This window comes from Oreochromis aureus, linkage group 8, assembly GCF_013358895.1.
Source record: "Oreochromis aureus strain Israel breed Guangdong linkage group 8, ZZ_aureus, whole genome shotgun sequence".
In the NCBI taxonomy this organism is placed as follows: Eukaryota; Metazoa; Chordata; class Actinopteri; order Cichliformes; family Cichlidae; genus Oreochromis; species Oreochromis aureus.
Window position 1 is genome coordinate 4520934 of NC_052949.1, and position 116065 is coordinate 4636998.

Genomic DNA, 116065 nt, shown 5'->3' on the forward strand with positions numbered 1-116065 from the left:
AGTTTATTCAACATATAAAACATCTGAAAACATTCCATGTTAATAAAAGTCACAAACATAATAAAATGAGTGGAAACTAAATTTGTCTTTGAATGTATAATGCCCATGTGTGTATACATGCAAACATTTCAGCAACAAATCTTCATGATAAAATACAAAAATGAAGTGTAGTCAATCACCAAATGTTACCCTTCTCCCCCCTTTTTTGATTTTTTTTAAAAAGCTGGTGCATATTTTCCAAATAAATTCTGAGTAGTGGAAAAAGATTTTGTAATTATTGCATTTTCTCTCCACCTCAGCACCAGCTCTGCTTTTTGGTGTAAAACTACACTTTTTTCATTACACGGAGAAAACTGTCAGAAATCATCGACCTATAAAATAAAGGGTTACGATTGAGTTGATGTATAACTTTGACCGCTTCTCTTCGGCAGTTAGCTTTTTACTCTCGTAAAACCAAAACAAGACAGATTCCCCTTCACCATCATTGTGCAAATACAGCAGTGAAATAGCTTTTACTGTTACACGAATTAAAGCTGGTTCTGTTTAAAATACGAGGCACAAATACAAGTACAAAAAAAACAGCAGTCAGGAGAGTGAGAATTTACATGCTACATGATTGCGACCAGGTGCATTTTATGGTTAAGTGTTCTCTCGGTAATCCACACATGCCCTCTTCCTACGCTGAGCTGAGAAATCCATGAATTCCTCCTCTGAGCTTTGAGTCAGAGCGCCCTCTGGTGGCCACACTTCTACTGTGCAGGTGAGAATCACACACCACCTCTTCTTGCTGATGCTGCTCATCACAGTGAAAGTCTGACTGGCTCATGGCAGCCGCAGCATGGATCCGAATCAAAGTGCACGTCATCAACATGGTCCCCAAAGCGCTAAAAAGTCTGTCCAACGCGGCTAATTAAGCCGTCTCCGGTGGGGCCGCTGCTCGTTAATTAAAATTAAAAAGCAGCTACAGTCTGGAGCTGCACGATGTGGAGAATAATGTGTTTAAAACTAAAGGGAGGAGGAGCAGAGAGTATGCTTTTCGCCCGTCTTCCCTCGAGTCCTCGTTTCACAGCCTGATAAATTCATCACACTGCAGTGAGAGATTTTCTTTGACAACCTGAGTGGGGAGTTTGGGTGGTGCAGCTGGGCAGAGGTGAGGTGAAGGAGCCGCGGGTTTATAGCGCGACGCAGACGCAGGGGTGTTTGAGGCACACTGGCAGGATGCCCTTGTTGATTTGATGAAACTCGACCAACTGCAGGAGGTCAATGAAGAGCGTGTCGCCGTCGTCCATGGTGTAGTACTTCCTGCCGCCGTTCTCAAACTGCAGACACGAAGATGATCAAAATTAGGGCGCGTCATACACACAGAAGGCTTCTCTTTTTAAGCAGAGACTGAATGAAGGGAACTCACTGGGATCACCAGGTAGTGTTTGGTCTTCAGCTGGTAGCACAGCGACAGGACGAAGCACTGAGCGTGCTGCTGGCTGTCACGAATCAGGAACATCCTGCAAAAAGCAGCTCGAGTTAAAACTCCAGAAAGAAATGCACCACAGACAATCCTGCAGCCTGTGGGGTCACTGGTAGAGCTACACAGAGGACGTGTTTTATGTCAACTTGCCCAGTAAACCCAATTATATGATCTTCAGTACATCACTGAAACTTTCTTCCTCTATTAAACCTGACAGGCTGGATGCTGTATTCAGTATTTGAGTGCACTGCACAAAAGCACCATGAGAGGCGGCCTCTACAGGTCAAAGATTGCAACTGCGAGAAGTGAACTTGGTTCATGTTCAATGTAACTAGAACTACCACTTTCAGCAAATATGGTGAAACATTCATGGGAGCTGAGCTGTAACAAAACATGCTAGCTGCATGTAAGGCTTCCAGTGAGTCATCGAGCACCAATGAGGCTTTGTGGACTACTTGGGAATTGTAAATAAAGACTGTAGCGCTTGACCCAGGAACCCTTTCAGCCCAGTGATGAGCAGATGTCTGCCAGCAGCAGAAAGTGTGAGTGGTTCCCTCTGAGAATAACAGAAGGGAGAAATAAGAGCATCACCATGTTCCCTCTGCGGTTGGGTTGTGGTGGCAGCAGGCTAAGCAGAGTAGTGGGCCTTTCCAGTTCCTTCTAGGTGACCTAACCCAGTCCCAGGCTGGATGAGACCGATAATCTGTCCCCGTCTGTGTGTTTGGCTAACATTAATAGCAGTAGCACAACCTCGCAGTTTTACATTCACATGCTAAATACTCTCCATGTGCAACTACTTGAATACAAACTGATCACTGCACAGGCACACTCGTACAGATGTGATGCCTTGACCACTCACCCGTCCACCAGCCCCTGCTTCTCTATCAGTCTCTGTGCTTCTTTTCTGGAAACGCCACCATGAAACCACGGCTGGGTCTTGTGGATGGCTAAAAAAACCAAAAACAAACCAATAAATCTTGTTGCATTTGTTTCTTTAAAAAAAAAAAAAAAAAAAAAAAAAAAAGAACCCCTGGACTACGACCCACATCTCCACTCATGTGAACTTACAGGAAGGTCTCACAGCAGAGTTCAGGTTAGGCAGACTGCACCTCAGGGCCTCTCGCCTCTGTGGCAGACAAGGAAAAACAAGAGAAACCAGTTAAAACATCAGGCATTTACAGTCACCTCGTCTCCAAAAACCAGCCGGTAATCTCAGGCTGGGTGGTGAGTTAGCTGCAGTCCAAGTTTATCACGTTAAGCTAAGAGCAAATTCCTGAGAACGCCGATCAAACACTGGATGCAAATTTCTTTTGAAGAGAAAATGAATTGAAGGTCTACGTCTGTACTGATATTTGTTGTGAAAAGAATTCATTCCCTTTCAGAGATTTGTATAAATATGCATGTTTTTTTAAATGTGGAAATACAGCCTGCACCGTCTCTGCTTGGATGCCTGACATCTCTCTCTGACAGCAGTGGCTGTCAGGCTTCAGTTGCTGATTTAGTGACTTTTTCCCTCCAAAGAGCGCCTAGTGAAAAATCTATGGACGGTGCAGAGAAGGATTTGCTCTCGTGCCGCAGGCACACCTCGCTCTGACTGCTGTTTACGGCGAGCAGCACCCACTCACTGTGGAATGGGGAAAAAAAATAAGACATCTTGTGGTGTCTAAATTCCTCTGTCAGCAACCAATTTACAGAAAAATAAAGTAAAAGAAACAAAAACAACAACAACAACAACAGTGGCTTTACCCTGCATGTATAGTGACTTTATTAAATGACATTTTAGTTCTATAATCTCACAGCTGTTTGTGAAATGGTCACAATTGTAATCTAATAATTAGATTTTTCCATTAATTTTCCATTGCTCCCATCTCACATGTACCGATTTGCATCCATATACACAAAGTGAATATTTTTCACTTAAATAAATAAAAAAATATATGGTGAAAAAGTCCACATTTGATGCCGGAGGTTTGACGCTGCCATGGATCATTTCACCACTCATGTTTATTTATCAGCCCATTAGTTATTTTAATGGTGTTATTGTCATCTGTTAGGATTAGACAATAAAATCTACTCTGTTAGATTCAACTAGTAAAACTTCTCAGGAAGGCAATAAAAACATTTTACAATTCAAGTTTGAATATAACGGTCTGACATTTTTTCCCTTGGTTGCCACAGCGACGGATGAGCGGTTAAGAGTCTCCACAACATGCAGTTTGTGCTGCAGACATTAACCATCATTTCAAGCATGCTGGGCTGAATGTAAACAAAACAACAAGACAGTTATTGATGTTATTTTTGTGACCATTCATCGTTTGCCATGAGGTCGAGCTGAAACCACATTATGCAAGCATGCTCACCGGTTTCCTTTTAAAGCCTTTACAACAAGTTTGATGGATGCTCAGATTAAAGACCCAAGTTTCACACAGGGATTATCTGGACATACTGAGTGAAACCTGAGCTGTGATTCAACAGCTCAGGTCGCTCTAAGCACATCCCAAATATGGTCATTCCTCCCAGCTGCTGCTCAAACCTTGTGTTTGTGAGGGGAAGTTTACAATTAGAAAAATAAAGTTTGCCGAATTAATCAGCAGTCACCGTTTGCTGTGCAGCAGTGGAAATATTGACAACCATCACTGGAATATTTTACTGCTGGTTACAGGTACTTTGATCTGAGAGCACTAAAATAATTTTGTTTCTATATATAAAATGGTACAAGTGTCCTTTTAAACTTTTTGCTTCAGCGATGTTATTAAAAGCTGTTAAAGCTGCACTTTACACGGGGTCGTAGCATTGCGTATAAAGCTAACAGGGATTTTATGACTCTTCCCATCAGCTCTGTAGTCTCAGCCAACTCGCTGTCGGTGTCACAGACCTGAGCTGTGCTGGATCAGCCTCGCTGCTCTCAGGTAGCCTCTGTCAGCTGCAAACCCATGAGTACAATCACTGGACACTAACCAACCAGGACCAAACTGTACACAACCAACAATAGAAATGAGGTTTGTTTGATTTTGTTCTGTGAAGCACTTTGAACTGTACTAACGTGCTGAAAGGTGCTCCATTAATAGTTTCTGTATGCAGTTTAATTAATGGGGGTCTGGTCCTGCATCAGCACCTCCCTCCATCCTTACCCTCCATGCAAGCCCCTCCTCCCGCTCTGCGCTCTGGGCCTCCATCGGGTTCTGGATGACCCTCCCGCCAGCCTTCCCAGAGAAGTCCATGGCCACCAGGCTATCCTCCGACTTTGACTGCCCACACAGATAAAAGAAGAGTATGAACATGAGGACGATCCAAAGAGGCTCAAACTCTGCTGCATCGTGTGTGAGGAGCTCACTTTGCCATCTGCAAATCTGGATCCTTCCACTTTTTGTGGAGCTGCTTTGGACATCTCATAGTTACGCTGGAGCTGCTTCCCGTACTGACAGCACACGAGACGGTTATAAGTACACATGGATAATAAAATGATAAACAAGGTGTTTCTTGCATAAATATGGACAATACCTTGAACAATCTGAAGGCGGACGTCCAACAAGTTCGTGTCTGCTCGTTCTCAGCACACAGGATCTTCAGGTCCTGAACACGGATGGGATTTTTGGACGGCTGTGCAAACACAAGTGAAAGACAGATTTATTGAAGGCGCACAAATATGGAGGAAACTGCCAAAATTTAAAATAAAAACAGAAATAAATGTCTGAATGTGAGAGACTTGGCTACAGTCACACACAGAGTGGGCAGCAAGTTACTGACACAACTCAGTTCCCCAATCTTTTATTTTGAAAGTTTAACACATCTGCGTGGCAATCAAAAAGATCGCCATTCGATTCAGTGCAGATCCAACAAATCAAAACATGCAGTGCCACCAGCAGCCAAAAGTAGCTGCTATTGGCTGACTGATGATTTGAGCTGCCGTGAGACTCATTGCACGGCCGTCCACTGTGAGATGGAGGACTCCTCTAATCAGAACCTGCAGCCGGAGGAGAGCCAGTGCTCCATTTTTGCAAACTGTAGTCCAAGATGGCGGCGTCCGCGTACATCCAAGTAATAAAAAAAGCTTAGTGACAAGAAAGCCAATATTTGCACCACGTCTCAGTGTCAAACTATATTTAGTATCATTAATAAATTTAGACAATGTAGCTGCTCCACTTGCACACCATGCTGCAGCTTGTATCGATTTTTGGGTGTTATTTAATTTTCCTTTCAGGATATCAGGAACTGGCCTGCTGACCATCTCAGTCCAGCCTCCAGGCCAAGTTTTCCCCATGTGTGTTTTCAATTCAGCGGCTGATCTGGATCGTTTTCACTCCCTGCAGTAAGGAAAACAGGAATGATGCCACATCTCGGTAAAGGAGTTCTGATTTTGTGCGTGCAGGTTCACCGTCATGGGTTCTGAGCCATCATTAATACACCCGTTTCCTTCTTCGTGTGACAAGTGAAAGTGATCTTTATTGACTCAGTGAGCCACAAAGACTACACAGGCAAGAGGAACGCTAAATGGAAGAGGTGACTGAACAAACACGAGATCATCGTACAGAAAAACCCAGGAGGTCAAACCACTCTGTGGGATTTTTCCACTGACCAGGTTGATCACTCGGGACATCTTACATCCAGTCAGCATCTCTGGAGTTCTGTCTGTGGTTTGTCAGATTTCAGCTTTATGCTTCTGTTTATTGAGCTAGGAGGGATGCCTTTATTGTGAAGCATCAGCAGACCTTCATTAACAGATCATGTAGTGGAAAAACACTTGCAGTGTTTTTGCACAGTTGCTTATAGTGGAAAAACCCTGCATGCGTTTACCCTGCCTTGGGGGAAAAAAGCTCACCTTGATGCAGAAGGTGAAGTCTGTCGGCGCTCCGTACAGTTTACGGCTGTTCACCACAGTGTAGACGTTCAGATCGTCCAGATCAGCCACGTACTGCAGGTGACGAGGCTCCTGCACGAAAACACACAGAACCTCGATTTACTCCTCAAACTAGAGGCAACATAGTTACTGCGACTAAAGTCTGTGTGACTGTGCTGGATCTACTGACCTTGGACGAGCCCTTGGTGGAGCTGTAGAGTCCCGAGCGGCGCAGGAAGAAATAAACCTTCTTCCAGGCCTTTCGACTTGGTTCTTTAACATGAAGGAAACCCTGGATCTCCGGACAGGTCCCCGACTTCAGCAGGTTCTGATGAGTAAACACAGCTCATTACTACAGCATTACTGCAGGAACCTCAAATCATATACTTCCATACTTAAAAGCACTTCTGCACTCAGAGACTCCAAGCACTCAGATGGTGTATGCACGAGTAAATTTATTAGTAAATGTGCATTTTTGAAAGCATTTCTCATATTTTGTTTTAAATAGTTTGAAGAGCAAAGTTGAGGTAGATAAAACACATTTGTAGTGTCTTCCTCACAGTGAGGATTACGACTTATTAATCCAGCACAGGTATCAAATCAGAATTTGCCTTTGACTGTCTTCCAGCACCACAGTACTGATATTTCATCGTAACTGGAAAACGCCAGATCAGTGCAGAGATGCAGAGCCCCCAAATGTTTAAACTTTATACAGATTTTCAGAGAGTCCGATTTTTTGCTCCTTCAGAATTAACGAGAAAAAAAAAAAAAAAAAATTTAAAACAAAAAAAAAAAAAAAGTCTTCAAATGTGAATTTCAATGTGACAATTTTTTTGGTTTTTCATGCATCAGTAAGAGTTTTTTTTTTTGTTGTTTTTTAAACCTAATTAAAACAAATGCTGGCTTTTTGCTTTTTAGTAATATCATACATTAATGCTGGACCCTATCATTCTGATTGAACCTTTGTAAATACACTTTTCATTTTACATTGTCGATTATAATCTTAAGATGTTTTGGTTTTGCAGTGTAAACCACTCCGAGCAGCAACATTAAACATCATTAAGCCCTGAGCTGACAGATCTAGCAGTGCTTTCAGCGTTGCTTGCTGCCACTGTGAATGAGCTTCTGATTTCAGGACAGTTTACCTTAATGAGCTCTGATGATGTCATACCCTTGTTGACATCAGCGCTGTCGGAGATCATGGACTCTGGGAAGAAAAGCTGTGAGAAGAAGCAGAGGACTGTCATTAAACCCCTGAGACGATCAGACACTCATTTACATGACAAAGAAGCTTCTTCTCCTCCTGTGACTTCATCATCCAACCAATCAGTGAGCAAGGACCACGACAAACTACAAAGATAAATATACACCACACCTTCCACCAATCATGATCCTTTGTTCAAGACGTGAAAAAAAAAAAAAAAAAAAAAAAAAGTGCAATAAAATAAGTGATCAGAAAAAGCCTGAGGTAAGTTTCCAGTCGTGTGCACAAAGAAATCAAACTGGTGCCAAACTGGCACTTTCGAAAGTGCCCAGAGGGAGACGGCTGCTGCGGTTTTGTTAGCTTAAAACATGCAGGTTTCTGCACGTTCATCAACTTAAATTTAACACTAACGCAGATGGTTAATACCCACTGTGCCCGGAGCGTGAAGGTGTGATGGAAAACCAACGAGGAAACATTAAACTCTTATTATTGGTATTAAAATCACGCTCATATAAAGCAATAACTCCCCTCACAGGACTCGCATAACTGCCATAAAAGAGATAATTACGCATAAACAAAATTAAAACCCACCAAAGAAATTTCATCATCAGATTTGAAAAAAAAAAAAAAAAAATATATATATATCTGACTGTTGAAACCATCCAACAGTCTGCAAACTGAAGCATTTATGTTGTAATGTGACCGAGCAAACACTAAATAAAGAACATTTACTTTGCAGCTTTTGTTTTTCAGTGCTGTAGCCACAAATGTGGCTGGATGGGTAATTCCAGCACCAAAGGAAAGAAAATTACACCCATTGTCTGGCAGGTGCTAACGTGCAGAAATGTTTTACACAATCCCAGAAAGGCAAAGTGTCTGCTGGAATCACTGGACTGTGTTACCTACTAATTTCAGTGCAGCATTGAGTAAATCCAGCATTTATAACGTGGGAAAATCCCCACTAAATGTTCAGCTCAACACTGCACAGGTCCAGATGTGCTGCAGAGGTGGACCAACATCTGACCTGGTCAACACCCGGTGTGCGCTCTCTGCTCAGAAAGACACCAACATAGACAACTACAGCAGCAAAACACATCAATCTACGTCAACTGATGAAAAACGCACTGAAAATAACACGAGGCTAAGAGGGCAAAGAGAAAAGCTAATAACGTTAACATAAATGATTTTAAAAAGGTCACATTATTAAAATCTAAGAACCGTTCAAAGAAATGTCCCCGAGTAAATCCAGGGTTTGAACTTAAAATGCACCTCTGGATCTGTAACTCTACCATGATGAGGTGCAGATGTGACAGAGCTGCAAAAAGAAAACCACCAAAACAAAGACAAAAGCAGAAATTGCAGATATTATAATCTAAAGCAAGAAGAGGAAAACGCAAGACCTTACACTCACAACTACATGCTAAGCATTTAAGGAGGAACTCCAGCCAACTGTACTGTGAAATACGAATTTCAAGCCATGTATATGTAAAATAGGAGCAGTTACACCAATTATTTTGACATGTACTGAAGAGGAGAGGACATGTTTCTGAGTCTGCATCCCTGACAGCTCCTCCCTCTGTGAGAGGACAGTGTGGTCCGGCAGTGCTTTGGCTTTAAGAGATGTGCAGCTGTAGGTTTATCAAAGGAAACCGGCACTCATATTTAACCACATTCAGCTTCAGTGCATGGATGCTAGCGTTAGCCACACCATGCAAACTAATGTGACATAATTTAGCAACATTTAAAATGACGTTACTTTTAGACTTCAGAGAATGCAACATCTAGGCCACATTTTCTTACTTTCACTAACACAATCTTTAACTGTACCTCAAAATTTCTGTTTGCTTTATGCAACTGTGCAAGTTTAAGGCCTAAATGTACGATCTTATTCACTCCTGAGCCTTCTGGAGGCAGTGTGGGCACACATCAGAGAGCCGTGGGACGGGACTGGTTTCAGTGTGTTTCAAGTGTCGTTTCTGTTTAACAGCACAGGTGACAGCGCAGAGTGGATGTAATGAAATATCTGAGGCATTAAGTCAGTGTGTCTGCACCAGCACGCAACCTGTCAATCAAGCCACCATGACGTCAGGCCTTATTAACATCCACTGCACCGACTTGTTTAATAAAGACTGAAAATGCCTCTGCCGAGTCTGCTGTTATGCAAGAAGGGAAAAAGCGTTATTCATTTTAGAGTCCGCTCTTTAGATTTGCATTGTCACTTGGTTTTAAACACACTGCTGGCTGCATACCATTGGCTTCCTGAAGAACTCGTACTTGGCGTAGTTCTTGCAGAACATAAACCTCGTGTCACCCTTCAGAGACCAGGTCGCCTGAACCTCCAACACAACCTCGTGGTCCTCCAGACACCTCTCTGTGGAGACAGGATGAGGTGTGAGAAATTTCAACGTACCGCGGTTAAAAGGTTCGTTCACCGCGTCGTCTTACCCAGACCGAGGGTGGGATGGACTTCGAGGAGGGCCCAGTTTTCCTGGTCGCTGCAGTGAGCCGTCTGCACCAACATGTGGCACACCTCCCTGGCTGTGGCTGCTGGAGAAACCCACACCGACCTGCTGTGGCTGTCCTCTCCATACACCTTAATCGCCTGAACAAGTATTCACATACATCACGTCAATAAAATCACCAAAAACGCCTCATGTTTTATCCAATACTTCACACATAATGAAGTCAGTTGGTGCTAATATTAATCTTTGTCAAAACAAAAGATGAAGTCAATTTGTTTTTGTTTTTAGAATTTCCCAACCTTGCATAACAGAATTGCAGAGACGCAATTTTTTGTTTTCTGCATTTAGATTTTAATTAGCTTCTTAACTTAAAAGAAATAAATTACATTTTAGGATGGCAGCAGTAGGCATTACCTAGGAGAGTCAAGAGAGATGCTGCTGGCAGGCCTGGGCACGCTCTCATTGTGAGCTACTGACAGCCAATAAATCCCCCAAGAGACTTAATTTTATAGTTAAAGTTTCAGAGACAGCTACTTTAAAAAAAGCTGCAACCTAAGTGAAAATTAAAAACTATGAGAAAGTGCACTGCTTACAGACAATCATGAATATTTGAGATAACCTGACAGCTCAGATGGAGCAGAGAAATGCTGCTTTACTGACACACTTAAACTCTGTGCTCACAGCTGAACTGTATGATTCGCAGAAGAGCCTCCGTAGGCGTGAGACCCTGACCCATCCCTGTGTTAATGGTTGTGCTACGCCGCTATCGTTTTCTCTGCACATGTGGCTAAAGCCCATCAGCTCAGGTTCCTCAGCATCCATCCTCGGATGCGTCTTGTAGTGGGATCAGTCTTCGCTCCGATCCTCTACATTCACGTTAAGCCACCTGAACTTAACCGCGATAGGTCACCGAGTTCACGGAGGAGCAGAAGAATGCTCGGCTTTAAGCATTCAGCGTGAGACTCAGCTTTGAGGTTCATATTATCTCCAATTACACACTTGCCGTACCACCTGGTGGCAATTATCACAACCACATCAGGCGATAAATAAACTATAATAACCAGCTGAAAAAAAAAAAAAAAAAAAAAAACAACCCAGTGTTGGATTAGAAATGAGCCAATGAAAACAGCTTTTTAAAAGCAGCATTTAGGATCCTGGAGAGAGTCTGTAGATGCTCTGCTCTTATCTGAGGTTAGACACCATGTGCACAGTGTGACATTAAGCTCACTGCTGGCACCACTGGCTATACCTGTGGGACAAATGTAGTACGAGGTAAAAACAGCATTATCCCAGACACTAACGAGTGCGCTACATGAGTCTTACAGCTGGTTTTGGCACTGTTTCAACATCAGTGCATTCGAGACAAGCAGCCAAGATCCTGCCAACTGTTGTGCAACGTCAGACAGCCACAATGTATTTAATAAGCCTTGACACTTAAATGGAAGGCCCTTTTAATTCTTCCTCATTTTAGTCTGACATGGGCGAGACTTGTTTTATTCTTCATCTTGTTTGCGTCTTAACTTTGAGCGTCTACACCGCAGGCTTCAGACCCAATCCTCTCCCATCTTCATCTGCACGCGCTGAGGTAAACAGACCGATGAAGCAGTCGCGCTGGTGCGCTCCCGAGGTGAACCGACTGCAGGTTATCCACCGGTCAGGATGAGACTGAGCGCGCTGCTGTCTGACACGTTGTCTGGATCTCGCAGCACGCTTTCAAGCAAAAGACAACGAACCTGCCCGACCAGAAACCCCTGAAACCTGCGCCTGTCAATCAATTAAGTCCAGACTGGTTGGGCCAGTGGCTGCGTCAGCCATGATATATAATAGGTACCATCGACCAAGCGGGATTATGGGGAGGAAAATTCTTTTAGCTGAAATCCCCGCAGGTCAGTATCCAGTCAGTCCACTGACTATTCACTCGGGTCATTTGAAAAAGATAAATACATACGTTTCCGTATTTAAGACACAAAGCTCATGATTTTATCTTTTAATCCAAAAGGAACTGGTTTCACTGGTTTACTACAAACACCTTTTACGCTCACACACGTGTGCGCTAATGAAAAGCAAAGAGTGAAGACTATCCTCTATGGTAGTCATTCATAACCTCCAGATCGCCACAGCCCATTTGGAAAGCTGAAAATCTTCTGCAGCCCACACGAAGCTGACTCACGACTCTGCTCACGAGCTTTTGTGTTTTCAGATTCATTTTGATCTCGTTCCTCGTTTGTTTCTTTTCAGGTTAATGCTCCACTTAACGACTTTGTATCCTGCGCTGGTTTAGTTTTTCCTGCTACTGATGGGATCAAAAAAAAAAAAAAAAAAAACGTCAGAATGCATCATTTTTACCAAAATTAAAACTACTTTTTAAATTAGATGTTTGATGGCTCAATGTTATCTGTGCATTTGAGTTGATTATTTTATTTTCAAAATTGCTGGAAACTTAAAATAGTAAATTAAATTAAAAGCTTGTGTAAACATCCTCTGCTTTTCCTGCCAGCATCAGCTTTTTCACCACATGTTTAACCAGCTGCAGGGAGAGAGAAATTTACAGAGGTCCAGCACGGATAAGTCCCGGCTCCGAGCAGGTGTGTTGGAAGGAACAGAGTTCAGGACAGTCAAGTTCTTCCACAGCCAACTGGGAAAAGGATTTATTATTTATAGAATTGCTTTTGGCCCTTTGTGTCTGCATGACTAAACTCCTGTGCACAAATTGTGGCCTCAAAGCTGGAAACACACTCAAACACTCTTTTGCTCAGCTTCTTGATCTGGATGAACTCACCATTCTGTGATTTCACAGATTTAAAGATGGCAGCAAAGATCAGCTTTAGTTTCAGCATTTTATCGCTCTGTGTGTGGAGCTGCTGGTGATGGATGGGAGGAGCTGAAAAGATTGTTTTCTTCACCTTTAAGCTTGTTGAGCAGGTGGTGTGATAAAAGACTTTCACTGGGGTTTTGACTGAAGGATTTGATTGTGATAACGCTAATGAAGCGCAGCTGCTTTCGAACCTGAAAAATAAACTTTTTTCACTCCACCTGGGTTCACCATCCCAGCCATGGCGCCTCTGTGCTGCTGGCCATGTGTAAGAGAAGGCAGGCTGCAGCTTCATCATAAAGCCCATAGGGTGGAATATGTCGTCAGCCCAACCTTTGCAGCTACAGCAGCTCTTCTGGGACGGGTTTCCACAAGGTTTAGGAGTATTTATGGGAATTTCTGACCACTTTTCCAGAAGCACATTTGTGAGGACATTTGGACTTTAAGGCCTGGCTCGCAGTCTCCGTTCTTCCACGTCTTTACGGACCTGCTTTGTGCACTGGTGTGCAGTCACGTTGGAACAGGAAGGGGTTGTCCCCAAACTGTTCCCGCAAAAACCACCTCACACTGAAATCCCCCCTTCCGCCAAACTTTACACCACTGCTCGAGTCCAGCGGCGGCGTGCTTTACGCCACTGGATCCAACTCTTTGCATTAATCTTGGTGATGCAAGTCTTGGTTGCAGCTGCTCGACCATGAAGCTCTCTGTGCGTTGTTCTTGAGCTGATCTGAAGCCCACATGAAGTTTGCAGAACTGTAGCAACTGACTCTACAGTAAGTTGACGACCTCTGCCCACTATGGGCCTCAGCTGACCCCACTCTGTGATTTTACGTGGTCTGCCACTTCCCAATCACTTCCATGTTGATATAACCACGATGTCCTGCTGGGATTCACTGAGCTCCTGAGAGCGACAGTCAGTTCGTAGAAGCAGTCTGCATGCCTGGTGTTTCATTTTATACACCTGTGGTCATGGAAGTGATTGGAGCACCCGAGTTCAATGATTTGGATGGATGAGTGAATACTTTTGGTAACAGTGTCTGACAGAGTCCTCTTCACCGCCCACACGCATGTATGCGCGTGGAATGTTCACGGCATCCAGCATCGCCTTCCTGCTGTGTTCTCCACACGCAGAGTCACACTCTCAGTTTCATTAACCTCAAACGGTTCATGTAATGAGAAAGAAGTCCACTGACTATCGGGAAATTGATTTTGTTGAACCCTGGAAAGACCTGAAGACGTCCTCAGGGGAACAAAAAGTTCAAAGTCACGCCGAGTGCATTTCAGTTCACACAGACGTCACTCAAATCGAGGGTGACAAAAGGTAAGAGCATCGATGTTTTCTGGTGGAATATTTAGAAAAAATGAAATAAATTCAGTCCACAGCTGACATGCTGATGTAACTGCAGACATGTTTACTCTGGCAGTGTTTGTGATTCAAAATAAGTCCATGCAGGCATGGCAACACAGCTCTGCTGTCAGTCACAATCAGACAGGTTAAGACACAGGTAAAGGCTCCGTGTTCTGATAGCACCTGTCAGACCCTGCAGAGCCAAGCAGGTGTGATGGAATTCACACAGTAGAAGCTCTGATTAGTCCAAACAAACACTTCCTACCAGTACAATAAATCCCATGAAGATAAAAGACCTAACCCAACAAAGTGTTGCTTCATACTGTACTTTCTAACTCCTCTAGCCCGACTCTGGCAAGTCTGAAGTGAAACTGAAATTACAACCTAAAGTAGAAGTTGGGGCGACCGTTGCTCAGGGGGTTGGGAAGCGTATCTGCAACCGGAAGGTCGCCGGTTCGATCCCTGGGCTCTCTGTCCTGGTCGTTGTGTCCTTGGGCAAGACACTTAACCCTACCGCCTACTGGTGTTGGCCAGAGGGGCCGATGGCGCGATATGGCAGCCTCGCCTCTGTCAGTCTGCCCCAGGGCAGCTGTGGCTACAACAGTAGCTTGCCTCCACCAGTGTGTGAATGTGAGAGTGAATGAATGAATAATGGCATTGTAAAGCACTTTGGGTGCTTTGAAAAGCGCTATATGAAATCCAATCCATTATTATTATTATTATTATAGAAGAAAACAGGAGGATCCACTGGGGACAGTTTTGAAAGGTGGATTAATGATAATTTGCCTGCAGAATTGCAACACTTTAAAAAAAAAAAAAAAAAGCATGACTGAAAGTCTAAAATGAGGTTTGAATTCAGGGAAACTGAAAATGGGGAATGAAAGGATTAAAAATGCAGCGGTCACTTTAACAAAATATTCAAAATAAAAGGAGACTTTAGAGCTATAAAGAGAATATTTACTACTGGAAACATTTAAAGGGGTACCTTGGATCTCTGAATTAGCTGATTACGAAGGACACTTACATGTTTGTCACTCGACTGTGGTGGAAATGAACTGATCAGCACCGGAGATTTGGAAAGCTCAGGGAACGGGTTTGGTATGGACGGGACGGAGGAAGAGAACGACTCCACGCCCTTCGCCCTGAAACATTCAGAAAGAAAGAACACAACGACATCAAAATGAGGCAAACTCAGAAAAACTGACAAATAAGCTCATTGTGCAGTCAAATGATAAGCCTAGTAATATTCTATATTTATCTTGATGATAAACAAAAAAAGAATCTACTGTAACAAGCATGATGCAGACACAATGAAGCCGATTATATTCATTTCTACTGGGGCTGAGAATTGGGACATAAACGAATCCCAACAACAAGTCGAGTCTCACGTGTTTGAGACGGTCAAAGTTCACGTAACTAACTGCAGCGTGCACGTAAACCCAACAACATGACAGTTCGCCCCCTGCAGGCCTGAACTCATATTGCACGTTGATCAGACATTGATAGGTCAGGTAAACAGTGTCCTGACTCACCTATTCTGCAGGGACGCGGCATAATACGCTTAGCTGCCTGCAGCTATCACACGTGTCAGACGAACTTGACTTTAGGGTTGAAATGTCCTCGGCTACAAGTGAAAATCGAGTGGCATGACATGCTAAATTAGTAAGACTGTTACCAAGACAACATCCATTAGCAACCAGTCATCAGTGTCTGGTGACAAGCGACTCGAGATCCTAGGTGGGTCTCCCTTTAGTCTGAGATTACAGGTGGTTTGCACTACTAAACAGTAGTGAGACTTAGTGAGGTTTAAGCCATGGTAACTTACGCTGCGGCCCTAACCTGCTCCAGAACAGGTTACGTTCCAAATAAAAGATGAGCAAGTATGAAATCCCCATCTCATGACCAATCAGGAAAAATGGCGTCATAGTTCCTGGAAGATTCCTCTAACCCAGATGTGCAGACTAAGAAGATGAAAACTGTTCAAAACCATGATAAACCTAAAACAGGGCGCCTCGGCCTTGCACCTGAATTTCTATAAAACTTGCCAGGTCTAGTCACAGCTCAGCTAAAACTTGTTTGCTGTAAAAATATAAGCAACACATCAATTCAATCGAATATTAAACCATGAATGTAGTCTGGATTTCTTCCCAGGTTTTATGGGAATAATCCCCGTCACCCTATTAAGTCTTTGCTGACACAGCTGGATTTTTTCCTTTAGTTTTAAAGTCACGTAAATATTTATGCGTCACTTTTCCAAGTGCTCGCCTCTCACATAGTGCTGCATTTGCTGTGAGATTTCCAGCTGTATAACATTTTCCTCTTCCTTTGTAAAACATGCACAGTGAAGAGAGGAGGAGACAGGTCAGATAATTTACAGCTCTAACAAACTGAATGAATTCTAGACCCGGAGGGGGGAAAGTGAAAGAGGCAGACAGATGCTGTTACCTAATACTGTTTTAGCTGTTGGGCTGATATCAGTCAGACAGTAATAAAGCTAAATGATTCATAATCATGTGGGGGGGGGGGGGGAGAGACTGCAGCAGAGCCTATATTTTTTCACCCAATGCTGGAAGAAGGAACCAGTCTCCTCTTCCTGGTCTTGCCTAATGTGGAACATCTATTCATTTTACTGTGCTAGCACAGAGGTGATGACATCTCTGCATCATGAAAACGTCGCTCTCTTTGTCTTAGCTCATCCATCAAGCCGAGATAAAGAAATCCAGCAAAGAAAAGAAGTCAAACAGCACCTGTGTGACATCTACCCACTGACAGCTCGCAGTATTTATTGCGTCTTTAAGACTGGGAGGAACAGAAACTCACTTCTTTAAACATCAGATGACTCTTGAGTCACTGACTTGAGTCAACATCCACCTCCTCCTTCATGAGTTTAATGATTCATGTCCATGTTGTGTGTGCGTGTGTATTGAGCAGTCACCATGAGTAATGTGTGTGCTGGTCGTACCTGTTTGAGGTAATCAGGATGGGCTGGGAGCGGCGGATGGATGGCGAGTCAGATACCAGAGGAGCCAGAGTGAGAGTAGAGCTGCCCAACAGCGTCTCGGCCGATTCCTCCTTCGTCTCTGAGCGCTCAAACACTTCTGTCCAGGAACCTGCCACCTCCATCATGTTACCTGAGGGCAAAGGTGAAGGTCAGCCCCCAGTCACAGGCTGCTCGAGAGCTCAGGTTTATTATTATAGCCGATGTCGTCCTTGTTGCAATGAGCTCGCTGGTAAAATCCACATGCAAAATACTGCTGACCTTTACTCAGACAGAGGGAGTGTTCCAAGTACTAAAAGTATAATTAATAAAACTTAATCAGCCAGCTGTACGTCAAAAATGTGAGTGTAAGCATGATGACTGAGAGAACGACATTTCTGTGCTGCATTATTGGAGAGATATTAATAGAAACAGTAAACACTGCCTGCTGATTCCAGATTTTCCATCCATTTATTTTCGACTACCCAAATCAGGGTCACGGTTGGGCTGGAGCCTATCCCAGCTGTCATACGGCATTCACACCTACAGCCAGTTTAGGATTAAACCATCATGGATGTTTTTGGACAAACTTTACATTATTTTGTGTATATCCAGCGTTTTTCATAAGCCATTATTTCAGGATTATGTTCTATATTGATGGTTTAGTCAAAACATATTGACTAGATTACAATTTCAAGCTCATTTTCTGTGGCTTGTGTTACTTATGTTGGCATATTCTAAAAGTGTAAGCCTGTAGGGTAACAATCTTTTGTATCTGCCTCATTTTCATTCATTTCACCAAAACTACTTTCATAAGATTTTCAAAATAAAGGTAGATATTATGCCACTGCCATTCAGAGGTACTAGCTACTTTATTAGGAACACCTGTTCATCTTCTCACTAACACAGACAACAGCGGACGACCTGCCGAAGTTCAAACTGAGCATCAGAACGGGGGAAGAGGAAGGAGAGACGCGATTTAAGGGAAGTGAGTTTGAATGTCGGAGTATTTCAGGAACTGTTGATCAGAGATTTTTCCACATAGCCTTTATAATTTACAGAAAATGATCTGAAAGGGAGAAAACGTTCAGTGAGCGGCAGTTCTCTTGGTTACAGGATCAGTGCTCAGGTAGGCTGTGGGCTTTAAACCACAACAGGAAGGACTGAAGTGTTCTGAGCACCGCCAGTCACCACATCTCAGTGAACACGTCACAGACGAGCAGCAGGGCCAAAACTTATCGCCACACTTCAGTTAAATATAATTTCTTTGTTTTGAATCAAAATCTTCAAATAACATGAAGATCATAAGTGCAGAAAATAATACTGCTTCACTTCCTAATAACAAGTACTGAAGTGTGTATGACTGCACTGAGATATCACTAAATAAAAGCAAAAACCAACCTCACACTTTATCATTTATAATCTCAGGGAATACTTAAGCTTCTCTCTTCTCTTTAATTCATGACAGTAATTTTAGAAAGGAGGTTTTGTTTTTTCCATATGTTGACAAACAACTGCACAGAGGTTTGTTTTTCAGATCTGCTGCTGATCTCCGGAAGCTCTTTCTCACCATGTTTGTGCAAATTGGCGATAAACAAAATACCTTTCATAACATGATATTAATTACACGCATTAGCATACAATACTACTAGAACAACAGCACGGGTGAGTCATGTTTGTCTTTCTGAAAATAAACCTGCGTGGCAGACAGCCAGAGATAAATGTGAACCTGATTTTCCACAAACACCTACTGCTGCTGCGCGCCGTCTGAATGTGAAAACATTTCCTTATAGGTCGCTCAACATTTCCGTAAACACCCACACTATAACAGAGAGCACTGATTTGTTTTGTATCAAATAAAAGAAAGCACAAAGTTTTAGCTTTTTTTTATTAAATCATTTGCATTTTCAGGCCGGGGTCTTTCTGTGTGGAGTTCGCATGTTCTCCTCGTGTCTGCCTGGGTTCTCTCCAGCTTCCTCACACAGTCCAAAGACATGCAGTTACTGGGGATAAGTTAATTGGTAACTCTAAATTGCCCATAGATGTGAATGTGAGTGCAAATGGTTCTCTGTGTGCGTTTTAGCCCTGCAACAGACTGGCGACCTGTCCATGGTGTACCCTGCCTAAGACAGCTGGGATAGGCTCCAGCCCCCCCGCAACCATGAAAAGGATAAGCAGAAGAGAATCGATGGCATTACACATTCTCTAAAATTAAGATCTCTTCTCAAACTTGTGCTGATTGCCGCTAATAATTGAAGTACCTGCTCAAATACTTTAGGATTTTGACAAATACAAATCTCTTAAAAATTATTTTTAATCATTTGAAAGCAAAATCTAGAACAAAAAATACAAGTCAAGCTTATATAAAACAGATTTACAGGTTCATAAAAGCTGGAAATATGGAGCTGGTGCAGGGTTAATACAGTTTTACTATCATTGTATTCATTTTCAGTTCATCGCCAACGCGGGTTTCGGTGTTTTTTAAGTTCCATATTTAGCTGGTGGAGAGGCGTTAGCCGCGCGATAGAAGATATTCATGTCTGTTTAAGATGTCTCAGACATTTGTTTATTCTGAAACACTAAAAACATTTCCTCCACACTTCTTCCAAAGTTTATGTTGAATCATGAGATGCACCATCTACTTTCTGTTGCTCCGTCTAATCTAGTTTATTTTTATTTCAGTGAACCGATCTTTTCCCCTTACATGATAATCTGCCGGAGCACATTCATTCAGATTAGGCAACATTTCATTTTAATGATTCTGCATCAGTTTGCTAACAGGTCCAAAAAAAAAAAAAAAAAACACCCGACCAGAAAATACACCCGTGACGCGTCTCCAAAACACTTTTCCTTGATCATAATGAAAAAAATCGTGAGATCAAGGAAAGGTGAGAAGGATACCTCATGAGGACTTGAGGGAAAAAAAAAAAAAAAAAGAAGAAAAAAAAAAAAGAATCTGTCTGCGCTTGCATGTGGCCGAAGATGTTGCTGACGTCAAACTAAAATCCAGGAGGTGGATCTTCGATACTTTACCCACTGACTTTTCTGAGCCACTGGTGAAAAATACCACGTCACTGCCAGAGCTGTAATTTCAAATAAATAGAAATGAACAGATGATGATCGAGAGCAGCTCCCGCCTTCATTAAAGTTTTCCATGCCTGAAGTTAAATTAATTCATAGAACACTTAAATTCAGGTTAAAACTAATGCACGGTGTTCACAGTTCATCTAGTTTAACAAAGGTTGTTGTTAAAGGTTGAAACCATATCAGGGGGTCATGGCATGAAAGCGAAGAGAAACTAAACAAAACTACAAAAGTGTAAATTAACATTTGCATGATCTGTGTCACTCATCACTGCAAGAAAGCGAACATGTGGATTATTGGATGGCATCACCTCCTTTCCTTGCATGAAGGAGGGTCCACTACATCCTCTGGATGCAACAAAGGAAGCACTGGAGTACCTTACAATTTTATCCCAAAATAAGATTTCACTAAACTTTTTCTCCGCTCAAACTTACTTCCACCTGCACAGCTCTCTCATATACGCCATCTCTGGCTTGAAGCAGCCTACAAGTCTCCACTGCTCTCACTGCGAGGCTCACTGTATTTCAGAGTTTTGCTTCAGGAGATTTCAATCAAACCACCATCAAGTGTACCATCGGCAGTAAACCTGCTCCACCACCTCGCTGCTGTCACTCTGTTTTACACCTGAGATTTGATCAGAATTTTATCACACTCCGTCGTTTATCAGATTTCTCGTCCGATAAAATGATGCCGAGGTGCCAATTCAAGGCCTTCGAAACAAGTTTTTGTTTCCAATATGAAAACTTGACTCATCACTTTTGACACGCATTTCTTTTTATGATTCATATTCAAACAATTAGACATTGTCCTCTCTCAGAAAAGCCCTGAATCTCTGCTCTGTGCAGACACAATGAACCCAGAGCATACTGACTGGGTTTATTGTCTCCTTGTTATTGCCATGCAGATCGCGTAGCAGGTGACGAGCTCTGCTGCCAGTCTACAGGTTTAAAAAAAAAAAAAAAAAAAAAAAAACCACACCCCACAACATCCTTACATCAGAGCCGGGGTATCCGAGCATCGCCTTTATTCTCAACAGCAGCAGCAGATCAATAACACTGCCCTGTTCAAATACAGACACCCAGTGTGCAGCGGTTAGTGGTGCAAAATCTCCCCAGTTTGAAAGAGCCATGTGTGAACAGGTGTACACGCGTGTAAAGAAGAAAAGCACCGGTGGACCACAAAGCAGCTGAATGAAATCTGCAACTTCAAGTCAAGGGCTGCCAACACTATTCATCTGCTTGAAAAATGGTGTATGCATGCGAAAAATCCCCATCACTACAAATAAAGTACCACAAACCCGAGTTTGCACATTAAAATATAGAAGTATTCATTTCAGACTGCAAAAGAAACAAAACCTCACCGAGTCACACCTGATTGACTTCACTGTTAAGAAATGGCCTTCTCACAATACAGCAGAGCAGTTTAATTGTATCAACTGCAGACTGATTACTACTAAAATAACACACAGTTTAAATCTGGCTAATTTTCATCATTAATTCATTTGGCAACAATTTTCTGGGGTCTTTAAAATATCTAACAGATCAAAGTCTCAAACCCCTGAAGTTCATTAGTTTAATATATCTGATATTGTATCGTTCCTTATTAATAAAGGGCAAATCATCCTATTTTATTAGCGAACAAGCGACCCCATTTCCTCATAATCAAATTTACCGCCAACAAATGCTCCACCGAGTGGCAAAATTATTCATTTCACACAGTTTAAGACTTCATTTTTAAGGTTTTTGGCCACATTTACTGCAGCTTCAGATGTGATTGATCATTTATCATGGTCACACATTGCAATATCTCACTTGTAATGATTAAACTTGTGAAAATGACATTTTATTGATGATTTATTAGGAAAAGTAACTCCAACTTCCTTTACAACTACTAAAAGTCGGAATGAATTATAATCCAACAGTACAGTTTACTGTAGGCCAATGATAAGGGTCCTCCTGTAGATGGAGTACCTGAAACGTGCCGACACACGGATGGAAAACACTTATCACTGATTGGCAATGTAGGCGTTTATCCTCTAATACACTATGAAGAAACACGGTTTCATAATTTCCCATTAAAGCTTCTACCTTATGTTAAGAAATGTGACACATTTATCTGTAGGCGTCAGTGAAACTGCCATCAAACGTAACACTTGTGAGGTGCAGATGTAGCGTTAGAACTTAATACTAAAATTAAGAAAAATGTCTTAAACGCGTTTATTTTGTCCAGCTCGTTCAGTTATTTAGTTGAAACCAGGCCAATGATAAAGTCGGCCACGTTCGGCTAAACCCATCCCTGGATGTAATCTTTTATTGGCGAAATCGCAGTGCGCTAAAGTGAAAGAATTAATTTCACAAGTCAAACTTAAACCATTAAAGCTTATCCCGAGCAGTGTTTGAGTCCTCACACAGACTCTTCTCACATCCGTAAATGAAAAGAGAGCCAGCTGTACATACTGGCAGCACCAATGAAGTCCCAAATCACAGCTAACACAGGTGAGGCGTAAGCGACGTCAGAGAACTCCATAGTGAAACTGTGGGATAATCGCCCACGTGCCTTTATATAACATCAGTCCAATTGAACACAGCTGTATTTAATTAGGACAAAAACAGTGATCAATTCGGTCAAGTTCGGTTGACTACACGGGTCATTTTAACATTTTTTTTGAGAAATATTTGTTTGTTAGGTAAATAAACTGATTTCTCAAGTCCACCTTAAAGCCTTAAAGCATGGATTCTGGAATCTTTGAGTTCTCTCGGCACATCGTGCTTCTTATCGCATCTGCAAACAATAAATAACGAGCTGTGCACCCTGAAAGCCCCAATAAAGCCCGAAATCAAGTAGACACAGGTGAGTTCTAGGCACGGCGCCAGAACTCTATAATGAAACCACGAGAAAAATGGTACTCCTGTCTTTACAAAGACCCTGTCTACTTAAACACATACGTAATTAATTTAAATTGAGCCAACGGCTAATTCGGCCGAGTTCGGCTGACTCTTTGACTTAATACAAAGCTTCATACGTGGTACAAAACCAGCCTGCACCTGTTCTGACAACCAGTTACCATCTTTGAAGACTTACCTGTAAACTCCGTCTGTTAAGTTGGCGGGTTTCAGCTTTCAACCATACTGTTAATATCTTACTCTGATGCTGAGCTTCGCGTTTTTCTAACCCACGGCAGCCAAACAGAAAGCCGATAACTGCGTATGTGTGCTAAAGAGGTGAGAGGGGGAGGAGCCAGTGCGTCAGGTGTGCACGGTGGCCCCTCCCTCGCCGAGGCCCTGCTGCCATTTACGGGTTTAAAAAAACAGTTTAAACATGTCTGTACCTTCCGGGTTCATGTACTCTTGTGCCATTTTTATTTCTCCTGGAAAATACCAAGGCACTTACATAAAGCAGAGAGTACAGAATCACACCTGAACACAGAATATTCTGAGCCAGTAAAGCAGGGTGGACTCGGGTAAAGAGAGAGAATTTGGGGAGAAATCTCTTTTGCTGGGTAGTTTTACCCATGATTTATAGATCAAATGGTTATTTTGCATCCAGAGCCTCTTGTTTTAATATAGTTTTACTTATTTCACACTTCTTTTGGGACGTTTCTGTATCTCTGCAGTTTTTTCACATCTAGTTTTACTTCCTTTATGCATCTTTCCATTACTCTGTGTCACTTTGTGGTTATTTGTGCCCCTGTGCATTTCTGTGGTTGTTTTGCATCCCCGTTGTGAGGTTTCATTTTTTTTTATTGTAGTTATTTTGTATCTGTTTTGAGAATTTTCCATCTCTATGTAGATGTTTTGTATCATCTCTGTATTCTTTATCTTTTTGAATCACTTTGCATCAGTTTTGTTATTATTTTCTCTCTTTCTGTCTCATTGTGATACTTTTATCCTTGTGTCACTTTGTGATCATTTGGGCCTTTTTGTCTGCTCTGCCTTACTTTGTGTCTGCTTTTTGCATCTCTCTGCCCATTTTGCATGCAGTTGTGTAACCCAGCTTTTGTTGCTTTGCATTACTTTAGTTATTTTGCATCTTTTTTGGCTCGTTTATATCTCTTTGCAGTTTTTTGTGTCTCTAAGTAGCCCTTTGTAGCACTATGGTTAGCTTGGATAATTTTGTGGTCACTTTTGAGTGTCGTGTTTGCTTTGCATCTGTTTTTCTGTGACTATTTTGCATCTTTTTGCATTAATTGTATGCCAGAAAAGTCCCTTTAACCTTCTTAAAACAGAGGCCCACCTAGAAGAGCAAGAAAACGTTGCCTTCTTTGTCCGCATGGGAACCGGAAATCTTTGCTGGTTTAATATTAAAAGTCACTGATTGGCTGCCTTTACTGTTTAAAAGTTCCATCCAACTTTATCCAGCAGTTATTTTCCTTTAACCCCGTTTACTGCATATTCAAGGCTTTTATATTTTAAAGTAGTATTTTTACTTAAAAAAGTTAAACTTTTTAAAAAATATATATGAATAAATTATCTCACAAATTAGTCAAGAAAATAATAACTGACTAGAAAAAAACAGATTTGTGCAAATTAGTTTTTATTATTTTGACATTTTAACATCTAAAAATTAATCATGAATAAAAATGAACAATCTGGGCTTTTTCTCTGTTTCATATAAACTAATAAAAACTTTGGGGGGAGGGGGGGGGGGGTTTGGTTTGTTTTACCAGACACCAAAATGCTTTTTCTGCCTTACTGATAACTAATTGTCTCGATTTTATAGTTTCATTCTCACTCAGACTGGAACTCTAGTCTGCAGCAGGCCTGTATGTACGTGAGTGTGTATGTTTGTCTCCACCTAGAGGTGAAATCTGGAGGCTGAGCTTTTCTGTTCAAAATTTAACCAGCAGTTTAGTCCTGGTTACATTTTTACAGACTGCTGTCAGAGCAAGAAACAAACAAAAGTTTAATATTTCATAAACATATTCATGTTTAAACTTAGAGGAAACACTTCTGCCTCTGCAGGGTAATTATGCAAACCTGTGCTTTCACAGTAATTTCACGTCATGAATGCAGCAATTTAATTTATTAAATCTCTCTCTTCTCTTTTAGAAAGGTTTACTGTTATTTCCTGAAAGATTAAGAATTCCCGCAGTTCATTCAAACACAGACTTTGTGGTGGCAAAAGAAACTTTTAAGAAGTGTGTCTGAGTAAACCCAACAGGAACAGAAACGCTGTCCTGAAGAGAAAACAAACCTAGTACGTCTTTCTTTTCTTGGTGTTTCTGCAGCCAGCAGCCACTTCAGCAGACAGACTTTTTTACCATATGGAGAGCCAGGAGTGCCAAAATGAATGAATGAATATTAAGATGCATTTCCTTTATTTTACATCAATGACAGGAACCCACCTCTGTCCTCTCTACAGTCAACACATTTTGACAGCATAGTATCACCTTCAGTTTGCTGACTCATATGTTCAAATGTTTTAAAATATATCAATCACTCCTACTTTACATAAATATTTAAATTAGGTGAAATCAGACTTTGCATGAATTGCATCTCATCGTCTCACCTTCATAGACCCCATATTAAAACATTTGACAGCTAAAACAAACTTCTTTGCAAACCGGTTTTGGCCTCTATGGATATTTCCTGAAAAGGTTAGCCACCAAGCATAGTGTGGTTTATCCTCCTGACTGTAACAATCAGCATAACTCACAAAATGAGCTTTGTTTTACTCAGTATGACCCAAAATGAATAATTCTGCCCATAAAATCACCAGAAAAATGTTGAGCGAGGCCACAGAGCAAGTCATCTGAGGGCTCCATTGGAACCAGGAGTCTCCCCCTGCTGGTCATTAAAAAGCGTTGACCACAGCAGGTAGCTCCACATTTTATTTATTTTTTTAAACACCAAACAAAACAAAAAAAAATCCAAAGGGATTTGCATCCCTTCTCCGGATCTCCTGCTTGTTAAGTACTATGAATGTGTACACCACCACACTATGAGCCAAGGGGGAAAAAAAAAAGCTGTCCAGACTGGGCGCCATCTGAGGACTGAAGTTTCACAGGGATTGCCTCATTATTACAAACTTGTTTAATGCAAAGATCCACCACTGTAACACGTGAGAAAATAAAAAGCCTCTCCAACAGCTGTTGGATCAAATCATGTTTATTAATGTGTTCAGGAAATCCCCACAGAAACAGTTTATAGGGGAACTTACAGATTTACAATCATTCTTGACAGAAGTGCCAGCTCTAACCCCCATGGTTCAACACTGAGGACGACCAGCTAACTGCACACCCATTCCCCTCAACAGGTCTACCACCAAGTCCTTCCAGCTCGCCGACGAGCCTCCGACAGAGTACTAACTGTGTTGGTCTTTTCTGCCTGTAAACACCCAGACGTCTGGACCCTTCACAGTTATAGAGAGCCTTCATTATTTTATTTTTTATCGTGGTTTTTTTTTTTTTTTTGGTGCCAATCCTTCATCCCAACCAGGAAGAAAAAAAAAGATCACACACAGCTGGATGCTTTCAGACTTTCAAAATAAAAGTGCCAACCGTTGGTGAGAAGAAAAAGAAACTCGTCTGAGGCCCTCGAGAATGCACTTTCTACTTCCGTATACAGGATTTGTCATACTGCTCAAATGCATTTGGTTCAGCAGTCAAAGTACAAATAGAAATGCTAAAACTAGTTACAGAAAAAAAATAACATGTAACATCTCTTTAAAGGAATAACATGTGAAGCCTGTGAATGTATCAGGACACCTGCCTCAGTCTGAAGTGTGCGAAATGTCCAACACCTTGTATCTGGCATGGAAACACTGAAGGTCATCTCCAAAAAAAAAAAAAAAAAAAAAAAAAAGAAAAAGGAAAATCCTAATTTAATCCCAGGATTTAAACGCCAGCAACCCAAAGTCAAGAATTGCATATTCTCGTAGAGTTTAATTTTTTAATTTTTTTCTTCTTTTGTGCTTCACGCTCTCACTTAGTGGTGGGAGGGGAGAAAGGTAGTGTTCACTGGAGAACCATTGCTAAGAATAATCTTTTATATTCCAATATAATAATAATAATATTAATAAAACAAACAGCATGATTTTCAGATGACACCAGAATGATCAAGGATGGGATTTTCTCTTTTCTTACTTTTTTTTTTTTTTAATTTTCCATTTTTTGTTTTTTTTTTCCATTTGCTTCGACCTGATACAGGTTAAGATGCAATTTACTGAATCTCTTGGTGGGTTTGAGGTCTCAAAAATCAGATTAAAATGAACACCTAAGCACTGAAGGTGGGAGGGAGGGGGGCATTTCTAGTCAACATAGATATATTCTACAGGGAGGAGTAGGGGGTTGCACCCTTGCTCTTTCTTTGCCGTATGAAAACCGTGCTTCCTCTGAAGAGTAAGGGCGGGGCACAACAGGGTCAAGGTGGGGGGGCCGTGCAAGACTTAGATTAGGTGAGGAGGGGGCAGGCCGAGCGGGGCAGAGACTGAGTTTGGTGGATGGAAAGAGAGAGGGGGGCTTGAAAACCAGACTGCTGATTCCACAGGAGGTGTGTAAAAGGCACGCCAGGGTTACTCCCGATCCCAGCCAGCATACACAGAGACGCCTTCACACCCACACAGGCATACACACCCACACGCACACACCCACACACACACCCACACACACAAGCAGCACAGGCTAGAGCCCCAAGAGTACTGACGAGGAGGAAGAGAAAGCAGGAGAAAGGCGTTGAAAGAAAGAGCCGGGGCAGAGGAGTTAGAGGGGCACAGAGGGGGGCCTGGATCCGGTGCTGCCGCTGTGTCGAAACAGAGAAAAAAAAAAAAAAACAACAAAAAAACAAACGAAAAAATAATAATTCAAAACTGCTGGAATGGATCATTTCTGGTTCTTCAGCTGGTTGGAGAGCCAGTCGAGGCCCTCGTACAAGCCGTCTCCACTGGTAGCACAGGTGGCCTGGATGTACCAGCTGCGCTGGCGGAGGGCGTGCAGGCCCAGCTTGTCTGTGATCTCTGCAGCATTCATGGCGTTGGGGAGATCCTAGAGGGAGAGAAAACAGCCAGTTCTGATGCAGTTCTAACCATTTTTAACCATCTGAACCAAAAATCCCACAAGCTTTCATCAACAGTAGAAAAGCTTGTGAACAGTTCAGCCAATGTGAAAGTGCCTTAATCCTGCACTCTCTTTAATGGCCACCAGGGGGCTACAGCAGTGACTTAGGGGATGACAAAAAAAAAAAAAAAAGTCATTTGTTTCAGGTCGTATTAAATAATCTTATTTTTATCATTCTCAGAGTCAGAGAGGAGGGTTATCCAGAATAGATGATGGTGGGGGCCAATAAACATCCAGTTTCTGGATGATGTCATAATGTGGTGACAGATCATGGGAGTCATTTTCACAACAGCTTGAACACCGAATGTGCTAAGGCTCATTTATTATTCATTTACTGAATCATCCTTAGTAGTAGTCGTAATACTGATTTAAGTTTCATATTTCTATTAATATTTACATTTGGATTTTATTATTTTACTATAGGGATCAATTATTACACTATTTTATATTAATACAAGTTATATTATGCTGACGTTATTAATACTAATGAATTACATTTTTGAGGGCTTGAACATGCTCAAACCCTCAAAAGTGTGCACATTTGCCAGAAGCAATGAAAAGTTTTGAATTTAATGGGCCCCTTATCAATAATTTTGCTGATTCGCTCACATCCTGCACTTACACTGTGCTAAAAACTGCACACAGACCAGAAAGTCTGCAAAGATCGACCAACAACTGCCTCTCTGCAAGATTTTGAACAGAACCTCCTGCTAACCAAACACAGCCAAGCGTCAAAGGTGTGAACTTGACAGAGAGCATCCAGACACAAAACACCAGATGAACATTTGAATCTACATGAACTGATAAACCTGCCGAAACAGCGAAGTTGGTGTTAACCTTTCTCCTCAGGTTAACAACACTCAAACATATGACCTGTTCTGATAGGTTGATGAGACGATATCCTGTTGGTTTTTCTCTGCTGTCACTGATGTCTGTGGTTAGGTCTATTGGTTAGCACATTTAAGATTTCAACAGATCAGTAACGAAGTGGTTTGTAGCGGTTTTAGTCACGGTTCATTTAGGGGGGGAGGGGTGTTACTTCTATTAAATCTGTCTGAGATTTATCATCATTTGCAATTTTCTGACAAGTTCTGACAAACAAATAAAATGAATGAGCAGCCTAACATTTTACAAAGCTCATTATCTAATCAATGCTTTCTTTTTCTTCTCAATACATGTGAACTACCGCAGGGCAGGTTTGAGAATAGAGAATCAATGTGCAGATGTTGATCCTGCAGTGACAGCTGTTCTTCAGTGTAAAAAAATAATATAAAAATGAAATAGCTTCTACATATGGACTCCATTCTTCTTTTAAATATTAGTTTAATCAGGTTATTGTTTTTGGTTTATTTTTGCCAGGACTCGAGTACATTAAATCCAGACATTCTAGCATCTTAACAGGGCCTCAAACCAGCAACCTTCGGGTTACTAGCAGGATGCACCAATTTATGGACTTTGTCTCGAACAATATGGCCGCCTGATATTTCTGCCTGCCCACATTACCATGGCTAGCTACAAGCTCCCCAGTCCCATCTCAAAGTATATAAATTCCAGACAGGGAAACATTTAAGGTCGAAGTTCACACCATTTTGAGACTCGCATTTCTGCCTCTGAACCAGCAGAGAGGCTTTTTTTTTAATTAAAGAAAGGTCCTGTACAAATAAAGTCTTGATCGTGATATCTGAAAGCTTTTTCATCCAAACCAACTGAGAAGTAAATTTTGAGGCTCATTTCTTTTCTTGGCTCTGCGTGTGTCTGAATCCCCTGTAGGAAGAAAAGTCAAACTCACCTGTTTATTTGCAAAAACGAGCAGCACGGCGTCTCTCAGTTCGTCCTCGGCAAGCATTCTGGACAGTTCCTCCCTCGCCTCGTTCACCCTCTCCCTGTCGTTGCTGTCCACCACGAAGATGAGCCCTGCATACAAAAAAAAAAAAAAAGGATAAAAAATGATGAAACATGTCTTCATTTATATTCTGGTTACAATACATGCTCTATTGTCCCAGATAAAAAGCTCTGACTCTGTTCCAGTAATAATTCAGTCTGGACCAGCTCTCTTGGCCATTTAATAATCCCCAAAACAGTAGAGTGGGCTGTAAATTTCTTTTTAAAAAGTATCAGTAATAATTTGTGATTTGGCAGCTTCAGGTCTGCTGACTGTGAGAATATATTAAATCCAGAAGCTGTTAAACACATCAGTCATTTGATAAGTTCAGTACAGATTAATTTATGACATAAAGCTGCCAAATGATTTTCAGTTGTCATAGATCATATGAAAGCTGTATTTTGAGACAACCGACAGTTTAATGACCGTATTAAAAAAAAAAGCTTCATGACATAAGGGATGGATGAAAGTACAGTGTTCTGAACGTTTGATGTTTTCCTGCTTCAAATTTAACACAAAAAATAAAGACAAAGCCAAGAAAACGGAGGTAATTTTGTTAAATTTCCTATGGCTGAAGCACACTTCCTGATCTGTGTGCCAGCTTGTTTGGGGAAATGTTTCATCATACCCACAGCTTACAAACAGGATGTTTTTATATTCATGTAACAGGGCAAGACGTGATCACATGCTATAACTGAGATACTATTTGTTTGTGAAGCTAGACCAGAATCTGTATGCAGCACCACTGACCCACCTGTTACATTACAGACTCTGTGCTGAGATGTGAAGGGCACAAAAATGAAAGGAATTTCTACAGGACACAGTGATGCTGTTAATTTGGTCAGTTTGCCTGAAATTTAGGATTCTTGAGACTGAGCTGGTGTTCAGCTGATGGATCATGATCAAGGACAGGAGTGCTGGTTTTTCTTTGTTTTGAGGGTTGATTCTTTGTTACCGTAAGTGATAGATAATTACGCATTTTTAGGTAAACACCAATCTGATTATATATTGGTTAATCCTATCTACAGAACCTGGATCAGATATCACAGACAATAATCCGCTATATGATCTGAACTATTCAGTTCTGTGTTTTTCGTAGCGCAGAGGAAGCTAACAGCGAAGTGATAACTTGGGAACATTTCACACAACACCAACCAGCAACTTTCTACTCATGTTTACTGAGTATAACTACAAAGTTGTACAAACTCTCATTTTAACTCATGATGTTCGGACAGAAAGACGTAATAAATGTGGAAGCTTGACGGACACGGTTCAGTGAAACACTTGTTAAGAAGGCTTTATTGGACTTATGGGAAAGTAACTTGTAAACTCTATTAATATCATTTTAACAGCTCTGATAAGCCACAGATAAACTCAGTTAAGCAGTATTTTTGCACTGCAGTAATTCCAGGAAGTGTTGCTAATCATTTATCACCTCTGCCAGAGATCTTCTAATATAACTGAGATTGATCACTGTTTGGACTCTCTTCATGTTGGGATCAAGATGTCAAGCTATAATTCAGAATGGCCATTTTCATTATGTTTTTGACAGAACTGATAGAGACAATTTCTATTTTAGATATTCTAAGCATTTCAGTTGTAGTACAATAACTTTGTTTGAGCATTAAGGGCATCACAGCACCATAAGACATTTGACAATTTTTTTTTTACATCTCTACAGGTTAAAAACAGTCAGTGTTAAAAACCTAAAACAGTGATGGGCAGCTTTCCCCCCCCCACCTCAGAAGACAATACTGACTTAGATAACGTAAGATCAGGGAAACACTTTAAACAGAATTTTCTGTTAGATTGTCAAAAAAAAAAAAAAAAAAAAAATCCACTTGCATGCTAAGAACTTTAAATTATTCACAACTTTACCATTAGAGTGAAGATGTAACAGGTCATCATAAAAAACTGAAGTGTCGTGTCTTTTTTTTTTTTTTTTTTTTTAAACGTTTCTTGGGGAGAGGCTAGACCATTAAGGACATCAGACTAGATTGAGATGGTCCGCAGGTCTAATTTTGCATAGAACCTTAATCTTTTTTGCCTGGAAAAATAACGGAAAGAGAACAATTTTCTGTCACCTTAATCATGAAATCATTAACCAATACTCGGCTCTCTAGCCCAAACACAACTTTCCTTGTTTGCTGCAGAAGAAAATTCTGTAGTCAGACATGCTGTTTGTTTAATGATGCTGCGTCTTAGATCATCACTGAAATGATTCACACATTCAATTTCACACTTGGGTGCTCAGTATGTGGAAGGTGACATTCATCTAATGCATGCAGGGAAACCACAGGAGCACTGGTGGCAGTGCAGCAAATAAGGTGGCTTCAATCACAATTAATTTCTGCAGATTAAAGATACCACAAAATGTTCAACTTAGTTTGCTTACAAGCCGGATCATGAGTGGCAAACACAAGACAGCATAGGCCTATACATTCTGATGAGTTACACATCAGGAAACAGTAGAGGAGTCACACAATACGCCCTTTGAGAATGGAACAATGGCATGTGAGTCATTGGTCTCTTTAATATCCTCTATGCACCAACGAGGCCACCTACGGGCAGTAATGCTCACTGACACAACTGCCAGCTAAGATAATGCCACTGCACAGCCCCTTTCACCTCACCTTGAGTGTTCTGGAAGTAGTGGCGCCACAGCGGCCTGATTTTGTCCTGACCGCCCACATCCCAAACTGTGAAGCTGATGTTCTTGTATTCTACAGTTTCAACATTAAAACCTGCGAAAAGGAAAGGGAAAAAAAAGGAGAGGAAACAGATGAGTCACTAAAAGGCTTTGGACCACTCGACAGCTAACACTACACGCAGGTAAAGATTTCTACGATTTATTTTTTTTAATTTTTTTTTTCCACTGTTTGTTCCTAATATGACTTTATTTTTAAAGTCAACATTTCATGACTGCATTTTAATCAAGAAACGGTCTTCAGTTACTCTCATTTTATCACTTATTCTTTGTTAAACCATTGTTAAAATGAAATGGTCCAGAAAATCTGAAATAAGGAAACATCTGGTTGCTGTAGATCAAAACGCATTAAACTTGGACACACACACACACACAAAAAAAACAAAAAAACACACACACACAAAAACAAAAAAACACACACACACAAAAAATTACGTTAACTGCTTAAAGCTACAAAATGATTGGTCACCCAGTGGACTGGTAATGGCATTCACCTGCTTTTGTGGCCAATATTTACCACATCACTTCTGGTTAAGTTTTTTTTTTTTTTTAAACAGACTTCAAAATAGATCCATTAATTTTAATTATGATTTAATTACTTGCCCTGAAACAAAGTAAGAAGTAAATAGCAATAAAAAAAAGAAAAGAAAATCCAAAAAGTAGATATATTAGTGATGACCCTAAATTTCGTAACAGTGTATCCCTTGTAATTAAAACAAATTAACAGTCAGATGTTTAAAAGACCTGAAGATCTGGTGAACAGGATTTTTTTTTGTCCTCTCTAATAACAATGGGAAATAACTGATAACATCTTCTCAAAGCAGTCTAAAAATACAGCTTCTTTACAATAATGACAGTGGAGTGATAGATGTAAATGTCCATACCAATGGTGGGAATGGTGGTGACTATCTCTCCGAGTTTGAGTTTATATAGGATAGTTGTTTTTCCAGCCGCATCCAGCCCCACCATTAGAATCCTCATTTCTTTTTTGCCAAACAGGCCTTTGAATAAGCTCGCAAATACATTCCCCATGGTGATGAAGCTGTCAAAGCAGAGACGGAGACAGGGTTAAGACAGTGTACGGTCTGCTGTTAATCTGTTTCAGTGCAGTATGGTGAGAGGAAGTGAATACAGGGAAAATGTATCATAGAGAAAACAGCTGACATCTGGACTGATTTACCATCGTTTTATCGTTAGTCAGTTCATAGAGGTACACCACATTAGAGCAGTTCGATGACAGCTGTATATTTAGTCGAAAAAACGAGGTACATTGTGTGACACACGGAGGAGAACAAGTTAAATGTTTACACAAGCGAATGACTGAGGCTTTCGTCTACGACTCTAAGTTAAGAGCTAACTCTGGCCGTCCACATCAGCCATTAACTTCTACACTACAGAAGTGTTAAAACTTCCTATGCGTCAATTATTTAACAGCAGAAAAATCGCATATCCTGAGGCTAAGCTGTACAACCGTGGATAAAGCGAATAGCTAACTGATGAAAAGATAAGAGAGGCCTGTTCCAGCTAGAAAACTCTGCAATAGCCGGTTAGGATAATGTTTCTGTACGAGTGAGCCGTCACAAGACGCTAGCTTTCAACTATAAGGTCAACCTAAGTTAATGTAAAGTTCATATCAGTATGTGTCAATAAAGGCTGAAACGTTGTGCTATGTGAACGCGCAGATTTTCTGTGTAAAGTCTGAAGTTTTCTCTCTTTACCTGGTTACCAGCACTCGAAACAGGATACAGTTCGCTTCACTAAGGGCGGATGCTTCAGCCAGATAGCTAGTTTTCCTAGCATATGCTAACTTGCGACGAGCAGGCGACACCGTTCGTCTACGGTCTACTGACCACTGTCGGTTACAGTATATATTATTAATAAATCTAACGATGACCTGCTACGAAATCCACCTGGAAAACTGAGGCCTGGTTTCTTAGGCGTGAACATTAAAAGATCTGATACACGATAGCTCGCTAAGCTAACAGCCGTTAGCTAAATGCCGCGTCACAGTCGAGAAAGAACCTCGTGACGTCATGCTCAGGCGAAACTAAATCGAATCGCTGGTACCGCGCGACAATCGCCGTACAATAAATGGCGTTACAGCAAAAAAACAAGCGAGTTTATGTGGGTTATTACCTTTAAAACGACAGCTTCTCGATCTTTCCGTTATCTCTCACTGTCACCCCAAAATGGCGTCTTGCGCAACCAGGGAGACACCGGCGTACGGCAACTTCCCACTATCACACCGCGTCCAATCGTAGCACGCATGGTGTAACGGATAACCCGCCCAGATGTCTCCGCGGTCCAATCAGCGTGTCGGCAGAGCCTTGTGCGCACAGTGCACAAAATGTCGAGGAAGTGAGCCGTACACAATAGTGATGGTAAATTTGATTCTTTTTACTGAATCGAGTTTTAATGAGTCACTCACCAAAGTGAATCGGGTTTTTTGAGTCATTTGAGTCACTGAGTCAGTTGACCAGAGAGTGCAAAAAATGTACATTTTCACTCAAACTTAATTTGTTTCTCTTTTAATGTAAATCCTACTGCTAAGATGAGTGATTCTTAAAGAAAACAACTATTTTATATAGCAAAAAAGAGCAAAAGAATTTCTAAAGGGAACATTTCTTTTGTTTATTTTTATTTTATTAGTATTTTCCTTACATGTGTCAAATATATATTTTCTCATCTAAATGTCCACTGAGCTGTGAGCCAGGGGCGGTAGTGCCTGTAACATTGGTTGCCAACCAAGAAGAAGAAGAAGTAGCTGCGAGCCAGGAGGGAGGGGTGAGTGAGTGAGTGATTCGTTCGCTCTATGATTCAGCACAGGAGGGAGGGGTGAGCGAGTCATGAGTGATTCGCTAGCTCTATGATTCAGCACAGGAGGGAGGGGTTATCGAGTCATGAGTGATTCGCTAGCTCTGTGATTCAGCACAGGAGGGAGGGGTTAGCGAGTCATGAGTGATTCGCTAGCTCTATGATTCAGCACAGGAGGGAGGGGTTAGCGAGTCATGAGTGATTCGCTAGCTCTATGATTCAGCACAGGAGGGAGGGGGTTAGCGAGTCATGAGTGATTCGCTAGCTCTATGATTCAGCACAGGAGGGAGGGGGTTAGTGAGTCATGAGTGATTTGTTTCCCCTACGATTCAGCGCAGGAAAGGAGGGGGTGAGTAGCTCAAATGTGCTGTTAGCATGTTAGCAGAGCGATGCTACTGTGAACCGAGGAGCTATTGTCTTGATGTGAGCTTCTACTCAGGGTTTTTTCTTCCAGTTCAGAGCAGAAATGTTTTTGTTAAGATACTGGATGTTGTGTTTTTCTTCACAATTTGAATTATAAGCTAGATATATTTCTACTAATGAAATTAGTTTGCTAACAGCAACAGGGATGAGTCAGTGAGTCAGTTGCGCTTGTGAATCATGATTCACGAGTCAGTAAAGTGATTCTCGAGTATTGAACGATTCGTTCATGATTCGCGCATCACTAGTACACAAGTTTATTCAAGTTTCAGACACTGAGAACCGGGCCCTCAGAGTTTTTCTTTTTCTTTTCCTTTTTTTTAACCGACGAGAAATGACTACAGGGAAACAGAAATCGGCCACAAAAGAGACAAATAATGATAATAACGACGAAATGACATGAATAACCACAAAGACATGCAAAAAAGCATACAAGGCAAACGGAAACGATCCATGAGATCCCCAACAAGTAAATGGGGCCATTAATAAACATAAATAACCCTAAAAAGACACCAATAAATAAAGAAATCCACACATAAACACAAGGACTATAGGGAGTCAAAAAACAAAACACGGAAATGCAACATTAGAAAAATCTGTTTCTAGTTTATTGTTTTTCCTCTATTTTATGTTTGCTTATGGTCATTTCGATTTACTTTTTGATCGTTTTTCTTCTCTATGGATGTTTAATTTGCTTTTACTTTTAAGCACATTTTCTGAGTAAAACCTAGTGATCACTGGGGTCACCGAAGGCCTCTCCAGCACTCTCTCCAATTGTATGAGGGAGGTGGAGGGTTCTACCATTTATTTGTGTTTAGAGGCCCCTTTTTCCATGCCGGGACTCAAGATCCTGGCTGATCCCAACTTTTAGGCCTTACTTTCCATCTCGTTCCTCATAATCTGATTAATTGCATTTCTTTGAAGACTTGTACCAGTGAAATCCTCCCTGTGGACTCACTTGAAGAGACATGCTGAAATTTCTTTTTAGATCCTCACTTATTTTAATTGTGTTAATTCAAATTGGTGACACAGAAATGCTATCTATTATATGATTAGTGCAAGGCTGCAGGTTCTCATGACTAAATTCATTGTCTGCAGGTCTCACAACCACTGTCTTTAATCATTTATGGTTTATGACTTTTAGAATGATAATTAATCACACTTGTCAGCAGCTAACAACACCTGATGTCTGCAATTATTATTGGCTGTGTTTGCTATCAGAGGATCCAGAAGCTTCACATTCCTCAAGCACCAAGCTGGAAATGTGAGGCCTTATTGTAGACTGTATACAAAAGATGGACGTAGTCATCGTCATCACCCATTGGGTAGTGAAGCGCTGGTGACTCAAGATGAGTGTTTTGTTTTTGCTGTTGCCATCTTGGTATTTTGAAAAAAGTGGACACCACAGGCCAACAATTGCCATCTTATGATTAACAAGTCATGAGCCAAAGAGGAAACTTCATGTTGTTTTTTAGTATGACTTAAAATTAGCAGATTGTGCTCACAAGCTTAGCACAACCAGCTAAGAGTTTACTGAGGGCACAGATCAAGGAAGGAAAAACTTCTGGAAGTGTGTTTGCATTAAAGGAGTCGCCCCCTGCTGGTCGTTAGAAAGAATGCATATTTAAGGCCCTTCCATGTCAACTACACTTTCTGGAAGGTGCATATATCTTTTTACACTTGGTGGGCCTTACAGCAGCAATAGATTAAAAAAAAAAAGTCTAATAATAAATTATCAAGCCTCTTTTATTTGTAGTTTAAAGGGTTTGTAATATAACTAAAAAAAATTGGGACTTTGTAGTGACCTTTACATCAGTGAGTCAGTTTGAATTTTCTGCAAAAAAGTTTAAAGATGGCTGTGCTCGTTCATGGGAACCTTGTTTGAATACCACTCTTCTGTTCACAGCATTAACAGCGAGATCATCAGCTAACCTTTGGGTAGAAAATGGAGTCTGTTAATTAGTAATGTCAAAAACCAGTTAACACCACACAAGGACAAAAAGCAAGCACTGGTCTGGCTTTTGATAGCACTTTTGCCATTGATGTCAATGAGAAGGAAGCTAAGGTTAGCCAGCTAGTTGCTATAGTCATAAAGAGTGTCACATGTAGTTACTTTTCATTTTCAAAATTGTATATTTCAGGCCCAGATGGAAAAATGTTTATATCTGATATTTATCAAATACAGTTTACACTGTACAAAAACAATTTGTGTAAGATCAATACCTATATTACAATTAATGTATGAACAGGATCAAGCTGAAGCAAACGTTTTCATACACCTTCCTGGTCACATGCAACACATGTAACAGCCTCACGTGTTTAACATCATCTGTTTTTATAGGGCTGGGCCTCTTTATCAGTGCTGTCAATGTTTACAGTGTGCAACAGGTCTAATCCTGGTCTTTCTCAAATGACGCCGAGTCAGAAACGACTGGGAAAGGCAATAGCTGGAAATGAGCAGAAGACAGCAACTTTTGTGCCTCTGAGTCATTTTTTTATTAGAATATAAAATATCAGTTACATTCAAGTACCAAGAGATTCCAGTCTTGTGATATATTGTGGAAAACACATCATTTTAGGCAGCTTCATGCCATTTAAACTCTAAAATGAAACAGATGACATGACAAACTCTTTTTTCCACATCAGAAAGTAAACAGAGATACAAAGAACGGATATTTTTGTTCCTAGTGATCCATAAAAGGAAAGAACAAGCAGGAGAACGGAAAGAGGGAAACAATCTTAACACACAAAATAAAAAAATACAGATGTCACAACCTATTACAGCTCTACCAACACCATTTCCTATTCAAGCAGGTTTACCCCTTGGAGTGTAAACTACTTGTATCATTACTTAAAACATATAGAAACAGCTTAACCTGAAAATAGACATTTTAAGATTTCTTTTATTTGTACACTCAAGTAGCACTTTATTAGGAACACCTGCTTGTGCTAGTAGTTATTCAGTTAGCCAATCACGTGGCACCAGTGCAGCAGAAACTCTGAAGCTTCATTTACAGTGCCGTGCTGAATGGTTGACCATAATGTTTGCTTTTATTCTCGTTCCTCTGCTTTGTTCTGCTAACACCAGTGAAAACAGAGATGATCCTGTCAGAGCTCAACGTTCAGATGTGAACAACACTTTGCTGAAATGAAGGAAAGAGGTGAGCGTGACAAAACTGACAGAGTTATTAAAACGAGGAAATCAACATATCTCCACATATTAGCTGTTGTATTTGCATATTGAGCAAGCTAGGTACAATAAATCCTTCTTACATTTTATTTTGCAGAAATATTACTCCTGTGCTCATCAATATATTATGTTTCACACTACAGACCTAACACGGGGGCTGAGGTCTGGATTCCTACAATGTGTTGTTGGATTTCTGGTAAGGAGCAGCTCAGGCTGGGCGCAGGTTATGACACTGGTTTAACACAGCAGTATAAGCTAAGTACCGGGGTTTGGTAAGGTAACGGACATGTAACTAGTTATTAAGTACAAATTAGAGATTATTTTTGCAATTGATTCGGTTTGTTTGTGTATCTTTGCCAGCTGTGGGACTTCAAAGTGGTTGTCATTTCAGGTCTGGATCTGGGAGATTTTGAAGGGATCCTTTACCATTATTTGAAGGATTGGATATTTTGTGTTACATCTACAAAAATACGTAAAAATATCACACTAAAAGAAAAAAATGAGAAATTGTGTTGGGATTCCTTGAGGAAAAAAACAAAACAAAACACGGATCCTGTTCATACTCAGTTCATGTGTGGCATGGAGGGAATTTTCAGCCTTGGTGGATCTGCAGGAATATGGAGTGTCAGACGGCTCCTGTTAATAATGTGATTCACTGAATTAAAAAACATGTAATCTAATCTAAACACAGGATGGTGAGATTATCAAATGCAGCCCAGATAGCAGAAATGCAGCAAGGATTGATCCATCGCCATGTAAATGGTAGGTCAAAATCAGCATGAGCCAACCTGCCCAGGCTGCTGGTGTCAGTGGGGTAACATGGGGAATGTTTTCTTGGTCTCTTTCTGCCAGTATATTACCAACAACCACCAGTCACACTGGAAGGAGTCATTTTCTAATGGCTCCTTCATCTTAAACGTGGTTTTATAAATATGAGACTGAATTCAGACGGCCTACGTTGTCGTCCTAACCAGCAAGTCTGAATCCAGAAGAACAACTCTGGCAACACAGGAGGAAAACTCAGGCTGTCGGGTAGCAAAGAGAGGGCCTACCTGAACTCAGTGTGGTGTTCCTAATAAAGTGCTTGATTGGTATCTTTGTTTTTCCTGTGTTTAAGGTTTTTTGCCCATATTTCTGTCAAAATTGATTATTTATGTTGAGCTATGTGTAAATGCACTGAGAAAAGTTTTAAAGTGCTTAAAAGCTTTTCCCAATAAAAAAAAACCAAATTAAATTAGTCCAAAAGACCAAAACAACAACAGAGAACAGAAAATATCCGTCTCATTCTCGAAGTTCGAGCTTGCCTTCTCTGACTCTCCACCTCCAGTGCTGGCATCTGTCAGGAGCAGGAACACAGCGAAGCCACAGACCAGACTCTCTGATCTCTCGTTCAAAGGACACCGTCTTCCTGTCCAGAGTCTCCAAAGTGAAGGCTTTCCCTGAGATCTGAGTGACAGATGTAATTATTCATATGGATTCTGGCTGACTGGGTGTCAGATGTATCTGCAAAGGGTTAATGCTGAAGTGGTAATGATAATTTAGTGTGTTTGTTCTTTCATTGGATAGTTACAGATTTAAATCTAAACTTCCCCAATTTTGTTCTTTAACTGTACTTCGGGACATTTCACTTTCTGTTCCGGAAATAAGAAAAGAGAAAAAAGCAAACCAAAATACACTTTGAGGAAACAAAACAGAAACCTCGGCCTGATGTATCACCACAGCTAAACGGTTTCTGGACATCTTAAAACTCTCTCATACCTGATCACTAATTCCTATGGCAACATGACCCACTTTGATCCGCCTACGTTCGCGTATCCTCAAACACTTGCCCTCGGGGTCCTCTATCCAGATATCAATACCTGCAAATGTCAGAGCATTAGAAAAATTCTTCCAACAGCCCTCGATCAGCACAGAGATGCATCCCTGCCATCTTACCCTCAAAGCACTGTGAGGACGGCCGATTGGCCAAAGCTAACCACTCCAAGCACGCATCAGTCTGACTGTTGCAGGAGGAAAAGATGCCAGAGCTGAGGTCATCAGATGAGTGATCAGAGTCCTAAAAATAAGAAAGAAGATTTTCTTTTGTGGAGGATTTTATTTTGTACATAAATTTAAACATGAAGCATGCATGCACATGTTTGTTATGTAAAAGATGGACGTAGCGTCCCAGTCTCAAAATTCAAGCCAGTGAAGAAGTGCCTTAAGCAAAGCAGGCTTCACTTTAGCACGGGTCTAGCTTGTGATTAAAAAGCCGTTGCAGTGTGAGCCACATGTCTCTCAGTTTGACTGTCAGACTCTCGTGATGTCTGGTTTCTAAATGCTAAGATGGCGAAGGCGAAAGCACTCGGTTCGAATTTCAAAAACAAGACTTTGCAAACCAGTAAGTGACGTTAAGGTTGGCTACATCCCTCTTGCATGGGTGCGCACCTTCTCTGTGGCATCTATCTGCGATGTGTCAGAGCAGCTGAAGCAGGATGGTGGTTCATCTCGAGGTTCAGGGGACGGGGTCTTGATTCTGGTACCTTTAGTCACATCTAGTAAAGGACAACATGTTAAAAGTTTCTGTTATTAGCGGACATTGATGAGGCTTTGACAACCTTCTCTGAAACAAGCCAAGTTAGCTCCAGTCCCTTTAAACCGACTTTGTTTGATTAGCTGTGCCCATAAACAAAACATTTGAAGATCCTGTGGATGTGTACCTGAAATGACCATATTAGGGATATCCAGTCTCTGTGACATCATGCAGAACCAAGATTTAAAAAAAATGCATGAAAACAAGTTGCAGTCTGAAGCTGGAATTTTTGGATTAGGTTTACATAAACAGACCTCATTTTTTTAAAAATGCTCGCTGTGTTTAATATGAGCATCCATCATTGTAACTGCAAATGACAGAATAACAGAAAGAGGATAATATGTCCCATTTAAAAGTGTATCTTTGAAAATGACACGAAGAGCTCTGTAACCTCATCTGAGCCAAATTTATAATAATAATATGATTCGGGGCTTTAGTAATGCTCCACTGAGTTTTTTTGTGACTCACCATCTCTGAGGTATTCCAGCTCTGCTTCTGATCCCCATGAATCGTCTTCTATCTGGTGACTTTTTTGCAGTAAAGGGAAAAGGCCTCGGAGAGCACGAAGATACTCTGTGGACTCGGTAGAATCCCACTCTTCCTCCTCCTCTTCATCTCCTTCCTCTTCCCAATCCCCCTCATAGTCCTTGTCAGTTTTCAGCCACTTCTCCTGAATATATTCCTCCTCCCCCATGTATATATCTACCTCTGAATCAGACCCAGTCTCCCAGTCTTTTTCATTAGTGATGTAATCATCCCGCAGTGATTTTGGCTCAGAGTCCCACTCCCCAGTTAAGCAAAATGTCTCCAACTCAGATTCTTGGTCTGAGTTTCCTTCTGACCAGTCGTTGCTGTCCTCGTCTACTGCAGCAGTTCTCCAAGGGCTCACCCAGTACATAGCAGGTGCTGAGCCAGTATGTGATGGTTTATTCTGAATCTGATGGGACAAAGAGCAGGGAGTGTCTTCATTCTGGTTCTGGACACGATACAGTTTTTCACAGGCGCTTTTCATGGACCAAGAACTCAGACCTCCAACTGTGGAGAAAATAATTTGCAGTGTCACAATATGCTTAAAATACTTGGCATCTATAGACAGCTGAGTCCCTTCTTTGCCAAAAAGTGGATTTGGATACAGGTCCTATTTTATTTTCCTCAAGAGATACTCCCTCTTGGAGATATTATATAATCTATTTTATTTGTTTTACCATACCATACCATCTTTATTTATAAAGCACTTTAACATAAAACCAGAGTTCACAAAGTGCTGTACATGCAAATAGCATACGCAAAGTAAAAATAAAATAAAAATAAGATAAGATAAAATAAATAACTAAAATAAATAAAACACGTTAAAACAAATTGAGTCAACCCCCTTAAACAGTGCCAAATGCTTCAGCAAATAAAAATGTTTTAAGAAGACTTTTAAACTCAGAAAGAGAAGAGGCCATTAAGAGATTTAAAAACAAATAAGAGAATTTTAAAAACAATCCTAAAATGTACAGGTAGCCAGTGGAGTGAAATTAAAATGGGGGTAATGTGCTCAGACTTTTTTGTTCCAGTTAAAAAACATGCTGCAGCATTTTGCACAACCTGCAGACGCCTCATGGATGCATCACTAACCCCACGATAAAGTGCGTTACAATAATCCAGCCTCGATGTAACAAAGGCATGGATTACTGTCTCAAAAAGCTGTTTGTTTGTTTGGTGATGACATGCAGCTTTTCTCTAAAGGCTTTGAATGCTTGTATCGTGATTTAAAGTCATTTTAGTTTGTGGGCCATGATTTCACCACTCTCACAACTCTAATGTAATGTAAATTGTATACATTTAAATGATTAGAAGATCAAGGATTATAAGGTGCATCGACCTGCTCTGAGGGCCTTGGTGGTTTTCTTCCTGAGCTCAGTTGCTGACGCTCTTCTTTCAGGGTCCTTCTGGAGTCCGGCCCTGAACACTTTAGCTGTGAAGTTGTTACACTTGGATGGCACCTCCCACAGAGGCGGAGGCTCATTGACAATCTAAAACAGATGAATACGCAAGTGTGGTTTTGTCCCATTCAGCGTGTAACTGTCTGATTTTCCACAATCAGCAAATAAGAGGTTCTTACCTGGAGACACAGTGGATGGGAATAGTAACGTATCCATGGCTGGCATCCATTGAGCATGTGCAGTAGCATACAACAGCTGCTCCACACGTCCGCCTTGGCGCAGAGTTGATCCCCTCGTGCCACCTCAGGGGCCATGTGGGTCTCTGTGCCGGGGAATGCAGCTCCTACATTCACAAATGTTAGATGAACTGAAAGTCTTAAAACTTAAAGGGCCATTCACGAATGTAGAGGTCAAAATATGTCCAACGTTGGGGTTAATAATCAAATACTTGGAAGACTGTTGCAAAACTTTGAATGCTAACACGGTAGGCTAAGAATATTGCATGTTATCTTTTAAAGATATGAATGTTTAAAGGTTGAAAGATGATGGTGAAAGGCAGATTTATTCATTGCAAACTCCTTATTGTGTATTTATGGGAGCCTAAGGAGTAGATCATTTCACAAGTAGATTTTAAAAAGACTGACATTTTGCTGTGATATATATTTATGTGTTTTAATTAGATCAATGAAAATCATGGTGTTTGAACCAAAATGTTAGTCATTTGTAAACTGCACCACAGTTTATTTCAGACTTTTGAGGATCAGCTTACCCCTGAAATTCTTGGTGCTCCATCCACTGTCATCTAAAGTCTCTGAGAGACCAAAGTCACAGAGGAATGTGTCTCTGCAGTCAGCAGACAGCAGCACATTGTCAACTGGAATAAGATCAACACGCAGGATTCAGTGGGACAGCTTGTTTTCATTGGGTGCTCATTATGAAACAGTTGACTGAGAAGCAGGAGGCTGTCAGAGGCTGTAAGAGTGATGGGTGCATGAGGGGCTAAAGCCTGAACGGCCATCTCAAGGTAGAATAAGGTACCATCTACAAATAAAGCACAGGAACTTTGTGCCATCTGATATGATGAGAGTGGGTAATTTGACGGATGTATGATGAGCGAAGCTTTTAGACATGAGCTCAGAGCACAATAGAGGGGCCTAATGTGAGCAAACCCCTCCTGCTCAATCGTATGAGCAGGGATTACCGAGGGTTTAGGGGTGAGGTGTCACTTTAGGATTAGGTACCGTCACAGGAGATGTTAGCTGACAGCAGAACCACCAGCTTGAGGCTTCGCTGGACTCCCTTCTCTGTATGTTCTACTGATTATATAAAATCTCTGCAAAGGTACTTTGGGGTCTCACAACAAACTCGGGGTAGAGTCTGACACGTCGTATCTCAGTAGAAAAATACTCCAAAACAAGTAAAAGTCTCCATTGCAAGTTAAAGTTGAAATGAGCCTAAATAATAAAGTACAAACTATATATGTGTATAATGAACTAAAGGTAAAAGTACTACCTATATACTCGTGTCCTTCATTTTTTAGCAACTTCTACAAAGAAAAATGTTTTGCTATAAAATGTACTGCCTAAAAATAAAGCATGGCATTATTATTGATGCCAGACGCTCATAGCTCCCACTTCTCACACGCAAGTGTTTTTTTTTTAATGATTATCTTTAAGAGTATTTGCTGATATTGTTTTACTTCCTCAAGTAAAATGCCCGAATGCATCTGCAGACACTTGCACATTTGATTTATTGTATATATAAAATGATTAGGACCACACTGGTTGAACCAGGCCACTCTAAAATGTCCAGAGGGTTTGAAATCTCTTAAATTTATATATATTATATTCATACATGTTTGTATATATTATCATTTAGATCTAAGTCATTACACAAAAAAGAACACATACCTTTGACATCCAAATGAACCACCCTTCTCTGGTGAAGGTGTTCTAGCGCCCCCAGTGTTTGATGAAGGTAATGCAGGGCCAGATCTTCAGGTAGGCAGTTCATCTCCTTTAGAAGCTGGGCCAAACAAGCTGATGGGGTTTGGGAGAATATGATTACTCTTTCAGACTGCTCAGACGGTTTTTATGCAGTTTGTAGAGTGTAGTTAGGTTACCTGGCTTCAGGTCCATGAGGAGAACAACATTAAGCCCCTCCCTCACAGCTCCAAAAAGCTCCACGACTCGAGGAGAGTTCAGTGCAGTCCATGTGCTCACCTCCTCGCTGCTGAAATGACTCAGTGGAATCTGAGAAGAACGGTCAACAATGAGCTAAATAACGGAAAATAGTTTAAATAAAATCAGCATGTCAGCTCTCAGGAGTTTAAACCTCTCGGGTGGAGCACATCTGGATTGTAATGACTGACTAAGTGGATCTTGGCTTACCCTCTTGGCAGCACATTTGAAGCCAGTGCTTCTGTCACGAACGCAGAACACATCACCATATGATCCATTCTGGATGTGATGAAGGACAAAGTATTCCTCTCCCTCCCTGTACTGACAACTGCTGGGCTGGAGATGCTTGATGAAACACAGGGAGAAAAAAGGAAAAGTGTTAAATCACAAATCCCCCATAAAAAAATAACTTTTACAGCCAGTCTTCCTCATTTAAGCGCTGAAATCCCAGACGAGCCTTCCCTTCAGGCCACTTCACCTACCTCACCACCAGTATTCAAATCTAGACCAAGTTACTGCTGACAGTAAGTTACCTTATTTATTTATTTATTTTTTATTGATTTCTTTTGGCTCATAACTTTTATTGTCTTTTAAATGTGTCTTTAGCTTCTAAACATCCACATCAACATGTTTTCATTTTCTTGTACACGAAGTCAAATTTTCCACCTTCATGTGGTGAAAAGTCTGCATTCAGAGTTTTAGATGTCACAGATTTTTACACTTCATTTATTTTTTACTATATTATGAATTAAAAACATTGTTATTCATTATTGTTGGTTAAAGTGGGATTTTTACTTAAATTTGAGTCCTTGTGAAACCCTGCATGTAACCTACGAGGTAACCTGATGTACATCTCCTTAGAAGGTGAACTACATGCTGCACTGATGCAGCCTGCAGCGACTGTGATTGGCCCGTTCAGTACCTGAATACTACTGCATCTGCTGTCTACTGTCCATAAACAAAAACAGTGTGGATAAACTGGATGTGAATGTCTTACATCATGAAATATGAGTCCTTCGTTTGCAGGTTTCGATGTTTTCCAGCCGTTCAGGATCTGTTTGATTAAATCTCTGCAGAAAGCTGAAAGAAGCAGTTTTGGTATGTGTGCCACTTTGCCCCTCAGCTCATCTAACACTGTGTCACTCATGTCATCAAACCCAAAGGAGCACTGGGATGTATTCTCAGTGCTGAGGCTGTGGGCATACTCTGAATTTCCCACTGGGTTTTGCACACTTCCTGTAGAGTCAGAATTCCATCCTGCATGGGAGGAAGGGGTAAATCCAGACACATACATGAGGTCAAAGGTCGACATGATGCCTTGTGTGCCAATGTCGACGTCGTAAGACGAGTCTGAGTCACTTTCATGAGTGCGAACAGAGTCAGTGTCAGAGCCCGAGCCTCCTCTGTGGTCGGTGCTGGATGTGTCTTCTGTATCTACGGATCTGCATTGGTCCTCTGACGGCGACGCCTCCTCTGATCTCCTCACGCAGTCACAAACGTCTGGACAGCTGCAGCTGTCACACATGCACGAGTCTCTGCAGGGGTCTGAGGCCGAGTCAGTAAACTGAGGAGGAGGAGGTATGATTTCAGCTGATGAAGTCGTCTCTCTGTCTGCTGATTTCAGCCAATCAATCTCCTGCACCCACAGACCCTGGATGATAGGAGGCTCCTCCCCTTCCTCGAGGCTCTGTGTGGTTCTGGTTTTCCAGCGCTGTTTTCTCTGGAGATGGTAGCGCGGGAATTTGGCGGCTGTTTCAAAGTTCTCGTCATCTGAGTCCATCACAAAGGCGGCTTCCTTACTGAGAGTCCTACAAATGAGAAGAAGTATGAAAATTTGGTTTCTCACACAGAAATCTTAATGCTTTCCTTGAAATCCAGCTGGTCACAGTGTTGTTTGGAGCACATGAGTTATTTAAAGTGCATGAAGAGGTCATTGCCTCATGCACAGAGAAAAAGCACAGCTAAAACCTTGTTACCATCTATGAATTCAAATATGTAGCTGGTCACGAGCACAATAGCTTCATTCATACACATACCCAGCTTCATAAAGAACCCTGAACCCTCACGTACAAGCTAAATGGAAATCATATAATACCTGTATCCTATATTTTTGGCCATAGAGGGCATTTAAGCCTGTGCACAGGTAATGTGTGTTGTACATGTCTTTACCTGTGCTTTTGGAGGTGGCGAGACTGAGAGTAGGGGCACTGAGTGTTAGTCGGGCTGAACTCCTGGAAGTCTTCTTCTGGGACAGAGAAACAGTAGGAGTTAGAGTTAGAGAAGTCTCGTTGTGGATTAAAGTTCATAAACATGATTTGAAAATGTGAAAATGGTTTAAAGCCTGGTTCATGGGCTACTACTACATGCTTCCATTCAGAGGTGTAACAGTAAAAATGTTTTCTTTGTTTTTTCTGCATTCCTCTCTGCAAGCTTTTAGCTGCTATTATGTAATTTTGCACAACAGCAGCTAATGCACCATTTCTTTAATACACCTGCTTGTTAGTGAACATTAGTGATCTTTGGTTGCATAAGCAGCTGTTCTGTAAACCTGAAAAGTGCTGATGTACAATTCAAAACAATTATAGAGAATTCAAAACCTTTAAGCCTGTTTTAGTCATTACTCTCTAAAAGCAAGATCAAAGCCTTTTGTTTAAAAGAAGAACTCATCATGTGCTGACATGAAATTTTTTGGCCCTTCAGCATACTTCAGGTCTTGCATTAAGTCTTGTGCAGCCCCATGATAGACTGGAGACTTGTGCTGGATGTAGTCTACATAGGCTTTCATTGTTTTGTTTTTTTTAAGCAAAATAATACAAGGATGCAAGTAACTAAAACAAAAAGGAAAAGAATGTAAAACAGTCCTGACTCCATGTTCTTACGCTCAGCCTGCGCGACTATAGAAACACACGGATTCTCCTCGGAAACTTCACGCCCCTGCGTGACAACATGCTTGGCTGTGCCGCGTTGCATCACTCGACTCAGATGGGGGCCAATGGCTTGGACGAGCGAGTCCTTCTCCTCCTCGCATCCCTGGTTGTCGTCCACTTTGGTGAGAATCGAGAGCTCAGATCCGCCGGCCACGATGATGAACGGTGTGCTGGAGTTAAACATCCGAGGTATGGCCATGTCTCTGTCGCTGTCGGTCGGCATCTAGAGCTGGAGGAGAGAAGGAAAAAATATGTTTAAAAGAAGAGAAACCAAACCAGTAAGTTTCATACGGAGTGTTTTGAAGTAAGTCAGATCCTACTAAAAATCCTGGTGTGGATAACTTGGCCACAAAGAATGGACCCTGTTCTTTTAGTACTTTAAAGGTGTGTGTTTGCACTATGTAGAACCGTGTGGGTGGATAATGGATGGATACATTTGTTTTTTCTTGGCGATAAAATGTCTGAGAATCAGCAAAGTTGGCAGGTTTCATCCTGAACATTTACATATGATTTGGTGCCCAACCCTTGTAGTGAATGGGGAGATATTTTTCTTGCTTGGCTGCTGATGAGTTAGAGTATAAGGAAGCCATATGCTTTAAAAAGACTTCTAACAAGGTTAGAAGTCTTTTTATGATCAGTAGGCCTGTCTAAGAAAATCTAAACTAACATGTGAGCGTTTTGTGCAGCAGCAGATGCAAATGCCTTTCCCTAAATCTGCTTTAATTTTATACAAGAACAAAATAATAGACTGAGTTTGCTCTTTCATTATGACGAATTGTTTAGGGACAACACCTGCACAGGTAAGGAGTTTAGCCACTGGGGGTCACTACAGATCAGATTTTTTTAGGTGCTGCTCAGCTCACTTCTTTCCCTGCTGTGCAAATGGAGTCATTTGTTCTTTTGTAAAACAAATGAATCATCATCTAAAGCCAGGAGTTGTCCTATAATAAAATGATCAGGAATACTGTATACCGTATGGAAATGTGTGATGTTGAATATTTTATATGTGATATTGGATTTCTTTTCTGTTTTTATCTTAACTGTTGGAACCACTGAGAAATTATTACCATGAAGAAATATGTATATATGTTTTTTTTATTATTAATTATTTAAATATCTATCCTACATTTTTATGTTAAGCAGGAAAACTACTTCATTCTTATATCCTTAATTATACAACCCTAGTTTTGTCATATTTAAACAAGATATGGCAGAAATGATATGACAAATACAGGGTTGTAATATCAGGCAGTAATTGAGCCTAAAATAGTTATTTCACTTTTAGGTTCTTAAATTCTTCCTGCAACACAAGAACCCTGATTAATTCAGCCGTAGTAGAAACCACTGATTTGTAGCTGACAAGCACTTTAATGTGGTGGCATTTGCCGTGCCGGGGTGTGAATGAAGGGACACCGGTTGTAAGCCCGGCAAGGTGAATATAAATAGCACACAGAGGGGCGGTTGCATGCCTTCCACTGAGGCTGTCCAGCTGTCAAAGTCTCTCTTCCTCAGTGCTCGCCATGTTGACAGCGAATACAGGGGGATCAAAACAGACACTCTTCCCACTCACAGAGGCCGCACTTGTCCTGGAAGTGCTCGCACAGAGCCTGTGTGAGTGGATACCTGAAGAGCTTTGCTTTCATAATATGGAATTAACCAGGCTTTATCTACAGATGAGCTTCATCTAAGAGCCGATCAGATTTTCAGGACATGCAAGATCGACATGTTAGACTCTGGATATGCTGCAACTTTCACTAAACTTTCCATCAGCCTCGAACGTCCTTCTCACTCTGTGACCTGACAGTGAGGACACCTCCAGCTCAGCAAAGTCTGACTCAAACATCCAGTCACAGCAGAGCACATTACCTTAGGAGCTCAGTCAGCTGGTCTCGGGTTCAGCTGAAATCCTGCAGAACAGATCGAGGGTTCCTCTCGTGACTCCTTCTGTCTTCTGCTGTCTGTCCGTTCTCTGTGTTATTATGTGTTTGTTAGTTTCCAAGTGTAACTTACCGGCTTTCTGCCCCCACAGGCCCTGCTGATTGGCTGACCATGTGTGTGAGTTACGAGCTCTTGCACCTCTGTCACCCGGGTCCACCCACTTGCCCACCCTTCCACCCACTCGCCCACACCAGCCTCAAACACGCTGCATGGATTCCGTAGCTGTCCTCGACGCTTGGGTCTTTAAACCCACTGCAAGTGTAACAGTTTAAAGCCAAATTCTCACCGTTCAGCTTTAAGCCTCAGTGTGACGGTATTATTAGGAAGAGAAGCATTGTTTTCCAGCACTAGAGACATGTCCCCTGTGCTTAAGAAGTTGTGAGGGCTCAAAAATGCTGGAAAAAATAAAAATAAAGTGCCAAATGTCAGCCCACCCATATGTGGGGCCTATAACTGGTTTCATTAAAACCAGTTATTGGATCGGGTGACCTCAGGCGACCTCATCGATATGCTTCTATGGGTTTCCTGTGATGCACTGAGACCTTCTACCCCACAGGCTTATATGTGAGTCCATTATTTTGTCCTTTTTGTGTGTGTTTTTTTTAATCTCTTGCCACATGGAAACCTGCCCCTCCTCTAGCCTGATTCTGCTGAAAGTTTCTTCCTGTTGAATGGGAGTTCTTCCTCTCCACCATTACCAAGTCGTGCTCACAGGGGATCGTCTGTTTGTTGGACATTTCACTCATATATCTTAGGGTCTTTACCTTGCAATATAAAGTACCCCGAGGTGTCTGCTGTGGTGAATTGGAGCTGTACAAATACAATAAAATTAAACTGAATGAAATCTTTAAAATCTTTTGTGTATTGTGGTGAAGAAATCCATGCAGCTTAATCAGCAGTTTCACAATAAAGGTACTGATGATGATTTAATAATTAATATAGATGTAGTGTAAATAATGCACATATTAAGATGCTGTAAAGAATTGTGTAATTATTGTTTTGTACAGTTATGCATACAAACTCTCTTCCCACCTGTATACACAAACTTGAAGTTAATTTGCCGAAAAGGTGAAAAAGAAATAGTAGAAATCATACTTTGTATAAATGTAAGGATCAAATTGAGGCTCATCTTGTTATTTGGTGACAGACTGTGTTCAGAACCAAAAGAAAATAAAAAGACAAAATCAAATTGTTGATAAATGTAACCCTATTGTCGATATGACATCTTTACATATACACACACTGACATCTGTTTGTGTATAGAGTTAAAGAATGATTGCATAACATATTTTAAGTAAGTCACACTTTAAAAAAAGCTTCCTCGGTTTCTTCTGTCCCTTGACAACTGGACGGTGCATTCCTGTGTGAATTAGTAAAATACCACAGGTGGGAGTGCGTTATGTGTGTGATTTGGGTGGAGGGTCCCTCTCCCTGGTAACATGTGAATGGGATCAGAGGTCGACCAATTGTGAGACTGTGCAGAAAGTTTCCTCACACGTCAGTGGGTTCCTGTCACTCCAGTCCTTGCTGCTGTTGGTGGGTCGAATCGGCTATACATAGAAGTGAAAAGCCTCATTGAGGCTGTTTCAGCGTCTTCATTTCTCATTCACTGATGGGAATAATGAATCAGTGCCACTGAGGGCAAACTATAAAACCTGTGTTTATGTAATCAGGATCCATTAAAAATAATTTAGCTCTAAGGCCAGGAGATGGTTAACTTAGCATAAGTCGCCATAACAAGCTGTAACAGTTTTTAAAACAATTGTGCATCTGTACTTTATATAGTGTAACTACTAGACATTCGTTCTCCTTTTACATCCAGAGGCAACCACGCTTTGAGGTTGTATCACCTTCCATTTTTAAATTAAAGTACCTTAATTCATGTGCAATCGCTTGAACTTTTTACAAGATTTATTAATGAGAGGAATCAACTTAAACAAGAGCAAGGTCGTAAACAGAAACTCTGCACAGGTGCCGTGGGAAACCAGGGGACGGACAAATGGTCGGGTACGCGGAACACAGGGAGAGCACGGGCTGAAACTTCTGCATCAGAGGAGAGAGGTGTCACTGGACCAGGAAACGAGTGAGAGGGCTGAGGTAAGTGGTACTTGTGGAGAGTTTGTACTTACTGGTAAATACAGGCCAGTAGTTATAATTTTACCTGATTACTTTTCAGTTCTCTTCTTTTTTGGGTAAAAAACAGTCATTCAAATGGTAATGAAAGAGTATTCTCAGCAAAGTTGAATTAAAAAAAGTTTTATTTTGATGGAAGTTTAACTTAAATGTTCAGATTTGTACTAATTTTTATTTGATTACATTAAACGAGTGAGAGAGAACTTTTACAGACAGGTAAGAGAGCGCAGACTGTCATTAGCATCACAGCTGATTCTTTTGTCACATATTAGGCGATCAGTCAAACAGCTCTATTAAATTTATGGAAATCACATTGAGTACAGATGGATATTAAGAAATATAACACTTCCACTCCTGAATGGACATGAATGATTAAATTCAACCGTAACTATAGCAACAAATCACATCTGTTGTCTAGAGTCGCTTTACATTGGAAGGCAGAGACCCTATACTATTAGAAAATGAATCCCACCAATCAGAGAGCCCACTATGAGCAAACAATCAGCAACAGTGGGAAGGAAAAACTGTTGCAACCTCTGGTAGAACCAGGAAATCTGTTGAGACGCATTAGGGGTTAGGGCAACAGATGCAAGTCTTCAGAGCAGTGACAGTGTGACTTTCTTTGTGCATACTTTAACCTGATTTAGTTTTCAGTTTTCTTACTTGTCAAAATGCATCATGGGTAAAACACAATCCTTGAAATGGTAATGAAAGAGCATTCTCAGCAAAGTTGAATTAAACAAGTTTTATTTTGATGGAAGTTCAAGTTAAAGGTTCAGACTTTTATTCTTTTTTTATTTGATTACATTAAAGTATTTTATTACATTAAACTAATCAAATTAGGCCAATTTTGATGGAGCTCCTGACCCAGCCCAAGCTCTCTATGAAGACGAGGAAAAACTCCCCGGGGGGCCAGATTGATGGGAAGAAACCTCGGGAAAGCCAATTCAAAGAGAGATAAGAAACCCGGAAAGCTTTCAAAGAGACGGCTTTCCTGGGACGGCTGGGGGGGGTTACAGGAACTCCAGGATAGCAAAATTTAGAATAGGCCAAAAGAACAAAAAACAATATTTTCCTGTAAAAAAGACACAAAAAAGAAAGTTAGGTAATGTATCACACTTATATGATAAGATATGAAGTGTGTGTCTGTGTGTGAGAGAGACGGGTTTATCTGAGCCAGGGGTGAAGCTGGAGGTCCCCCAGCGTTGGGCGCTTCTCCGGGACATTGGTTAAACATGCGTCCAAGAAATTCTGGCAGTCTGGAAAGAAAGAAAGGAGAAAAAAGATGAAGATGATAGTTCCAGTGATCCAAGCCATCAATGAATGTTGAAGCGTGACGTTTTCTTACGTGGAGACAGATCCTTGTTGAATATCAATTCCTTTTGGAGGAACGTCACGGTATTAAAGTCCCCCACATGAAGCGCTTCATACAGCACCACTCCCATTTGCCACACTGTGGTGGGTCCAGCCTTGTATTTCTTGCGTCCGTAACATTCGGGAGGGGTGTGAATAGGTGTACCTAATAAACAGACACAATTACAATTTCTTCTAAAACAAAAGGCACAAATTGCTACATCTGTGAAGAGCAGGAGCTGAATATGTTACCGTAGAAGACGCGGTACAGCGATCGCGCCTTAGCAAAGCAGCTCAGTCCAAAGTCGATGATACGAACACGAGGCACATCTGAGCCGGTCTCAATCAGAATGTTCTCACTCTTGATGTCCCGGTGAAAGATGTGTTTATCCTCCAGGTCCTTTGCTGCATCGACCAGCTGCTTCAGAATGACCTGGAAAAGATGAAGAAGACAGTAATGAGTCAATGTGTTGATGCTTCTCTGATACTCTGAGCTTTGACTGAATGCTGTACAGTCTAAGGCTCTTCCAGTCAACTTACCTTGGCCTTTTCCTCTGGTAAACATCCTCCATTTTCTGTTATGTAATCATGCAGGTCCACAGCAGGGACAGGTCTCTCCAGCACCAGGATCAGCTCTGTGCCGAGGTCAAACCAGTCCAGCAGAGACACGGGTGCTGACGTTCCCACTGATCCGTCTGCTTCAGCTGCAAGCTTCAGCATAATGGCCACTTCCACTGAGACCAGCTTCCCGTTTTCATCCTGATATATTCCAACAAAGTGGATGATGAGGAACAGACGCTCCACAGGTGAACGCTGCACTCAGTCCAGGAATGTAAAACAGTTCAAGTGTTGCACACTTACCCTCACTTTGATGGGGATTCTGTCCTTTGGGATGTGTTTGATGGCTACCTAAAAGACACAGAGCATTGGTGAGCATTTCCTCAGTATGACATCATTAAAGGTGTGAAACAGCACACGTCTCAGCTTACGATATTATTATCTGCGTTACTGCCTGTCTTACTCCCACCATCTGAACACTTACTGGGAAATGATCCGTTATCCGGTAGCCAGCAAACACTGCTCCACAGCCGCCTCCTCCAAGATGGTGCTCCTCCACGTATCTGGCCTGGAATTCACCTGAAAAGACAAACACACATGTTGTTTCACTACAGCTGTGACACAAATGACTCTCTGCTGTAGCCTAAATGTTCATTTTGCTCTTCACCTGAGTATAAAAGCCAAGCTGCTTGCTACTTACGTCTCTGGTCAGCTGCTGAATTTTGGGCGCTGTGTTTGGTTTTGTCCCTTTTCCTTCTCTTGGGTGGCTCTTTGCTGTCTCCTGCAGCCTTCCTTTTACCATCTTTCATGCACCCATTTGTGCTTTGACTGCAGTCTGCAGATGTGGAAAACACCAAAGCACATCAGCTTATTAGATCATAGACACAAATATCTCCCAAACACTAATATCTTAAACTGAGCAACCAGCTGTGCACTTAATCTACCCCTCACTCAACTAATTAGCCTACCTTTACCAGCGTCCAAGGAGGAAGACGCTTGCTCCTCATCACCGCTCGTAGGCTCAGCAAGTTTCGACTTCTTTGCTGGACTGGTTGTGCCGGCTCCATCTTGCTGGAGCTTACGCTTCACTCCTTTGACCTCATGAGTGTCTGAGCTGGTGGAAGGAGCAGCCTCCTCAGTGACCCTCCTCCTTTTTACGGGGGTCTTCCTTTCAGGACTGGCCTTTCTTTTAGCCATCCTGCTCTCACAGTCTATAAACAACAACAACAACACAGTAGTGAAAAAGAGTGCTCGACATCAGGACTGGAAGGATTTTGATGGTATTTTAATGAGTGTTGGTTAAATTATAATAAGTTTATCCTTTTGATAAAAACAGAGCAACACGAGTCCATACCAGGTCTACTAAGTCTTAGATTCATGACACTTGTTGGTCTGTTTTTACTGCTGAGTCCAAGAATAAACTTGTCCCATTATTTTACCAAAGACAAAGTGCCCCAGTAACCTTTCTTTGATTAGACATGTTGTATTTCTGCTATTTTCAGTCCAACATAGGATTCAAATGATTCATTTTATACACAGAGTGTCAACATTTTTAGAAATGTAGATTCTGTTATTTGGGGGATTTTACACAGATTTTTGTATTTGTTTACTTACTTTGATCTCCTGGATCTTTGTTATCTGCTGGACTTGTATTTTTTCTCGTTTCCTTGTTCATCTTAATTTTTAAAATCTTTTAAACAGGAAAATGTAGTGACTACTTCTTCAAGTGTGTGTGTGCTTGTCTTTTCTGAGCTGTTTAAGTGAGTTCTGTAAGTGAGCTTTCAAAATAAACTCAGGAGACTATGGCAACAGAACCTTGCCTTTCAGTGACATCACCGACTGCCAGTAAAAGTGTTCCCAAGTAGTTTAAAGAAAAACACTGTGGCACACAAAGCCATAATATTTCATATAATACAGTAATTTCATATTAATTCAACTGTTTCTTTCATTATATTTTTATATTTTTTTATATTTTAATATTGTTTGTATAAAAACTTGATGTGTGGATGCCAATATCAACAGTTCTGGTTGACCAAACACTGATAAACACAGTGTCAGCTACATTGTCATCTGATTTAACGTATTTATTATTGTACATTAAACTTTCATATTATATCAAACGATTAACCAATAACAGAGTGTGTGACTATCAAATGTGAAATAAAATATAACAGTTTTTTATAAAGGCATTGGTAACTGGGGGTTTTTTTTGTATTTTGTATTTTTTTTCTCTTAGGATCATTCAGTAATACAATGTGCACGTAGGTCCGACCATCAATTTCTATCACTTGGTCAAAGGCTGAGAGTTGGGTGTCATCCCGAGACTGCTCCAGTGGAAAATCTTTCACGGGGCAGCGGGCCCTTGTAGTGAGGCCCTAGTGAGTCTCCTCCCCCCCCCGTCATCCTGAGCACCGCACAGACACTACACGCTACTAAAGGTTGTGATCGCATCCCCACATACTGCCCCAAAAGGTTATTAAACCCCAGCCAATTTGTTTCCAAAATTAGGGGATGTGACAGGCACAAACTAACTGCAGCCTTTATCCTATGTGTTTTGCATGTGAGTGCCCCCATGCACACATTTAACCTACACCCACTCCTCCTCCAATTATGCCCCGGGGTGAACCAGGGCCTGTGTGCAGCCTTTGTCCACCAAAGCCTGGCGTATACCCCCTTGATACCTTACTGGAATGCTGTACCTCCGTCCGGGACCAGGGACGGTGGGGGGGTGCCAGAGCCCCAGCGACGCAGAACACCTAAGGTATCCGTCTGTGCCGCCCTCGGTGCTTTGGGTGCAGTGCCTGTTGCTTCTTGGGCCCAGGGAGGCAGAGGGGGAATATGAAAAGTCTAAAGGCACCATTTGACCTTAGAACTGGAGAAGCTTCTGGGATGAGAGGTGAAACGTCTTCAAGCAACTTAAAGAAGTCCAGACGCTTTCCTTTCCAAGCTTCTTAGACTCTAAAGACGAGAGTTTGCACTTTAAGGAATGTCAACAAAAGGGAAGACTGATATATATATATATTTCTTCATAATGACAAAAACATACTTTAAATCTATCATGAATTTGTTGAGAGAACCATCCTCTATGCAGGTATCTTCTGACATACAAACTGAATCAGGATAACTTGGGCTCCCCTTAGCTGTCCAGTATCGGGCTCACTGTGCCCATCTCATGCTGTTGTGGTAGGAAAGATGCGCTCCAAGTTCACATTATGAAAAAAATAAATTATTGTTGGTTTAAGAATAAAGTCAAAATTCTATTAAGAGATAAAAGTTGAAATGTGGAGATTATAGTTGTCGTTTTAGGATAAACTTCCAAATCTGCTATACCCTCTAAAAAATTATTTGTTTAGATGAGTTAGTGAAAAAACTTAATCAGCCTTCTTATCATGTTTTATGATACAACATCCATCCTACTTATTTCTTAAAGGTGTAACCAATATGGTGAGTAATGAGGGTGCTAAACATGCTCTATGAGCTATACTGACAATTTAGCTATGTACCAAGTTATCATAGTTATGTGCAATGTTATAAATGAAAATAACTTTACTTATCTTATAAAATAGGTTAAGGATAAGTTAGCTGTTGTCATTCGCATATTTTAATGAGTCCTGAAGAAGTCACTTGGATGAGTGACAAAAGAGGATAACAGGGCATATGTGTGCACTGTGTACATGTACTATGAATCATTTTTCTCTCACACAATGCCTTATAATAAAGTTTCGAGATGATTGCTTTTATTATTAAATCTCTTTGTTTACAAAGACAATTAGGATGAGTAACTGAAGCGTGGGGTTGCACAGGATTATGTGACCTGGTTTAGAGCTCAAACAGCTTTGTTTTCAACTCAGGCAGAAACGCTGTCACGTCTGCTTTCTACCACTAGAGGTGGCCTGGCATCTCTGACCTTCCAAGTTCAAAGTAAAGTAGGACAGGCACACATAGACCACCCCCACCATCACAGCTGTGTCTCTGCTCCCGTATCTTCTGTTTACTCAGGTCGTCATAACAACTTTTGATGACGAGAAGGAGCTGGGTGGTGAGGGTGGGGGTAAGATGATACAGGGGAGAAAAGGTCACAGGAAGTGCGTGGGCTTGTTTTGCTTTTTGTGTATGGATGACCTCACCAAATTTAATTATCACATCATCAGATTTTATGAAGAAGCTAATTTCAGCCTCGAGTGTTTGCCTCCCTATTAAAAGGTCAATTAAAGACTGCAGGGGGACGAAAAAACAACCTCTGGAAGGAACATTTATTGCAAAATGGGCCAAATCTTAAATGAAGAGACAGATTACAAGCCATTAAAGTTCTTGAGATGACCAGAGGTGGCAAAAATACAGGCATTCTGTACTTAAGTAGAAGTACAGATACTAGTGTTACAAAGTACTCCAGTAAAAGCTGAAGTACTGATTCAACTTCTTTACTCAAGTAAAAGTGAAAAAGGACAGGCTTTAAAATGTATTCCCAGTAAGAAAGGAAAAAGTAACCCCTTGGAGGACATTTTTATTCTATTCAATTATTTATATAGTGCCAAATCACAACAACCAATGCCTCAAGGCGCCAGCTATTTTTGTGCAAAGCTAACTGAACCGTGCGCTATATTAATGTAATGATAAAATAATATTAGTAGTACGAATTTTAATTCTGCTAAAAGTAATTAGCTTGAATCCGTTAAGTTGAACATGAGCAGAGAAAAAGAAGGAATTTTTTTTTTTTAAATCTCTACTTTCTGCTGCCTTCATTGTAGAGGGTGACTTTGCCTCTAAACAGAAAAATGAGTATGGAAGGTTAAAATGGGATTCAGCAGGTGCAGGAACCCTGCTAAACTGCAGAGGATTTTCATGCAACCTGTAAAACACAGTTAGTCTACTTCAGTTTTGATGTTTCACAATATGAAACATCAAACTGAACAATATGTCACATGTACAGACTCAGTATCTGATTTAAAAGCGTGAGGACTTAATGTCAGCTTTAATTTCCAGTTTATCAAACACCACTGAGCAGTCCTTATCTTTAAATCTATCATCTATTCTTCCCGTCCTGTTCTGTCTTTCTTATCTTTCTCCATCTCTGAGTGAAGTTAGCTCTCTTTCCTTTCTTCAGCTAGCACACAGTTCGTGTGATGATGTTGTTGAGCTGATAGAAATGCTGTAAAACATCATGTCATGTAGTTACTCCCTTTATGCTCCCCCTCTGTAGCTAGATGCTGACTACAACTCACGGACACCTGCACTCCTTCCGAGTAAATCAGGGGTGTCAAACTCAGACATTCGCCCAAACAGCCCGCTTTAACCTGAACTCCTCTTTCCGTCAGTGTAAAGAAGTTACATATTTAATTGTTTTTCTACATGATGAAGAAAAAGCTGCTGTGACAAAGAAAGAAATCTTTTAGCACAAGTCTTTGGACTTAAATTGTTAGAAAATGTTCTTGCAGCTCATTGCCCAGACTGTCCAGTTTTTTTAAGACTCATTTAGACACTCAGAAACTGAGCCATGGTTCTGTGCTAAATGTGAGCTGGAACATCTTATCTCTTTTCTGAGGTTACAAACCGCAAAGTTACTGTTTATTTTCCATGGTGCGTAAACTGCAGATTTTAATCATGCAACAGATAAATTCTGATTTTTAAAATCAGACTTGCAATAACTAAATATTCTTTCTAAGTCCTTATCATTTACTAATTTTAGGAAGGTTATACATCCCTATAATATGCTTGCATTAACGTGGTGAATTCACAGTAAAGTACTGTGTTTGACTGATATGTGGTGGCTGTGGTGGTCAGTGTTAGCTTTCATAAAGTGTAGTAGAGTTTAATTTACATTAAAGCTGGTGATGCTTCAATTCATTCACTGAATTCATTCACTATACCAACTTTATACAGTTTAGCATAAAGAGAACATACAGTATATTGTTAGTGGAGGAAATGAAACTCAGCCAAGAAAGCTGTGAAACATCTGCTGACATCGTTGAATTCGGTGGTGCAAATCTACAAAAAGCAGCAGGTCAGCTGATCATAGCTTGGCCACTAAGAAAATCTACTGGAGCTCACAACAGAAATGATTTTGAATTTGTATTTCCCCCATGCTGAATCACTATAACAGATCTTATTGCTCCCCCACTCTCCAAATCCCACTTTAACCTCTGACTGTTCATATTTTTCTGTTTTAGCATAGAGGCAAAGCCATCCTGTGGGCGATCTATCCTTCAAGCGCGGGTCTTCTACCAGAGGCCTGGGAGCTTGAGGATCCTTGTTGTTCCTGGGATCTGCTGGAGCCACTCGCCTAGCTTGGGAGTCACTGCACCTAGTGCTCTGATTACCACTGGGAACACTGTTACCTTCACCCCCAACATTCAATTCAATTCAATTTTATTTAGCGCCAAATCACAACAGCAGTCGCCTCAAGGCGCTTTATATTGTACACTATTTCCTACAATAATAGATACAGAGAAAAACCCAACAATCATATGATGCCCTATGAACAAGCACTTTGGCGACAGTGGGAAGGAAAAACTCCCTTTTAACAGGATGAAACCTCTGGCAGAACCAGGCTCAGGGAGGGGCGGAGCAGATGAAAAGAAAAGGATGACAGATAATAACAAAGATGCTGCTTAATGCTGAAAATCGCACACACACACACAGACACACAAAAACACACACAAAAACACACACACACACGCCGTGTTGTCATATATTTGTGCATACACACATACACACAATGAAACTAAAAAAGGTTAAATAACACATACTTTTCTACTGTAGACGAATATGTTTGCATTCATTTATTTTTGTATTTATTTTTATTACTCAAACATATGAGCATGTGCATTTACTTGAAGCATAACAAGTGCGGTTTGTGGTCACACACAACAATATTGTTACTTTTCTGCTGTGCATAAACTGCAGACTTTAGATATTTTTATCACTGTACAAACTTCACATGAAACAAGTTTCCTACTGAGTTTATACAATCCTTTACAATTTAATAATATTGTTTAAATCATGATTTAATAAATTCTATCTGAAGTATTCAATTCAATTCAATTTTTTTAACCAGCACCAAATCACAACAACAGTCGCCTCCAGACGCTTTATATTGAAAGGTAGAACCTACAATAATAAAAAACCCACAACAATCATATGACCCGGCACACCCACAGTGTGAAGGGAAAACTCGCTTTTAACAGGAAGAAACCTCCAGCAGAACCAGGCTCAGGGAGGGGCGGGGCCATCTGCCAGGACTGGTTGGGGTGAGAGAAGGAAAACAGGATAAAGACATGCTGTGGAAGAGAGACAGAGATTAATTACAAGTAATGAATAAATGCAGAGAGGTCTATTAACACATAGAAAATGAGAAAGGCGATGGAAGAAAAAATACTCAGTTATGCCTATTGCAGCATAACTAAGGGAGGGTTAACTTGTATAATGTAAACAGGACAAGCCAGGACTTCACTAACCAGTTAGTGGCATTACAATATCTATGTCTATGGTATAGATTTACAGGCATCACATATTCACTACTTTGCTCTTTTTCTGTCTCTGGTTGAGGTCAGAGACAGAAGTAACTATGGACTAAAAATTACTTTCGATTTATTGTGATATAAAATAAATGTCAAATAAAATACATGTTGTGACTTTGAAATAGAGTGAGTGAAATGAAGATGCTTCACATCGAATCAAGAACCACCAAAATCAGATAAAGAAGAGGGAAGTGCCACTTCTTCCTGTTATAGATAAATAGCGAGTGTAGCACATGTAATGATCAGTGCAGAGAGAAGCCCACCTGGAAATGGATCACTTGGTGGTTCTGATGGTGATGCTGCTGTTGAGCTCAGGTAGGATGCTTTGTGTTACCAGCTGCTGTTAAATTAAAAAAAGAAGAAGAAGAAGAAGAAGAAGAAGCACTTTGGGGCATCCAACACATATAAGTCAGCTTTAATGTTTGGTATCCCTTTTTTATATGTAGAAGACCGTTGTGGTCATGGGTGCTAAGGTGCAAATGACAGATTATAATAGTTAAATATGGTTAAATGTGCATTTCCATGGATTTGTGTGTGTGTGTGTGTGTGTGTGTGTGTGTGTGTGTGTGTGTGTGTGTGTGTGTGTGTGTGTGTGTGTGTGTGTGTGTGTGTGTGTGTAAATGCAAAAGCATACATAAACAAGAGAAAGGGTAGAAAAAAACATTGTGTTTATCTTGGTGCTATGGGAGGAATATTAAGGAAAGGTAATAAATTTCTGTTGACCCACTTTCAAACCAAGGTTGCACTATATGGTCAAACATACTGACCCCCCTCCCCAGTATAAAATGTATAAAATCAGACACCTGGATATAGATCGATATCTTCTGTGTTGTCGTTGTGCATTTTTGGACATTGTAAATTGTTTTGTTGGCAGTCATTTTTGTAGCAGCAGATAAAAAAAAGAAAATGTCACGGCACAGGCCGTCGGAGGCAGAGTGGACCCACGGAACAGATAAAACTCAGACACAAGGAGCTGCGTGAAATAACTTTTAATAAAGAAGATGGGATTCTATACAGTGCTTGTGAACGTGAAACAGTGACTATATACAATGGTGAATTAACATCTATTTACATAAGAGACTAATGAACAGGGCATGGCTATGTACAAGGGAACACACAAAATACAACTATGAGCAATGCGGGTACTTGGAGAGATAGTAGCCTACACTATGAATTCACTATGAACAGGGGAACGATGATTAATACGTGAAACAGGCGAGATACTATGACAGGGGATTACTCCTGAGTTTGGGCTTGCAGCGGTGGCTGCAACAGGTGAGCTGAGGCTTAAACTGTGACATTCAGAGCCGGAAGCCAAACATGGACTGCTGTCTGTTTGCAGGTTGAGGCATGTGTGAGGAAGAGGTTGGTTTTTTGTTGAAGGTCCGGGTGAGTTTAAGGGGGTCCAATCTTTGAGGTGGTCTAACTGTGAGAGCAGGGAGGCAGGCAGGAGATAGGAAGAAGGGAGTCCGAACCAAAGTGTGGCAAATTCAGCAGCAAAGTCCAGCGTCCGGGTGGAAACTGTAGGCGGTGAGATAAAAAATCCGTGGACACAACTAGGCACAAGAGAAACAAGGTGAGTACAAGCATAAATTGCAATGAAGCGCATGAGTGAGGCGACAATAAGGCTTGTCGGTGGTGGTGAGTTGTTGTTCCAGCTGTCCTTGAAGAGGAAATCAGTAGTATTGTGCGGATCGATATTGAAATATCGATTCCTCCGATACCCGTTATTTATGTTCTAGAATCGACTGTATAAATGTGTCGCAGTATTTTAGTCATTTGGGGTAAATTTGTAGTTTACCATTAACAGGAACACAGTGGAAAGAAACTATTCGGATCGTCTAACTTGGAAGGAACTACTTCCTCTTCCGCCTTTCTTAGTCATATGTGAAATATGGCTGTATAAAGGTGTCGCAGCCCCTTGGAGTGCGCACTAGTGATGTGTGATACCACTGATTTCCTTTCCGATCCGATACCAAGTAAAATTCAGGGTGGTATCTACGATACTGATCCATCCATCCATCCATCCATCTTCATCCGCTTTATCCGAGGCCGGGTCGCGGGGGCAGCAGCCTAAGCAGAGAAGCCCAGACCTCCCTCTCCCCAGCCACCTCCTCCAGCTTATCCGGGGGAATACCAAGGCGTTCCCAGGCTAGCCGAGAGATATAATCTCTCCAGCGTGTCCTGGGTCTGCCCCGGGGCCTCCTCCCGGTGGGACATACTGATACTGATCCGATACCGATAATTTGTACAAAAACGTAATGTTTTATTATATTTCAAATTATAGCTTCATATGATTACATGACAACAGACTACTTGTTCTTATTGGTTAAAAATGCAGAATTATCATATAGAAATCAAAAACCTGCAGTTGTGCGCTATTTGAACACATTTCCTGCCTGCAGCACTAAAAAACTTTGCAGGAGATGTCTGTCTGGCCCTAGCAGCACCTGTTCCTCTCCTCTCCTCCTCTGCAGTTCGCCTCAACATAAGCTCATCATATTCTGTGATATGATTTATTCTGGGGTGTTTGACGAGGTTAGTGGTCTTGCCACATGTATTGCAAATACATGTGGAGGCTGTTTGTGGAGGTCACGCCAAGGGGCTGCGACACATTTATACAGCCGATTCTAGAACATAAATAACTGGTATAGGAAGAATCGATATTTCAATATCGATCCGCACACCACTAGTGCGCACTCACAACAATGGCTGAGCGTAAACGGATTCATGTGTGGACGTATTTTATGTGTTGAACCGAAAGTGAATGTACTGAAGCAGAGAAGAGGATGGAGGTGAGCAGGAAGGAGGCAAGTGAGGAGAAGCTGGGACAAAGCTTAAAATGATGGGGAAGCGTCATAGCAAGAGTATTTAGGTTTACAGTAAGTGGCAAAACGATAAATTTACTGATAGAGAGGTGGTATGAGTCTATGATTTGGATACTTTAGGGCAGTGCTTTTCAATTATTTTCTGCTACACCCCCCTTAGGAAGAACAAAACATTTCACACCCCCCATTCTCCTCGCAACTATAAATTGTATGATTTGTCTATAAAACTGTTATTAGAAGTACATCTCTGCACAACATTGTATCCTTATTAACATTAACAAAAAAAAAGAAAGTTAAAACAAAAAAAAAATAAACTTAAAACTTAAAACAAAGAATAACTTTATTAACATTGTTTTTTAGACTGTAACAGAAAAGATTTAAAGTGCATGTAGTAGTACTGCATTAATGATCAAGGAACTGACCTCACAGCCCATTGTTCATTCAGTAGGCTGGTTTCAGTTATTGTGCAAAGGAACTGTGTATAAGGTTGGGAAAACCTGCAGTCAGCTGAGACTGAAGAAGTCACTTGGATGAGTAACGAAACGTTTCTCCCACTGAAAATGCTACGTCCAGATGAACAGAATCAACTTTTTGGGAATAATTTGTTTTATTTTTGTCTTTGTTTTTTTCCCTGTCTATGACTGAGCCCCAGTCAATTCAATTTCAATTCAATTCAATTTTATTCTATTTATATAGCGCCAAATCACAACAACAGTCGCCTCAAGGCGCTTTATAGCGCCTTTATAGTCAAGTTCTTGCTTAATACTGATGGATTCATTGCTTTTCTCCACAGGCGTCCAGCCTATAGGGACACACAGTTCAGCAGGTACACAAACAAAAAAATTAAAGAGAAATAAAGAATCACAGAAGAGAATGAGCAGTAAAGATTTTTTAACTTTATTATTTGGAGAAGTACATTGACTTCTTTACTAATGATACTCTGCTTTCTCGTCAGACCCTGACGTCAGGGTGGTGGGTGGAGCCAGTCGCTGTGCTGGCACAGTGGAGGTGAAAAATATGGGAGAATGGAGAGCAGTGCATGGTATTGATTGGACCTTGAGGCAAGCAGCTGTTTTCTGTAAACATCTGGGCTGTGGCTCTGCTATTTCTGTAGGAAATAGTAGGGTGTCTGAAAGGACACCTGTGTGGGAGCTCATACATGACTGTGTTCAGTCTGCATTTGCTTTGAGAGAATGCGCAACATCATCGTCCTCTGTCGATACCCTGGATCTCACCTGCTCAGGTAAGCCCATAAGTGACATCAGCAATGACATCAGTGCTGATAGTACGTGTGTTTAACACGTATGTTGTGTGTATGTGAGGAAATGCTGACAGGTGTTCTTTTAAACCCAGATGTAATTTTTGTAAAGAGAGAAAAGCAAACAGCATGAAGGAGAAGACAACAAAACACAGACACAAGTAAATTCATAAACACCACAACACAAACTCCGAGATTGCAAACTTTCTTTGTCCTAAACATGACTTCCTACATAATTGGGAAACTTTCAGAGAGACCTGGTTTTGTTGTACATATATATATATATATATATATATATATATATATATATATATATATACACACATATATATATTCTAATCATTGTTTTCTTGTACTCACAGTAGGCACCTCTTAAACCATTTTATTTTCTTCTCTTATCCTAAAAAAATCTGAATCTAAAAATCTACATGCTGCCAAAGGGGAGTTGCCAAACTGTGTTTCATTGTTCTTGTAACAGTGACAATAAAGATCTATTCAGTGTGCATATAAATGCATATGGCATATAAATAGTATTGTTTTCATCCACAAAGTGATTCCCAAAGAACTTTCACTTTACCTCCACGTATTTAACCCTCTGCTCATGTTGTTTTAAATGTGCTCCTTATTGTGCATATTTATTGTGTGTTTGTCTGTGTTTTATATGCCATCTGTTTTAAACTATCGCACAGAATTTCATCATGACTGCATAATGACAATAAAAAAATCTTTGAATTTTGAATCTAAGTGATTTTCTTGACTTGTTTGAATTTCTCTTTTATCTCCAAGAGTCTGTCAGACTGATGAATGGGACCAGTCTGTGTTCAGGGAGACTGGAGGTGAAGTCTGACCAGTCCAACCAGAGCTGGTCCTCAGTGTGTGAAGCCGACTTTGACCAGCAGGATGCAGAGGTGGTCTGTAGGGAACTTGGTTGTGGGCCTCCGTCAGTTGTCCAGGGAGGCCTCTATGGAGAAATGGGGTCTCCATTATGGAGCAAAGAGTTCCATTGTGGAGGCCATGAGTCTGCTCTAATGGAGTGTAAGAAATCAGGTTCAGTTACAAGCAGCTGCTCACGTAACAAAGTTGTTGGACTCATCTGTTCAGGTAGAAGAAAAACATCACCTTTATTTGGTTCAAACTCATTATATTCATCTCATAACACTCTGCTTTCTGCTTAGAGCCTGTTAAGATGGAAGGAGGACCCAATCGCTGTGCAGGTAATTTGAAAGTGAAACAAGGAGACTGGAAGAAAGTGGATGGCTTTTTTTTGACCCTGAAGGAAACTGCTATAGTCTGTCAGTATCTGGACTGTGGCTCTGCGCTTAACATAGACATTACCAGGTCCTCAGATAGCTCTGGATGCAGCATCGATTTCGACTGTGTTAAGTCAGGATTTTCTCTGAAGGAATGTGCAGTGTCACTGGAATCTGACCCTTACTTCAGCCTGAAACTCACCTGTTCAGGTAAGTCTATCACTTAAATATTTTATGAGGAAAACATGAAAAAAGCATCATGTGTGAGCCAAAGATAATGACTGTAGAGATTCAAAACTAAGTGACTGCATCATTCAATCATGTTGAGAAGTCATAATATCAATATCTTGCTACTAAAACTATCGTCTCTCCAGATTCTGTCAGATTGCAGAATGGAGCCAATCTGTGTTCAGGGAGACTGGAGGTGAATAACCAGTTTAACCAGAGCTGGTCCTCGGTGTGTGAAGCTGACTTTGACCAGCTGGATGCAGAGGTGGTCTGTAGGGAACTTGGTTGTGGGTCTCCTTCAGTCCTCCAGGGGAGGGGTTATGTAGAAGAGGAGACTACAGTGTGGAGCAAAGAGTTCAAATGTGGAGGCCATGAGCCTGCTCTCCTGGACTGTAGGAGCACAGAGTCAGGAAGAACCAACTGCTCGTCAGGCAAAGTCGTTGGACTCACCTGCTCAGGTAAAGACCTGCTCATTTGATCTTGTTCAAGCTATCTTTATTCTTTAACTGATGACGTCATGTTTTCTATTCAGACCCCGTTGATGTCAGGTTGGTGGATGGAGCCAGTCACTGTACAGGTAAACTGGAGGTGAACCACTTGGGTGAGTGGAAGCCAATGTATGGTTCTTCCTGGACCCTGAAGGAAACAGCTGTTATCTGTGACAGGCTGGGCTGTGGCTCTGCTGTTTCTGCAATTGAAGGAGAGGAGAATTTTCCCAGATCTTGGTGGTCCATCGACTCTGAGTGTTTCATGTCTGGATCTGCTCTGAGGGAATGCTTAAAACCACGTTACAATGCATACCTCATGTATCTCACCTGTTCAGGTAACTCCATCAGTAAATATCTCATGTCCTTTCTTTTCCTGTGATTTGGGAATGTTTTATTATAATGTTTGTTATAAATTTGACACATAAGAATAACTACAGTAGTTTATTTACAGAGTGTATGGCTCAAAAATAGCTCTTCATTTGGAGACTTGTCTTTGCAAAGTCTTCCCCTCTTCCTTCTTTCACATAATATTATCATCTTTATCTGATTTTACATGTAACTGGCCACATGCTCATCAAAATAAGTCCACTTGTTTCTGCATGGATTCTCAGTAGGGGTGAGCCACACAGTCTAAAGGTTCAGCTCTTGTTGTTCGCTACAAAGAATCAGCTCTTTGTGCAGGCTCATTCACGGATTACACATCACTATTCACTTGTCTAGATAAATAAAAGCTAGAAAAGAAAGAAAAGGCCTGCTGTATTTTATTGTCTGATAAGAGATGAAGCTGTGCAACATTGATAGTTGGTCCGACAGTTGATCTGGCTTTGCGGCATGTCATAACTAACTGATGTCTCTTCAAACTGTAGGTGTGCAAGCAAAACTCTTTCATTTGTAATTGCTCCACTCCTCTGTCCTCACATTCCTTTCACACTCTCAACTGGTGGACATAAGATGGGAGGAAAGAATGCAAGTGAAGGAAGAGAGGAGATCGCATCATGAAAAGCACCCTCAATCTTGATTTCAAAGTCCAACTGTGCATACTGAATATTGCATCTGTGACGATGCTTTGTGGTTATTGTTATTGTTATTTCTTGCTGGAACACAGACTTGCACATATTAAACTTTTTTTAAAAAATCTATATTTGATATTTTCTATTATCAACCCCCTGCTCCCCCCTTTCTTCACTTGTGAACAAGACCCAAACAAACTTGAACTCTTCCACTTGTGGCAACAGCTCATCCTTAACAAAGGTGGGCACTCCAGCCTTTTCCAGCTGAGAACCATGGCTCAGACGTGGAGGTGCTAATCTGATTTCTGCCATTAATCTAATCCGGGGTGGCTGGCCTCCTGGAGACCCAGGACATGTTGGAGAGATTACATCTCTTGTATGGCCTGGGAACACGTCAGTGTCCCCTCAGATGAGGAGGTAGATAGGGAGAAGGAAGCCAGGGGTTCTCGCCTTAAGCTTTGTCCTCATAACTCGGATAGTCGAAAGAGGACAGATGGATGCCTGAATGGATGGATGTTTTTGTTGCATCTCTGCAGGCTTTGACTTTTGTTTCATCTTCTCTTTTCTCTCCAGACTCTGTCAGGCTGATGAATGGGACCAGTCTGTGTTCAGGCAGACTCGAGGTGAAGTCTGACCGATCTAACCAAAGCTGGTCCTCAGTGTGTGAAGCTGACTTTGACCAGCAGGATGCAGAGGTGGTCTGTAGGGAACTTGGTTGTGGGCCTCCTTTAGTCCTCCAGGGGGGGCTCTATGGAGAAGTGGAGGCTCCAATGTGGAGCAAAGAGTTCCAGTGTGGAGGCCATGAGTCTGCTCTCCTGGACTGCAGGAGCTCAGGCTCAGCTGGAAGCAGCTGCTCACCTGGCAAAGCTGTTGGACTCACCTGCTCAGGTAGAGGACGAGCTGTACATTTAATATGGTTCAGCTACCTTTATTCTTTTACTGAAAATAAAATCCACCTAATAAGAGTGAGCAGGGTGATTTTTGTGATCATACGAATCACAGTTTCTATTTCTAACACAGTTTTTATTTCAGATGTTTTGGAAAAATTTGTCTTTGTATCATCGTCTTATATACTTTTAACGCTTTAATTATAAGATCACCATCGCCCCTTTTCCATTATTACCTACTTGAATCGATTCAGCACGGTTCACTACAGTTAAGGGGTTCCCATTAGGTCAGGACTGGATGCCACCAATTAGTTGGTCAGTGGCATTACTCGATGAGTCATGAGTCAAAAACGCCCTTTTGAAACCCAGCAATGAGGGAAATGGCTACAAAAAAACAACGCCATTACCTCCGAGTCTGAGAAAAGGCCACAGATCCAGCAACAGGTAAGTTCTTACCTCGATTTCCACTTTTGTTGTTGCATACTAATTACATCACAGGATGCTTGGCAGTGTTGCTATGACGACAACAATTAGTAGTACTGGATTGTAATGGAAAATCAGTCGATCCAAGTTGAGTAGTGGCAATCTGTGGTGAGTCGATCCGAGTAGGTACTAATGGAAAAGGGGCTCATGAGATCCTCATAAGATGCATAAAAAAGAAATTTGGTCTGAAGGGGTCTGTGTAAAAATGGTTTGATTCTAACAGAAAGAAGCTTTTCAGCCTAAATCAAAATTCTTCCTATAACTCTTGTCTCATTAGCCCTAAACCACATTAACACTAATCACTGTAATGAAATTCACCCGACGTTAATGTTCTGGTGTTAAATCTGGCGTCCCCGCAGGCTCAGTTTTTGAGAAATATAAAATCTTATATCATTGTTATGTAGACGACCCACAGGTTTACCTTGAGTGGTTATTTCTGTATTTTTTGACTTAACTTCCAGAATCTGCGCTAATTTCGGTCCTTTGTCTGCCATTTCTGCATCATGAGATCTCTATGGACAGCTTGTTGATTTTTAATAAGGAAGTGAGTAATGTTGTAAAAGGCAGCTTAATATATAAATATTGCCATAAAAAAAACACTTTGATCCCTTAAAGACGTGGAAACAGTAATTCAAGCTCTTGTTACTTCTCAGCTGGATTACTGCAGTACATTTTATCTTGGACCAGCGCATTCTAATTTTCTGTTATTACAAATTACCGAAATACAGCAGTTAGATTTTTAAGTGGAACTTCTGTAAGAAAAGACAGCGCATCAGCTGCAATGATTACCTGTTAAGTACAGAGTTGATTTTATTTATTATTTATTGGTCCACTGTGATATATATAAATTAAATTTTCTCTTGCTGTTAGTTCAGTCAGAGGTCTTTTTGTGTCTCACACATTTTCATACATCTGTAAATGACTCTTTATCTATTATCTAATTATCTACATATATTACTTTTATCTAACTTTCATGTTTGTTTATTTTATTCATGTGTTCTTCTTATCTTTATCTTATAGTTTCTTCAAATGTTTTTCTTTATTGTCTATTCTTATTAGATAAAAAATAAAGTGACTTGACTTTCTACACCCTGTTCAGATCCTGAATATGTCAGGTTGGTGGGAGGAACCAGTCGTTGTGCAGGTAAACTGGAGCTGAAACATCTGGGAGTCTGGGGGCAAACTGATATTGATGGCTATGATTGGACCCTGAAGGAAGCAGCTGTTGTCTGTGAGCATCTGGACTGCGGTGCTGCCATTTCCGTAGAACAGAGAAACGAGTTCCCAATCAGTTCTAAGTGGAAGATCATACCTGACTGTTTTCCATCTGGACATTCTTTGTGGGAGTGTGTTGAAGGTTCCTGGCATTCCCATGATACCCTTTTTCTCAGCTGCTTAGGTAATTATCTGTGACATCTATAAACACTGATTAGAGATTTGATGCCTTTCATTATGCTAAGTTGTGCTTCCTCACACCCCCTCTCCTCCTGTGACCTGGAGATCTTTATTTTCACTAAAACACAGTTGTATCCAAAGTTTATAAAGTGGTGTAAGGAATACTTCCACATATACATCCAGTCCAATGGTTTCTGGTGTACAAAAATCCATATGAGTTCAAATCAAAGTCAACGCATCACAAACATTGCAATCTTGCAATCTTGTGCAACATGGAGTGCTGTAAAATTCTGCTGGTGGTGGGAACTAAAGAAATTCTTGAAAGAATAGTTGCAAAACAGCAAACTAATTATCTGCAGAGCGATGGCTTATTTGACTTTCAGCTCATCACAGCACAGAAACAGCTTTAGTGAAGGTTACAAATGATCTTCCCAAGGTCTCTGACAGTGGACGCATCTCAGTGCTTGTCCTGATAGACCGCAGTGCAGTGTTCGATACTGTTCAAGATAATATTCTATTAGAGGGATTAGAGCATGCTGTAGGTATTACAGCTACTGTGCTGCAGTGGTTTGTATCATATCTATCTAATAGACTCCAATTAGCTTAAGTAAATAGAAAGTCCTACTCACACACTAAGGTTAATCATAGAGTTCCACAGGGTTCAGTGTTAGGACCAGTTCTGTTTACATTATACATGCTTGGATCTGGGAGACAGACACCCTCTCTACTTTTAGGATTAGGGTAAAAACTTTCCTTTTTGATAAAGGATATAGTTAGTCAGGATTCAGGATCACCTGATCCAGCCCTAAGTTACACCAAGTTTAAGACTACTTAGGCCATAGGCTGCTGGGGAACTCCCATGATGCATGAGTGTTTTTCTTCAGTCACTTTTTCCACTTTTCCACCTCTCTGCATTTAATCATTAGTTATTATTAATCTCTGGCTCTCTTCCATAGTGTGCCTTTGTCATGCTTTCCTCCCCTCACCCCAACTGGTCATGGCAGATGGCCGCCACCAGGGACTCTGCTCCTGACTGCTGCTGCTGATGCGCTTTGTGGCAAACTGCATTACTCTACCACTTTTGCACCTTTTGAATATTTAGGCTTAATTTTGGTTTAGTTTCTGTCATTTAGTTTTATTGACATGTTTGTTTAATCTTATTATGTTTGCTGCAACAGTTTTCTCCAGTGGGAAATAAACTGAACTTTTAAATCCTAGGATCTTGGCATCTTCTCTTGTCTCTCCAGAGTCTGTCAGGCTGATGAATGGGACCAGTCTGTGTTCAGGCAGACTGGAGGTGAAGTCTGACCAGTCTAACCCCAGCTGGTCCTCAGTGTGTGAAGCTGACTTTGACCTGCAGGATGCAGAGGTGGTCTGTAGGGAGCTTGGCTGTGGGCCTCCATCAGCCCTACAGGGGGGGCTCTATGGAGAAGTGGAGGCTCCAATGTGGAGCAAAGAGTTCCAGTGTGGAGGCCATGAGTCTGCTCTCCTGGACTGTAGAAGGTCAGGCTCAGCTAGAAGCAGCTGCTCACCTGGCAAAGCTGTTGGACTCACCTGCTCAGGTAGAAAAGGAGCTGCAGCATTAATTTAGTTCAAACTCACTTTACTGATCATTCTCTGTTTCTGTTCAGAGCCTGTCAGGCTGGTGGGAGGAGCCAGTCACTGTGCAGGTAAAGTGGAGGTGAAACAGGCACACTGGAGACCGGTCTATGGCTATGACTGGACCCTGAAGGAAGCTGCTGTGGTCTGTGAACATCTGGACTGTGGCTCAGCTGTTTCTGTAGGACAGAGAGAGGAGTCCGTTGAGAGATCTGTGTGGTGGATCAAATCTAATTGTGTTCAGTCTGGCTCCTCTCTGAGGGAGTGTGCAACATCATTGTCATCATTCTTCATCCTGGAGCTCACCTGCTCAGGTAAGACATCTCTGTGACAACATCAGAGTTGGCTTGAATAAACAAAGGGTGCTTTCCATTATGCTAACATAGGCTTTGCTCCTCATTACAACTTAAAAGTCAGATTTCTGGTAAAAAATTAAGAAAAAAAGCAACTAAATTTTTAAACTTTTCTGACATAAAAAAAAAAAAACAACATAAAAAAGTCAGAGAGGCAAGTCATCGGATTCAATATTGTATTTTTCTCACCGCTCAAAATGAGGACATTTAGTTGCATTATTATCTGAAATTAGGACCCAGTGTTGATCTCTGGGCAACACTACATGCGAGGGATGATAAAGATGATAAAGACAACAAAATTTCTGTTATAATAGAAAAGTAGGAGGCAAACCATGCAGGGACAGTGATTCTAACACATCATTCAAGGTGGTTTATATGAATTATTATTGGTCAATTGTATTGCAAGTGTAGAACTCAGATCCAGTAAAATTAGAGTAGAACAGAGAGTTGTGGTGGGTATGGAAAACTGATTGATATTCCTCAAATATATTGCCGTTGTTCATATGTAGGATTGATTGAGAAACAACAGACTTTAATGACATTTTAGACAAAAAAAGATATTAAATTTTCTAAGAGGAGAGGCTAAAGTGTAGTTTTCTTTAGGACAGGTTGAACTTTGCATTTTTAAAACCAGTAAGATGATGATGAACTAATAGTAGAGAGGATTTGAGGAGCAGAATTTTAGGGATCATATCTTGCTAACAGGTGGCTGAATTAAGGCGGGAACGTTTTTGATCCAGTTCTTGCATTGGGATGACATTAAAAACACATATTAGCTGAGGGTTCGTGATGATTTTGGTTGCCGGGTTTGATCTAGAGCCAAGTGTCTTTTTTCCATTCGTCATTCCATCTATCGATGTCTGCTTATGCAACTCAGGGTCACGGAGGGCTGGAGCCTATTACAGCTACAATATGGCAGGAGGTGTGGTACACCTGGGTGCAGTTGCCAGGCTGTCGCATTCACACTCACATTCACACCTAGGGCCAATTTAAAATCACAGATTAACCTAACCTCACTAACTGTGTGTCTTTGGACTGTGGGAGGAACCCAGAGTACCCGAAGAGAACCCACGCAGACACGGGGAGAACGGGCAAACTCCACGAACCCAGAACCTTCTTGCTGTGAGGCAACAATGCTAAACATCCCCCGACTGTGTTCCAGTTAAAAACTGTTCACGTCTCAGTGGCTTTTTCCCTTTGCTGACCAAAATGGGGCTGACCATTGAGTTTACATGACCCAGGAGTTGTCACAGTTATTTGAGATCAATTTAGAGAAATACGAATTCCTTGCCTATTTCAATTTATGATTATTGATTATTATCACATTTTCAGTCTTCCATATCTTCTGCACGGCCTTTCCATTGCTCGTGTGATCACTGAGCCACAGTGTCAGATTTTTATTTCTTTTTATTTAAAAGGGAACAATTACATGTTGTGACTATGAGTTTAGAAACCAGGATGTAATCCAAGTAGACAGTTTATGAGCTAGAAAAGAAAGAAAAGGCCGAAAGCCTGCGGTCTTTAATTATCTGATAAGAGATAAAGATGTGTGACACTGACAGTCAGTCTAACAGAGGAGCCAGCTGTGCAGCATGGCATAATTAGCTGAAATGTCTTCAGACTGCAGCTGTGGAAGCACGATTTGGATGTTGCACCTCTGTCCTCACACCAGGAGGAGGTAAGAAAGGAGGGAGGGATGCAAGTGAAGGAAGTGAGAAACCATGAAAGTGTCATGAAAAACACACAACTAGACTTCAGTCAAAGTGCTGTTTAATGACTATACTGGTTTTGCAACCTAACTCAATTTTGTCATCAGCTTTTAGTTTCTTCTTCATATTTGTGCACAGCTGTCACAGTTCAGCTGAATGATCAGTGTAAATTCAGATTCCACTGTGTATCTTTTTTTAATATTTCTTGTTGTGACATTAACTTTTACACATTAAACATTATAATCGATTTTTTTTTACTGTCATCTGTTTAATGTGCGTCTGCTTTCCCTCCTCTATTTCTGTTTGATCTGCTCTCCTCTCTCTCCAGAGTCTGTCAGGCTGATGAATGGGACCAGTCTGTGTTCAGGCAGACTGGAGGTGAAGTCTGACCGATCTAACCAAAGCTGGTCCTCAGTGTGTGAAGCTGACTTTGACCTGCAGGCTGCAGAGGTGGTTTGTAGGGAGCTTGGCTGTGGGTCTCCTTCAGTTGTCCAGGGGGGGCTCTATGGAGAAGAGGAAACTCCAGTGTGGAGCAAAGAGTTCCAGTGTGAAGGCCATGAGTCTGCTCTCCTGGACTGTAGGAGCTCAGGCTCAGCTAGAAGCAGCTGCTCACCTGGCAAAGCTGTTGGACTCACCTGCTCAGGTAGAGGAGAAACTGCAGCATTAATTTAGTTCAAACTCACTTTACTGATTTACTGATCATTCTCTGTTTCTGTTCAGAGCCTGTCAGGATGGTGGGAGGAGCCAGTCGCTGTGCAGGTAAAGTGGAGCTGAGACGTGGAGACCTCAGACTTTCTGCACTGTTTTGTCTACCTCAGATGAGGCGTATGAAGAAATGAAGGCTTACAAATTTAAATTTTACTATGTTATTTTTTACAAGCTGAGTACGTCAGCCCAATTCTCTGAAATAAAAGCTGGGAATTTAATCACATGTAAAAACAATATATTAACCTAAGACATGAAGGTTTTAGCTTTATTCTAAATACAAAGTAACGAGTCTGTTTTGAAAATGCAAGAAGCAGAAAGTACAGAGATTTGTTTAAAATGTAGGGGGTATAAGGAAAAAGTAATACTCAAAGTATAGATGCCTGAAAATTCTTAAGTACACTACGTAAGTAAAGTAACAAAGCATTTGTTACTTACGACCTCTGCCAATAGGTGGATATGTAGCTTAAAGATTATTGTGGGAACTGAGCAGCCTGTTGGCATAAAAAGCAGGCGCTCCTGTACCTTATAGGCTGGTGGCCATGATAGAAATGTGCACATTATGTTCCAGCAGCCTTTGCTGAGATGCAAATTCACAGTTATATTTTCACTTTCATGATGCAACATGTCTCCCGTTAATGTGGCCAAACAACAAAGTTTGATTAATCCAGAGGTTACTCCCCTCGCTGCTCTTTGACTGAATGAACAATGACAAACTGTAGTTGTGCTGTGATGTTCAGTATTCAGTGAAATTTTAGATATAAACATGGGCGTGAATCAGTCAACTCTGTGTTGAAGTGATTGTCGGACTCCTGATGACTGTGAATGTGTCTGATCAGATCAAACAGCTCTTAGCATCAGAGTGGTCGTCCTGCCGCTGATTCTGCTGTTGGAGAATATCGTCCTGTATTTCTACTGGAAGGTACTGAACCCGTCTTTGTGCTGAGAATGAAGTCCTCGGCCGCTTTATTGGGCTGAAAAGACAAGCGACGCAGTCAGTCTGAATCATGTGCTGTCATGTCTCTCCAGGCCCGCAGGGGGCGTATGCTGAGCAGACAGGAGACCAGTGGGCAGATTGACTCTGACCTCATCGTTTGTGCATCTCCAGAAGGTCAAAAAGAGACCTCTACATCAGTGTGATTTCTTTTTCCCCTCAAAAACCTGTATACAGCCAGACCCATGCAGCGCTACTGTAAGCAATAAACTGCACAAAAATGATGGGTGTATATAAAGTCTGAAAGTTATGTAAACACACCAGAATAATTAAATGTCAGAATGTTGTAGCAATTATTTCATGGTTAAAGCTTTACAAGGTTAAGATGCTAACCCAACTTGCAGTGTTTCTCCCGTTGTGCCTAATATCAGTAAGGAATTCATTTTTGTAAAAACTTTAAATCTTTTATTGTGCATTTGTTTTAGTTTTGCAATATTGGAGGTTTGATGTAGAAGTTTGCTTTTTTTATTTTTTTTTTTTTTAAATACGTACACATACACGATTACACAGAAAATGTTAGTTTCTACTTTGGATTTTGCTTGTTTTGTTAAAATGTCTTTAGAGTTTTTAATCCATCATCTTATTTCATAACAATCGTTTTGTGTTAATCAATTTTACTTTCATGGTATATTGTAACATTTATTACGAGTGTATATTAATATTTTTTTATTAAAAATTTGAGCTTGAAATATTATGATAGAGATAAAGTTCATCTGTGAAGAACAGGGCGCCAGTGACACAGTTGGTAATCTTGGTGTTCTCTGGCAAATGCCAAACGTCCAGCACGGCGTTGGGCTTTAAGCACAACCCCCACCTGTGAACGTCGGGCCTTCAGGCCACCCTCATGGAGTCGGTTTCTGACCGTTTGAGCAGCGACATGCACATTTGTGGCCTGCTGGAGGTCATTTTGCAGGGCTCTGGCAGTGCTCCTCCTTGCACAAAGGTGGAGGTAGCGGTCCTACTGCTCAGTTGTTGCCCTCCTACAGCCTCCTCCACATCTCCTGATGTACTGGCCTGTCTCCTGGTTGCGCCTCCATGCTCTGGACACTACGCTGACAGACACAGCAAACCTTTTTGCCACACCCCAGATTGATGTGCCATCCTGGATGAGCGGCACTACCCGAGCCACTTGTGTGGGCTGTAGACTCCGTCTCATGCTACCACTAGAGTGAAATCACCACCAGCATTCAAAAGTGACCAAAACATCAGCCAGAAAGCACACGTACTGAGAAGTGGTCTGGTCACCACCTGCAGAACCACTCCTTTACTGGGGATTGCCCATCATTTCCACCTGTTGTCTGTTCCATTTGCAGAACATGTGAAATTGATTGTCAGTGTTGCTTCCTAAGTGGACAGTTTGATTTCACGGAAGTGTGATTGATTTGGAGTTAGTGTTAAGTGTTTCCTTCATTTTGAGCAACACCTACACACATTTTTAACAAAAAACACAAACAAAATCATTCCAACTCTCCCTTCTGACCTTGAGGGTTACAATTAGTAACCAAACTGGAGTAGCACAGGACTATCTGACCTTATTTAGAACTCAAACATTTTTACTGAAGCAGAAGAGCTGCAGTGTCTGTTTTCTACCACTAGAGGTGATGAAGTGAAAGCTGCCACCTCTGGCCTGCCAAAGAGAGTGAAGCTGGACCCACAGCAGTATGCTTTTACTCAGGTGTTCTTAACAATGTTGGAATGGGTAAGTGGGAAAAAGGAGGGGGGAAACAACAAACAAAAGTGAAATCAGCCTGTGACAGGAGCAAAATGAACTTTTATTTTCACATGGAGCCAATCCGTAAAACACTTTACATGACAGTCATTTAGAAGTCATTGAAATGACTTCAGTTTCAGAGAGTTCAGCTTTTTAGGAACTCCTGAATCTACAAACAACATATTACCAACTGTGACACTGACCAAGTCTCAATTCACAAGTAACTCCACATGATTCTCCTGAGCGCCTGTGTTACGTTTCCATAAAGACAAAGATGCAAATCAATGTTACAACTGCACAAAACAAAAGACTTTCCAAAGGATACACGTAACTCTTACTGAAGGCACAAACTGTTCTTAATGCTCGTTCGTGTCCCGTCAGCTTCCAAATGAGGAAAAAAATTTTTTTTTTTTTTTTTTTTTAAATTGTTATTTTATTAATGTTGCTGCTTGTTGGCGGCAATATTAAAACAGCAACAAGCAGCCAAGTTGTGGCGAAAGCGTGAAATGGTTACGAAAACTTCTACAATTAAAAATTTGCTCAGCCATGAAACGTTCCGATAAATCCTTTTCTGGAAGTGAAATGTCTAAAATTTTCCTCTCACCTTTACAGACTTTGGATCGCCTACATTTCAGTTTGCATGTACAACAATAATGTTTGACAGTCTGCTGTATGATTTCATTTTTTTTTTAAACTCTTAAGAGTCAGTGAAAAATCAAGTCCCCAGACACCAAAACCACTTTACCATAAAGTGAATGTCTCGCCCACAATCCCAGCAGTTCTAATCTGACAGCTCGATTTCATCCTCTAAGCCTGAAACAGTCAAATTAACAGCTGCATTAATAAATTCAGAAACACGGGGGAATTCTAAAGGCTACTTGTTAGTTTGTTCAGATTTGTGGTTTCTCACTGTTAAAGTGCTTAATTTGTGGCTTTGCCATTTTACTGAATAAACTACCAGGAAAGGTTAAAGTCAGATTATTTAGGAAATGTTGCTCACAAAAAGGCAGTTTGTACATTCATGATTCTCTTCCAGAGAAGTAGACCAGCTCTGTGCACTCACGTTTAAACACTAATAATCAGGAGTTTTTTGTGAAAGTAGCAACAAATGCCATCAAAATATGCATAAGATTTGTTCCACAAACTCAAACTGCCAACCTTGGTACAAAAGCTTACAGAAACCTGCTCCTCTATCTTAAAGGTTTAAAAGCGCTTTCTCCGCCCGCCGCACCCACCTGTTGTTTAAAGGTTTGGGTAGCCAATCAGAAGACACATGGAGCTAAAGGAGTGAAGCAGCCACTTTCAGACAGGATTAACTGGGAGCAGGTGCCAAGCTCCCTGTGTGGGTTCATTATTTTAAGGTCACTCGTGCAAAGCTACTCTGTCTGAAGGAAAAAGAAAAAAAAAAAAGAAGAAAAAAAAATCAGCAGAAACAATCGACTTTCAAAAAGAGACAAATTCATTGAAGTTTATTTTCAAGTGGGATTTGTTACCGATAAGAAAACTACAGAGTGCATTAATGACAGATCTGACATTAACAGATAACACGGCAGACCGGTTGAAACAGACCGGAGTAATCCTTTAACAGACGCACTGTAAAGCCTAAATGTGGAGTGGTTTTGAAGGAGTGCAATAAATATTTTCAACCAGCATCCAGGCTAGGTCTGACCTGCTTCCCCCCTTGAAATCTACTTCAACTTCACTAAAATTCCTTCAATGGCAAAAAGCAATTAAACAGATGTTTTTCCTGCATATGCGGACCAAATCTCCCCCCCCAACCACACAAAACTCAAAATACTCAAGAGTGCAAAAAACTCGGTGAATACACCTCCATGAAATGAAACAGGAAGAAGCCCTTCTTGTCCACAGACAACACCAGTAGTAGATATAACGGAAAGATTGAGATCATCATTGCACCTCAGTGGATTAGAGTCCGTGGGGGACAGTGTCTCTCTTTCGGTCCCCAAACCACGAGTCCCAGGTCAGTTGGGTCTGCAAGGTGCAGCCTCCGGCCTTCAGGTCGCAGGAGTACCCAGCAGGACAGCAGTGCTTCGAGTCAAAGCAGCAGACGGCCTGAGAACAGAGAGAGCGTGTTCAGCACTGAATCAATTGGCAAGGCTCAAACTTCTTTTATACTTTAAACAAACACATACGAGCTGAATGAATTCAGCAACAATAAAAGTGGATCATCAAAGATGAGTAGCAGCACAGCAACATATAGTATACCTGATATGTTTTAACATAAACATTCAAAAATCAAGCCTAGAACAAAGACCATCCAAAGTCACTGCTGGAAGAGTGACTTCAAATGTAAGTGGGAGGGACTGACAGGTGAACGTACCCTGGGGGAGGGGCAGCAGCTCCACTCCGTGGCGGAGATCTTACAGCAGGTGTCTTGTTTGGAGCAGCGAAACTCGCCCCTGCCGTCACACGCCACATCCTCCTCATCCTCTGCCTCCTTCACAGACTGTAGCACTTCGATCTGAGGGATGGTGCTGAGGTGGTGGTAGTGTTGTTTCTTCTCGCATGTTCCTGTCTGCATGTTGCAGGTGTAGCCCTGAGGGCAGCAGTGCTCGTGGTCAGTGCAGCAAACAGCCTGAGGAGAGACCACGATGCTGGATATTAACATGTTACAGCCACGAGTGAAGCATTTCAGGTCTAAATGGCAATTTCCTGCTATAAGCACTAAATTTGTTTAAACAGGAAAGAAAACCGGTTTTAAATCACTTTTGAAACTGCCATCTGATTCATTTTAGTCTGTTGTGAAACCAAATGATATTCTACATCAGCAAGACACTGCAGAAATATCACAGGCAAGTTTGTGATCTTATCAAATGAGCACCTTTGTGGAAAAACTCGATTTAATAACAGTCTGAACATCACTGATGCACAAACCTTGACCAGCGGGCAGCAGCCCCACTTTCTGGTCTTCAGCTTACAGCAGGTCGTCCCTGAAGCGCAGCTGCTCTTGTTGTCACATTTAACGTCGATCATGGCGCCCGGCTCCGTTACAGCGCTCACTTTGGCGAACCACGGTATAACATGGGAACCTCTGGAGCAGGAGAAGTGGTGGGGCTCACAGGTGTATCCGCTGGGGCAGCAGTGTTTTCCATCTTTGCAGCAGACAGCCTGACGGCCAACACGGGTAACTGACACTCTCCCATTTAAAAAGAATTAATCATTTAAAAAGAGAGGGGTTAAACTCACGTTCGGCAGAGGGCAGCAGCCCCATTTGTGTTCCTTTTCCATGAAGCAGCAGGTCGTGTCTCTGGGACAGCTGGTCTGGGCGTCGCACATGTTCCGAGTTGGATTGGAAACAGTCCGGCCAGGCTCCTCCTGCAGGGCCGGGATCTTCTGCAGCCAGGCCACACTGAGGCCACCGGGTTTGTCACAGGTCCCCTCTGCCACATTGCACTTGTAGCCTTTGGGGCAGCAGTGCTTGTGATCGTTGCAGCACACAGCCTGGAACGAAACAAGGAACGAGTTCTACATCACAGACTGAAATCCTTCGAAACATCAGGCTGCTCTTCTATTGATGAAACAGCGGGAAAGTTATCCTCATTTTATTTGACACCATATTATGATGCACCTCTAGCTTTGAAACACCAACCAACTGTCTACTATTAAGAGTTCTGTTGTTAAACCATTGGTTCCAGGTGTAAATCTCAGTGTTTTCTGTTACATCTTCCCAAAAGAGAAGGAGTATTATGGATGATTTAACGTGTCTATATACAAAAATTTAAAATTCAGACTTTTGAATTTCGATTATTCCGTCTTTGCCTCTGAAAAATCCACTCAGGTATACGAGCGCTTGGCAACATTTCATTTTTATGGATTAACAAGAACACAACTGGCTGTTAGCCAGTTAAGTTGATTCCTGTGAAGAAACAAAGATGAGATGTGGTCAGCCTTCAATTGAGACCAGTTGCCTATTGGAAGGTCAGCGGATGTATTCAGCTTATGACGGGTTGTCGTCCAAAGGTTGAGCATTTTTCAGGTTGGTCAACACATCTAATTGCCAACAGTTACAGACCAAATAAAAATTCAATACATATTCAATTGAAGTTTCCGAGTTACAAGGAGGCTGCTGTCCCGTTTTCTTTTTTGTTTTAACTAGTGTGACTGAGACGTTACTGAAATGCACTCAGCCACAGCTGACTTCTTATTTTCCATCCTCAGACTTGGGTTTGATTGACATTTTCTAACCATCACACGTCTTAAGCTGGACTGTAATCACTGTTCACATTGGATCTAAGATTACCTGGGGACCTCTAATGAGTTTAATTCAGGATTAGGAGGGGCATGCAAGTGTCTAAATCACATGAGGTCCCCTGGTACTACTAATCCTGTGCAAATAGGGCTTAACAGATGTGTGTGAACTTTCAAGACCTGGAAGCTGGAATCTACAAGCCCATTTCCTGAAATACTGGTCAAATCATCTACTACTACAGTAAACAAATAACCACCCAGAAATTAGTGATGACCTAAAGATGAGCTACTTATGCACCATGAAAGCACTCCTGGGATCACACAGGAATTACAAAGGCTCGGTGGTTAATGTTAACTAAATTATTACAATTTCTGTTGTGTTTGAATGTGCTCTGGATAAAAATAATCCAAGTATCAGTAAGAAAAATTAGAACTGGATGTCAGAAACAACCACAGCTGACACCAAGAACAAACAAACCCTCGGCTATTTGCACATCAAAACACACGAGTTAAATCTGGCCAGCACATATGATCAGGAGGCAGAAAGGAGATGCTGACCTGAGGTAAAGGGCAGCAGGCCCACTGTCCAGAGTTCATTTTACAGCAGGTGGAGCCCCATGGACATCTGGTTTTCTCGTCACATTTCTCATCCTCCACCTCTAAGGTCAGAGCTGGTACCTTTGTCAGCCAGGAGACGGGCGGAGAGAAGCCCCAAGGGTCATCGCAAGTTTCGGCTGCCAAGTTGCAGACTTTGCCGTGAGGGCAGCAGTGGATGTGATCGTCACAGCAAACAGCCTGCCGGGTACACACAATACAGACCAGAGTGTTACACCGAACTACTACTAGAAAGCCATTTAAGCTCACAACTTCTTTTTTTTTTTTTTAAACTACAAATTTAAACTCTTAAGATCATAACTCTCCTGTGTGAGCGTCCTGGGCAGCATTAATTTAGCACGTCTTTCCAAAGGTGGTGATCAGTACCCGCTCCCTCATCGAGTCTGCTTGTTTAACACCCACTAATTTCCTCTTTGTGAGTCTTTATTGAAATAAATTGGCATCATGTTTGTTTACGAATTAGCGCATTGTTACTAGCTCACCCGCTGACCTGCGCCACGGTTCACGTCAGCATGAGTTTGCCGCCCTCAGAAAAATCTGGCTCAGTTCTGTCTTGGTGGTTTGAGCCTGATGTACTTGTGGTTACAGGATTTTCATGAGCTCAGCATTTTGAAAACTAGAGACAGGACAGAAGGCGGCAGTCTTCACTTCAGCCCCACATTACCTGAAGCAGCGGACAGCAGGCCCAACTGCCACTCGCAGTCTTGCAGCAGGTGGATTTCCCAGGACATGTCGTTGACTTGTCGCACCTGTTGTTACCGTCTTCCAGTAGAGGAAATACGGGCACGTGTCCAAGCATGGGAGTCACGGCGTTACCTGTGGAGGCGTCGCACGTGGAGCTTTTCAGGTTACAAATGGTGCCGTGGGGGCAGCAGTGCAGGTGGTCCTCACAGCACACAGCCTGCAGGGATGCGGAACCCAGACTTAGAGTCTGCAAATGAACCTACTACATTACCTAAAGGAGAGTCCATTAATAAAATCTGCTCATGTTTATTAATTGACAATAACTCACTCAAATGAGTTAGAGTCCCTGTCGGAAAGGAGAACAGGTCATTAAAGGCAAGTACCTGTGGTAACGGACAGCAGGCCCAGTCTCCTTTTAGTGTTTTACAGCAGGTGCTTCTGTCAGCACAGGCCACAGACTCGTTGCAGGGGATGGAATGGACTGAAAGGCATGCAGAAAATAAAAATCACCATGACAGAAGCTAACATTTTTAGACTCCTGTAACACTGCTCGACTCAGTGAAACGTTTTGAGGGGGAACCCCCCACCCCACCCCCCACAATGCAGCACAACCAGATATACATTTCACACATTCTTCTTCCTCCTTGTCAAATTTTGGCACAAAGAAACCCAATCACTGACAAGATGAAAACAGATGGAGAAAAGCTTCTTCCCACTCCACACAATCAAATCAAAATGTTAAAGTTGATGAATTTTAGTCAAAACAGATTAAGGCAACATTACTGAAGATATTAATAAAACAGTTTGTATTAAAACGTGTTTTCCTCTGAAACACGTTAGACATTTACAGTTTGATCACAGAAGATGTGACGATGGCCGTCTCACTCACCTTTTCTCTGGACTGTAAGGAGCTCGGTCGCAGCTTCTGCCAGAGTCATGGTGGGGTTTCTCTGGGTAGACAGACAGGTCCTGTGGTACAGGTCGCACTCTGAGCCTGCAGGGCAGCAGTGGACGCGATCGGAACAACAGACGGCCTGAAAGAAGAGAAGTAAATCTTTGCAATCAATGATTGTGTGAAAGTGAGAACTCAACCTCAAATACTGCATTTCCTCCCATGAGCTGCTCTCCTGGGCCTTTACTGCAACTACCTTCATTTTGTGAGTCTTTGTGCTTTCAGTAACTGACAAGCTGCTCTATTGGGCAGAGCTCAGGTGAAGGACTTGTACACTGAAGAATATCCCTGCCTTCATTTTGCTGTGTTTTTTGGCTAATTATCCATTCATTTTGAAGCACTGTGCAGCTTATTCTGATTTTTCAGTCTAATGATGACTTCACCGCAGCGTTTTAGCATTTCTATCAACCTCGTATTGAGAGTTCCAGAGAAAAACTACCAAAAGGAAGTCTTAACACTTTGAATCAAGTCTCCATAAGTATTTTAAATTCATAAAAGAAAGGAAATTGGGACTCATTACATTTGACCAAAAGCAGCCTTCATTTTGTTAAATATGCCACTTATTTGAAACCTAAAAAGACTAAACACCTGATGAAATATTAAAAAGTTTCACAATGACCTTTAGATAGTAAGAGTTTGTCTCTCTGCAACTTTCTGTTCATCTAAACTGACCCCATCACTTGGTGACTTCATACTACTTACATTGGGCATCGGGCAGCAGCCGTAGGTGTCGTTGGTCATCTTGCAGCATGTGGTGAGATCAGGACAAAATGCCTTCTTGTCTGGACAACTGACTGAGGGGATGACAGAAGTGACACAGGATCCATCAATAAAAATCCTGTTCACCGTTTGTTTTTAATTTAAAGATAAGACTTACTGTCATTGGCTACAGCAGGGATCTTCTTCATCAGGGGCATGACGGTCTCGCCACGCCTACACTGTGAATGCTTCAGGTCACACTCCATGTTGGCAGGGCAACAGTGAAGGTGATCCTCACAGCATGTGGCCTGCATGAGATTCAAACACAGGACGTTTTAGCCTCATTAGTAGCCCTCGTGTCAATGTTTTCCTAATTTACATTTTTCCCCCTAATCAGTACAGTAAGAATCAAACAGCTTTAATTCAGTGACATAAAAATATGAAAAACACTGGAAACTGTTGGAAGACTTTACTTCAAATCACTTGTACTACACCTACAGCATTTATATTTACCTTTGGGTATGGGCAGCAGCCGTACTCTCCGTTGGGTAGCAGACAGCATGTGAAAGCGGTTGGGCAGCTGACTTTCCCATCAGGGCATGACACTGAACTGCCAATAGAAGCTACAAAAGTAGTAAGACCTAAAAAGAAACGCAGTCTTCTGTTAACACTACAGTATCATCTGCATATAAATTTAGAAACGTAAGTGAATACATGATCATCACATTTCACAGTTTATTTATATGAGGTAATCCCCACCTGGGTTATTCCCTCTCCTTCTAGCAGGTAGTTTCACCAGCAGGGGGAAGGACTCCAGCGAGGCAGAGACGCACCGCAAGTGAGCGATATCACACTTTGTTGCCTCAGGGCAGCAGTGGCGCCTATCGTCACAACACACCGCCTGCAGAGAGAAGAAGATCATTTCTGACAGGGATAGTGAAGCACACCAGCACTATAGATCTATAACTGGGACATGAAAATGAATAGTTGATGCACGTGAGACATTTTAAATTCAGTATATAGAGTAGTTTGAATAAAACAGGCAGATGTGCCTTTCTATTAAAGCAAATGAGCACTGATCACTGCATGTGCAGCCAACAAACACCATCTGAATCCAAGGTAATGCTGCAGCTTCAATGAGTTTAAATAGTGAAGAAAGTCAGTGTTTCATTTGAAGCAAATAAATGCCTTAAAATGGTCATTTCACTCTGAACGCAGACATTTTTAAATGTTTTTCCACCAGGAGTATACAGAGATTATAAGAATTACATTCACTCCATATTAGCCATTATTAGAATACGAAAAAGCTGAAATATATAAAGTTTTCATTATTGGGGTGTCCAAATCAAGTCCTAAATGTCTGACATTTTTAACACTTACTGTAGAGACTGACATTTATAGTTTTAGCTGCTTTCAGGATCGATCAAGCTCTCCCCTCTTTGCCTTTACTGTCAGCTGCAGCTTCAGAGTGCTGACATCAGCAGCTATAAGTGATTCAACAAAAGGTCAGACTCACTAATTTTGACTTTAGAAAATGTGGAGTCTGTGGCAGAAGTGCAGTGTCATTCTGTGTTGCCAGCCAATTTGTTCATGAAGCAACTTCAGAACCACACAACCAGCCCTCAATGAGTGTTGAGGCAACATCATTGAAGACACTGGCAAATATATACGCAACACGGACACAACCGCAGTAGACTACAAGTCTAATGACTTTTTTGTAAATGAATGATCACCGCTAAGAATTTAAAACTGTCATCACTAAATGAAGTGTCTGGAATTTGTGGTAGTAGAAGGGTTGCCATAAACTTTAAGATTCTTAAAGATGTTGCATTTTCTAAGCCTATGCATCCTTTACATCATCTATAAACATGGTCTGAAACCATTTGAATGTTTGTGTGAAACTTGAGGAAAACTGAAGTGCGTATTAAACATATAGTGTTGGTGAAGAAATGCATCACATTTCATTTTAAACAGCTACAAACCTACACAGGCAGCATGTCAAGAACTCATGCAAGAAGCAGCTGATCATTTTTTGGTGTGAGAAACCTGGGGCTTGTGTGGAGCTAGTGATTTTAGGCAAAGATGGTGTTTGTGTTCATGTGTGTCACCTTGGCTAAGGGGCAGCAGCCCCAGGAGCTGTCAGGAAGCTGGCAGCAAGTCGTGCCATCCGGACACTCAGACACCTGGTCCGGACAAACGACTGCCTTCACCGTCTCCTCGAGCTGGAGCAATCACACATCACAGCCAACGCATACAAATGCAAGGATGCCACATGGTCAAACAAACAAAAGGTTTAAAACACTCAAATATGAACAGTTCAATCAATCCAAACACACTGAAAGATCACTTCAGCTACAGTGTAATATACAGATATAAAATATTGTTTTTTCCTTGCAAGACAAGAAAAGAAACAACTGCTGGAGAGATTAAGTCCCTGGAAAGATCTTGGTGCTGCACCAAGAGAGATCAGGTAGCCTGTGTGGGGGAGGTCGAAGCATCTCTGCTTGGAGTGCCATCGTGAAACCGACACCATCGTGCCTTTCAATACTCTGAAGAGGTGCGAGGAATGTTTTTGAAATGTGCAAACACCTTGTTTAGCCATGCGTGTTATTCTTTTATGTCATTTGTTTTTGGGGTGGGAGAAACATACAAGGCAGATAAGATGATTCCATTATTTTGATAGATAACGCCGATTGAGCCAACGTATCCAGGAGGACATACAAATAACAAAACTGAGCTTGGTTCACTGGGGTTTCCTTTAAGATAATCTTCCAATATAACTTCCCAAAACAGCTTCAATGGTTGTTGGTGGGGTAATCAGCATTAAGATTTCTAAAGACAGAAGCTAAGCTTTGCCCCACCCCCTTCACCTGAGGTGTGGTCGGGAGTCGTGTCATCCACGGCAGGGAAACTGTTTTATTGACGCATTTCTCATGGACCAGATCGCACAGCGTGCCCTCGTAACAGCAGTGGAGGTGGTCTGAACAGCACTCTGCCTACAGGTGGATTCAAACAGAGTGTAAGACAAACAGGTTCATGAGAGGAAACCTTATAAAAATTAAAATAATTTTAATTTTAAGTGACAGCAAACTGAAATTTTAAAAAACTATTTTTTCCATGCAGAACATAAATACCGAGTTTTATTAGTTTATAGTACAAAATATCCTGCAACTCTTTTACAAAAGTCATAAATAACATACTGTCAATAATATGCATAATGTTCAAGGTCATTATATGAAACTGTATGTGGACTGTTTTGTTCTATTAAACTGTCTACTACAATATTTCTGAAAGAACTCCCCTTCAGTATGTGAGCAATATGAACAAGTTCTCAAAATAAAACTCTGTCAGAAGGAAGACGCCCCAGCACAGAGGAAATAAATAAAAACCCCCTGTGTCATCCTCGATCAGCACAGCACACTCAGTTCTCAGTGAGAGCAGTTTATGGCTGAGAAACAGCCCGAGTTTGAGTGCGCGTCTTATTCCTCTCAGATAGTTTCTTTAAAAAAAAAAAAAAAAAAAAAAAAAAAAAAATTGTACTCTACAGCTCACACGCTGCAGGTCAAGCCAGAGTGGTGTATGTGGGTAAAACTGTAGCCCCTGCTGCAGTGTGTGAGCTGTTGAATGTTGAAAGGGGGGGGGGTGGTTCATTCATCAATGGGTTGAAATAAAAGGGATTATTCTGCAAATAGATTCTCAGTTTTTGCCCAAACATATCATTTGAATCTAGTTCCTCACAGCTTTGTTCCCTGAAAGCAAACCAGCAAGTGAATTTGATACCAGAAGTGAGGAGAACACAATGGAACTTCTCAGACAATCACAATACAACAATAAACACACGTTTGTGTTAGTTCAAGCAGTCATGGTGGAATGCAAGTCAACCCAAGCATTTGGCCGCTTGTGCAATAACCGCAACAGTTGCACGAGCTTGATTTCCATGTGACCCAACCTACTGCGACATTAAAGGCCGTCTAATGACTGTTATAGATGGATAAAAATGCTCTTTTCTGCATTAAGTAATCTTTATAGTCATGAGAAAGTTAATTTTCACAGGACCCTCTGCTGTCATGTGAAAAACCAAGTACAAGCCATGCCTCAGCAGCTCGCTAAAGGCAACAACAACTTGAATTCTTTTCTACATGACCATCAGACTTTGACTTGGCAGTGGAGGAATTTTTCCCACTCTTTGCAGCGTTGCTACAGCTCATTGAGGCATATAGCATTCATTTATGCACAGCTCTCTGAAGGTCCTGACTATACTTGAGTTGGGTTGAGGTCTGCAGTTTGCCCTGCCACTGCAACAACTTCAGTCTTTTCTTTTTTCACCATTCTGTTGTAGATTTGCTGCCGTGCTGATGCATGATCCAGTTTGGGCCATGCTTTATTTGACCGTTTGACTCTAGAGTACAACGCTGCGGCTGTGAAACAAACCCTCAGCTCTCCACCACTGTGCTGACATTTGGAATGACGTTTTAAGATTAGAGTTGATAAAGCATGTACTTGGGGCTGGATCACATGACCCTGAACCCTCCCTTATTTATGTTGCAACAGGCCTAGGCTGCTGGGCACATCCCATGATTGTTGATGATGTTGATGTTATTATTAATCTCTGGCTTTTCTTCCACAGAGCATCTTTTGTCCCATCTTCCTCCCCTGCCACGACCGGTCGGGTCGTGGCAGACTGCTGCCCCTCCCCGAGTCTGATTCCAGTCTTTCCTGTTCAAAGGGAGTTTTTTTTCTTTCCCCACTGTTGCCAAGTGCTTGTTCATCAGGGTCATCCAATTTGGGGGTTTCTTTCAATCATTGTAGGCTCTTTATCATATAATATAAAGTGCACTGAGGTGCTGTTGTCATTTGGACAGATTAAATCAAACTTTATTTATACAGTGCCAAACAAACATTGCATGTGAATATTCCACAAGAGTTGCAGAACATTCACATGCAACTCTGCAAACCTAAGCTGTGCTGCCATGACAAGGCACTTTTTCCTGACACTTGTAAACAAGTCATACCCGTTTTTTTGTTTAGTATCTTTTGTTTTTTGTAAATTGTACTGTCACGAACTTTAACACGCTGAGGCATGTAGAGTGTGAGATGCAGATCTTGTTTTTTTTGCAGTTTAAGCATTGGACGGTGTGATCTCACGGTAAATTTGCTGGGACATAACTCCTGGGAAGACTGACAACTGTATCCAATGTTTTCCACTTGTGAATTATCTCACTGTAGAATGATGAACTTCAGACAGACTGGAAATGGCGTTATAACCCTCCCTTAGATTGATGGGCAGCAACAGCTGCTCCTCTGAGATCATTACTGGGATCTTCCCTCTTCAGCACTGTTAAACACACGAATGCTTCAGACCAGCCAACTTTTTCACACTCACTGATGATCAATGAATCAAGTGCATTTGGTTAGCAGCACCTGGCTGCTACCCATCCTCTTAATTCTTATAGAAGCACAATAGCGTACTTGATTAATATCCAGGTCAGACACAGCAGTGATGGTAACTCACACGTGGTAGTGGGCAGCATCCGTATCCCCCCTCAGTATTCTTGCAGCAGGTGTTTTTGCCCTGACATATGCCTCCATCGGGACAGACCAGCGCCGAGCTCAGACCCAGCAGGGCCAAACACAAGAGCCCCATCTGCAGAGTGAACACAGGGAACAGAGTGAGCAAATTATACAAAACCTTATTGTGATTTCTGGGTTTCATTCTGGCTGTGAGTGAGGAGGAAAACAAAGACAAGTATGTGCAGCAGCTCCAAAAGAATTTCAACTGAAAATGGATTTCGCCACTAAACAAACCCAGATTCTTCTAAGATTGACGTTCCCTTCGTATCCGTCATAACTCTCATATCATAAGCACTGTCCTAAAGAGCAGCACTATAAATGGCAAGTCACGAGGTCAAGATTCAATTATTGGCTTTTGCAAAAACAGACTGAAAGTGACTCATGTCTGTTGTTTTTAGTTGGCCGCTAGCATCATTAACGATAGTCTTAATGGCCTTTTAAGATTCAGTCACTCAGAATAAGACCTCTGAGCGAAAATTGGATAACATGCTGGAGAAGCTCACGGCGGTCGTGAGTTCTCAGAACCTGCTCTTTGACACCACCACCCCCGGATGCGCTGTCTACACTGGCTGTCTCTCACCTTTTACCCATCCCTGTTGCTTGTCATGTGTTTCTATGCTGTATTAAGAGTTTTTCATGTGCTATGCGCAGAGGCGTTTCGTTTTCTGTTCTCAAACTGATCTCCCTGTTGAAGCTCAGTCTGGGGTGGGGGGGGGTGGGGTTCTTTTTTCTCCTCGTCTTTCCTGATGTTGTGCATTTTCCATTGTTCGGTTCCGGGTCGCTGCTCGTGCGGCTGACCGGCCAGCTACCTAGCCTGACCCGTCTCCCCAATGTGATGTTTGTGTATTGTATGTACGGTCGGCAAGGTCAGTCTCTCAATTGCCCCTCGGGGATAAATAAAGTCTTCTGAATCCAAATCGAGGAGAAAGAACAGAATAACAGAACTTAAGCGACTACGGAAAATGTAATGAAAAAAGATTTAGTGCCAATTTAAGACTGATTTTCCTCTGGACTGTTGGTTAAGAGGAAATCAAGAGAAAACAGAACTGAAACAAAACAGTCTGAAATGTCTCTTAAAAGTCTGGATGCTTCTGATAAGGTGGCAATTCTGGGCTCAAACCACAAGTATTTCCTCATTAAGGATAATTTAATAACAGTATGCACTGCATGATTGGTAGAGAGCAAGCAGTAGCATCTGTGAATCAGGGATTTCAAACTCAGGGTAGACAGGTAAACTCAGGGTAAAAACTTCTTCAGAGTTGGAAGATGACAGCTTGCGCCTGAAACTGCCTGAATATGAAAATGAAGCTTGCTTTTACAGCTCCATCACTTGAGACCAAGTTCCAACAAATACATTTTGCTGAAGTTAAGGACTTCTCATCTTTTGCACACTCTGTACCGAGAATGAAAAAGGGATGTTCAAACTGAACACACGCAACATGTTTAAAATAGCGTTATGCGTCTGCTCAGAACATCAATTTTCAGTTTCACATTTTTGTACTAGGCTAGCGTTGGGGTGTTTTTTTGCACTTCTCACTCTTTGGAAAGTGTCCATATCTATTACTGATGGCATTCAGCTCCACTGCCATGAGGACAGGCGAATGAAACCTTTCAAAATTGTATACGCCTCAATACCCATTTAGCTTCATGAGCTCCTGTTCTACTAGAATCATTGTATTCTATCATTTTAAGGTTTTACATCATTGCATTTCACAGGTTTCTATTTATTCGTTTCCTTCTCTTTTCTGTAACCCAAGTGAGACATCTGGTTTGTAATAGAGACATGTTCAATTTCAAAGATCCCCTAGTCCCCGTACTCTTTTTCAGAGGGAGCATGTGGCTACTAGTACTGCAAAAAAAAAAAAAAAAAAAAAAAAAAAAAGGGCGCAAGGATTAAAATGCAATGTTTCAAAAACCACAAAAACAAACTGTTTCTGCACAGTTTGTCTCCCAGCCCAATTTCCACTTAGAGAGACTGTCCAAGAATAAAATATTAATGTGCAATAGTCTCAGAAATCGAGAAGATGGAGAGGAAAAAAAATTAGCAAACAGGAGGGGAAGATGAAAGATTAGGGACTGCTCAGGATGCTGACATTTGATAAATTTCCTGGCTTATGTTAATTACTGTCATGTACAGATCCACTGTCTTAATCAGAGTGCAGATCTATAAGTAATGCGCTGCTGAAATTATCTGATTAGTTCATAAGATCTTTCAGCCCTGGACTGGTGTGCTGTTCATGGCATTTAGTTCAAGAGTAGAAATCATTAAAGTAAATTTACACAGGTAATCCACTTTAGTTTCACCTGCCAGATTCTAACTTTTACCACATCTTCACACTGGCTACTGGAAAAGAGTCATGATGGCTCGGGTCAATCCTGTCGCCTGAGCAGACAAGTGAAACCTCAGGCATTGCTCCAGCCCAGCATGATGTCAGTCACCTGAGGCAAGGTGTGAAAGGACAGCATTCCCTCTCAACTAGTTGGTCTAAAACTGAAGAAGCCTCTTGGATGAGAAGTGAAATATCTTCAAAACCTTATGAAGTCCACCTGCCTTATATTCCAGATCTAAAGACTACCATGACCCAGATAACTGGGAACCTACAAAGACATACTTAACAAGTAGCACACAACGCTAAAGTGCAACACCACAACACCCATTTAAATCTAACGTGGGAGGGCAATATAAACTAGAAAGCGAAAATTTCAGAAGAAATTTTATGTGTGCCTATGCCGCTGCGAATCAGTGTAGTTTGACATTCATACGGCTACAGAGAGCAAAACTCAGAAGAGCAGCCATTCTCCACCGTGAACTATGGTAAAAACAAACACCGCTCGCGCCTCACAGATGACAGCTTACAGTTTTGGGTAAAGATGAAGTGACTTTGCACAGCCCCGATTTGCAGATGCTGTGCACACAGGTTCATGAGCAGAAGTCCCATTGTACCACGGCAGACCCGACAATGTTTGCATGAACACTCTTTGAAGCATTACGTTATGGACCACTTTTCACACATGCTTGGTGTACCCACACAGCCGGCTGTAGCTTTTCAACTGACAGCCCGACACACACCCAAAAACAGCCGAAAAGAGCACAGACTTTACGCCCGTGGGTCCACCTCCCCTGCAGCGGCACTGCAGACCACGCCCGCCACACACATCAAACACGTAAAATAAATATTTATGCACTTTTGCATTTACTTTTTGTTTTTGTTATTTTTACACAGTAAATGATTAACAATGGTCTACAGCCAATCTTGTGTATTATTATACAAACTTTGGTTGTAAGATGCAGATAACTATTTAATAAAAAGCTAAATATTTTATACGAGAGTAAGAAAGAAAAGTATATCTTTGTGTCCCCCTTTCCCTGTTAATGCCCTACCTGGCCCCCTGGCAAAAGCTTTGCTAGATCCGCCCCTGCACAGTTACCAGCTGTCAGCTACACAAAAACAGGAGCTGGGTGTTTATTTGTCTCTGAGAAACAGTTCATAACTTCCTTCAACTCATTCATGTCACCTAAAGCAGGGCTCGCAAAATTTCAAAATCCCTGGTAGCCCTTCGGGGAGGCACTCTTCAGTTTTTGGTAATAAATTTAAGTAGCCCGAATAAAAAAAAAAAAAGAGGACAATTTTTGGATTGATGTTTTGTTTCCTTTACAATATTATACATTAAAGTATAATATTGTAAAGGAAACAAAACATCAATCTAAAAATATTTAAAACACAAATTACAACAACAATTTCAATCATCAACTCAAATATTTGGTTCTAATTGAACAAATTTCTATGAACTTGTAAGAACTGTACAACAGGAATCAGTCTGTGTCAGATCCTTATTTTGACATTTCCACTGAAATCACAGGTAAGAGGCAAGTGCAACCAAGATCTAGGCCATTTGCTTTTTGAAGTTTGCAAAGACTGCTAAATTTTGCCAGTGGTAGTTCACTCTTTGCAACATAGTAGGCTGTTCTAAACAGATTTTTCAGGACTTCTTGTTGTGCTTGGTTTATTTTTAGTATGCTTTTGCAATTGGTGTTTGTTCTGGGAAAGATATTGCAGACTGGGCAATAATGCATTTCTTGCATTTGTCATGGGTTCTGATGGGGTCTTTCTTAAAATGACTGGTCCCAGTAACAAAGGCGCTTGTCGACTCAGAAATCGAGGGAAACTCACAACACACCCGGCAGAACATGAGGTTATTTAGCTCAACATGAGGTTATTTAGCTCGTCGTATTCCAGCCACATAAATTCTTTAGTCCATGAAACCATAAAGCTGCGCTTTCTTTTTCCCTCATAGTCTGATTTGTCATAACTTTTCCGTTTTGTGGTTGGCTTTTCTTTGGCTGCCCCTTCTTCACCCTGACCTCTCTTGTTTGGCTCTGCAGAACTAAAATACCTGCTTAAATCCATCTGCTCTTACATGCATACTTACATAACGATCAGCAATTCTCTGCGTAATCAGCCTCTATCACGTTTAAGCTTGCTGCAGGAGATTTCACTTGTCATGTTTGATAGTAAGCTAACGATTGATAAGACGATGTCAGAGGAATTGGTGTGCAATTAATCTGTGACTTACCAATTAGTGCTGTCGCTCTCTACACACAGTTAGCGCAAAGTGAAAGTGAAAGCAAAAAACAAGCGCAAATTCAAACGCGATTTCAATGTGTCACATATTGACAGTGGCTCATCGATGCCGATGACATAATTACTCAGCTACATTTGCGAAAGAATGCAAAAGCATTGACATATCTTTCCCTCCCATGATAGCCCGACGGGCAGGGCTGAGATGGATTTTGGTAGCCCGATTGGAAAAATCGCTAGCCCCGGGACGTCGGGCTAGCGAGCCCTGTAAAGGGTAAACCTGTTTCTCCATCACCAGTTCAGCTCTGATGATTCAGTAAGGACATCTCCTGGTTTGGACCAGCCGCAAAATTAAAATCAAATGAATTCTAACAACAGCTGATCAAGCTTAAACGTGCTGCTGTTGTTTAGCGCGATAAACAAGAGCGAAAAGCCGATCGTTGATCAGTTTCACGATTGAAGTTGCAACAGGCCAGAGAATGACAGGGGAGGCTTCATAACGACAGAATAAATCGTAATATTTTCTCTGAATGTGGGACGATTCCGTTTGTACGGCAACTCTACGGACTAACCGTTATGAATAAAATAAAGTTCAACGTCAGTAACTTAGCGCACACACAGCTCTATAGAAACTCCTGTGCAATTCATAACTTCTTACCTGAAATTCAGTTCACCTCACGCTCCTGCCTTAGGTTTGCCTGATCCACGATCTACCACCGGTCGATCGGCGGTCCCCGCCGCCGCCTCCTATGTCTCGTTCCCGCATGTTTTTCTGACACACACGGTAGATAGCTGCTCTCTGTTGTAGCTGCGCTGCGTTAGCCAAGACCAAACAACTCAGTTATTATTTCCACATCGAGCGGCGCTAGCTAGCGGCGCTAGCCACGCTAGCTAGTTAGCCGGCAACATCGTCAGATATAATATGGGATGTTTTGACAAAACGAGCAGATATTTGAAGTTTACACACCTACATTCTCGCCTGAAAATATCTTAAAAGTTCATTTTGTGACCTAGAAACACGAATAAAAGACGTTTAAAACGAAGAGGTGTCCGCCATTGTTGAACTCGGCAGAGGCGTGCTATGCATTATGGGATATTGAGTTTAAAAACAAGCATACAGATTTCGGCCGTACTACTCCCGGTATACCACTAGAGAGAGCCAACCCACCACAAATAAAGTCTGTTTCTATGGAAATTGGCCTAAATTTGCACTAAAATCTAAATATTTCAAAAACTATAAAAGTCATGAACACCAAAAGTGTATACCATACTAGTCCAGCTCCAGCCGCACAAAATGATCTAACATATGTAACCCTATTGTCAAAACTGTTAGGCAGAGAGGCGCGGGAAAATTTTCACTAAAATATTAATATTTAAAAACTATAATAGTTATAAACACCAAAAGTCATAGCACACCATTCCTGATCCAGCCGCACAAAATGAGGTAACATATATGAAGCTTGTCTCAAAACTGCGGGCGAGATTCGCTGCAAAATTTCAGGCGGAAACTGGAGAATAATAATAACTAGAAAAATTTGCATTTCCTCTTGAAAATGCTGTGTGGATGCCTTAACGCTGAAGTTGCCCGCTGAAAATGACTGAAAAAGATGAAAAGCTGCAAAATTCTATGGCAGTAAAGAAACTGAAAAATTATGCTGAAAACAAGTGAAAAAACAGAAACTTTTGCTGAAAAGAGGTGAAAAGGCAAAGATTCTGCTTCAAAGGGGTACAGAAGTTCAAATTTGTACTGAAAAGAGGTGAAATGGTTTCCTCTGAAATGAGCAGAAGATACTGAGATTTGTATTGATAAGAGGTGAAAGGCTGAAAATTCTGCTTAAAATAGGTGAATCAGCAGAATTTCTACTGAAAAGAGGTAAAGAAGTAGAACGTTATATGAAAACAGGTGAATCAGCAGAATGTCTTCTAAAAAGAGATTTCTGTTGAAAACACCTGAAAAGCTTAGATTTGTGCTGAAAAGGGGTGAAAACACTCACAATTATGCTGAAACGGGGTGAAGAAGAGGTGTTGGGCTGTTGAGAAGAGTTAAATAAGTTGAAGTGATATGTTTGTGTACAAATACTATGATTTGGCAATAATACTGCGTTTTAGCACAACTCCTGAGATTTGTTTGAAATACTATGATTTAGAAGAAATATTATGACTTTGTACAAATACAATGTTTTGGCACAAATACTATGATTTGGCAGAAATACTATTATTTAGTAGAAATACTATGATTTACCAGAAGTACAAGGTTTCTGCAAAAATACTATGATTTTGCAGAAATACTATGCATTAGTAGTAATACTATAACATCACAGATATATGATGATTTTGCAGACATTCTGGTTTTACACAAATACTATAATGTGGCAGTATACTATGTTTTAGCACAAATACTATGATTTGCTATAAATACTATGATTTGGCACAAATACTATATTCAGCAGATATACTATAACAAAACAGAAAGTCTACGACTTAGTAATAATACTATAACATAATAGATATACTATGATTTTGCAGACAGTCTATTTTTGCAGAAAAGAGGTGAATCAGCAGAAATTCTGCAGAAAAGAGGAAAGAAGCAGAATGTTGCGCTGAAAAGAGGTGAATGAGCAGAATTTCTGCTCAAAAGACGCAGAACAACCTGGTTCTGCTCAAATTCACCAATCAGAGGTACTGCTTCTGTCTGCTTCATCAGGCTGTGTACTTGTATGTATTTCTGCCATGGAGCGTTAACAAGAATCTTAGGTCCGCATTAGACAAACTACTAACATCATAAAACTTTGCAGAATTGTAATAAATTAGCAATATAAATTACAGGTCTGTGATAGTGTATAAATTTGTAGTGAAAAAAACACCATGTGGACCAAGGTGGAATTGAACCCACGACCTTTGGGCTGCAGACCCGTGTCATTACCAAATGCGCCACCGGCAAAGAGAGCCAGTGCCTGGAAAACGGGGAGATGAGCAGTCAGAATTAGATCGCGGCGAGAGGCGTAAAGCGCCGTCGTGTATCTCAAAAACTAGGTGGGATAGAAGCACAATTCCTTTACTGGGTGAATCAGCAGAATTTCATGAACTTTGACTGCGATTTTCATAGCTCTTTGTTCCTCCGTCGCGGAGATATGACGAGAGAGGAAACGGCTTCATTTTAAGAGTTTGAAAACAAACGTAATTTATGGCTCAACAGTAAGATGACAGTAAAAACTGCTCCAATCGTGAGTCTCAGCAGTGTTTGAAGATGAATTGGCACAAGCCTCTCATCTTAACTTTGCTTTATAAAAATTATTGTGGCATGCAGATGAATCTTGCAAAGAAGCTCACAGGGAGAGATTGAGCCTGTATTTCCACCCCAAGCTGGTAAGGGGAGCTTTTTATTGAACATACTTGCTTGTGCTACAATGTGCTTCAAGGGTCAATAACAGCATAACAGAACTCACTTATGGTACTGCATTCTTCCTATAAAACAATAACTGTCAGTGACTTTGTACTGTAGTATAAACACAACATTCAAGACAACAGTTAAAAGTAACGTAACCATAAACAATGAAACAAGAACATCTAAAATGCAGCACATGTCCCAAAGCATGATGGGAGAGAACTAGCTGTTCCCCCAACACGCCACATTATTTATGATTTATGATTTGGCAGAAACACTGGGACTTGGTATAAATACTATAATTTACATGAAATACTTTGACTTAGCAGAAATTCTGTAATCTAGCAAAAAGCACTTCAGCATAGCAGAAATTCTATGATTGAGCAGAATTACTAGGATTTAGCACAAACACTATGATTTGTCTAAAAACCCTTTATTTTGCAGTTATATTGTGATTTGGCAGAAATACTATGCTTTGGAACAAATACCAAGATTTGGCAGAAATACTATGAGCAGTAATAATATAACATAGCAGAAATACTGTTATTTTGTGGAAATACTATGCTTTGGCACAAATACCATGATTTGGCAAAAATACTATGATTTAGCAGAAATACTATGATTGAGCAGAAGTACTAAGATGTAGTAGAAGTACTTTGATTTAACAGAAATACTATTATGGAGGAGTAATACTTTAACATGGGAGAAATATTGATACAGACACAGAAACACATACACATACACAGAGCCTAAAGGGAACAGTGGCTGTTAAGAGTCTGGGCTTGGTATATCTAGGTCAGTTAAATTAGCTGCACCTGCTGTAATCAGCCCTTACACACACAGACACAGAGAGAGGTATGAGTTTTCTGCAGTGTATTTCTCACATTCACATTCAGGATTCCCCTCGAACCTCCTGGTCTCACGGCAGCTACTCATCTCACTGAGCCAAACTCATTCTCACAAAGAAGAGGTAGATAGACTGACAATTGTGCTGAAATTATCAGAAGCTGCTGAGAACTGTGCTGATAAGAGGCAAAAGGATGAAAATTTTGCAGAAAAGAGGTGAATCAGCAGAGTTTCTGCTGAAAAGAGTTTTTTCTGAAAACTGCCAAAAAGCTGGAATTTGTGCTGAAAAGGGTGAAAAAATGAAAATTTTGCTGAAAAGGGGTGAAGAAGCTAAAGTATACCAAATCAAAGTATTTGTGACAAAACATGGTATTTCTGCCATATTGTGGTATTTGTACCACAAAAAGTTACTACATTACAACATGAATACGGATTAAAGATGAAAGAAACTGGCAACAAATTCCTCCACTACAAACCAGTCTGATACCACTTCTTTGCAGTGTTCACGCTTACTAAGGCACTACCCAAAAGGCGCCACAAGAGGGCACTCCAACACAAGAGATGACCTATGTACACTGATGCACTTAGTAACAGTCAGCCTCCTACTTAGCCACTACGTAATACAGCGATATTACAGTGTACAAATTCACATAAATTTGCAGGGGAACAAACAAAGCAGGAACAAGCCCAAAACAATCAAATAACTGTGCTGCCATAGCTATCGCTAACTAGCACATACGCTAAAGGTAACTAAAACCAATACACACAAGTAGCAGGGTAAACATCTTAAGCATGGAACATTAACTCACGTTTATGTGACACACACCTTCCCCAACAAATACAGGATGGGCTAATTGCTCCCCTTCCCAGCAGCTCTCTCCTCAATCGTTAGCCCAGGAACGAAGGAAGACCATCTAGCTCAGAAGTCCCATGAATTCCCTCACTGCTCAGAGGCTGCTGGGTAATGTAGCTCACACTAACACAGGTTTTTCTACAAGCACAAATACTATAACATAGCAGAAATACTGTGATTTTGTTGAAATACTATGCTTTAGGACAAATACTATGATTTGGCAGAAATACTATGTTTTAGGACATATACTATGATTTGGCTCAAATACTATGATATAGCAGCAATACTATGTTTTGGTACAAATGCTGCACTTAGGCACAAATATTACGATTTGGCAGACACTATGATTTAGCAGAGATAATATGATTTGGCAGAAATACTAAACTTTGGCACAAATACTATAATTGAGTGCAAGTACTTTAAGATAACAGAAATACTATGATTTAGAAAAGATATTATGACTTTGTACAAATACAATGTTTTGGCACAAATAATATGATTTGGTTCAGATGCTATGATTTGAAACAAATACTATGATTTGGGAGAAATACTATTATTTAGTTGAAATACTATGATTTTGCAGAAATACTATGCCTTAGTAGTAATACTATAAGATAACAGATATATGATGATTTTGCAGACATTCTGGTTTTACACAAATACTATAATGTGGCAGAAATACTATGTTTTAGCACAAATACTATGATTTGCTATAAATACTATGATTTGGCACATATACTGTATTCAGCAGATATACTATAACAAAATAGAGAGTCTACGACTTAGTAATAATACTATAACATAATAGATATACTATGATTTTTCAGACAATCTATGTTTTTGCACAACTAGCACAATGTGGCAGAAATACTATGATTTGGCACAAGTACTATGATTTAGTAGAAATACTCTTTTGGCACAAATACTATGTTTCAGTACAAATACTATGATTTGGCAATAATACTGCGTTTCAGCACAACTACTGAGATTTGATTGAAATACTATGATTTAAAAGAAATACTATGATTTCATACAAATACTATGTTTTGGTTCGAATACTATGATTTACAAAAAATAGTATGATTTGCACAAGTACCATGATTTAGTACAAATACTACGAATTGGCATAAATACTGAGACTTAGTAGTAATACTTTAACATAACAGATATACTGTGATTTTGCAGACATAGTATGTTTTTGCACATATACTACGATTTTGCTCAAATACTATGAAATTGCAGTAATACTATGATTTTGAAGGAATACTATGAATAGGTAGAAATACTATGCCTTAGTAGTAGTACAATAACATAACACATATACTGTGATTTCGCAGACATAGTATGTTTTTGCACAAATACTACGATTTTGCTCAAATACTCCGAAATTGCAGTGATACTATGATTTTGAAGGAATACTACAATTTGGCAGAAATACTATGTTTGGGCACAAATACTATGATTTGCTATAAATACTATGATTTGGCACAAATACTATGATTTAGCAGAAATACTATGATTGAGCAGAAAGACTATGTTTTAACATAAATAATATCTTTTGACAGAAATTTCTGCTAAAAGGTACTATTTCTGCTTTTTAGCAGAAATACTCTAATTTTGCATAAATACTATGATTTGGGATAAATGCTATGATTTGGCAGCTATATTGTATTCAGCAAATATACTATAACATAACAGACATTCCTCCACTTAGTAGTAATACTATAACATAAATAAATATTATGGTTTTGCCCCAAAACCATGATTTGGCACAAACAACATGATTTTTCAAAAATACTATGATTTAGCAGAAATACTATGATTGAGCAGAAGTACTAAGATGTAGTAGAAGTACTTTGATTTAGCACAAATACTATTATGGAGGAGTAATACTTTAACATGGGAGAAATATTGACACACACACACACACACAGAGAGAGCAAAGTGTACAGGGGCTGTTAAGAGTCTGGGCTTGGTATATCTAGGTCAGCTAAATTGGCTGCACCTGCTGTAATCAGCACTTACACACACAGACACAGAGACAGCTAAGGGTTTCCTTCAGTGTATTTCTCACATTCAGGATTCCCCTCGAACAAATGGCCATAATTTCCTAACCGTAGGAGCTAGAACGGTCATTCTGACACCGTTTTGTTCAGAAGAGATGGGGAAATCTGCAGGTCTTCATAATTCAGAGATAAAATATAAATTATTGAAGATATATGACTTGTAATACACTGTAACTGAGTAGAGGCAAAGCAAAACTGCCTTGACCTGCCCTCAAACAACGTTTTGTAACTCTAAATCTATATGGAGCATCAAAATCATTCTTTCACCGTAAGAAACAGCAGGCTTTGGTGAACAGTCATGGAAATTTTCAGGTCTCTGTTGAAATCCATCAAAAGATATGACGAGAGAAAAAAAGTGCCTCATTTCCAGAGTTTGAAATCTGAAGAAATCTGAGAGAGGGACGAATTTCCTACCCTCAAACAAACGTAATTCATTGCTCAACGGTAAGATAATTGTAAAAACTGCTTCCACTGTGAGTGTCAGCAGTGTCTGAAGATATATTGGCACAAGCCTCATGTCCTAACTTTGCTTTGTTAAAGAGATATGGCGATTTGAAAATGCCTCCCGTTTCAGAATTTCAGCTCTGAATTTCAAAACCTCCCCACAGACTTTGAATGGGGAGTATTGAGACCTTGTGTCACTCCGAGGCAAATTATAAAAAAGCGGTAAATCTCACAATAAAGATAGTGACATTGTCTGAAAAGCCAGCAAAAATACCTACGTTTTGATGTATAATTTGTGGGGGTTGAGTGGAAATTGAGCGAGTAGCAAGAAGTTGTTTAGACATGAAGAGAAAATTCAGAACGGACCAGCACTCACTCTGACTTAATTGCATAGCAACCATAGCAACGCATGTATTTTCTGAAAAATCACAATTTTGCAACTGAAAACTTAAAGAGAGATAAGATTAAAACGGTAGAAGATCTGAAAAGCTGAATCAGACATGAATAGCCCAATAATCTGAGAACATTTTAAAGTTTGAATGGAGTTTCTAGGTGAAAGTATGACAAAGTAGTTAAGTTTCAAAAACAAGCAAGTTTTGGCAGAATTGTGGAAGTTTTCCATTCATTTCAATGGGACAAATTAAAGGAAAAAAGTGTAATATTTTAAAAAGTATAATAGTAATAAACACCAAAAGTCATAGCAGTCGTTAGCAGAAATAGCAGAACAGTTCAGAGTTTGAACGGAGAAAATCGGCTGAAAACTGAAGCAGTAGTTAATCGGCTAAATACGGAGCAACTAGAAGAATAAAGTAGAAAGATAAAGAATAAAGAGAAACAGGAACTCAATAGTGTGGAAGCCCTTTGAGGGCATCCACACAACTAGAAAGCGAAAATTTCAGAAGAAATTTTATGTGTGCCTATGCCGCTGCTAATCAGTGTAGTTTGCCATTCATACGGCTACAGAGAGCAAAACTCAGCAGAGCAGCCATTCTCCACCATGAATTATGATAAAACAAACACCGCTCGCGCCTCACAGATGACAGCTTACAGTTTTGGGTAAAGATGAGGTGACTTCAGACAGCCCCGATTTGCAGACGCTGTGCACACAGGTTCATGAGCAGAAGTCCCATTGTATCACGGCAGACCCCGACAATGTTTGCATGAACATGCTTTGAAGCATTACGTTATGGACCACTTTTCACACATGGTTGGTGTACCCACACAGGCAGCCGTAGCTTTTCAACTCACAGCCCAACACACACCCAAAAACAGCCAAGAGAGCACAGACTTTACACCCGTGGGTCCACCTCCCCTGCAGCGGCACTGCAGACCACGCCCGACACACATCAAACACATAAAATAAATATGTATGCACTTTCGCATTCACTTTTTGTTTTTTGTTATTTTACATAGTGTTCTGAATGATGAACAATGGTCTACAGCCAATCTTGTGTATTATTATACAAACTTTGGTTGTAAGATTCAGATAACTATTTAATAAAAGCTAAATATTTTATACAGGGAGTGCAGAATTATTAGGCAAATGAGTATTTTGTCCACATCATCCTCTTCATGCATGTTGTCTTACTCCAAGCTGTATAGGCTCGAAAGCCTACTACCAATTAAGCATATTAGGTGATGTGCATCTCTGTAATGAGAAGGGGTATGGTCTAATGACATCAACACCCTATATCAGGTGTGCATAATTATTAGGCAACTTCCTTTCCTTTGGCAAAATGGGTCAAAAGAAGGACTTGACAGGCTCAGAAAAGTCAAAAATAGTGAGATATCTTGCAGAGGCATGCAGCAGTCTTAAAATCGCAAAGCTTCTGAAGCGTGATCATCGAACAATCAAGCGTTTCATTCAAAATAGTCAACAGGGTCGCAAGAAGCGTGTGGAAAACCAAGGCGCAAAATAACTGCCCATGAACTGAGAAAAGTCAAGCGTGCAGCTGCCAAGATGCCACTTGCCACCAGTTTGGCCATATTTCAGAGCTGCAACATCACTGGAGTGCCCAAAAGCACAAGGTGTGCAATACTCAGAGACATGGCCAAGGTAAGAAAGGCTGAAAGACGACCACCACTGAACAAGACACACAAGCTGAAACGTCAAGACTGGGCCAAGAAATATCTCAAGACTGATTTTTCTAAGGTTTTATGGACTGATGAAATGAGAGTGAGTCTTGATGGGCCAGATGGATGGGCCCGTGGCTGGATTGGTAAGGGCAGAGAGCTCCAGTCCCACTCAGACGCCAGCAAGGTGGAGGTGGAGTACTGGTTTGGGCTGGTATCATCAAAGGTGAGCTTGTGGGGCCTTTTCGGGGTTGAGGATGGCGTCAAGCTCAACTCCCAGTCCTACTGCAAGTTTCTGGAAGACACCTTCTTCAAGCAGTGGTACAGGAAAAAGTCTGCATCCTTCAAGAAAAACATGATTTTCATGCAGGACAATGCTCCATCACACGCGTCCAAGTACTCCACAGCGTGGCTGGCAAGAAAGGGTTTAAAAGAAGAAAAACTAATGACATGGCCTCCTTGTTCACCTGATCTGAACCCCATTGAGAACCTGTGGTCCATCATCAAATGTGAGATTTACAAGGAGGGAAAACAGTACACCTCTCTGAACAGTGTCTGGGAGGCTGTGGTTGCTGCTGCACGCAATGTTGATGGTGAACAGATCAAAACACTGACAGAATCCATGGATGGCAGGCTTTTGAGTGTCCTTGCAAAGAAAGGTGGCTATATTGGTCGCTGATTTGTTTTTGTTTTGTTTTTGAATGTCAGAAATGTATATTTGTGAATGTGGAGATGTTATATTGGTTTCACTGGTAAAATAAATAATTGAAATGGGTATATATTTGTTTTTGTTAAGTTGCCTAATAATTATGCACAGTAATAGTCACCTGCACACACAGATATCCCCTAAAATAGCTAAAACTAAACACAAACTAAAAACTACTTCCGAAAACATTCAGCTTTGATATTAATGTGTTTTTGGGTTCATTGAGAACATGGTTGTTGTTCAATAATAAAATTATTCCTCAAAAATACAACTTGCCTAATAATTCTGCACTCCCTGTATGAGAGTAAGAAAGAAAAGTATATCTTTGTGTCCACCTTTCTCTGTTAATGCCCTACCTGGCCCCTGGCAAAAGCTTTGCTAGATCCGCCCCTGCACAGTTACCAGCTGTCAGCTAAATAAAAAGGAGCTTGGTGTTTATTTCTCTCAGAAACAGTTCATAACTTCCTTCAACTCATTCATGTCACCTAAAAAAAGGTAAACCTGTTTCTCCATCACCAGTTCAGCTCTGATGATTCAGTAAGGTCATCTCCTGGTTTCGACCAGCCGCTTCTACAGCTGTGGCTCCAGCAAACATCAGCTGATACTAGAAATTAAAATCAAATGAATTCTAACAACAGCTGATCAAGCTTAAACGTGCTGCTGTTGTTTAGCGCGATAAACAAACAAGAGAGAAAAGCCGATCATTGATCAGTTTCATGACTGAAGTTTGAACAGGCGAGAGAATGACAGGGAGGCTGTCATAAAGTTCAACATCGGTAACATCGGTAACTTAGCGCGCACACAGCTGTATTCACCTCACGCTCCGACCGGCAGCCGCCTGCTTCTCCTGCCTTCGGTTTCCTGATCCACGATCTACCACCGGTCGATCGGCGGTCGCCTCGCCGCCTGCGTTCCCGCATGTTCTTTCTGACACACACGGTGGATAGCTGCCCTCGGTTGTAGCTCCGGCGTCAGCGACTCACCAAACAACTCAGTTATTTTTTCCACATCGACCAGCATCTGGACAATCCACCACCTTTCACTGTTTGTACCGTTACTAAAAAAAAAACCCTCATCGGCTCATAAAAACGAAAAACAAGTCCAGCTATGACCCTGAGTCAAAAAGACAGCCAGCTCGGGTTAGCTAGCTACCTGTCTAGCTCTTTGCAGGCACCGAAAACATCAGAGCTAATATGGGATGTCTTGGTAACACGAGCAGATATTTGAAGTTTACATCTGGCCAATCCACCACCTTTCACTGTTTATACCGTTACTAAAATGAATAAATAAATAAATCATCGGTCTATATAAACGAAAAATAAGTCCAGCTAAAACACATACTGTCGGCGAGCGACCGGGTGCTGACACGAGTTTCACCCGCCTCAATATAAGCCAAGCCTGGGTGCTTTTTCACGAAGGGTCGCTAGCGGTGCTAGCTAACTATGCTAGCGGCGCTAGCTAGCTAGCCGCTATCAGCAACACATAAGAGAACTGTTGCTAAATAAACTACACCTAAACTCGGTTTATATCTGACCCAAATAGAGTGCAGGTCATAACTTCTTACCTGAAATTCAGTTCACCTCACGCTCCTGCCTTCGCTTTCCTGATCCACGATTGACCTCCGCGTTAGCAAACACCGGTCGATCGGCGGTCGCGGCATGTCCTTTCTGTCATACACCGGTGGATAGCTGCCCACTGTTGTAGCTCCGCGTTATAGCACCACCAAACAACTCAGTTATTTTTTCCACATCCAGCTGTAACTCCGATTCTGTGCGAGCATTTGCGAGAGACCGGGAGGTGAAACGACAGAGAGAGTCCCTCGCTATCCATTTGCAGCCAAGTGAGGCAGCTAGCTAGGTAGCCGGCTAGCTGTCAGGCAGGACCAACGTCGTCAGAGCACTGTCGCTAAATATGGGATGTCTTGATAAAACAAGCAGATATTTGAAGTTTACACACCTACATTCTCGCCTGAAAATATCTTAAAAGTTTATTTTGTGACCTAGAAACACGAATAAAAGACATATAAACGAAGTGGTGGCCGCCATTGTTCACTCTGTAGAGGCGTGCTATGAATTGTGGGATATGGAGTTTTCAACACAAGGATAAATCTTTTCGGCTGTACTACTCCCGTATACCACTAGAGAGAGCCAAGACACCACAAATGAAGTCTGTTTATTTGGCGCCAAAAGATGAATTGGCCTAAATTTGTACTAAAATATTAATATTTAAAAAACTATAAAAGTCATAAACACCAAAAGTCACAACATAATAGTCCAGCTCCAGCCGCACAAAATGATCTAACATATGTAATCCTAATGTCAAAACTGTTTGGCAGAGGAGCGCTGGAAAATTTTCACTAAAATATTAATATTTCAAAAACTATAAAATTCATAAACACCAAAAGTCATAGCACACCATTCCAGATCCGGCCGCACAAAATGAGGTAACATATATGAAGCTTGTCTCAAAACTGCGGGCGTGATACGTGCGAAATTTAGGCGGAAGATGGAGAATAATAATAATAATAATAAGAATAATAAATCCGACGAATAGTAATATGTGTGCCTCTTTCCATAGGCACACATAATAACTAGAAAGCGAAAATTTCAGAAGAAATTTTATGTGTGCCTATGCCGCTGCTAATCACTGTAGTTTGCCATTCATACGGCTACAGAGAGCAAAACTCAGAAGAGCAGCCATTCTCCACCATGAACTATGGTAAAACAAACACCGCTCACGCTTCACAGATGACAGCTTACAGTTTTGTGTAAAGATGAAGTTACTTTGTACAGCGCCGATTTGCAGACGCTGTGCACACAGGTTCATGAGCAGAAGTCCCATTGTACCACGGCAGACCCGACAATGTTTGCATGAACACGCTTTGAAGCATTACATTATGGCCCACTTTTCACACATGCATTCACTTTTTGTTTTTTGTTATTTTTAGACAGTGTTCTGAATTATGAACAATGGTCTACAGCCAATCTTGTGTATTATTATACAAACTTTGGTTGTGAGATTCAGATAACTATTTAATAAAAGCTAAATATTTTATATGAGAGTAAGAAAGAAAAGTATATCTTTGTGTCCACCTTTCTCTGTTAATGCCCTAGCTGCCCCTGCACAGTTACCAGCTGTCAGCTACACAAAAAGGAGCTTGGTCTTTGTCTCTCAGAAACAACTCATAACTTCCTTCAACTCATTCATGTCACCTAAAGTGTAAACCTGTTTCTCCATCACCAGTTCAGCTCTGATGATTCAGTAAGGACATCTCCTGATTTCATCTTCATGCTCCAGCAAACATCAGCTGATACTAGAAATTAAAATCAAAAGAATTCTAACAACAGCTGATCAAGCTTAAACGTGCTGCTGTTGTTTAGCGCGATAAATAAGAGCGAACAGCCGATCATTGATCAGTTTCATGATTGACGTTTCAACACGCGAGAGAATGACAGGGAGGCTTCGTAACGACAGAATAAATCATAATGTTTTCTCTGAATGTGGGACGATTCCGTTTTTACGGCACGGCAACTCTATGAACTAACCCTAATGAATAAAATAAAGTCCAACGTCAGTAACTTAGTGCGCACACAGCTGTATATAAACTCCCGTGGCAGTACGATTGTAAAAGGTCAACGAAAATAAATTACACCTAAACTCGGTTTATATCTGACCCAAATAGAGAGCGACCGGTGCTGACACGAGTTTCTCACCCGCCTCAATATAAGCCAAGCCTGGGTGCTTTTTCACGAAGGTTGCTAGCAGCGCGAGCTAACTATGCTAGCGGCGCGAGCTAACTATGCTAGCGGCGCGCTAGCTAGCTAGCCGACTATCAGCAACACATAAGAGAACTGCTGCTAAATAAACTACACCTAAACTCGGTTTATATCTGACCCAAATAGAGTGCAGTTCATAACTTCTTACCTGAAATTCAGTTCACCTCACGCTCCTGCCTTCGCTTTCCCTGATCCATGATTGACCACCGCGTTAGCAATCGCCTGCCCGGCCTCATATGTCTCGTTGGCGGCATGTCCTTTCTGTCACACACCGTGGGTAGCTGCCCTCTGTTGTAGCTCCACCACCAAACAACTCAGTTATTTTTTCCACATCCAGCTGTAACTCCGATTCTATGCGAGCATTTGCGAGAGACCGGGGAGGTGAAACGACAGAGAGAGTCCCCTCGCTATCCATTTGCAGCCAAGTGCGGCAGCTAGCTAGGTAGCCGGCTAGCTGTCAGGCAGGAGCGACGTAGTCAGAGCACTGTCGCTAAATATGGGATGTCTTGATAAAACAAGCAGATATTTGAAGTTTACACACCTACATTCTCGCCTGAAAATATCTTAAAAGTTCATTTTGTGACCTAGAAACACGAATAAAAGACGTTTAAAACGAAGAGGTGTCCGCCATTGTTGAACTCGGCAGAGGCGTGCTATGCATTATGGGATATTGAGTTTAAAAACAAGCATACAGATTTCGGCCGTACTACTCCCGGTATACCACTAGAGAGAGCCAACCCACCACAAATAAAGTCTGTTTCTATGGAAATTGGCCTAAATTTGCACTAAAATCTAAATATTTCAAAAACTATAAAAGTCATGAACACCAAAAGTGTATACCATACTAGTCCAGCTCCAGCCGCACAAAATGATCTAACATATGTAACCCTATTGTCAAAACTGTTAGGCAGAGAGGCGCGGGAAAATTTTCACTAAAATATTAATATTTAAAAACTATAATAGTTATAAACACCAAAAGTCATAGCACACCATTCCTAATCCAGCCGCACAAAATGAGGTAACATATATGAAGCTTGTCTCAAAACTGCGGGGCGAGATTCGCTGCAAAATTTCAGGCGGAAACTGGAGAATAATAATAATAACTAGAAAGCGAAAATTTCAGAAGAAATTTTATGTGTGCCTATGCCGCTGCTAATCACTGTAGTTTGCCATTCATACGGCTACAGAGAGCAAAACTCAGAAGAGCAGCCATTCTCCACCATGAACTATGGTAAAAACAAACACCGCTCACGCTTCACAGATGACAGCTTACAGTTTTGTGTAAAGATGAAGTTACTTTGTACAGCGCCGATTTGCAGACGCTGTGCACACAGGTTCATGAGCAGAAGTCCCATTGTACCACGGCAGACCCGACAATGTTTGCATGAACACGCTTTGAAGCATTACATTATAGACCACTTTTCACACATGCATTCACTTTTTGTTTTTGTTATTTTTACACAGTGTTCTGAATTATGAACAATGGTCTACAGCCAATCCTGTGTATTATTATACAAACTTTGGTTGTGAGATTCAGATAACTATTTAATAAAAGCTAAATATTTTATATGAGAGTAAGAAAGAAAAGTATATCTTTGTGTCCACCTTTCTCTGTTAATGCCCTAGCTCCCCCCTAAAAGCTTTGCTAGATCCGCCCCTGCACAGTTACCAGCTGTCAGCTACACAAAAAGGAGCTTGGTCTTTGTCTCTCAGAAACAACTCATAACTTCCTTCAACTCATTCATGTCACCTAAAGTGTAAACCTGTTTCTCCATCACCAGTTCAGCTCTGATGATTCAGTAAGGACATCTCCTGATTTCATCTTCATGCTCCAGCAAACATCAGCTGATACTAGAAATTAAAATCAAAAGAATTCTAACAACAGCTGATCAAGCTTAAACGTGCTGCTGTTGTTTAGCGCGATAAATAAGAGCGAACAGCCGATCATTGATCAGTTTCATGATTGACGTTTCAACACGCGAGAGAATGACAGGGAGGCTTCAGTAACGACAGAATAAATCATAATGTTTTCTCTGAATGTGGGACGATTCCGCTTTATACGGCACGGCAACTCTATGAACTAACCCTAATGAATAAAATAAAGTCCAACGTCAGTAACTTAGTGCGCACACAGCTGTATATAAACACCGTGGCATTACGATTGTAAAAGGTCAACGAAAATAAATTACACCTAAACTCGGTTTATATCTGACCCAAATAGAGAGCGACCGGTGCTGACACGAGTTTCACCCGCCTCAATATAAGCCAAGCCTGGGTGCTTTTTCACGAAGGGTTGCTAGCGGCGCGAGCTAACTATGCTAGCGGCGCTAGCTAGCTAGCCGACTATCAGCAACACATAAGAGAACTGCTGCTAAATAAACTACACCTAAACTCGGTTTATATCTGACCCAAATAGAGAGCGACCGGTGCTGACACGAGTTTCACCCGCTTCAATATAAGCCAAGACTGGGTGCTTTTTCACGAAGGGTTGCTAGCGGCGCGAGCTAACTATGCTAGCGGCGCTAGCTAGCTAGCCGGCTATCAGCAACACATAAGAGAACTGCTGCTAAATAAACTACACCTAAACTCTGTTTATATCTGACCCAAATAGAGTGCAGTTCATAACTTCTTACCTGAAATTCAGTTCACCTCACGCCCCTGCCTTCGCTTTCCCTGATCCATGATTGACCACCGCGCTAGCAATCGCCTGCCCGGCCTCATATGTCTCGTTGGCGGCATGTCCTTTCTGTCACACACCGGTGGGTAGCTGCCCTCTGTTGTAGCTCCACCACCAAACAACTCAGTTATTTTTTCCACATCCAGCTGTAACTCCGATTCTATGCGAGCATTTGCGAGAGACCGGGAGGTGAAACGACAGAGAGTCCCTCGCTATCCATTTGCAGCCAAGTGCGGCAGCTAGCTAGGTAGCCGGCTAGCTGTCAGGCAGGACCGACGTAGTCAGAGCACTGTCGCTAAATATGGGATGTCTTGATAAAACAAGCAGATATTTGAAGTTTACACACCTACATTCTCGCCTGAAAATATCTTAAAAGCTTATTTTGTGACCTAGAAACACGAATAAAAGACATATAAAACGAAGTGGTGGCCGCCATTGTTCACTCTGTAGAGGCGTGCTATGAATTGTGGGATATTGAGTTTTCCACCAAGCATTACCGTAACTTTTTGAATGATTTATGCAACCTTAAAATTCCAATGGCTCCTGAAAGCAGCGACGCTGTGCGCACCGCTGAAATTGTCATCATTACGGTAATCCAAATAAGGGTAGACAGGCTGTACCACTCCCGCATACCACTAGAGAGAGCCAACACACCACAAATGAAGTCTGTTTATTTGGCGCCAAAAGATGAATTGGCCTAAATTTGCACTAAAATATTAATATTTAAAAACTATAAAAGTCATGAACACCAAAAGTCATGACATAATAGTCCAGCTCCAGCCGCACAAAATGATCTAACATATGTAACCCTAATGTCAAAGCTGTTCGGCAGAGGAGCGCGGGAAAATTTTCACTAAAATATTAATATTTAAAAAACTATAAAATTCACAAAGACCAAAAGTCATAGCACACCATTCCAGATCCGGCCGCACAAAATGAGGTAACATATATGAAGCTTGTCTCAAAACTGCGGGGCGAGATTCGCTGCAAAATTTCAGGCGGAAACTGGAGAATAATAATAATAATAATAATAATAAATCCGACGAATAGTAATATGTGTGCCTCTTGTCATAGGCACACATAATAATAATAATAATAAATCCGACGAATAGTAATATGTGTGCCTCTTGTCATAGGCACACATAATAATAAATCCGACGAATAGTAATATGTGTGCCTCTTGTCATAGGCACACATAATAATAATAATAATAATAATAAATCCGACGAATAGTAATATGTGTGCCTCTTGGCATAGGCACACATAACTAAAAGGCACACAAACAGATCTGGTACATAGCAAATAAAAGTTGATAAAAAAAAGACTGCACCAACAGGGCAATAATGGGAAGTCTAGTTTCTTTGTAGACACACGTTAAGCTCACATTCCAATAAAAGACAAACATTACCGTCATCGACTTTAAAAGCACAACTGTAACACTTCATAACGTGAAAGACTTAAGCTTCACCTGTGCAGCCATATGTCAATATATGGTAAAGCTCAGGGATGTGGTTTAGTCGCTCTCCGCCCACTTTTTTTTTTTTAAATATACAAACTAAACCTTTACAAATCCAATACTTAAGCAATATATACGAAATAAAACATTTACCATGATTAGCAGGAATCCTGAGAGCAGGCAGAAAGAGTTTATTCGTTATCAGCACAGGGCACTTTTCTGCATACTCCTGAAAAACAACAGCACACTGTCAGTCAATGTTATTCTTTTAGGAAATACTGCATCATATTACAGTGGAAAAAAGGAGGGACAACGTGTAAAAAAACCAAAACAAACCTGCAACTTAAAAAACGCCAGCTGAAAGGAGCGAGCTATCTAACGCTAGCTTTTTTAATAAAGCTACAAGTTAGCGTCGCAGGCTAGGCAGCTAAGAACAAAGCTAGCTGGTTTAAATGAAGTTAAGCGGAGGTTTTCTTTTTTAAAAACTCCGCGTACGAAACGGAAATCATCCTCTTACCTCGTCTGAGCGGTCACATACATATACCGTTTGATGTACCGTCTGCAACACCCACAACGCACAAAGCAAACAGGCTCTGATATCTTATATCACATGACGCCTGACACGTGACTCTACAGGCTAGCGTCTTAAAGGGCCAGTACACTGCAGCGTTCCAGGGTTAGGAAAATAAAACAACATCAACAACAACAAAATAAAATATAATTAAGATAAAATATTAAATTAACTTTTTATTTATTGTATTATTTGTCTTAATTTACAAAAACATACGACACTGGCACAGATGTGGTGAGAATTCAAACATCACAAACTACTGAAAGCATGTTTTCTGTAAGAGAAGGACGTTATAACTCAAAGCGGTGGGCAACGTCAAACCTGTTGATTCGCATACTACTAGAAAAGGTTTTCGTGTTTGTGTGTGTGGAGAAAAACTATGGAAAGGTTTGCTTAAAGTATATGGTCATTATTAGGTATAATAAAAAGATTATGATGCTTGAGTTTCAAACAATATCTCTGTTTATTTAGTTTTTATATTCCTTTTCTACTCGGATTTTGCAGTCAACATTCCTAAATTGGAGGTATTTGCCTTTGAAGTGCGGAAATAAAATTGTGGAATTATAAAAGGTATGTATGATTTTTTTTTTTTTTTTGCATTTCAAACAGTGCACAAATTATGTGCAATTACAAATATGTATGT

At 41.0% G+C, this 116065-nt stretch overlaps 7 protein-coding genes and 1 long non-coding RNA gene across 14 annotated transcripts; 2 read left to right on the top strand and 6 right to left on the bottom strand.

The window, feature by feature from the left end:
- Positions 1-217: 217 nt before the first annotated feature.
- Positions 218-23418, bottom strand: grb7 (growth factor receptor bound protein 7). Its single transcript, XM_031750460.2, has 15 exons — positions 23271-23418; positions 17091-17259; positions 15153-15270; positions 9952-10108; positions 9756-9877; positions 7448-7522; positions 6493-6630; positions 6285-6395; positions 4967-5065; positions 4800-4883; positions 4597-4713; positions 2534-2591; positions 2325-2412; positions 1409-1502; positions 218-1319 (listed from the first exon to the last, which is right to left on the bottom strand). Exons 2-15 carry the CDS (start codon positions 17252-17254, stop codon positions 1173-1175), a joined length of 1572 nt encoding a protein of 523 aa, XP_031606320.1. The 5' UTR covers positions 17255-17259; positions 23271-23418; the 3' UTR covers positions 218-1172.
- Positions 23419-26278: 2860 nt separating this feature from the next.
- On the bottom strand, positions 26279-35110 carry arf2b (ADP-ribosylation factor 2b). Of its 2 annotated transcripts, none has more exons than XM_031750423.2 (5): positions 34968-35110; positions 33716-33873; positions 32758-32868; positions 30032-30156; positions 26279-28170 (listed from the first exon to the last, which is right to left on the bottom strand). In XM_031750423.2, the coding sequence occupies exons 2-5, from the start codon at positions 33861-33863 to the stop codon at positions 28009-28011; spliced, it is 546 nt and encodes a 181-aa protein (XP_031606283.1). In that variant the 5' UTR covers positions 33864-33873; positions 34968-35110; the 3' UTR covers positions 26279-28008. The 2 variants fall into 2 exon arrangements, with proteins under 2 accessions (XP_031606283.1, XP_031606284.1); XM_031750424.2 differs by lacking the exon at positions 34968-35110 and adding an exon at positions 34550-34819.
- Positions 35111-38543: 3433 nt separating this feature from the next.
- Positions 38544-40269, top strand: LOC120441420. 3 transcript variants are annotated; one of them, XR_005614066.1, is made up of 4 exons: positions 38544-39226; positions 39399-39451; positions 39947-40017; positions 40230-40269. It is a non-coding gene; the product is annotated as an uncharacterized LOC120441420 (long non-coding RNA). The 3 variants fall into 3 exon arrangements; XR_005614065.1 differs by lacking the exon at positions 40230-40269 and adding an exon at positions 40108-40134; XR_005614064.1 differs by having other exon boundaries at positions 39947-40249.
- Positions 40270-40343: 74 nt separating this feature from the next.
- Positions 40344-45768, bottom strand: LOC120441419 (mitogen-activated protein kinase kinase kinase 14). Its single transcript, XM_039616326.1, has 9 exons — positions 45666-45768; positions 44525-44629; positions 43935-44098; positions 43695-43845; positions 42296-42862; positions 41683-41789; positions 41191-41311; positions 41014-41114; positions 40344-40701 (listed from the first exon to the last, which is right to left on the bottom strand). Exons 1-9 carry the CDS (start codon positions 45766-45768, stop codon positions 40537-40539), a joined length of 1584 nt encoding a protein of 527 aa, XP_039472260.1. The 3' UTR covers positions 40344-40536.
- Positions 45769-46603: 835 nt separating this feature from the next.
- On the bottom strand, positions 46604-50884 carry LOC120441500. The gene is made up of 5 exons (XM_039616769.1): positions 50729-50884; positions 48815-49091; positions 48105-48180; positions 47069-47743; positions 46604-46619 (listed from the first exon to the last, which is right to left on the bottom strand). The coding sequence occupies exons 2-5, from the start codon at positions 49083-49085 to the stop codon at positions 46604-46606; spliced, it is 1038 nt and encodes a 345-aa protein (XP_039472703.1). The 5' UTR covers positions 49086-49091; positions 50729-50884.
- Positions 50885-53944: 3060 nt separating this feature from the next.
- Positions 53945-56648, bottom strand: LOC120441480 (serine/threonine-protein kinase pim-1-like). Its single transcript, XM_039616725.1, has 9 exons — positions 56459-56648; positions 55813-56055; positions 55545-55679; positions 55329-55423; positions 55148-55195; positions 54827-55045; positions 54539-54719; positions 54282-54452; positions 53945-54192 (listed from the first exon to the last, which is right to left on the bottom strand). The coding sequence occupies exons 1-9, from the start codon at positions 56517-56519 to the stop codon at positions 54101-54103; spliced, it is 1245 nt and encodes a 414-aa protein (XP_039472659.1). The 5' UTR covers positions 56520-56648; the 3' UTR covers positions 53945-54100.
- A 16094-nt stretch (positions 56649-72742) lies between these two features.
- Positions 72743-77759, top strand: LOC116328596 (scavenger receptor cysteine-rich type 1 protein M130-like). Its single transcript, XM_039616770.1, has 6 exons — positions 72743-73750; positions 73820-74101; positions 76178-76492; positions 76570-76608; positions 77394-77476; positions 77584-77759. The coding sequence occupies exons 1-6, from the start codon at positions 73450-73452 to the stop codon at positions 77692-77694; spliced, it is 1131 nt and encodes a 376-aa protein (XP_039472704.1). The 5' UTR covers positions 72743-73449; the 3' UTR covers positions 77695-77759.
- Positions 77760-80122: 2363 nt separating this feature from the next.
- Positions 80123-115478, bottom strand: grnb (granulin b). Of its 4 annotated transcripts, XM_039616284.1 has the most exons (18): positions 115369-115478; positions 115005-115080; positions 91931-92071; positions 89289-89414; positions 88527-88640; positions 87178-87319; positions 86932-87059; positions 86597-86726; positions 86422-86513; positions 85657-85801; positions 85151-85248; positions 84748-84984; positions 84027-84263; positions 82467-82721; positions 82155-82388; positions 81601-81855; positions 81177-81332; positions 80123-80644 (listed from the first exon to the last, which is right to left on the bottom strand). In XM_039616284.1, exons 2-17 carry the CDS (start codon positions 115005-115007, stop codon positions 81186-81188), a joined length of 2484 nt encoding a protein of 827 aa, XP_039472218.1. In that variant the 5' UTR covers positions 115008-115080; positions 115369-115478; the 3' UTR covers positions 80123-80644; positions 81177-81185. The 4 variants fall into 4 exon arrangements, with proteins under 4 accessions (XP_039472218.1, XP_039472219.1, XP_039472217.1 ...); XM_039616285.1 differs by lacking the exon at positions 80123-80644 and having other exon boundaries at positions 80698-81332; positions 91931-92062; XM_039616283.1 differs by lacking the exon at positions 80123-80644 and having other exon boundaries at positions 80698-81332.
- Between the last annotated feature and the right edge of the window lie 587 nt (positions 115479-116065).

Coding starts and splice junctions, on each gene's coding strand:
- grb7 (XM_031750460.2), bottom strand. CDS start 17,254: ATGATGGAGGTGGCAGGTTCCTGGACAGAAGTGTTTGAGCGCTCAGAG. Junction 9,878..9,951: donor CCATCCCACCCTCGGTCTGG/GTAAGACGACGC, acceptor CTGTCTCCACAG/AGAGGTGTCTGGAGGACCAC. Junction 5,066..6,284: donor ACTTCACCTTCTGCATCAAG/GTGAGCTTTTTT, acceptor GTGTTTGCACAG/CCGTCCAAAAATCCCATCCG.
- LOC120441419 (XM_039616326.1), bottom strand. CDS start 45,768: ATGAACTGCCTACCTGAAGATCTGGCCCTGCATTACCTTCATCAAACA. Junction 42,863..43,694: donor CACCAAGGCCCTCAGAGCAG/GTCGATGCACCT, acceptor TTTTCTCCACAG/TTGGAGGTCTGAGTTCTTGG. Junction 41,312..41,682: donor AGATAGATGCCACAGAGAAG/GTGCGCACCCAT, acceptor TCTTATTTTTAG/GACTCTGATCACTCATCTGA.
- LOC120441480 (XM_039616725.1), bottom strand. CDS start 56,519: ATGAACAAGGAAACGAGAAAAAATACAAGTCCAGCAGATAACAAAGAT. Junction 55,196..55,328: donor GGATAACGGATCATTTCCCA/GTAAGTGTTCAG, acceptor TGTGTCTTTTAG/GTAGCCATCAAACACATCCC. Junction 54,193..54,281: donor CAACAAGGATCTGTCTCCAC/GTAAGAAAACGT, acceptor CTTTCTTTCCAG/ACTGCCAGAATTTCTTGGAC.
- LOC116328596 (XM_039616770.1), top strand. CDS start 73,450: ATGAATGGGACCAGTCTGTGTTCAGGCAGACTGGAGGTGAAGTCTGAC. Junction 76,493..76,569: donor TGTTGGACTCACCTGCTCAG/GTAGAGGAGAAA, acceptor GTTTCTGTTCAG/AGCCTGTCAGGATGGTGGGA. Junction 77,477..77,583: donor TCCTGTATTTCTACTGGAAG/GTACTGAACCCG, acceptor ATGTCTCTCCAG/GCCCGCAGGGGGCGTATGCT.
- grnb (XM_039616284.1), bottom strand. Junction 87,320..88,526: donor GCTGCTGCCCCTTAGCCAAG/GTGACACACATG, acceptor TTCTCTCTGCAG/GCGGTGTGTTGTGACGATAG. Junction 87,060..87,177: donor AAGGAGAGGGAATAACCCAG/GTGGGGATTACC, acceptor GTTTCTTTTTAG/GTCTTACTACTTTTGTAGCT.
- LOC120441500 (XM_039616769.1), bottom strand. CDS start 49,085: ATGCCGACCGACAGCGACAGAGACATGGCCATACCTCGGATGTTTAAC. Junction 48,181..48,814: donor TATAGTCGCGCAGGCTGAGC/GTAAGAACATGG, acceptor TCTCTGTCCCAG/AAGAAGACTTCCAGGAGTTC. Junction 47,744..48,104: donor CGCCACCTCCAAAAGCACAG/GTAAAGACATGT, acceptor TCTCATTTGTAG/GACTCTCAGTAAGGAAGCCG.
- arf2b (XM_031750423.2), bottom strand. CDS start 33,863: ATGGGGAATGTATTTGCGAGCTTATTCAAAGGCCTGTTTGGCAAAAAA. Junction 32,869..33,715: donor CACCACCATTCCCACCATTG/GTATGGACATTT, acceptor TCCTTTTCGCAG/GTTTTAATGTTGAAACTGTA. Junction 30,157..32,757: donor CTACTTCCAGAACACTCAAG/GTGAGGTGAAAG, acceptor TTTTGTATGCAG/GGCTCATCTTCGTGGTGGAC.